Source organism: Aythya ferina (assembly GCF_964211825.1).
Source record: "Aythya ferina genome assembly, chromosome: 15".
In the NCBI taxonomy this organism is placed as follows: Eukaryota; Metazoa; Chordata; class Aves; order Anseriformes; family Anatidae; genus Aythya; species Aythya ferina.
Window position 1 is genome coordinate 16945958 of NC_140314.1, and position 141717 is coordinate 17087674.

At 39.8% G+C, this 141717-nt stretch overlaps 2 protein-coding genes and 2 long non-coding RNA genes across 17 annotated transcripts in view; 3 read left to right on the forward strand and 1 right to left on the reverse strand.

Annotated features, from left to right (window-relative positions):
• Nucleotides 1-367: 367 nt before the first annotated feature.
• On the reverse strand, nt 368-11117 carry DEXI (Dexi homolog). Its single transcript, XM_084536570.1, has 2 exons — nt 10330-11117; nt 368-1020 (listed from the first exon to the last, which is right to left on the reverse strand). The coding sequence occupies exon 1, from the start codon at nt 10725-10727 to the stop codon at nt 10446-10448; it is 282 nt and encodes a 93-aa protein (XP_084392696.1). The 5' UTR covers nt 10728-11117; the 3' UTR covers nt 368-1020; nt 10330-10445.
• On the forward strand, nt 1032-10085 carry LOC311445000. Its single transcript, XR_014698163.1, has 3 exons — nt 1032-3243; nt 5647-5704; nt 9901-10085. It is a non-coding gene; the product is annotated as an uncharacterized lncRNA (long non-coding RNA).
• Nucleotides 11118-11154: 37 nt separating the features above from the next.
• Nucleotides 11155-99019, forward strand: CLEC16A (C-type lectin domain containing 16A). 14 transcript variants are annotated; one of them, XM_084536552.1, is made up of 25 exons: nt 11455-11732; nt 16421-16712; nt 19399-19527; nt 20753-20886; nt 21650-21798; nt 22464-22569; nt 24504-24627; nt 25508-25682; nt 26310-26363; nt 28855-28968; nt 35557-35785; nt 37111-37240; nt 39704-39804; nt 43641-43763; nt 45381-45490; nt 45955-45999; nt 47203-47253; nt 49427-49555; nt 52712-52832; nt 63252-63403; nt 64060-64264; nt 65054-65221; nt 82993-83133; nt 88220-88339; nt 92438-99019. In XM_084536552.1, the coding sequence occupies exons 2-25, from the start codon at nt 16705-16707 to the stop codon at nt 92806-92808; spliced, it is 3189 nt and encodes a 1062-aa protein (XP_084392678.1). In that variant the 5' UTR covers nt 11455-11732; nt 16421-16704; the 3' UTR covers nt 92809-99019. The 14 variants fall into 14 exon arrangements, 10 of the variants coding, with proteins under 10 accessions (XP_084392679.1, XP_084392680.1, XP_084392678.1 ...); XM_084536553.1 differs by lacking the exons at nt 11455-11732; nt 16421-16712 and adding an exon at nt 11155-11418; XR_014698158.1 differs by lacking the exon at nt 16421-16712 and having other exon boundaries at nt 88220-88422; nt 92438-92575.
• Nucleotides 99020-135562: 36543 nt separating this feature from the next.
• Nucleotides 135563-141717, forward strand: part of LOC311445151 — a 23382-nt gene continuing 17227 nt past the window's right edge. Inside the window, exons 1-2 of the long non-coding RNA XR_014698242.1 lie at nt 135563-135591; nt 141558-141690. This is a non-coding gene — a long non-coding RNA (uncharacterized lncRNA). The remainder of the gene's footprint in view (nt 135592-141557; nt 141691-141717) is intronic.

Genomic DNA, 141717 nt, shown 5'->3' on the forward strand with positions numbered 1-141717 from the left:
ACGTGTTCAATCCTGCTTTATCTGAAATGTTCTTCATATATCAACTTTGCTTAGCAACTGCACTGTTATGAAAATCAGACTTCTAAAATATACCAGTAAGATAAAAACAGTAAAATAGCTGCCCTCAATAACATGTTAGTTGCTTGTTTGTTTGTTTGTTTTCTCCCAACACTGCATGGTTCCTGGTGTTTCATTTCAGGTCTGATTTTTCAAGTAATTTTTCATGTAGCAGGATTGCCTGTATGCTGGCCATCTCAGTAACATGGAACTACTTCCAGGCACCTGTAGGAAAACTGCAATTTCCTGGAAGCATATTTAAATTATTTTCTGTTCAAAGGGAAAAAGAACAACTCCAACAAATGACTGCTTTCTTTTTCATGGAAAAGGTCAGTCTTTATTGTATTGCTTTCATATCTGTACATAGGAACATGAGCTTAAACAATCTCCAAAGTATCTGGTTAGATAATCTGACATATAAAATTCAGTGTCTGATCTATTTCAAAGCTCATGATTAAAATAAAATATCTTGCTAGCACAGCTCTTGCCATAATACTACCCTGAACAGAACCTTCTTGAAGCACTCCTGGATATATTCCCCTGAGAGATCACTGATCCGGAACTACTGGCTGGTCTAGTTTTCAATGTGCAATTGCAAAACTTGCTTAAGCAGTATGTAGAGCGTGTCCATTTAGATGACATGGTATTTATTCAAAAGTTTATCAAAACTGAGTAACATCTTGATTTTCTGTTGTAAGAGAACATAGCTTACATTACTTGTTCACACAGTCCATCCCAGAATTACCTATGGAAGCCCAGAACTGTACGTGAATCACTGCAGGTCAGGTAGTGCACACTCAAGAGGCAATGACCATGGGAAAAAATCACGGCTGACAAGTTTTGATAACAACTCTTCTTGTTGTCCCCTTGTCCTTCTTTTCATCTCTACATTTCAGAGTATAGTTTCTTTCCATAACTTGATCCATTAACCTGGTCATAATCCATTTCAGGTGTTTAATGCATCTGTTTAAAAAGAAACACATAACAAATACAGAGTAACCCACTAGACCTGAACTGAACAGAGAAGTCAGTGTTTATGTTAGATACAGCACCGTGCTGTTTCTTATAAATAAATAAATAAATAAAAATCCAAATTTTCATGACCATGGATAGTAATTATTTGAGAAGTAAGGGCCTGATTAACGTTTCAGTGAAATCTGTGTAACAGTTCCTGTTAAAGAGCACATCAGTCCTTAGCGTAATTTTAATGTAGGCATGAAGCTATTGGTTTGAGGGGTATGAGAACAAGCAGTCAACCACAGTCCATCAGGTCAATTAGTAAGGGCTGCTCCTAGGAGAGCAACCAGGCTTGACATGCCGGGGAATAGACTATTTTATGCTAGGTTTGATATCACTTTACATATCTCTTACTAAAAACTGATTTTTGAATCGTCTATATCTTCTTAATGACGCTATTCCTTAGGTGGTATAATTGTGTTAATCATGCGCTGCTTACATTTGACGCAGCCTCTGATTTTGGTCACTTTCTCTTTTTCTTTCTCTAGAGTCACTTTGTTCAAAGCATTTTGGATCCACCAGTAAGTAATTTATAGAGTTAAGTAACATGTTGGAGCAACTTCTTGGACTAACTGACAAGGAAAATTGCTACTGTTTTGCTTTATCGCAGTGTACCTTATTTACCTTGGTTGGCTCCAAGTATCTGACAGGTATTAAGAGGTGATTTTTACCATCATCAGAGCCTGAAAAAGCCTTCTTCAAGCCGAACCAGAGCTGTGGATGTGCTGGACAGTGGTGACAGGACCCATTTGGTCCTGTGATCTTACAGGTGACTTTAACACAGAGCAGGATGGTGCAGCTCAGAGTGGGGATGAGTCTTTGTCAAAGAAGAGTTTTGGGGGTACAGGAAACCGAGAGCAGGTCCCTGGTAGCCAGCAGCTCAGGAGAAGATCTGTGCTCTGCAGAACAAGTCTCTGGAAGGACAGCTCTTCCCTCCTTCCCCTCTTACAGATCTTATAGGCCTCCTGCACAGCATGTAAAGGCAGGGGACCCTACACAGTAAAGATGTTCATCTGGTTGTAAAATGGGAGTTTGTGGTACAAAGCTGTAGCTGGGGATCTTAACGGGCGTTCTAACAGATCTGCTTTACATCATGGAGCAGACCATCATCTATTCACAGATCATGGAGCTCTCTGAATAGGCTCTCACTGGGCTGCAGGGCAAAACAGCCTCTCTCCTGGTCACTTTCTGTGCTTGGCGTGGTGGCTCAGCAGGTCATTTTGCCCTGCCAACCCAGTCCTCTAGCACACGGGTCCTGAGGCAGAAAGATTGCCATGAGTTCAGGTGCAGAAGACAAAGCAGACTCTGTGAGGAGTCTGAATGAAGAATGAAATGCAATTGTCACATGTTCTAGATGAGCATGGAGAGACTGAGGAACATGGTATCGTTAACAAATTAATTACAGAAAGCTGTAAAGCAAACAGGTTCACAGAATCACAGAATTTCTAGGTTGGAAGAGACCTCAAGATCATCGAGTCCAACCTCTGACCTAACGCTAGCAGTCCCCACTAAACCATATCCCTAAGCTCTACATCTAAACGTCTTTTGAAGACTTCCAGGGATGGTGACTCCACCACTTCCCTGGGCAGCCTGGGCAGCCTGTTCCAATGCCACAGGTTGACACAGGGAGAAAGGTTCTTTTATGGATTGAAAGCGTATGAAAAGATTGAAGTAAAGAACAGAGCTTGATAGGAAAGAAGTCAGTAGCAGGGTATGCCAGAGAACAGTTTTTATTCAACAACACCATTAGTGGGTCAGAGAAGAGAATGAACAGAGAAACCTCCACGACTGCAGAAAATAAGCTCTTGCAGATATTCAGATGATGATAGCAAAGAACCCCAGAAGGACCTCATGACGTCGAATGGGCAAAAGGCTGCAGGTGACTTTACTTAACGGTAATATAATGCAATTACAGACAAATACTTTGCACCTGCCTACATGATGCAGAAGTTGTAGCTGGCAATTACAACTAATAATCACTACTGACAAGACCCTGAAGTCCCTATCTCAGCAGTGGCACCTAAAAAAACCACTGCTAAAAAACTTTGGGCATCATCATGAAGGATAGTGAGAACAAGAAAACAAGAGCCATATAAAGCCATTGTGTGCCTACATCAGGAGCATTATGTGCACTTCTGGTCCTGTATTTCAAGAAGTGGAGCAAAGAAGGTAAAGATAAGAACATCTGAAAAGATCGAGGGAAGGGAGGGAGCAGCTCATCTCAGTCTTAAGAGGTAGAGAGAAGGAATTGGAAAACAGTTGCTAAAGGGCTGGGCAGCAGTGTGCCCTCTAACATCCCTGGTTCTTCCATTGTGGAGTATGAAAAGTACAAAGGGAACAGGCTGCAGATTTCAGTCATATTTATGTGTGGTCTCAAATGGCATCTCCTGCCAGTGTCAGAGCTGGAACATGAAGCCAGGTGATTTTGGTCTGACTCATCACAGCACTTCCTATGTTCCTGTTTGCTACCTAGTAGATACTAAGACATGAACACAGAACACTTCTGTGTCCATGAGGCCCTTCTATCAAATGTTAATCAGCTGCAACACCCTGCTAACAGTAATCATATATGCTCAATATCCTTATTTATCGTCCATATTTCTTAAACTAAGGGGAAACAGTTGTTCTAATGGGTTACTCACTTGAAGTTTATCTGATCGCTTTCCAAACTCAACTAAAACCAGCAGATAGTTCAGACATTGTTAGTGTTCTGCATTGTGGATTGAAACCAAGGCTGACTTAAAAATAGCACTGCAAAATGTATTGGGCTTCCAAATAAAAGCATAAAGCTAACTGAAGTTTCAAATAATGCCGCAGGGTTGCTAGTCCCAGACAGTAATTTGTAGTGGCAGATATTAAATGGTGTGTGAATGATACACTTGACCAGGATATTCAATCTTGCCTTTCTATTCTGCCAGTTAGAAGCCTGTTCTTCAAATTTCATGTGAACCTAATTCTTAACAGAAAACTTCCAAAATTTCCCTAAAAATGGAAAACAAAAAGGCTAGCAACTCTTTTTTCAAATTTCAGATCCAACAGCTTAAAAACCCTTGTAAGCATTTAATAATGCAGCTGTTAGAGCACAACTCCAGCATTAAAAGAAGAAACTCAGTCATGGATTTGGGCTGGACCAAAGGAAACGCAGTGACTCTGTTCTGCATCCTGACATTGTCTGCCATCTATTTCCTGACTTCCCAAAAGAATGTGTTTCTGATACCACCTCCTGTTTGGGCTGTAGTACCTGAGCAAGCCTTGGCTCTTTTCTTCTGGCCCTTCAAAAACTAGTCTTACTTCAAAGAATAAATAGTCTTAGGTCACCTACTAGAGCTTTACACAGCGATAAATCATTTGTGCATATGATTATTTTCCATTATATCTGTACTTCCATATATGGGTCCCATTAGTCTCTGCCTGTATTATCACGGTTGGATGGAGTATACAACTCCCCCAGAAGAGGAATCAGGTTCTCTGCCTTCTGAACAGAACATGAGTGACCAAAACCCTCTTCTCCATGTGCTGTGCCAAAGGAGAAAAATGCTGTTTAGCAATAGGGAAGAGATGCCCTTCCCAGGCTGTAGGAAAGTTCATCCATAGCAGGTGACCTTCCCCATAGCAGGTGACAAAACTGATGCTTCTCAGTGCCCATCTCCAGCGCCAAGAGTGAATTGGTTGGTCCACAGCAAAAGAAGAGTCTGAGCAGTGGGACTTCTCTCAGCCACTGGTTGCAGCTGAATTTTTCCTCCCCATTTCCACTGGTCCCACTCCACTCAAAACCCTTCTATCAAGCCTCAAAAGGGCAGGTTCTTAATCCCCTAATATCTGATACAGAGAGTATCATTCAAATTCTTCAAATATTTTTTCCCAAGCTTGTGGCCAGACAAAACACTCGAGCTTGCATAACTGGAAAGAGAGAGACAATATGAAAGTTTCCTTGAAGAAATGGAAAGACTTAGCTATTTCTGTGCACTATCTAATTCTTTGGGACACTTGTACTCTGTATTAATTACAATCATCATGAAGGAAGAAATACAAAGAGTTGGAATGGTCAAGTATACATCCTAAACTTTTCTAAACAAATTATTCTTCTGTTTTAGGATTGCTAGTTGCCATTTGACTAATAGCATTTTGCTAGTTCTCTGGAGGAAACAAACACAAAGAATTATATTGAATTCATTTTTTAATTCTTTTGGCAGCTTAAAACTAGTAACTGGATATTATCACCTGCTATTAAAGCAAACTGATTAAACTTCATTTTATAGAGAAGAACTAAAGAAATTAGATTATAAAAAAATATTTAAAATCACCTGTGGCTGGGGGTTTTAACAAATTAAATACTCAGACCTTAAGTGTTTCTATCTTAAGCTAAATGCCTCTTCTTTTTCTGTGCCTTATTTTAATTCATGTTATTAACAGCAGCTGCTAGAAAACTTTATAAAAAATCTGCCTGCTCCTTTGCATTATATTACCAAAGACATTTGATAGAAAATCACTTAGGACTGTGCCTGGCTATGGTTAACGAGGTTGAATGGCTAGTTCATTAGTTAACCATGATTTTGTCTTTCTTCCATCTAGGATGGAACTCCTGTTAAGAACAGCTGGAGTACAATAGCCTTTACAACAGAGCTGCCAGGCAAGTTTGAACATTCAACTTCTGTTAATTTTAGTAATGCCTAAGAGTTTAAAACATACAGTTCTAAAAATTCCATCTATTGCTCTTAAACCTGTCATTACTATAACTGATAACAAAATGGACAAATTGTGCATATCATGAAGTCAATGAGTCACTTTTTTTTCCACATGAAGATTTCTACAAATAAGGGAAGAACCCAGTGAAAAATTAAAAGGAAAAAAAAAACAACAACAAAAACAAAACAAAACAAACAAACAAACAAAAACAACAATCACTGCTCATTATTTTTACAATTCCAAATCAGGAGCTGGTTTCTAATACATTTATGTGCATCTTAGCACTGCCAGTGATAATGTTCTTCTGATCTGTTCCTTTATGTGGCATTCTGTTTTAGAAATGGAACAGAGACATAAGTGTGTTAAGCTCATAGAAGCCACCAGCGGAGATGAAGGAAGGAGTCCAGCATGCTTCTTTCCCTCTCCACTGGGCCGTACTGCCTCTTACATATGCTGAACCTTCGTTTCCATTTGGCACTATTTGATCAGCTAGTGAGTACAGCTATTTCTTTGACTGATTCAGGATTTACATGTTGGCAAAGAGCAGAAGTCCTGAGTCAGAAGCTTTTGAGTGCTGGATTCTGCTCACTAAAGGCATACATCAAAATTTACCTTGATAATTCCAGTATTTCCTATTTGGTTTTCATTATTGATTACTCCTGCTCATTTTCTTTCTGATTAGAGTACTTTGTGATGAGTCACATCTGATTTTAAAACAGTACAAAGAGAACAGTCATACAACCTTATTCCAGGAGACTTCAAATATAATGAAGAATCTGGCACACTCAAGCTAAAACAGGAGATGACATGAGTAAGCTCAATTCTGCTGAGGTTACACAAATAGAATTCTCCATTTGAATAGGATAGGAAGCTTCTTCGAGCTGCTTAGTTGTCTATCTTCAACCTCTGCCACCAATTATGCTTAGAACAGAATTTTGCTCCTTTTGGGTTTATTCAGCTGAGGTTTTCATTGCAAGAGAGCAGAACTTTTCTGATCTATATGCTCTTTGATACTAAATAAGCCTTTCCACACTGCGCAGAATTGCCTCTTAAGGTTTTCTCCCATTGTCTCTCTGTTTGTGCATGCCATTCACCTCCTGGGTGGAAGGCAGCACTTTCTAAAAGCAAGGAGCACACTTGCAAGGTTTCAGCTAGGGCTAATCATAGCTTTTTAGTTGTTCTCGATAATCACTGGTGAGTCACATGAAGAACACTACTCTTACACTTTATGCAGTGAGTGATGCCTATATATTTCTAATCTCTCCTTATAAAACTAAGACCCACTCTTCCTGCAGTGTCTGATGAATCCTCAGTACTTCTGGGTCGAAGCAAACATGGCAAGCCTCCCTAAGCCTATGGCTTAACATGGGGAACTGGTGGTGACAAATGTCACAGAGCTGTGACAAACTCTGTAACCAGGATATTAACACAAATTCCTTTCCATGGTGACATGCTGAGTCTTTGCCTTGTGGCTAAATAATTATGCAATTTGTGGCCTGGTTGCCAAACATATAATTAAGTATATTAATAGATGGTTGACACCATTCCTCACAACATTCTCCTCAAGAAACTGGCTGCTCGTGGCTTGGACTGGCGTACACTTCATTGGGTTAGAAACTGGCTGGATAACTGGGCCCAAAGAGTTGTGGTAAATGGAGTCAAGTCCAGTTGGAGGCCTGTCACTAGTGGCGTTCCCCAGGGCTCAGTACTGGGTCCGGTCCTCTTTAATATCTTCATCGATGATCTGGACGAGGGGATCGAGTACACCCTCAGTAAGTTTGCAGATGATACCAAGTTAGGTGTGTGTGTCGATCTGTGCGAGGGTAGGAAGGCTCTGCAGGAGGATCTGGATAGGCTGGACTGAGGGGCTGAGGCCAACTGCATGAAGTTCAACAAGGCCAAGTGCCTGGTCCTGCACCTGGGGCACAACAACCCCAAGCAGAGCTACAGGCTGGGAGATGAGTGGTTGGTAAGCTGCCAGGCAGAGAAGGACCTGGGAGTGATGGTGGATAGTCGGCTGAATATGAGCCATCAGTGTGCTCAGGTGGCCAAGAAGGCCAACACCATCCTGGCTTGTATAAGCAGCAGCATGGCCAGCAGGGCTAGGGAAGTGATTGTCCCCCTGTACTCGGCTCTGGTGAGGCCGCACCTTGAGTACTGTGTTCAGTTTTGGGCCCCTCGCTACAAGAAGGACGTGGAGGTGCTTGAGCGAGTCCAGAGAAGGGTGACCAAGCTGGTGAGGGGTCTGGAGAACAAGTCTGACGAGGAGCGGCTGAGGGAGCTGGGCTTGTTCAGCCTGGAGAAGAGAAGGCTCAGGGGTGACCTTATTGCTCTCTACAGGTACCTTAAAGGAGGCTGTAGCGAGGTGGGGGTTGGTCTGTTCTCCCACGTGCCTGGTGACAGGACAAGGGGGAATGGGCTAAAGTTGTGCCAGGGGAGGTTTAGGTTGGATATTAGGAAAAACTTCTTTACAAAAAGGATTGTTAGGCATTGGAATGGGCTGCCCAGAGAAGTGGTTGAGTCACCATCCCTGGAGGTCTTTAAAAGACGTTTAGATGTTGAACTTAGCGATATGGTTTAGTGGAGGACTGGTTAGTGTTAGGTCAGAGATTGGACTAGGTGATCTTGGAGGTCTCTTCCAACCTAGACGATTCTGTGATTCTGTGAAATAAAGTGCAGCAATAGCATGTTTTTTGTTCTCTAGTATTTATCTAATATCTCTAATCTAATACAATTGATCTAACTTAAAAGATTTGTGATTTGATTCTCAGTGGAAACAATAATCTAACATGCCAATTTCCAAACCAAAGGTCAAGGCTACAGTTAGTCCTTGTGCAGAGCTCCATCACCTCAAGATGGAGCATGGGCTAAGGCTTACTTCTGAGCTCTGTGAAGGCATTTGCATTTCCACATATAGAGGTGACATTGTTTTAAATTGAGAATATAGAGTAATTTGCAGAGCTTCTCATCCTATTAACATGAAGGCAAATTTTAAGATGCCCATATACATGCATTGAACAGAATTGTGCCTGATCCTGTGTTGTATTGAACTGTGTAGCAGGAAAAATCCACAGAGTAAGCTTTATGTGTGTTGTTCTCCTTAGGTCTTCCTGAAAACTATATGCAGCTCATCATAACAAATCCTAGTCAGCATATAAGTGATCCCTTAATCCCTTACTAATTGTTAGTATTTTTAATTATTTTTCAATATTTTTCATTAGATTACATTGGAGTTTTAAGATCTGGGGTTTGGGAAAAGGTATTTTTGGGTAGCAAAGGGTTAGGACTTTTTGCACCAAAGGTTTTGCTTAAATTTCCATTATTATGCACTTCTTTCCTGGAAGACAGGAGATACTGGTTTGAATGGTACTTAGGAAGACTTTTGAATTGCATTGTCTGTGTTCTGAGCCTGGATGTTATATGCCCAACTGAAAAGGGAGAGGAGGAGACAGCTACAAGAAGTAGCCAACAGTGTCGTGCAGGGAGTTGAGTTCTGCTACAGATCTTTGGGACTGCCAAAAATTATTCTAACCCAGTAGTCTGGGATGGACCACCAAATGTGTGTACACACACTTTTATTTGTAATAACTGTTTGTGGGGGAATTTCTTCAGTAGCAGCACAAATCTTTTCTCCCCATGCTCCCACTTGCCTTTGACCAAGCTTTGCTCAGATGTGTTTGTGCAATCAATATTAATCCAACACCACCAATTTCCATTTTATATGTTCTAAACTATTGATCAAAAACTGCTACCATTGCTTTATATGGAATCTTAACAGAAATATTTAGGAAGATAGTTTTAACCTGTATGATGGACAGTATTACAGAAAAGGTTTTGTTTTGTTTTTAAATTGGAAGATTGATAAAAATAGCTTGATGTCACATGGTATTTGTATAATATGTTCACCAAGGTTATGTCTGCAACCTTAGAACAGAATTTCTTATTTCCCTATTTTCAAACAGAAAGTTAAAAAGGTATCCTAAACTGATTTTCAAACTTACAGCCAATATTTTGCTAAGAAATTATACTGGCAGATTTGCTAACACATTTTTATTTAAACTGTGAATGTTTTCATTAACATACACTTGGCACAGAGTGTCCCAGCTGGAAATACTGATTCGCTTCCCAACTGCATTTCAGTGGTTTAAAACGCCAAAATCCTTACAACGTTCCCAGGCTTCCAACATCGCTCAGAAGTACAGAACAAATTGATCAAGCAAACCCTGAGGCTGCGATAAACGTGAGAACGGTCAGCTGGGTGGTTTCATGTTATCTAAGTGCAGTTATTAAAGGGCGGCTATTTAAAATGTGTTTATGAGCAGTGTGTGACCTCCGGTGTATGGGTAAATACTGCCCTGCGTTATCACTTCCATTCGGCGCTGCTCTAAGACCCGATTAGCGAAGTTGTTGCCCGGCTGCAAACCCCACACGGGCAGGAAGAGCCCCGGGGACGTGCAGCCCCGGCCCCCAGCCCGCTCCGCGCACCCGGCAGGGCGGCGGGGCTGTTCCCTGTGCCCGGCCCGGCCCCGGGAGCCCGGCAGCCGAGAGGAGCTGGCGGCAGTGACTTACTTGCCCTGCGAGCCCTCCGTTTGCTGCCGGCTCCCCTGCGGCGTCCCGAAGGGCAGGGGCCGCTCGGGTGGAGCGGGGGCATCCCGGGAAGCCCGCTCCGCAGCCGCCCCGGGGCGTCACTCCAGGTAGCCGTCAAAGACATCCAGCTCGCCGTCCGTCTCGTAGAGCACGGAGCCCGGCTCGGAGAACACTCCCAGGTCCAGCAGAGCCTGGTCCACGTCCTCGGGCAGGAAGACGATGCCCACGTTGAGGACGATATACTCCATCAGGAAGGCATAGTACAGGATCAGCACGTTGACGAAGAACAAACCCACGTAGAACATATAGGGCAGCGCCAGCAGCGCATGGAAGGCCCAGGACTCCAGCGCATCCAGCCGTGCCGACACAGCGGCGGGCATGCAGCTGTGGGGGGCCGCGCTCCGCAGCCTCGCCGGGGGGGCAGGGGGACGAAGGGGGCGAAACGCCGGGGCCGGAGCCCGATGCGGACCCCGCAGAGAGGCCGAGCCCGGCGAACCCGGCTTGAGCGCGGTGCCGCAGCCCTGCCGCTGGCAGGAGGCGCTCCAGGGGCAGCCCTGGCCCGGCTGCCGCAGTCCCGCCGCGCCGCCCGCCCTCCCGCTTGGCGGCTCGGCTCGGCGGGCGCGCTCCCGTGCGCAGGGCCGAGCCCAGGCCCGCCGACACGGCCCGGCCCCAGTGCTACCGCCCCCGGGGACCGAGGGGCGCCCCCGTCCCTCAGCGGCGCGCAACGAGGCGCTGCCGTTCGTCAGCAGGGCTCTGCCGGTATCAAAGTACGATCAAAGACACCACTACAAACTTTTTTTTTTTTTTTTTTTTTTTTACGAGATTTAATTTCTTCAGCTATTTAAGGAATTCAATTGACGCGGATCTCCCCCAGCCAGCTGCCACTAACGTTCCCACTCCCCTTGTCCCGCTTTAAACCAGGCAGTGTAAGCCCAGACGGGCGGTGCAGACCAAAAGCCCTCGGCAGAGGGCACGGCACCGCCAGCCCCATCCAAGCCCCATCTCCATTCCCGTGCCACCCGGCGCCCGGACCGGCTTCTCCCCGTCCGTCACGACCCGCGCGCCCTGAGGGTACGCCGGCGCCGAGCCCCCCACTCGTAATGGCGGAGGGGCAGCCCTCGGCGCGCCGCGCTGTCTGCTGGGAGTTGAAGTCCCCGCAGCGCCGCCGGGCCCGGGGTCCAGGCCTCGCTTCCCGGCGTGCCCCGGCCGCGCGTGCGCCCTGCCGGCCGTGCTGTGCGCCGGGGGCCCCGCGGCACCCGTCCCCCGTGCCCGCCGCGCTATGGAGCCCTAGGGGCCGCCGCCGCCATGTTCGGCCGCTCCCGCAGCTGGGTGGGCGGCGGGCACGGGAAGGCCGCCCGCAGCATCCACTCCTTGGACCACCTCAAGTGAGAGCGGGGGGCCGGGAGGGACGGGGATGCCCCCCGGTTTCGGGGGGGGGTGGCGGGCCGGGCTGCTTTCCTCAGGAGCTGGCAGCGGGGCTGTCCGTCTTCGCCTCCAGCTCCCCTCGGGGCAGGCGCGGTTCCGTACTGGGAGGTCGGGATCGTGGCCGCGACGTGTGTGGCTTCAGTCCTGACAAGCCCACGGCCTTCTGCGTAGTGGTAGGAGCAATAAGGAAGAAATCTGTGGTGCTTCCTGAGACAGCCGTCGGCCTGTGGGCGGCCGGGCCCAGGCCCGGTGCTGTGGGGCCTGGGGAGTGAGCTGCTGGCAGCTGTACAGCTGTTGGGTTGGGGCATGGTAACGCTGGTCTCTGGAACCCGGAATCCTGGCGTCATTGCTGACTGCAGAACGGGTGGGAGAGTGTTTTCTGGCTCTGCCGCTGGAGAGGTGAAGCAGTTTCCAAGTCACTGATCAGTTCAGAGGGGCCTGGTGCTGGCAGAATAATGAGGTCTGCTGTAATAGTTTTTTGGTCTATTGAGCGAGGGAAGACGAGCATCGAGAGGGGAAGCTTTTTCTAAATGAAATTGCAGTGAATGCAGAGCTCTTTGAGAAATGTGTGGCTGGTAGTTTTTGATGATTAGTCAGAGTACAAGGGGTTTTGAATGGGCTCTGGACACTAAAGAGCAGGATATACAGGATTGGGATCTCACAATTACTTTATCAAGGTGATGTATGGATTTTGGTCCTTATCTCTAAACTGGAGATTTGTGCAAAACCAGCAAGACTAAACTGCAGTGCAGAACTCTAGCAGAGACAGGGAAATGAAGTCAATAAATACAAGGTAGTGTAGCTGATGTGGCAGTAGCACTGCTGGAAGTAACGTTGAAGGCACACTAGGTCAGACAGAGAAGTCAGTGACTGGCATTGTGAGGAAAAGCTCACACGTAAACATAGGAATGTTCTAATTAATGTACAAGGGGTTGTTACTCTGTACTACTCCGTGCTCGTGGAGCTCTCGTGTGGTCTAGATCTAGTTTTGGTGTTAACGCTTGCAGATAGAGCAAGGGTGCTGATGCATGATGAAGCGGGAAGAAAGAGTTTACATTTAGGAGTTTGGTGAGAGGGGTGTTAGTCTTTCAGGCAAGAAAAATGTGATCAAATATTCTCTTGTAGCCACAGAGGGTAGGACAAGCAATGTCCTGTTTGATTGGCAGCAAAGGAGTGTTAGGCTTATAAGTGTTGTGCTTGTGCTTGACTTCTTACCTGAGAGCTGAAGTATGTAGTTCTCTACTAAAATACTAGTATGGGGTGGGTTTATTATGTATGTTTTCTTTAATTGTGAGATCTGAAATAGTATGTAAAGGAGAGGGCAGCCAGTACCTTCAACCTGTTCAGATTGTGTATGTTAGAAGTGTTAATTTAGGTAGCTTGTATGAATTTCAGCTTCTAGCCAAATGTCAGCAGCAGAGGTAGCTGCCTAGTAGTAAGTGAAATCTGGGGCTTCTCGAGGGTAGCAGGCAGAGTACATAAAACAACAGAGAAAAGAGAGCAAAGAGCCTTCATGTCAGGGGCATGTCTTGATGAGCTTGCTTGCTTGTGAGCTCTGTTTTTAACTCTGTCAGAAACATATGTTGAGTTACTTGTGAGAGAGTTGAGTAGAACATACCAACCTTGATATTAAAAATTAGCTTAGCCTATAGAAAGTGTATCATGCTAGGTTACAAGAGCGGAGTTAACTTGGGCTGTCCCTAGGGGAATGCTTTCTTCTTCTTTAACATGCATAAATTTAGTTTAAATTGTAAAAAAAAAAAAAAAAAAAAAAAAGTCTGTTTAGTACTACTGAGAGAATTACTGCCTTTTGTCAACAAATGTTCAATCTGGAACTACCTTTCCTATCAGTTTTAATACAGTTTGAAACTTGCTTCTGCAATTCAGTTCAGTTCAGTTTACTGGTCTGCAAGCATGCCACAGATCAGCTTGGCTAAAGACAGGTTGGGAAGCTGTTTATGTGGGGGCTTTTGGTATGGTCTTCTTGCCCAGTGGATATAGTTGCAGTTTGATCCAGTTTTCTAATACCTTGCTGTACTGAGCTCTAGAGAGGCTATGAAATGTTATTGTGCCCTGCTTGAGTGCTTCAGACTATTATTTTTCAGAACACTTGCCACTTCTGTGCTGTTTGGGTAGTAATTGGAATTGTGGTAATGTATAAGGAGGAAGTGTTAGTATTCTGGAAACAGCACCAGTGTTAGTGCCTGCTTGTGCAGTCTAAAATGAGAGTCGGTATGAGATTGCCTGAATCTACTTCTTAGGGGTGGCATCCAGCAGTTTAAAGTGAGCCCTCTTTTTCCCCTTTGTATAACCCTCGTGTAGGTCAGGGCTCCTTACAGTAATCCTCAGCTGCTGCCTGTGATAGTCGCTCTACACCTCTTCTGCAGCTCTTTGCTTTCAAAGCTGTGACCTGCAGTTAAAATAACAAAGTCTTTCATACTCCTCAGCTGAGGATAGTCCGATCTCGGTAGATGTGCAGTCAAACCTACTTGAGAAGCAACTTCTTTCTCTTTGCCCACCTATCTACAGACTTTAACTTTACATTGGAGTGGATGAAGAGGATATATGCCATTTAGTCCAGTATTTAAGTAGTAATATCTTAAACTCAACCATCTCTGAAGTGTTCAGCTGAATTTTGCCTGGGTTTTTCCAGCTGGAGTGAAAGGCTCCAGGGTTTAGGCTTAGTATCTTTGTTTCTAGACACAAATAACATCTTTTCCCATCTCTGAGTCTGTAAGAGGTATTCTGCAGAGCTCTGTTGTTACCTTCCAGTGCATTTCTCCGTGTTTTTTCTGTGCTTGGTATTTTAATTGTATCCTGTTTGCACGCTATTTTTTTTTTTACGTGAGAGGTGTGTGCTAAACATTTTTCACAACTTGGTCACATGCAGTGTCTATGAAGAGGTATGGCTGAAGACCTGTTTCACAGTTGATTCATTTCCTGAAGTCCATGCTCTGCATTGTTTCCTCTGCAAGAACAACAACTAATTACATAGTTAAAGGCAACACGAAGAAGCAAATGCCATATGGTTAAATCTGGGGTTTGTCCATTTGGGTGCTTGACTTCCTGAACTCTTAGGTTTTAATGCATTTTTGTAAACAGTAAATAGAAAAGTCATTAATACAACTTAGTGTACTCATGAACTGTTGTAGAAAGTTGTGGCTTGAGCATGGTTTCTTAACAGAAAAACATTCAGAATCTTGTCTGTCCTGTTAAACTGCTGGCAAAGTCCCTTACCCGTTGCAGTGGTATCATGGTGCTCTGACGCTTCCTGCATGTTATTTTATTAGAAGTTATTTTTGGTTGAACCCAAAGCCTTCAGATGTATAGCGTGACAGAGGTGACGAACGCCTCTTCTGTGAGGGCTTAGCATTTTGGAGCACAAACAACTTATTTGAAATCACTGTGTAAAGACAGACTTTATAAGAATATTAAAAATACTGAGTTTATGTGAGACTTTATATTCTCATGTTACAGTATGTTACGTGTCTTGTAAGAGGAATGAGTTTATTCATACTTTCTCATTCATTTTCAAGTAAATGGATAAAGGAGTAGCTTGACAGTGAAGCATGTGTTTTCTTTATGTGTGTCAGCATGTTAGCAAATCAAGGGAATCTTCAATGATATCAAGGAAATTGCCAGGAATACATTAAGCCCAAATTAACCAAATATTTCTTGCTTTTCAGAAGTCTGTGATGTTCTACATTTGGTAGGCACCTGAGGTTAGGCCATGGCACACAAGTCTTCCCATTTTTTAACTGATCACAGTTCTGCTGTTGGAGTGATTCCCAAGTATTCCAAGTTTCAGTAATGTAACTTGTTAATGAGAAATATATACAAAAATGCTCACATCTATGAACATTTGACTTCAAATAAAGAGGATAAAGCAGGTGTAGTGTCATATTTGAAAACTACATTGTTTCAAGAAAAATAATTTTTTATACAGATTGCTGCAGAATGAACTGTCTTGATTTACTGGCTTCAGCCATCTGCTCTTCCCCTGATTGATGCATGCTCAGAGCAGTGACTTTGTTTGTGCTCCGTGTTGTGGTTCCCTGTCCTGATGACAGGTACAGTGCAACAATGGGGAGGTTTTGCAAGAACCGAGTACTGTGTGCTCTGCTGGAGAGTCTTGGCAATTCTCAAGGGTGGTTAGGCTTAGACTGCCACCTTCGCTGCGGCCCAGCACACTGCCAGTTCCACAGAAGGAACCTGAAGATGTGATCCTCAGATTAATTGCAGGGGATTTGCAGGGGCTGTTTGAGTTGCTGCTTAGTGACTCATGCAGTTGTACAGCATGTGTTTTGGCTGTGTGAGAGCTGTGGATCAACGTTTCCCTGAATGGTTTCAATGTGACCAGATTCAGTCCTGGATTTGGAAAGCAAGTATTGATTCGTGAGAGGGAAAGGAGTGTAAAGAGAATTTCTCTCTTTTCCCCCTCCTGCCATATCTTCCTTTTCTCTTCCTACTTCCTCCACTGCCTGGCAGGGTAACCTTTAATGCTGTGTAGGCTTTAGCACATTGCTGATTGTGCAGGGAGGGAAGAGAGCATCAAGATTGTGGATAGTGAACTCTCACGAGCTGTTTGTTCATCTCTTGGTTTCCTTGTATAGTACTCAACACATTAACAGCCTTACTTGATCATTAGGTGGCAGCAAGATCAGCAAGCATTTTCCCATGAAAGCACAATAAACTTTTCTGCAATCGCTTCTGGTTCATGCCTGGCTGGGAACAAGTCACGTGAAACTCTGGCCAACGGAGCAGCAGCTCAGTTACTGGTTGAAGATTCCCCAGCACATGCAAGTTTTAAGTAAACTGGAAGTATGAACAAACTTTACTTTCTTGATTTCAAGCATGAAAGAGATTCCGCCACTGTTTACCATCTTGTTTTGTTCTCCTAAGCCTGACAAGTAGTTGGAACAGCCTGATAGTATGTTCAGGTAAAATGGCTTTGCCTTGTACCATTACTCAGAGTGTTAGTGTAGATAAAATTGATGGGAAACATTGGTTTTTAAACTGCAATTCCATGTCTGATTTTGACCTAAATTTCTGAATGTAATGCAAACCAGATACTTAGAAATCCTGTTCTAGAAGTACATAGTGTTTCCTGGAACAATGCAGTAGCTGGGCAAAACCAGCATTTTTATCTTAGTTGCTTGAGGTCTTCGGGTGTGTTGCTTAAAAATTGTCTTCTTGGGCTTCTAAATTAGTGCATCGTACTAGGAAGATTCTTAAAACATCAACCTGAATCATTGAGCAGCCTATGTAGAGTCCAAAACAGTAATGGAAGGACTGCCCCAGAGCCAGGATCTGCGGGTAGCTTTCCCAAAAATAGATTCTAGGAGTTCTGATAAATTCCAGTTTTCATGGGAAGGTTGAAAGCATAGAAAGCCTGTCCTCCTTCCTGAACACCTGGGGTATATTTCCCAGATAATCCTGAATGCTCAGGTGTTTCTCGTGGATTTCAGTAGATGGCAGTATAGCAGTACATGATGTACGCTTAGTAAACTAAACTCTTGCAGTGATAAAATGACAGGAAATTTCTCTAATATAGTAGTTTACATTTTTAATATATGTAGTGTGTGTATATATGTAATAATTTAGGTTTTTATTTCATTACTTTGCTAACTGTCTGCCTTTCTTCCATCCATCTTTTTTCTTTACTATTGTTTAAAAGAAAAAAAGTGAGGAAAGGAGCAGTTCTTGTGTTTTAATAAAATTCTCATCCCCATCTTTAGGACAAAAGGAGATAATCTTTAGTGTAATTTATTTTGAAGAAAGAAGAAAAATAGGAAAATATGCTTCCTTGACTAAGCAGAATTCTGAGGTGTTGTAGTGGGTTTACGTGGCAAGGTTTTGGTAGCAGGGGGCCATAGGGGTGGTTTCTGTGAGAAAGATCTAGAAGCTGCCCCATGTTTGGGAAGGGCCCCATTGTTTTCCAGAGCTGAGCCAATAAGCGATGTTGTTTGCGCCTCTGTGAGAGCATATTTAAGACAGGGAAAAAAACGCTGTGCCACACAGCAGCCGGGAGAGTGAAGGGAGTGAGAAACAGCCTTGCAGGTGCCAAGGTCAGTGTAGAAGGAGGGGGAGAGGTGCTCCAGGCGCTGGAGCAGAAGTCCCCTGCAGCCTGTGGTGAGGACCATGGTGAAGCAGGATGTCCCCCTGCAGCCCATGGAGTACCACGGTGGAGCAGGGTTTCATGCTGCAGCCCGTGGAGGAGACCACGGTGGAGCAGGTGGCCCTGCACCGACGGAGGCTGCCACCTGTGGAAGACCCCTGCCGGAGCAGATTCTGGGCTGGACCTGTAGCCCGTGGAGAGGAGCCCACGCAGGAGCAGGTGACCTGGCAGGAGCTGCTGCCCGTAGGGGAGCCAGGTTGGAGCAGTTTTCTCCTGAGGGATGGACCCTGTGGTACGGACCCATATCTGGAGCAGTTCTGGAAGAGCTGCTGCCTGTGGGAAGCCCACGCCGGATCAGTTCATCAAGGACTGCATCCCGTGGGTGGGACCCCACAGCACAGGGGACGAGAGTGACCGAGAAGGAGCGGCAGAGAAGAAGTGCTGTAGACTGACCATAACCCCCATTCCTCCGTTCCCCTGCGCCGCTTGGGGGGAGGAGGTGGAAGAGGGTGGATGGGGGAGGAAGGTGCTTTTGGTTTCTTTCCTTTGTTTCTCACTTCTCTAGCTTGTTAGTAATGAGCAATAACTCTTACTATCTCCTTATGCTGAGTCTGTTTTGCCCGTTACAATAATTATTGCGTGATTTTCTCGTCCTTATCTCAACCCTTGAGCCCTTTTCACATATTTTCTCCCCATTCCTCTTTGAGGAGGGGGAGTGAGAGAGCGGCTGTGGTGGAACTCGGCTGCCCACTCGAGCGGAACCACGACAGGTGTAATACAAGGTTTACAAATTTTATGTAGCTTCCTGTCACCTGTTATTCTGTGTACTTTTTTTTTAAACTTCACTAGAGAGCATTAATATCTTGCCCTGTAAGGTGGAATTTGCCACCTCTCCATTTATTATTTCCATGCTTGAATGGTCAGAGTATTGATTAAACTTGGCCAAGATGAATGAATAGTGTTTGGCAGTCCTGATTATTGACCATGAAATTCCCTCCCAGGGGTCTGTAAGGTGTCACTGCAGACAACAGGAAGGCTATTTTCTGGTTAGATCTGCATGAGCCTCTTGACCAGAATTGCTTTTCCATGTTGGCTACTGTATGCTTATCTGTTTTTTTTTTTGTTTTTTTTTTTTGTTTTGTTTTTTTTTCCCTTACTCTTCACACCTTTAACTGTCAGGTGGTTCCTAAGAAGTTCACTGTTACCATAAGAAACACCATGGGACAGGTGTTGCCTGATGTTTCTTTCTGTGTTAATATATGCATAAGCATTTGTAACTCACTTGGCTAGTTTGGGGTTGGTTTTGTTTGTCACATGCTATTTAAAATTTATTTTCACTCTGCATTGGTATTAAAAGGAAATTTGGAGGTTTTAAAAATGTATAATGACTAGAAATCATGTATGTGTATGTGCATATTTACATTAAGTTATTGAGTAAAGACAGCCACGGTATGGTGCACATGGAAGTGGCAGGGTAATGTAATTAATTGTAATTTTTTCTCCTTTAGGTACATGTATCATGTTTTGACAAAAAATACAACAGTAACAGATCACAACCGCAACCTACTGGTAGAGACTATTCGTTCCATAACAGAGATCCTTATATGGGGAGATCAGAATGACAGCTCAGTATTTGAGTAAGTACTCCTCAGCAGCTTCACCTCTGGACCTGGTTTTAAACAGCTAACTCTTCTAAGACAATTTTGTACTAATGTTCATGAAATGCCAATGTCCTGTAGTGGAGAACTAAAGAGGGTCATGTTTTTGTCTTATTAAATAGAGAATTTACTTGTGTTAATGGAAATGTTCCAGTTTCAGAGCTATTTTTATATACTGCATTTGCTTGACTCTCAAATCTTTTGACAAACACAAAAATCTATTTTAGGGTCACACTTCCTTAGTACACCTATTAATATCAAATGACATTCCTTTGTTCATTGTAATTCATATGGCACTCTAAATGGATATCTCAATCTAGCTATGATACATAGAATTTTTGTTTAGGTATCATTTTAATCCTTGTAAAACAGAATGATAGAAAAATAACTTCAAAATGAATGTTCATAGTTGCAAATCTGATGTTCATTGCTTGGCTGTTTGCTTCAAGACTGTCCTTTATGAAGGCAATCTGTGATTGAGATAAGGAAAGCTAAGGTGTTTGGTATGCTTACTTAGGGAGTGGTTAGTTTTACAAGATTTTGACATGATTGGGTTATGATGTGAACTAAGAAAACTTCTGATAATTCATATCTATACTGAAACTTAATTACATTCCTCACTGCCTTCTCTTGTTGGGAGAATTTTAGGGATGAGCAATTCTTTCTATAGTTAATGCAAAAAAACAACTAAAACATAGGTTTGCGTTTGTGATGTTCTTATAGGAAAGAGTCCATACTTCTCTCTTTTAAATTGCATGCATTTCTAGTTTAAGAATGCTTCAAGTGTTCATTTCTTTTTTTAAACTGAACAATAAACCATGAAGTGCCTGATTCTGATTTGCTGCCTTCTCTTCTTGTTCCTTGTCTGATGCAAGTGACTATTAAACAAAACAATCTAATTTGGAAAAACTCTCTCCTTCAAAACTGATATCAAGGCAGGAAAGTTAAGATTTTGTGTTTTTGTTTTTCAAGTATATCCAACTTACATTTTGACATCCTTTTACTGCATTATTTGTGTGTAAGTGCCCTAGTTCTTAAGGTTTTTGTTGATACCCATCTTACACAGAAGACTTCGCACAGTAATTCTGCATAAATGTAAAATATGCTTTCTCCGACATGCCTAGAATCAACCCTGATCCTAGTAAAATCATCTTTTCATTAAATACAACAAGTGACTTAACGACATCTCTTCACTTAATTTTAGCTTTTTCTTGGAGAAGAATATGTTTGTTTTCTTCTTGAACATCTTGCGTCAAAAGTCTGGCCGTTATGTGTGTGTACAGCTGCTGCAGACTCTGAACATCCTTTTTGAGAACATCAGTCATGAAACATCACTGTGTAAGGACACATTTTAAAACTGTTTAGGATTAGGTGATCAAGATTTGATTGAATTGACTTTAATGCAATTTAGTCCTAGTGACCCCTTACAGAATAACCATCTCTATGTATTACTAATAGTCTTTTTAATTGAAGACAATCTCAGATGTTGTAATTTGACTCTTAAGATGTGTTTTTAGTGTAAGTTTTCAGTAGTGCAGCAGTACATGTTGGTTACTATTGAAAAAGTTTACGTATTTCAAGGGTTTCTTCCATTAAATTAGTTGTGGTCTGAAGTTTGCCTTGCTGCTGCAGGTTATTCATGCAGCTTATGCTCTGTCTTCTAATGTGTACTAGAACTGTTCTGATATCATTGGGACTGGCATTCAGTTCAGAAACACAAAGAGGAGAAATAATTAATAATTGTTTAAAAGTACTCCATGACTAAAGTTGAAAAAGTGGTGACAGCCTTTGCAAGGATGTGACTTTGGGAGGAAAAGAGAGAACTCTGTATGTATATGCTGCTGTTTATGTTGTTGTAAGTGTTCTTTACTACTAAATTGAGAAAGTATATTCCCTTCTCAGTTGACTCAAGGTCTTTGGAGCAAAGATATCTGTAGGGAACAATAGTTTGCTCATTACTGCATGCAGCCATCACTTGAATTATTTAGTTAAAAACTGATGTCTTGAAGCATCAATAAGTTTGTTCCCAGCTGGTACTTTAAATGTGGGTAGTTAGCTTAATGATTTTTTATTAATCTGTGTGATGTCTCTTGTTTTTCAGACTACTTGCTTTCTAATAACTATGTAAATTCTATTATTGTCCACAAATTTGACTTTTCTGATGAAGAGATCATGGCATATTACATATCATTTTTGAAAACTCTTTCCCTGAAGCTCAACAATCACACTGTACATTTCTTTTACAATGAGGTGAGTGGGGAAAAAAAGGAATTACACTACAAGGATGAGAGGACTTTAATCAAAAGCGGGCAGCAATTTGGCACATATTCTGTTTAGTCTCTTGTCTGAGCATGACTTGTTTGTCCTGAGTTTTTTTTATAATGGTAGTATCAATAATTGATAATTATGGTGTGAGAATCTCTGTGGAAGCATAACAAAGAAGGTAGTTCATAAAATCTCAAAGCTAGTGGTATATTGGACTGCTTCAGAAGTTCTGATGTCTGCTTCATTGAGAATTCAACTTGCTTATACCTTGTTTTCTGTGCTTTTATGAACAGGATCTTTTCTATTGCATCACTCATTTCTAAGATGCTTAGCCAAAGTCTGAGAAAATCTGATTAATCAAAGGCCAAAGTTGAAATAGGCCTTCTATCCGTGTAATTTTTTGCCAGAAGAGGGCGGTAAAGCTATGTGGAGAGTTAATATGGAAACCTCTTGATGCTTAAAGCAATTCATTTTAATTCAGAGATACAAAAGCAACTGATTGTGCATTGTGAAATAATTTCAGTTTCTTAAGTAGAAGGTAAATTTATTTGAAAAATAAATGGAATTCTGTATGAATAATATTTTCTAACAAATATTCTGTACGTGTTGTGGTTAATTAATTCATAATGCTTTCTTTCTTCTTGTTGCAGCACACTAATGACTTCGCTTTGTACACAGAAGCTATTAAATTTTTTAACCACCCAGAAAGCATGGTCAGGATCGCTGTTAGGACTATAACTTTAAATGTCTACAAAGGTATGGTTTCTGTATTAACAAAAGGCATGTGTACAAAAAACTTGTTTCATTGTAGTTTAAGTTCTTTAAGCTTAAGGGAGTTTTCTTTGTGTTATGAGATTGAAAACATTGCAGGTTGACATACTTCAGGTACATAGTTTGATTTTTATGAAGCAAAATCCTAAGAAATCCTAAGCCTGCTGTGTGTACTTGTAAATAGTTTTATCTCCTCACAGATGAAATTGGTTTAAGAAGCATAATGAAATAGTATCAAGCATGCACAAGAAACTTTTGCTTCCCTTCAAACAGAGGTTAGAATATGGCTGTATTTTAAAAAAGCGAGGGAAAAAAGTGCTTGCAGAATATCAATTATTTTCTTATGAACTTGAGTTTTATAATATATGAAACAGTAACCTTACTGGTTATATCACTTTATTTTGGAGTTAAAATGCATTAGAATATGACTGTAGAATTCCTAGATGCTGCAGCCACTCTAGTATAAAGGCTATTTACAGAGGTGCCCAGTGAAGGCTGGGAGGCTGCAGTAGCAAATTACAGTATTGGACAATCCAGTAGGACGTAAGGAGAAAAAAAATCATGGAGAGAATAGAGAAGCATTACAGCAGTTCTTGTTTGTTTTTTTTTGTGAGAAGTTGAGTAGTCTGTATTGTTTGAGATCTTCAAAACTCAGCAAGGACTGATTAAACTTTGCAAGTTCCTGAGATTCCTTAAGATTAAACTCAACAAGTTCCTGATTAAACTTTGAAGTTAGTCTTGGTTTGAGAATGGGTTTGCACTAGCCAGCTTTCAGAAGTCACTTCCCACTACATCTTTGTCTGGGTTCATAAATTCTGTAATAGACTGAGAATACCACAATGATTTCAGTGGGGAAAAATTGGTATGTATTCATAATCTACTTCAGAAAGCAATATGCTGTAAGTTAGTATGCAATGTGAAATATATTCAGTGTAGTACTTAATATCTTTTAATCCGTATTTAATACAACTACATTTTGACTTTATACAACTCTCTATCAATAACAGTTTGCCAGGCTTCATCAAAAAGTATAGGATCATTTTAAAGCCATAAACAGTTTATTTTGCTCATAACCTGGATAGCCTCTATAGTAGTTTGGTTCTTTGTAGCGTTGACCACTAGGGATGATTTTTCTTTTGTACATTGAGAAATGAGCACTTGGTACTTGTTTCCTGCTTAAACCAGCTGTGAACCAAATGCGTGCTCACAAAAAGAGGGAAGTGCAGGCTTTGTTATCCTGTTTGTGCTTATTTCCATGACTAAATATTTTTATGGTAAAAATACACTTGTTTAGAATTCTCATTGAATGTTGTAGTGATGTAAAGATTAAAGTTGAAAAACACAGCTCAGATGTTGAGGTTTCATAGTTCTCTGACTACCCATTTGCATATGTTCTGATCTAACACCTACCCTGTATCTCTTAGTTTAGATGCTATGTGCTTTAGCTTTTTAAACCGTTCTGGAGGATGTCACTCTCCCAGTTCCTAATCCTGTTAACTGTTGTCTGTTTCTTTTGCCCTTCCTTCACTGATGATTCCTGTGTTCCTTAATGCAGTGTCATGTAAGTCTAACTAGCCTGACTTTTAGCATTACTGCTTTGTTCTTCTTTTTTGTTGTCTTTTTAATAAAGAATGTGGTAAAAAAAAAACAAAAAAAAAAAACAAAAAAAAAACCTTTCTGAATTCTACTTGATTTGTTTATCTTTAGACATGTAAATATATCTTGATATGAGGCTCATTCAAGCCGATTAAGAATTGATTTGATGCTTTTGTAGATGTCCATTTCATGCATAAAATCATATCAGGTATAAACTCATGTGGAAAAGTTGGTATGTAATCAAAATTCAGAAGATGCTTTTTGTTTCTTAAAAACAAAAAAAGAATGGAAACTGATTTTTCTCTTTTACAATTTCTCTTCAGTGGACAACCAACCTATGCTGCATTACATTAGAGATAAAACTGCTGTCCCTTATTTCTCCAACCTTGTTTGGTTTATTGGAAGCCATGTGATAGAACTGGATAACTGTGTGCAGACTGATGAAGAGTAAGCTTTTATAAATGACGGGTATTGAATAAAAATATCTTTTCCCAGACATCAGTGCTCTCCTTACTTTGTAGTAGTCTGCAAAGTTAGATTCTGAATGTGTTTCTTTGCTGACATTCCAAGCTTTTCATTCTCACAAAGTTATTTTAGCGATGCTCTAGATTTAATATTGGTTAGTGCTGTGTGCCCTATCTGTGCTAATATCCGTACAAGTAAAATATTGTTTGGCAACATGCTTTTGCTTCATTTTTGTTGTAATTTTGCTAAATTTAGTAGATATTCAGAAGATACTAAAGGTACTTTGTGTTTCTTAATCTTATTAATTTCCCTTTTTATGTTTCTCTTCTGTGTACTATCCTAGCAGAACAGCTCTCTGTAAAGGTACTCTAGGGGAAAGAAAGATGAACTTTGCTTTATATGTGAACAGTCATAACAGAAATTCCTATGTAATTCACCACTATCAACTATGGAAATACTTTCTTGCTTCAGATTGTCTGTGGTTTACTACTTACCCACGTTATACCGGGCAGCTGTTTGATACTTTCTTAAAATGAAAAGGCAGAAGTTAAATAATCAGATGTCATCTGGTTTTGGAAACAGATCTAAAAATTTTTTATAACCGGCTTCTGAAAAGATTCTGGCAGTAAAGAACAAAGTTTTGTAAAAGTACTATTTCTGAGAACTTGGGGAGAAACATATTTGCAGCCTTAATCATATGCCTGAATACTGTTTTATAGCTGCACTAGTGGAATGTACTGGCAACGTCTGCTTTAGGCAGTTGATCTGTACAAGACAATTGATGGAAGGGAAGTACGTGAATTCTTTCGCTAAGTTTTTAAAATTTACTTAGCTGAGACTTTCTTTCTGCTCTGTTTTTCAGGCACAGAAATAGGGGCAAGTTGAGCGACCTGGTAGCAGAACATCTTGATCATTTGCATTACCTTAATGATATCCTTATAATTAATTGTGAATTTTTAAATGATGTTCTGACAGACCACCTACTTAATAGGCTCTTTCTACCCCTCTATGTGTATTCATTAGTAAATCAGGATAAGGTAAGTTAATACCTGCAAATACTTAAGTTGTAAAGTAATTAATTGCTTTCAATATGCATAGTGATTTGTTAAAAAGGTGTATTCAGTAGTAGGTTCAATACTGTTGATGCTTATGTTTGTATTTTGAAACAACTTAAATGAGATGAGTGTATGGGAAAGTTATAATTAAACTATTTTTGTACATCAATGCTTACTTGGTTTATTGAAATATCTGCCAAAAACATTTTTTATATAGATAACATTCTGTTGTTTTTGAGTAGCTAATTTTCAGAGATTTCTTTAATGAATGTTATCAGAAGAAATCGTTGTGAAGGAATAATTGCATAAGGAAAACCAACATACTCCTTAGGTACTTGTCTGTTAAAATGTTACTAAAGTGACCATGAAAGGAAGTGATCAACAGCCATTTCTTAGGTGTTTAGAGTAAAATACTTAATTGGAGAGTCTTCGTTTGAGATGATGATCTTTAAAATTTACTTTTTGGTAAACAGTGGTTAGTGAACATTTTGTGATAGAATGTAGAACAATAAAATGTTACACGTTTTTTTTTTTTTTTAAATAAAACATTTACACTGATTAATGCTATTTGTAAATAAATAGTCATTTCTCATAACTTTTCTTCCTTAGGGTGGGGAGCGTCCAAAAATAAGTCTCCAAGTTTCTCTCTATCTTCTTTCTCAAGTACGTATTCAAATTATTTTGTCCTATTTCAGAATGTGCTTTGCAGTACTGTTATAATTTGTAATAATTACTGTGTTTTGACTATTTTGGCAAAAATATTAAAGAAAATTTGGCAAACATTGTCAAAGACTTGCCAGTTTTGATATTGTAAAGAATAAGTTAATTGTTCCTTTTATAGACAGAGTAAGTAGCTTCTTCAATTAATACCATTCCTCTGAAGGATCCTATAACACATGGCAGCTTTTGGAGCATTCATTGTAGGTTATGTACAACACCTGATAAAACAGTGCACAATAGAGCTAGGCAACATTTGAGGACAGACTTTGTAAAAATAAGAGGTGAAATTTAGCTAGATGCTGTATTGCACTTTGAATCTGCCTAAATCTGTGAAATATACTAGGTTTGAACTTTCCCTCTTTGAAAAACAGATCTGTTTTATGCTTTGTGTTTTTATCTCATGTTTTTTAAAAGTAAACAAATAAACTTGTCTACACCCAAACTTTCTCAATACTTAAATTTCATCATGCGTATACCTTAAATCCGTAGCTCTACAATAATTGGAATAATTATAAAAATACCTGTTATTTCTCATTTTCACCTGTCCCACCTCATTTCTAATCTGTAATGTGTTTTTTTCCAAATTAAGAGTCATAGTTGTGCATTTTTTGATTGTAGAGAACGTCAAATATTGTCTTCCTATAGTCTTCTGCACATTGCTGTGAGACTTAATTTTTTAAAGTATGTTTTCTGAAGTTAGTTTTGATTTGTATTTCATAAAATTTATACTTTTTTCTTTGAACTTTTGATTTTGCATTGGTCATTTTATTGTAGTCTGGCCCATAATTTTATCTTTTTTTTTTTTCTGAAAAAATGTTATTTGTCAGGTAAATGTAACTTAATGCTTAATTTGAACGTAGAATTTGAACCTAAACATTGCGGTGTTATGGGAGTTATTAACCACAGATAAAACCTTGGGAGCAACAGCTTCCGGTAACTAAAGGGATCTACGTCATAGTGTTTTATACTTCGAACTCTTTTAACGTCATTGATCTCAGGGGAAGTATTGACTAGGTATCACTTCAAGATTTACATCTATGTTCTTTCATAAAGAAAAATGAATCTTTTCCTAACCATAACGAATTGGGAATGGATTTTTTGTGCCAGGATAGGATGGGATGTAGAAAATCAAGCTACTTTTCTGTAACTGGCAGAAATGCATCTCTTTCCCTCTTTGGATTGGGAACTGGAAAAATATAGACTGAGTATCTGAAAACCCATCTGACTATTTCTGTTACTCATACTAGACACATTTTTTTAGGGATTACTCACATATTATAGTCAAGTGCTTGAGAGTGTCATACTAACAGGTGAAAATCCATTGCTATTTCAAAGTGAGCATATAAGGTATTTATGCCAAAATATTCCTGCGTACAGTCAAGCTATATTTACTGAATCAAAATAAGCTTGAGTTTAGGAAGTTGCAACAGACTTCAAAAACACTTTGAACAACCTCGCAAAGTTCTACATAGATCAGCATACACTGCTGTATGCTGATCATCACCTAGCTTTTGAAGGTCTGGTATGGGATGGGTCTGTCTTTAATCAGAAAACCTGTGGACACCGTATTTAGCTATGTGTTGTTAAAACAAGGCTTAGCTTTACTGATTTGGAAATTATTAAGGCATTTTTTCAGTTAGAACCACTGTTTAGGTTCTCAGCTGTGTTATTTCTGTGAAGAGAATGGATGGAAGCTGATACAAGGTCATTGTGTCTGGACCTGAGCTGGCTCTGTCTGGAAGTCTGTTTTTTGCCTTAAGCCTAACCTTGTACACCTTGCCTCAAAACAGAGTGCTCAGTGTAAACAGAATTCTGGTAAGGCACCTTAATGCTTCTGGGTAGGTGCTCAGATGTTACAGGCAGTAGCGCCCTTATTCCTGTATTACATTGCTGATTTGGAGCTAGAAATTGTGACTTTATAGCTAGAAAAGCTGCTTCTGATCCAGTTCAGCCTGCTGCATGATGAATTACTGCAAAATAATTACATGCACAACAGGGAACTGGAGTACTGCTGGTTGTTGGCATGCAGAAGGGTCAGTGGATGCTGTGTACCATCATCAATTTACATGTTTTCCTAAAACAATTTCTATGGAATAATTTTAATTTGCATTCTTTGGCTATAATATCTCATGGCTTTCATCATAAAGCTGATGACAGAGAATTTCTGTATCTCAGAAGGAGAGAAGAATATAAAAAAATTATTCAAAGTAGGTAGTTCTAAAATGTAGGGAAAGGACAAATACCTGTATAGAGGATTATGTCTGATTGTGTTTTGAAGCAAATTTCATGACCTGTCAGTGTTTACATATACAGTAATGTCAAGATAACATAAGTGTCAACAAGGTCAAAAAATTACTTTCAATGACTGAAATTATGAAACTGTATGCGTCTTGTAATACGTGTCTGATGTTTCTTTCTATCCTTGTCTTAATAGGTTTTTCTAATTATACATTATGCCCCTTTGGTGAACTCATTGGCTGAGGTTATACTTAATGGTGACCTGTCAGTGTTTTCTTCTAAAGTTGAGCAAGATATTCAGAAAAACACAGTAAGTGGCCAAATAATCTTTGAAATTTTTCCTTTCTTAGAGGCAGATATTTAATTTGAAACACAATCAGGATAAGAATACTTAGTTCTGCTGTGGTGGTCAGACACTGCAAAGTCTTCTAGCGCCTTTGATAGGATGCTTTTATAATCAAGTCCATGGTCAGTTTTGGTTATTGACTCTTTGCTACTGAAATAAGGATCAGTCATTGCAGGTTTCCTATACAATTATTCCCTTACACAGTCTATAGTAGAAATGAGAGCCTTAAAAAATATAACTGGCTTTATGATTAATCCTTTAGATATAGAATGAAATAAATTTATCTGAATATTCCTGGTGTTCTAGTAGTAAAACTGATGACCTGTGAAAGCCCATCAGTGCAAAGAGGAGAACATAGGCAAGCCACAAAAAGATGGAAATTGTATCACTGTCATTACCCTTCTACTGTCAGATATAATCACATGGAGGTAGATGTTGCTAGATGCTGCTGTTAGTGTTTTTCTGAGATCGTTGTATATATGATTTTTCTCTTTTGTTGTTGGCTTCAGACTGTGAAGTGCTTTCTTATTAATTTTAAAGGCCTATTTGGGGACAGTAATAATAAGGGGGTATGACCTTACTTAGGTTAAAAGGCTTCTGACTGTAGCTTTGTCTAGAGGGTGAACTTGTCCCCTAAGGCCTGACTGTTCGGTTAAGAGTTACTGACTTCATCTGTAATTTGTAACAAAGAGTAGATTGATTCTTGTAAACATCCTTTCCCATTAGCAGCTATAGCTCAGAGTTTCAAGGGGGACATATGCTAGAACTCTTACAAGTCAACTTTTCTCAATTTATTTCTATTCTGTGATGGAAGTTACGTGGGCTGATGTTTGCCAGTAGCTTTTGGCTTCTAGTGTTTATATAGATGACATTTTATGTTTAGAATCTAATTTTTTTTTTTAGGAGAAACTCTTAAGGTGGAATGGTGGAGCTGACTGAGTATTTCGAGATAAAGGAGTCTCTTATTTGTGTTAGGAAACGTCTGACCTTCGCCTAGTTGCATGCTGAGTGTTGTATTACTTGTGCAAAAGTAGTTTTGTAACTAGGAAATTTGTGGTGAAAGGGTGGGGAGCATATCTCAGCATATCAGGAGTGAGATTTTTTTTTCCTGTCACAGGTACTGTGCACACTTGCAAAATACCTGTAGCATGTGTTTGTGTGCTTACACTAATGTGAGGGTTATTAGAGGGCTCCTATAAATGTCTGTTCCTCTGCTCTCTTTTGTTTGTAATACTGTCTATGTTGCTGCTTCTTACTGGTCTTAAAGATGTGACCTCATGTTATATACACTGGGGGTTCTGTCCTACCTGAATAGCTACTTAAATGAGAGGGGTATCGGCTTTCTAGGATAAATCCTTAGCAAAACATGGTTCTCTGTTACTAAGAGAGCAGAGTGGTAGGTATGGAAAAAACTTCCATGAGGGAAGCTTTATTTTTTAGTAAATTCAGCTCTGTCCTTCAATGAAACCTTAAAAGGGAAGCATGTATGATCTGCAAGTGTACTGCTGGAACCTGGTTATTTGCAGAAAGGACAGGGAATAATCTGGGGAAGAGCTCCATGCCCCGCTTCCAGGGATGGAGCTATCAAGGGAGCTGCTGTCTGTGTATGAACAGTAGCTGTTCATACTCATCAACTATGTGGTAGTTTCTACTGATGTACAGCTCAGTGTGCTGAGACTAAATTAAGCTGTAGCTACAGAGGTGTAGGTAGCTGTAGGTAAAGGTGAGACAGTTTCTCATTGCTCTGTGATAAGACTTCTTAGAGCAGAAAGATGATTTTTGAGCAATGCTAGTAATTTCAAGGACTATTTTTTGGAATATTATGTGTGTCAGAATCGTAGCAAAGTTGTTGCTGTGGTGCATTCTGCTGCAAAGAAAGGACAGTTTCATTGAATAATAGGAGCTATTTAATGAGCTGCTATAGAATTGCTTGTTCTGAGGCTAATAGAAAAAAGTGATGAATTTTTTTTTTTGTCTGAGAATAGATTTGTTTGTTCTTGTATCTAAATTTATCTCTGACTACTTCCTTTCTGTTATAATTTCCCATGGTAATCATTTTGATACTCTCCTAAACTGCTTGTTTGAGGGATAATTCTTGGTTATGGTGAGTGCCAGTTACCCCTGAAGTGTACCTAACACTTTTAACTCCAGCAGCAGAGATGTCTTGAAATATTTTAAGTGTAACTGTCAGTTTCTAATTAACATGCAGTTTCTAAAAGCAGAAGTAGGTAAGAATCTAATGTCTATATTCATCTTCCTAACAAGATGAGTTAAAAGTAGAATGAAATGTAGAGAGTAGGGACTGAGATAACCAGAAGCTGGGTCACCTGCCCTCATAATAGGTGACTAAATAGGCAAAGAATACTTAGCCTAACAAAAGGAAAGTTAAGGAGTGTTGCAGTTGTTGTGCATAAATACAACATATACAAAGTTATTTAGGGTGAAGGAACGATGGTAGTACAGGAACAAATGGTACTCTTTACTGGAAGTTTTAGTGGAAAAAAAATCAGGGACAGATTCAACTGCTGATAGCTTATGCATTGGCAATAACCTACTCATGGAGATCTGCAGAACATCATATGGAATTAATGATTGCTCAAACTCTGTTGAGCAGCTTCTCCAGTTCGAAACAGCAAATTAAGATGCACTTCTCTTTACATATTTTTCACTTTATTTCTGCTATTAGATGGTATCGGAAGAATTTTTTTTCTCATGATGAGCATTGAATATGTGTTGCCACCAGAATGGATTTAAACATGTTAGCAGTTATCACACTCAGTTTTACCTTATTTCCTGTGAGATCTGTTTTCCTGCATAATTCGGATGTGGGCCACTTCTACCTATTTTGTGTTTCTTGTCTAACCTACTTTCTCCTTCCTGTAAGAGGTTGTTACTGGTACTTATGGTTTGTGCAACTTATGTTGGTAAAATAATTGAAAATATGTTGAAAAGACACTTTTAAAAATATGAAATAAATATCTTAAAATGTGTAATCAAACTATATACTGGATAAACTAATTTTAAATCTGAATTTTTAGATTATTTTAATATGCTATATTTAGCAACACAGGATATATATATATATATTGACCTCTTCTCAGCATTCTTTCTGGCAGTAGACCAAACTATGGTTCAGTGCTTACAAGCATATCACTGTCAAATGGTCCCTTCTGTTATTTTGCTCATATGGTTAGTAGAAGTATATTAGAAATACAAGGATTTTAAGTACCTGCACTCTTAATGAAGGAGTCACAGAATTCTGTGAAGCAATTGTATGAAGTAAATGCAGGGAGGCAAAAATCTAAATGCTTCTTGCAATGTGCATACTACATTTTTTTTTTTTCCATAAAGAATAAGACTTAATATGTTCTTTAATTTTCTTAGGACTTTCGTGACCAGAAGCCATCAATAAAAAGTAATGTGGTTGTAACCCCTATTGTTTAATAATTTTCTTATGTTACAGTTCAATACAATACAGTTAAAAATATATCGGAGAGGCTACAGGGAAAGATGTGTGGCAAATTTGACATTGTGGGTTGAGTAGTTTTTAGTGTTGTGAAAGATTCTTCATACTGTGTGGCTTGTTTCAGAGTACAACTGAGTTCAGTATTCCTATAAAACCTCTAAAGTCAGGTGTTTGAGAGAAACAACTTGGCTTCTTGATTTGTAAGGCTTCTTTCCCGATTTTCTCCTGATCTTATATATATATATATGTATATATATCATAGAATCATAGAATATCTCGAGTTGGAAGGGACCCTTAAGGATCATCAAGTCCAACTCTTGACACCGCACAGGTCTACCCAAAAGTTCAGACCATGTGCCTAAGTGCACAGTCCAATCTCTTCTTAAATTCAGACAGGCTCGGTGCAGTGACCACTTCCCTGGGGAGCCTGTTCCAGTGTGCAACCACCCTCTCTGTGAAGAACCCCCCTCCTGATGTCCAGCCTAAATTTCCGCTGCCTCAGCTTAACCCCGTTCCCGCGGGTCCTGTCACTGGTGTTAATGGAGAAAAGGTCTCCTGCCTCTCGACACCCCCTTACGAGGAAGTTGTAGACTGTGATGAGGTCTCCCCTCAGCCTCCTCTTCTCCAGGCTGAACAGGCCCAGTGACCTCAGCCGTTCTTTGTACGTCTTCCCCTCCAGGCCTTTCACCATCTTCGTAGCCCTCCTCTGGACACTCTCCAACAGTTTCATGTCCTTTTTATACTGTGGTGCCCAGAACTGCACACAGTACTCGAGGTGAGGCCGCACCAGCACAGAGTAGAGCGGGACAATCACCTCCCTTGACCTACTAGCGATGCCATGCTTGATGCACCCCAGGACACGGTTGGCCCTCCTGGCTGCCAGGGCACACTGCTGGTTCATATTCAACTTGCTGTCTACCACGACCCCCAGATCCCTCTCTTCTAGGCTGCTCTCCAGCGTCTCATCGCCCAGTCTGTACGTGCAGCCAGGGTTTCCCCGTCCCAGGTGCAGGACCCGGCACTTGCTCTTATTGAACTTCATGCGGTTGGTGATCGCCCAGCTCTCCAACCTATCCAGATCCCTCTGCAAGGCCTTTCCACCCTCATTCGAGTCCACAACTCCTCCAAGTTTGGTGTCATCAGCAAACTTGCTCAAAATACCTTCTATTCCTACATCCAGATCGTTTATAAAAATATTGAAAAGTACCGGCCCTAAAAGGGAGCCTTGAGGGACCCCACTGGTGACCGCCCGCCAGCCTGACGCAGCCCCATTTACCATAACCCTTTGGGCCCTGCCCGTTAGCCAATTGCTCACCCATCGTATGATGTTTTTATTTAGCTGTATGGTGGACATTTTGTCCAGTAGGATCCTATGGGAAACCGTGTCAAAAGCCTTGCTGAAGTCCAAAAAAATCACATCAGCTGGTTTCCCTTGGTCCACCATACAGGTGATCTTATCATAAAAGGAAATCAGGTTAGTTAGGCAGGACCTACCCTTCACAAACCCATGCTGGCTGGGACCAATGACTGCTTTGTCCCCCAGGTGCGCCTCAATAAGTTCGAGAACCATCTTCTCCATGATTTTACCAGGCACTGACGTGAGACTGACAGGCCTGTAATTGCTAGGGTCTTCTTTCTGACCCTTCTTGAAAATCGTCACAACATTTGCCAGCTTCCAGTCTACCGGGACCTCTCCAAATTCCCAGGATCGTTGAAAAATAATTGAAAGAGGTTCCGCGATGACGTCCGCCAGCTCTTTCAGCACCCGGGGATGAATCCCATCCGGACCCATGGACTTGTAGGGATCCAGGTGGAGTAGCAAATCCCGCACACGTTCAGGGTCGGTTGGGAGTTTGTCATCCCCACCGTCCCGGTCCTCCAGCTCAGGGCACCCTGGGTCCCGAAGCCCATCATCGGCATTGAAGACAGAGGCAAAGAAGGCGTTAAGCGTCTCTGCTTTGCATATGTCATTGTCTGTGAGGAGACCTTCCCTATCAAGGAGCGGCCCTATGTATTCTTTAGTTCTCCTTTATATATATATATAGAGATAGATAGATAGATAGTTCTCCTATATGTATATAGATAGTTCTCCTATATATATAGATAGATAGTTCTCCTATATATATATATATATATATTTATTTTTTTTTTGTTAACATATTTATGTTCCTTATTAATTGAAGAGAGGGTTTTTTTCCAAACTTTTTCTGAGGTCTCTTTGATGCACTCATCTTCAGTGCCTGCTGCGCTTGATATATACAAGGCCAGGCATGGAACTCCAGTTTTGTATTTAGTCTTAACTCTTTACTATTGCTTGCCGTTTTTGAAACCTTTAGCCGGTGTCATCTAATCATGAGTTAAGCATCAAGATCTGAAAGGTAATGAAGTTTCTGTAACAGTTTTTTTCAGTACAGACCTGTGCTGGCACAAATCCCTGGGGTTATTTCACCTCTCAGTAGCAGGTAGGTTTGGGTGGTTGGTGTTTGTGTAACTTTGGGTGAGAGGCAGCATGTACACCGATGATCTGGCTGACAGGACAAACAAGTGTGAAGGGAGCTCAAAGCACTGCAGCTCAAAAACAACCTGCAAAAGGATAGGAAACCAAGTTTTAGTCCTATTAATCGTCAGGAAAACATACTGATTGAGTACCATTTGCTTTCTTGTCAGTGTATTTAATATTAATACATCGCTATTGATACACACTTGATTTTGCTGCATTTATCCTTTTTGTAAGTAGTGTTGTAATTTTGTATGTACTAACTGCCTCAACTGTTAAGCAGAGTTCAAAGAAGGATAATACAGTTTCAAGAACCTTGCATTGATAAAGCGTATAATTCTGAATCTCCTTGTTTCAAAATGACACGCTTATTGACAAATTTTTAGGATATGTTGCTTTGGAGATAACTCATCAGTAAAAGTACAGTTTATCTGAGGTCTGCTTTCTTGTATTTTGAAAGTGATTTGAAATTTAAGTGATATGCTGAATTATACTCTAAAACCCCTGTTTTGTGTGAACTAAAGTTTCTTTATCAACCAAAATTGAAAATGTCTTGCTGTAGCTCAGTATAAACTCTTAATATTTACAGACAAAGTCAAGTATCAGATGTTTCATAAAACCAACAGAAACGCTTGAGAGGTCTCTTGAAATTAACAAACAGAAAGGGAAGAAGAGGGTGCAGAAAAGACCCAACTATAAAAATGTTGGCGAAGAAGATGAAGAAGAGAGAGGATCTGATGATACCCAGGATGACCTTGATAAAACCAAAGGTACAGAAGCAAGTTCAAAAGGCATCAGAACAAGCAGTGAAAATGAAGGTGAGTATGCCAGCAAACAAAAATGGTACTTGTATTTGGATATTTTTATTTACCGTATGCACCTAATTTTGATCTGTTATGTGGCTTGTTCTCTTGCTGCACTAGGTAAATGTGGGAATATTCTTTTTTTAGTCTCTTTGGCTGCATTTTTTTTCTCAGGTTAAACGATTCTATCAGAACATATACTTCTAGTCTGATTGAAAAACCTTAAAATGTCTTCGTATCTTCCTTCTGGCTTTGGCTCTTACCACAGATGCATGCACTTGGTGTTGTATGTGATTATGGAGCATTTACATGTATAAGTAGACTTCAACTCCTTAACTTTTCTGCAGTAAGGCAAATGGTGTAGGCACTTCACCTCTGTAAGATGGTATTCTGTGCATGTTTCAGTGATAAATGTTCAAGTATGCTAAAAGCAATAATACATGTTAGAAGATATTTAATAGTTCAAAATTAAAAACATCTTTTACCTTAGATTTTTCCATTTTCAGGATTTTTGATCTAACTCTAACCTTAACTGGTTTTATAGGATGAGTGCCACATCATAACTGTTTATTTTAGCAGTTAGTAACTATTAGACAGCTGTACATCAGAAAATAGTCTTTACTTTAGGCATATATTGAGAAATCAGTGGCAGAATTGCATGCAAGGAGTAGAAAACAAGACCTTTTGTGCTTTGACAGCCTTCTACAGACATGGTTGCATTTTGTTGAGGTAATCAGTCTCTCTGATAAGACTTTCCAGGATCCTCTTTTTCCATAAATGATGTCAAATAATTGATGATATGTTGTCCACCGTAATCTTAAGGAAGTATGATGTGATATACTGTGTAAACTGGTCTGTTATCTAGTAATCTTTGTCCAAGTTCTTAAGCAAATGCTAGATTTGGTTCTAGTATTTCTACTTCAAACCAATTGGTCTGAATCACTTAGGACTAGGTATCTTGTTTGCTATGATGTAGAAATCCATTTACACCCTCTCTGAAGCTTAATTTCCCACTGCTAACACTCACCAGTGTTTTCACAAAATTGTGTTTTTTTTTTTTCCAAAAGATGTTCTATGTGTTTTCTTCCTATGATTCAGAGGGGGAAGGAGATTACTGTTATTTACTTACTGGACACATTATTAATGTTTTCTTTCATATTGAAATACAAGAAAGCTCTTTTTTCTATTGGGAAGATTTGCCTACATCCAATTATTGATTAATCCTTCTGAGGTTGTGGTTATACATCTTATATAGTTGCATCAGTGACTTCACATGAGAAGTGGGAAATATGAAAGAGTTTGTAAAAAAATGTTTGAAAATACTAATTCTTGTTTTTCAGAAATAGAGATGGTAATCATGGAGAGATGTAAACTGTCAGAATTGTCTATCTCTGCTGTGACAGAACAGAATACAACAGATGAAGAAAAGAGTGCAGCTGCCTCTGGGAGTGACATAACAAACTGGAACAGGTATAAAAACTGCAGCTTTTGACTCCTAAAGCATTGGTTTTGCTAAAATTAAAATGATATTAGTTTAACATCATAGGTCAACTTTTAGGTTAATTATTAGCAGTTGTTGGTCTGACAAGTTACCTAGTATTTAAGTGTTTTAATAATCTTGAACCTTGATATTTTGACCCTGTTTCTTCTTTCAACCTTGAGTCTGAACTCTTCACTATGTTTAAAGCACCCTGTTTCAGGATGTCATGAGACTTGTAAGGGTTGTTTATTGCTTAAGAAGTGCTTTTAAGGCTGCAGTCACTCTTGGTTGTTATTCAGAATGTTCATTTTCAACATGACTAATTATTTATGTTGTTTTTACTCAAATAGCTAGATTCTCCTTTCATGAGATCTACAATAGGACCATCATATGGGAAAATTGTCTAAGATATGAACAGCAAAGTGAAACTCAGACAAAGAGGAATAAAAACTTAGTGGCAATTGAGTGTATTATAGAGGATGCATGAAATACAGCTTCAGAAATGCACAAACACATGGATGTGATGTCATGAAAAGTGCAGAGGAACAGTGTGTTATTCTTGTGATAGCCTTGTTTTAGTAAATGAGAACACAAATGTGTATTGAACTGAAAGGAAGTGCTAAGTACATCATTACATAAGCCACTCAGATGAAGTCATAAAGTGTGACCATGAAGGTAACATGAGTCTGAAATAGATATGGAAGTATGTTGTGTGCTGATCTTTGATACCCCTTCTGACCTTTTGCTTCTTGTCTGCTGAATCTAGAGATGGGGAAAATATATTTGTTTTATGGCTTTGAATGTTATTGTTGAGTTAAGTAGCATAAGGATTTTATTCCTTTATCACTTTAATCAACAGGTGGGAATTCTGTTTTCAATCTTCTGCTGACTCTGAGGCTTTCCTCATTTTTTTTTGTCCACTTATCCTGTGAAAGCGCATCAAAGAATTTAATTTCTACTTGTGCTCTTTTCTTGAGCTGGCTGGATGCAAGCCAGTTTAAGACAAGAAACCAAGTTGCCTTGCAGTTAAGGTTGGGTTAATACCAGCTGAATCTCGGCCATATTTGATCTACCCAAACATCTTCTGGATTAAATTGATTTTTCTTACCAGTTAAGGATACAGGTGAAGGATGACCTCCTTCTGTTTATGTCACAGATCACTCGTGCTTAAACCCAGGAAAACAAAACTCATCTGCAACCCAAAGCTTTCATTTTTACATTCAAATGTTCTTTCCTTCTTCATTTTTTCTTTCCTATACCTTATTCATTATAAAGTTTTTGACTGTTTGTGGTGGTTTTACCATGCTAGGCAGCTAAACACCACAACTGCTTTCTCACTCCCCCTCCTTAGATGAGAAGGGGAAGAAGTAAAGTAAAGAACAACTCACGGGTTCAGATAAGGATAATTTAATTAAAGGGAAATAATAATAATAATAAAGGAAAGATTATTATTAACTAAACGATTTAACTAAAGGGAAAAAAAAGTGGAAGTGGAAAAGAGAGGGGGAAAGGGAAAAAAGGGAGGAAAACAAACAAACAAAACAAATAAAGGCTATATGGAAGTGCAGAGGAAAGAAATTACTCTCTACTTCCCACAAATGAGTGATGCTTGACTACGTCCTTGAAGCAGGGCCTCAACACATGTAGCTGGTGTTCAGGAGGACAGACGTTTTCGCAGCGAGAGCCCACCCCTCCCCTCTTCTTCCTGTTTCCACCTTTTATTGCTGAGTGTGACATCATATGGTATGGAATATCCCTTTGATTGGTTTAGGTCAGCTGCCCTGGTGATGTTCCTTTCTCACTTTTTTGTCCACCCCCTAGGATGGTTAGAGAGAGTCCTGATGCTGTGCCAGCACTGGTCAGCAGCAGACACAACACTGGTGTGATACCACTGCTGTTCTAGCTACAAGTGCAGAGCACAGCACTGTATGGGCTGCTGCAGGGAAAGTTAACATCCCAGCCAGACCCAGTACACTGCTTTAGAATAACTTGCATGTATCTTCCTCCAAACCATTTGTGAAAACTGCTTACTTGCTATAGTGATCATAAAAACTTTTCAACTCTTGTTTAGTACGTGGATTTTCAGTCAGTTATTTTTTATGCAACAGTGATAGCTCCTTGAAGCTAATTATGTGTATATACACTTAATCTGTACAATGCTTCTACATGCATACATAGAAGTGCTACGAACAAACCCAGTGAATGTATGAACAAGTAGCTCTTGGGAAAGTACTGTGAAACAATTCCTGTTAAAACATTTGAATTAATGTCAGAATGTAATACAAGACATGGCTCTGATCTGAGTACTCTCGAGCAGGTTAACTTTTTTTTAATGTCTAAAAATATGCATTGCTGTAGATTCTCTTTCTTGTTCCACATGTAGCTAATGATAGTTACTGATTTTTTCTGTAAATGATTTTTCTTGACCACTTCAACATTTTTCCTTTCTGCAGGCCTTTTCTTGATATGGTCTATAATGCATTGGACTGTGCTGAAGACGATTACTATGCCTTGTTTGTGCTCTGTCTTCTGTATGCAATGTCACACAATAAAGGTAAGCAACGTTTCTTCTTCCAGAGAAAAGTAAATGAGACGTGTGGTTTTAGACATGTACAATCTGCTTGTAGTTTGTTTATGCAAGTCTTAAACAGTGAGAAATTCTTTACATGATATGGCGGAGGGATAAGTATGCTGTAAGTAAAAAACAGCTGCTAAGGATCTCCTTTTTAGGAAGGTTTTGGTAGAAAGCTTTGTGAACATCAAATATCTCTTCTTTGTTGGTTTCTTGAAATTGGCATAGAAATATATTTCACTTTAGATCTTTTAAATTCTGATAAAGCTCTCTGTGTTCAATCTAAATATATGTTGGGTAGCATTCTTCCCCACTTTGCATGTAATATGATTGCTATATGTACTTCAAGTATAAAATGTTGTAAAACTTGTCCCCATGTGTACATAGTAAATATTTGCGTACTATAGACATCTACATAAATGCACAAGGCCTGAGAATCAGATCTGACTGTGACAGTTGGCTGATGCCTGTTTCTATTCAGCTTTGACAGTCTCTCAGTAAGTCTTTTTGTGCTGTCTTAAGTCCTCAACAACCTCCTCATCCAGTGTGCACAATGTCTTAACGAGACATAATTGATTGAAGGCTCAAGGAGGTTTTACAAGTTGAGTTTTGTTATGGTATAGAACGCTGACATTCCGCAAATCTCCTATGGATTCTGGACTGTTGTAAAAACTAGCAAAACTATGTTACAAGTGAAGTTCGTTATAATTGATATTACTTGAAAATATGTAGCCTTTTCCATGGGGTGATTATGGCTAGCTTTTTTAGCAAGCTTCTAGGAAGGATATTTTTTCTCATTTCAAGGCACCTCTCAAGGTCAACTAGAGTGGAGATAAGGGGTTAAGAAGGAGAACTCATGGTGTAAATAGCTAAGCTGAATCCTTCCTATTCTTCTTCAGTCTCTTGATGGCTTTGTTTTTCTCTGGTAATGAAGGAATAACTTTATGAAATTATTTGCAATTCAGGGATAATTTCAGGGTTTTGACAGACTATTATGGGAAAAGCTGGTAATGCAACTAATATCACCAAAGATGATACAACAGTCTTGTACGTGGTCTAGCAACAACAGTCTTGCCATGGTCTAGCCCACTAACTTGCACATCTCTGATTCCCTGCCCACCAACAAACTAATCCTGCAACCAGTACACTTTCTTAGGAAAATGTGTTCTGCCCCTGAGGGACTTTTGAGTGTCACTGTGCTAGAAAATCCCCATTTCAAAGATGGATTCTCTTCTGTTGTGATTCTGTAGCTGAAATTGTGATTAGTCAAAATCAGTAGTTATAACTGTGTAGCTTCAGAGTGTCCCCAGAAATCTTTGTGTCATAAAGGGAGTAAGGCTATATTCCAGGGTTACATTTCTTGAGAATTATTATATTTCAGACTACAAAATAACAGATCCTTCAGGCCACTGTATTTGCTTTCAGCGTAATTAAACTCAGTCTTCAATATCCTGTTCCCAGGAAAAAAAAAATCTATCATTTCAAAGATTATTTGCTTACATCTGTAGTGTTGCTGTAAACAGTGAGGAATGCAGTAAATGCTGCATGTTGCTGCCTAGTTTCAGCAATCTCTTATGCTGTTTATTTTTCACTAAATTTCCAGGGTTACCAAGAGAAATACAACAGGCAGTGAAATACCTACCTTTTAAAGGCTAAGAGTTTCCAGCCCTGAAACTGCAAATACCTCTTATATATTTAAGGGGTTGAAATCTACACTTCGATCTTTGGTAGTCACATCAACTGTCTCTAAGTGAAAAATTCCTTAGGCTATACTCACTGGTTTTCCTTGTCAACAATTTACATTACTCTGTTGCTCTTTGGAAGTTATTTCCCCTCATCCCATCCTCGCACTTAGATCTTAGGTGCTAGACAGATAATAACATCCAGTTTTGGTCTTCACTGTCTTCCACTGACTGATTTCTCTTGTGCCATGTAATAGATGTGAGGGCTACATTATCAGCCTCTCTGCATCTTGAAGAGGAGGAGGTTTTATAAGTTGTTGATTTCTAGTGTTTGTTTGGTGCAAGAGCTCAATTTTGTTCTTGACAAGTTCAGGAACTTTTGCAGATCTAAACCAGAATTCAGAGATTTCTAAACCAGATTCAGTGTCAGTCTTTGAAGATGCCTCCGGATTGAGCTACAGCCAATGTTTATATCTGAATTCAGCAGAAAGCAAGAATATGTCTGCCTGCAGTCTTTCCCAAGATATGGGCCAGGGATCGTTTTCTTTATAAAGAGGCTTGAAGGTTTCTCTCCAGAAACGGAGTGACAGAGTTGTTTCCTCAGTTTCACGAAATAATAAATCTCTAGGAGTTCGCCTATCTAGGATCTGTCTAGATATTCACTGTCTGTCTGACAGGCAATAAATGCTCTAGTGAGCACTTGAATCAGCTCGAACTGTTGATGAACTAGAAAGTTGGGATGACTTCTGGTGATTGAACGTAACACAGGGCTGTCGTCTCTACATCAAAGGAAAGTGACTTGCAGATTTTCAGTATCCTGGCTGTTTCAGATATGTTTCTGATTCTCTTGTTGGTCACTTTGAACTTGACCACCATCCCATCCCACCCACCCCCCAGTCTTCTAATTCTGGTACTCTGTGAAGACTATCAGAGAACATGTTCAAAAAAAAAAAAAAAATGAATTGTCCTAGCTCAATGAAAACTCTGCTTTCAGGCCTTGCTTCTAAAGGAGCAGCCTTCTCAGTCTCTCACTACATGTAGAGACCCTTCTGTGGCTTTTGGTTGGGGCGTTTCCAGTTTGACACTGAATCTATATTTTGGTCCATGTTGTTGAATGGGTTTAATGAATATGTGTATGTTTCTCACCAGCAAGAAATACCCACGTGAACAGGAAGAAAGAATCCCAAGAGGAATGCATATATAGCTAAGTAGATTCTTTGCAAATTGCATCTGAGAGTTATTTTTATCCCAAATGGAGCCCTACATATATGCTGCTAGAGCATGTGCTGTATTTCAGGAATTCAGAATTCTGCATCCCTGGCAGGCAGACAACCAAATGAAAGATGCTGGTAGAACACCGATTTTTTTCACTGTGATTTCAGTTTGGCCAATTTGTTGAGGAATTGCTCAGTCCTGCTTCATTCTTCCATCATGTCATCTTAGTCTCCTTAATGTGTTTCTGCTGCGCAATGATGACATTCCTCTGTGAGAGCTTAGTTTGCTTATAGATGATCTATAAGAAATGTTATTTAAAAGGATCTTTACTTTTCAGAAGGAAAACTGTAGTTCTTTAAGGTGTTAGATTTTTGTGATCACTAACATTCTGCTTAAATGCTTTCGCTTTCCCTCTCTTTCTTCAGTATCAGTGACAGATGACCTAGTGTAAACTAAAAGTTCAGGGTTAGAAGAAACTATAAACCACAATCGAGTCATCTTCTGTTTTATATGGATTTTTATTACCATTCCTTAAAACAAGAACAAGGAGTTCCTCAAGAATCCATGACTATCTTTTACTTTACAAGGTCTTATCAGTAATCAGTGTATTCTGAGAAATAACCTTGTTTGTTTTTTTTCTTTTAAACAGGAATAGTTTGAGGAAAGATGAGTTTGGATGTCACTAACCATTTTGGGATTGGAGCATCTTCACCCATTAGGCTCTTTCTAAGGCTCTTAGTTCTGTATTCCACAAATGTGTTTAGTCTTTGTTCTTCCTTTTCTTTGTGATAACTATGCAAGTTGGTTTTGAGTTTCATTGTATCACTAATTACACTATTCCAAGAAAACTGTTGCAGTTTATTAAATACTTACCTTGAGGTATAGTCCTGTTTTCTAACTTACCTCCCTTCCCTACAAAAGGAATTGACCCAGTCAAGTTGGAGAGAATTCAACTTCCCGCTCAGCATGCTGGAGAGAGAAATTCGTATAATCATGTACTTGCAGAAGGGCTCATCAGGATAATGAATTATGCTGCACAACCAGGTATCACATTTACAATATTTTTTTTAACAAGCTGAAATGTTTGCAGGTGTAAAAAAAAAAAAAAAAAAATGAATTAAATAAAAAGCAGCTACTTAGCTGCCTGTGTATGAGGAGGAAATCTGTTTAACATGCTCTTTGTTGAACAATAAGTAAATAAAAGCTGTGAAAAACAAACACAACTTTTTCCTCAGTTGCTGAGTAACCTAGTTGTTTTTATGCTCAGAACTTCATAAGGGTCTGCTTTAATTTTCCCACTTCCTGCTTTTTTTGAATAAACAAAATATTGAGCAAGGAATGGTGAGATGTTTAATAATTGCAGCTTAATGTAGGATTTCATCCTGAAAACTTGATGTATGGTACCTTTGCTTGTAACTGTAGTTCCAGTGAAAGAGTAGTCTTCAAAAATATATTGAAGAAATAACTGATGTCCTTTGTTTATAGGTGTTATAGGTGTCATTTGTTTCTGGAGGTGTTAGCAAACTTTCCCATGATCTTCTTTTAATCACAGATTGTATTTTCAGTTCTGAATTGTTTTGCAGAAAATGTTTTTTTTTTCCTTAACTTCAACTTCTTTGTAAAATGAGGGGTAGAAGGCTCAGTTTCTTATTCCATAGAAACACAACTTCTGTTCAAGCCACAGCTCCTCTCCCCTGCACTTCTGCTAAAACTTTAAATGACTGGAACTGATTTCCCCTGAAAATGACTCACAGTCAAGTTCTGATTGTCTGCAGAATAAAATCTAATGCTTATTTGACATACAAGACTGATATACAGAATATTAGCTTCTGATGTGCTAGTTACAGATTAAAAGGTGTATATATAAATAATTGCCCACCAAACTACTCTCTCACCTGGCAAGCTGGGGAGAAAAATATGGTCAAGATGAGGACAGTGAGATCACTCACTAATTAGCATCATGGGGAAAACAGACATGGCTTGGGGAAGATTAATTTATTGCTACTAGATAACAGAGTAAAGCAGTAAGAACTAAAAAATAATAATAAAAAAAAATACCATCTCCTCCCATTCTTTTCCAGGCTCTACTTCACTGCTGATTCTTCTGCTTCCTCCCCCATGAACAGCACAGGGGGGACTAGGAATCAGTCCATAGCGTTCAGTCTCTGCTGCTCCTTCACCCTCACTCTTCCCCTGCTCTAGTGTGGGGATCTCCCATGGGATATAGTCCTTCTTGTACTGATTGTACACTGGTCCTTCTCAGGGGCTGCAGTTCTTCGGAGCTGCTCCAACATGGCTCAGTTGCGTGGGTTGTGCCAAAATCCCTTGGACTTTAGGAAAAGCTATACTTTACTAGAATGCTGTATACAAAACCTCATTTCATCTTGTAGCTTTATCTGTGCCAATCATCCATGATTCTTCCCTCATTTTAGTGTAATTCAACCTGTGCTTCCAGTTAATTAAGATGTTAGTTTCAGTGGCTTTTCTGATGATGTTCACCTTTATTGCCGCATGGTTTTGTTTTAAAATTTCTTACCAATTACTCCTCTGGTTGTTTTTAGAGCTATCTACATTGTACGTCAGCATCAGCACCCATCTTTCTCAGGCAGGGTGTGTATGACAGATGCTACTGTTTTGTATATTGAAATTCTCTTTTCATAGATGGAAAAATACGTTTGGCAACTTTAGAACTTGGCTGTCTGTTGCTGAAGCAGCTTGTGTTTTCTAAAAATGGCAGCATCATAAAAGACATTCACCTTGCATGCCTTGAGGTTAGTACTTTCCTTTCAGATACCACTTCCAGCATTACTTGTCTTTGAGTTGCACAAATATTTCGTTTTAGATTGCAATAAGCATATGAAATTTTAACATATTCCTATTGGTGATTCTGTGCTGTGAAAGTAAAAAATCAATAGCCCCCTATTCAATTCTCAGCTTTGCTGTTTCCTTGATAATTACCTCTACTTGAAAAGTTAGTTTCATTTTTTTCTGAAACTTGTATGTCAATGTCTCAGCAGTGTAAAGGGAATTACTTTTGAAACAAACAAGCTCAGCTAAGCTGTATTTGTTTAAGTGCAAGAACAGTGCTAGATCAAATTCTGGGCTGAAGGCTATGAAATGGGAATATTAACAGATAGTTTTCTCTGTACAAAATTTGGGGTGTGTTTTCTTCAATTATGACTTTGAGTAAAGAGTCTATTTACTACCTGAAACACAGTTATTTTTTCTTTTTTAGGGTGCAAGAGAAGAAAGTGTTCATCTCCTTCGTCGTTTCTATAAGGTATATACGTGAAGTGCTAATAAAATTTGTTACATGCAGAATTAAAAGAAATTCCGTAGCCAATTGTCAGCGCTGAAGGCACTTTTTAAATATGGGAACTACATGTTTACTATAGCGAAGAAGGTGTTTGGAGGATTCTTCTCTTTTCTTACCTTTCTATACCTCACTGATGTACACAAAAACGATGTGAGAAGTCCCATAGAGTTTGCAACGGAGGTCAAACGAGTAGATGTGCTTTTTGTTGCAACTGCTATATAGCTCATGGAACAGAGCCACACTCTTAGAAAGTTTCTGGGACTTTGTTATTGACATTAATATGGAAGGTGGTTCTTTTTGGCATTACTTTTTGCTTATGTCTTGTCTAAATGATGACCTAAAACTTTAATTAATCTTTTTTTTATTTGAGACCTCTGCAGCTTTTTGCTTTTTTTAATGTTGTAAACAATGAGAGAAATAAAATACTTAGCCCTAGACATGAACTTCTACATAAGGAGCAGTAAATCTGTAACAGGTTTCAGGTGCCTAAAATATCTTCCAATTTTCGTTGAGTTCTTCTTCTGAAGAAGGTGGTGCAGGGTTATTTTTAACTTAGGAAAAAAAGGTAATTCATGGTGGGTTGACCGTAGCCTGCTGCTGGACACCCACCCAGCTGCTCATGCACTGCCCCTCCTCAACATGACAAGGAGATACGAAGCTGACAAAACAGTCTTGTGGGTGGAAGTAAAGACAGGGAGATTATTTGCCAATTACCGCCATGGGCAAAACAGATTTGACTTGAGGAAAATTAATTAATTGCTAATTAACAAAGATTTGGATAATGCGAAACAGACAAATTAAAATAACACCTTCTATTATGTCTCCCTCTTCTCCCAAGCTCAACTTCTTCACTTTTTTGTTCCCAGCTCTTCTATCTCCCACCTTTTGTCCTGGGCTGGATTTTGCCCAGATCTGTTTTGTAGAGGCGCCCCCAGTGACACTGATTGGCTCTGCTGCCCCGTGTGGTGGGTTGTCAAGCCTACGTGGTGCTGGCTGTGTCCAGCGCTGGACAGCCCAGCCTCTCCTCACAGAGGCCACCCCTGCTGCCCACACCTTGCCACCTACAGCCAATGCACACTTAAACAAGAGCAAACATGGCTACATAACCGTATTCATGGGTTCATGATATGTCCGTGTTCCTTTATTATTCTTATTTTTTATTGAAAGGGAGAAGAAATTTTCCTGGATATGTTTGAAGATGAATACCGGAGTATGACGGTAAGTGACACCCTTCTCAGCCCCCTGAAATTTTCCAAACCAATAACACAGGAGCGAGAGCAAGTACTCACTGAAAACTACTTGAATAGACTGATATCCTTATGCTAGGAGTAGAATAGCAAATTGTCTTTTCCTCTATGAGAGGTTGTCTTACACCTCCATAAATCATTTATGAAATTCCACAGCCCCTTAACTTATTTATTTCATAATTTCTGAAAGCCAGTATACAAAATCCACTTGATCTAGGGATTGAGACATTTAATTCATTTTTTTCCAGTTATTAAAGTGATGAAAATCATCCTATGTCTGTTTGAAACCTTACAAAGTTTTGGTTTTGCGTGGTGCCGCCTTACTAGTGGAGAACTGGGAGCCTTTGTCCCATCAAGGAGATGTAGTGCCAGCACCACAGCACAGCTTGTGGGGCACTGTCATGGAATTTTTAACAGATTGCTAGCCTTAATCTCAGTTAATACTTAATCTGTAAATGCTTTTTAAAACTAATTGACTGTTTAAATTGTTAGGTTAGTGTTTGGGTAAAAATCAGATTATCAGGTGCAGGCATCCTTTTTTCTAGCTGTTGTGCAGGGGTTGCATTAGTATCTTTTCTTTTTTGAAAAAGATCAATCTACAGTTTGTGTATTGCAAAAAAAACATTTAATATGGGAAGCACCTTGCAGTATCTTACAAACTCAAGTAATAGAACTGGATAATCAATATCTAATTATTTAGTAGTTAAGTACTGACGTGTTTCTAGTGTGAAAACTGCCACCACAATTTTCACTGTTTTCATATCACAAGTTCAATATGCTTGTAGGTGGTTCTGTTGTGTGTGTGTTTCTATTTCTGAGACTGCAGATTTTTTTTCATTTATTCTAAAAGATAGAGCTTCACCTTGGAAGTTTAACTCTGTTTTCCTTAAAGCATATTTATTTGTCTAGCTAGCAAAGAATGTGCTGTGCTAATTAAAATGATAAATTAACGCTGAAGTAGTCTTACTAGATGAGGTATGTAAATAACATGGTGTGGAGCTTCTATAAAGCAGAAGTGTACTTGATCTATCTGAAAAAAAAAGTGCCTTCGGTAACAACTGTAGATGACAGTTTACAGGAGCAAGTAAGCTGAACACAGTAGTCCTTTGTATTTTGGTTTTCAATGATTTTTTTACCCACATTCTTCATCTTTATGAAGAAAAATGTTGTTTAAAACAATGTATGCAGTCATAAGAATGGCATTATAAATAGAAATTTCAAGTTTGTGTTCTCATTTGTCATCTATTTAGATTTCTGTATTTTTCTCCAAATTAATTTATTTTGTTTAATCCAGCATTTTTGACACTGAAAATGATGGTTCTGAGGTTAGAATGATTGGGTATAGACCATTTTTGAGCTTGTATTTTTTGCAGAGCAGCAGTTCAAGACTGATGTAAAAATTGTGGATTTTATCTTAGTCTACTTCTTTCATGGTATGTGACCATGGAAAAGTGATCAGGAATGCTTCCAGTTACTGTTGGCTGTTTTAGAATGCCCGTGTGACTGCACTTCTGCACAGAATATTGTACAAACTATGTGAAGGGGTTTTATGTTTATTTTAGTCATTCCAGCTGATTTTCTGGCAAAAACCTCATGGCTCCTGTGTGTAATAGACCTCAGATGAAATTGTCCAAAACTGCAGAAGGATTAAATGATGTTTCAAACATCATTTAATCAAGCAAATAAACAATCATGTAAGGGAGAGACTGTTAGTGACACAACATAAGGAATTGCCTAGTCTGCAAGCTACTGCATTGTTGGAGACTAGAGATTTTTTTCTGTCCGGGGAGAAGAAGATACAAGAAACTTTTTTCTTGTGATTGAAGTTATGAATTTGAGTCAAAGCTTGAAATCAAACATGACAGACTTTGCTTTTTAGTACTCATGAAATGGCTTTTCTATTCTAATCTTTCAGTGTTTTTTTTTTTCCTGTGGTTTTTCAATATGGAAACTTTAAAAGTGTTAGGGAACAATGAGCAAATATAGAAATTGCATGTAAAAAGCTTAAAATAACGTGGATGGTGTCAAATTCTCACAACTCAGACCCCTTCCTCTCAGTGTATGCAGTCATGGGTTGTATTTAAAAGTAAAGATGTAAACTTTCATTGTTCTGTATAATAATCAATGTTAAAATATTTTTATAGATTAAACCCATGAATGTAGAGTACTTGATGATGGATGCCTCCATTTTGTTGCCTCCAACGGGGACACCACTGACTGGTATTGATTTTGTGAAAAGATTGCCTTGTGGAGATGTGGAAAGAACACGAAGAGTAAGTAAGGCTTTTTTTCTTTCATTAATGACAGTGTAATGCCAAAAGCTTTGAAGAATTCTACAAATAAAAATGTTTTTCCTTGAAAGCTGCTTGGTTGGAAGCTTCATCCATAAAATCATAAAAACTTAATGACAGATCCCTTTAGAACATATAATAATTACCTGTCCCAGTGGAGAAATCTCTATTTTCTTGCTTCTAGGTACTTCAATATGTTCTTGTGCTGTGATTTTCAGTTTTGGTTTTTGTTTGTTGTTTTTTTTTTCAGTGAAGAAATGTACATAAAAGACTTCTGATGGCATGCTTTAATACATTGTCTGTTTTCTTTCATTATCTGGTATCTCAGTCTTTGATTATATTCCTATAATAAGAATCTCCCCAGGAAGGTTGGTTTGCTTCGTATTGTTTGTGTTTCCTGACATAGCAAAACATAATTCTATTCAGGAGTGTTCATCTTCCAAAGCAATTCAGGATAGAAATTTTGAGTGAGATAGTAAAATCCTTTTTTGACTGACAAATTTTAGAGGTGATACTGACATGAATAGCCACGTTGGTATTTACTTTCTTGGGATAATCAGTTCTTGACCTGTACAACTATTATTATCACAGCAACTTTTTGATAAAATATAGTGAATTTCCTTCCTTTTTTTTTTTTTATTCTTTGTATTGTTCTTAGAAAGTAAAAATGCTTCCTAGAATAACTTCTCTGAGGCATTAAACAGAATGGTATCTAGAAACACTTTCTAATGGAAACTGCTCTGTATTTTTATGTATTAAGAAATAAATGCTTCAATTACAGGAAATTTGGAAAGAAATACAAATATCCTTATAATTTAGAGATGGAAATGTCTTTTTAATCAGCAGAAACTCCTAGAGTGTGTTCTTTTCTTGTCAGTACTCCTTCCCCTGATCACATTGCTCTAGAACTTCTAAAATTTCTTAGAATTCCGATGCCACAGTTACTTTCTTCTGGCTAAGCTTTGCTTAGCCTCTCCTACGCTGAATTGCAGTGACAATATTCTGAACTTCTGGCGCATCGTGTGACATTCCTGCTTACGCTTAGGCTGCTGGAAGTTTTGTTGGCAGTTTCAAATGAATAGTGGCTCGATTCTGAGTTTCCTGTGGAATGATACTAAAAAATTAAAATTAAAATTGTAAAGCTTTATTTTGCTAGCAAGTGAAGAAGTTTCGTTCTTTGATTATATCACAAGCTCTTGGTTTAGAGATCAGATCTTTTTAAATTTTCACTTCTTTTACAATAGAAAGTTCCTTTAAGTGACTTTTTCCTTTTAACATTTTTAGAAGGAACTCTCAGAAATCAGATTTCTCTCAAGAATTGTCAAAATCCAACCAGTTAGCCCTTTAGACTTAAAACATTAAAATTACCAGAAATTCATAATCTGAATTTCTGAATAATCTGTATCTGAACAGTTTCTGAAATCAGCTACTGTTGCCTGATGAAGCATTCTTCCCAAATAGAGATACTCTTTTTGAATTGTTGATATTCCAGTTACAAATAATTAGCTGCATTTCTTGCTTCTGACTTCTATAGTCCTATAGATAGTACTGTTATCTAGACAGTCACCAGCCACCTGGAACAGTGCAAATGCATTTATGTACCTATTTGGGAAGTAATGAACAATATGGGTCTTGAACTCTGCATCTTGGAGTACATAGCAAGCAAAGACTTTGAGAAAGGCTTTTAACAATAGCATCTGAGGATGCTATTACATGGGAATGTAATGAAATATTGGTAGGTCTGTCTGTGCATTGGTGCTTTCTTTGCATATGGTATGCATGTTTAAATGAAGGAATTGACACAAAGTATACCTTATTACATGTAGTTCTTTAAAGTAGATAGCCTTTTATAGTTGTTTCTACTTGATCCAGAAAGCAGATGTTGGTTGAAAAAAAGTTGTAGTCCATGGGACTGCTCTGCTGCTACATTGAGATCTAATAAGGTGTTACAGTAAGTCACGGATATCGTGCTTCCTGGTTTAAATTGATATTGTTAGCAAACTGAGGGCTATCAGTGTTGTGGGAGTCACAGTGTAGTTACCTTTTCATCTGATGTTCTTGAATTCTTGTTTTTTCTTGCAAAGGCTAATTTCCTGCTCTTGTATTCTGCAGTAAATAGATTTTGAGATGAGTGATAATAGTTTTACAAGGAATACATGCAAGGAAAATTAACACTGTAGGAAGGAAAGAGGGTTGAGGGAAAGAAAGTGAAAGGCTGAGTGATGACTTCCGTTTGAATTAAAAACAAACACAGTATGCCACAGGATTCCTATGTAGGAAGCTGATTTTTAAAAAATGAAAAATATGCCACCAAACCCTTGTAGAATTAAAAAGGGATTTTTCATTTGCTATACTGAAAATGCAGTTCTTCTAGCAGAACAGGTTATAAATGGTGCCTTTCAGAATGTGGCTAATAAAGTGGTGACTAATAAATGTGACTAATAAAGTTCTTTGCCACTTTATCTGATCTTTTAAATACCTTATGTCATTAATTTCTGAATCAAAACAAGAATATCAGTTTCACAGAGCAGCTGTTGAAAGTCCTTACGTACAGCTTTCAGTATGCTTTGCCCTGTTGTAGACCTTTTGGGAGCATAAGTGAAGGTCTCTGAGAATGTTCTCTTAGATGTGGTTAGTGTTGATGAATACAGCAAAATTAAAACTAGTGAATCTCCACTATTTCCTCTCAAATTTGTAGACATAGTAACTTTTCTTACTACTTCTAGTTATTCTACTGTTTTAAATTCAAAACGTGAGAGTCTGTGAAGGTTGATTTAGTTGTCTGTAGAATACAGGTCATGTAAATAAAATCAGTCTCAAAACGCCAATTTAAAAAGACATTTTTTTTAGTCTTCACTTAAATGTCTCTTGTAAGCATTTGCCTGTCAGTCACTGTGTGTTTAAGTGTGCCAGTGGGATAAAAGGTTGGCTGCTTCTACTTTAGTGAAAATAAAGTGCTTCAACTTCTCTGTATCTTTAGCAAACTTTTAAATTACATTGTTTTCTTCATTTAAAAAGACATACTGCATGACAACAAATTTAAGGGTTGTAAAAGTGGGTATTTTTGTAAGATTGTGCTAAAATATGTACTACTGAGTGCAGTAATGCTTTATTATTCTCTTTTTTTAATTTCTCAAGGCAATTAGAGTTTTCTTTATGCTCCGTTCATTATCACTGCACTTGCGAGACGAGCCAGAAACTCAGTTACCACTGACAAGGGAGGAAGATCTGATAAAGACAGATGATGTTCTTGACCTGAGTAAGTTGTCCCCCAGTTTCCCAAATATTCTATGGCATGGAAAAACTGCTGGCTTTTTTTTTTTTTTTTTTTTTTTTTTTTTTACTAAGTTAAAAACCATCAATCGTTAATCTTGGTTATGTAATTGATTACGAAGGATGATTGCATTATGTTTGTCTTCTGCTGGTTTTGGAACACTTTTTGTAGTTTTATTTTTGCTTTGTTTGTTTTGTTTTTAAAGAGACTGTTAATATTTAAACCCTGGGTTACTTATTATCACATAAGGGATTTGGAGTAAGTCATCTGACATCCTTGTGCAAATACTAGTTTTCTAAATGAACTGATAATACAAGCATTTTCTTCTGTTCTGCTTTCACCTATTTAAAATGCACAGGTGTTCTTAAACCGTGCGTGAACTTCAAAAGACTGCAAGTAATTACTTCCAGCAGCTACACTGAGTTGTTTACTGACATGGTTTTTGTTTTCCCCCTGGAGTTCTTTTTATTTACAATTGTTGTGACACTTAAAAAGCTGTATGGAAACTTTCACTCCCATAATTACATTCCACACTGAACTATTCCCCAGGGGAATCACTCTGCAATGCCAAGAATGACCTTGGGATGTTAAGTAATACTATGAAGTAAAGGCAAAATACCTTCTTCTGCAGTATCGTGGGAAACTACTGTATTCTCCACACTGAAGGAAAAAAAAAGTTGGAAGGAATAGAATCATGAAGTATACTGTGTGTCTGCAAATTCAACATACCTGTGTTCACTTAATGTCAAAACAGGCAGCTCTAGATGACCTTAAGTGTTACTGAATAGTGCTGTACTGGAGTAACTTTGGCGTGAATCCTAAAGCTGTAGTCTTACTGTCTCCAGCACTGGCATTGTTTGAGAAACAGAAACTTGTCCTGTTCTGTGGTAATCCTACTATAGTGCAAGATGCTTGCTTTTGTTCAAAGGCTTAGAATATGCAGGAAAGTGTGTTTTAGGCTGGAATTTGCTGGGGGGGAAGTAGTGCTTAATTTAAACACTATTAATCCTATTTTATGTAATCAGGATTTAAGAGTTTGACATATTTGTGTTAGCCAATTGCTTAAGTGCTCAGCTAACTTTTGTTCAGGCAGTTAGCTGATTAAAAAATTGCAGCATCCATAGCTTTAGAGAGCATGTGATTGAGGAAATAGTGTTTGTATCTGCCAGGCTTTAATTTTAGAAGGTGTCTTACAAAAGAAGGGAAAAGTTTGATACTTCAGACTTTTTTTGACTCTGTATGTTTGTTAAGTGTTTGTTAATCCTGCTGTGACTAGAAAAAGAATTGCTCTGGCTACCTTAATAGATGTTACAGAATTATGTGCAGTATCTCAGAAACAGTGCAGTGCATCACATCCATCAAGAACGTTAATCATCTGTGTGAGGGGAAAAAACACTGAAAAAGTTACTGAAGCAAAAGTTTTGTGAAATCAGAGGTGCTGTGCAGTAGCTTAATGGACAAAAGTAAGATTAAACTATATATATATACACATATGTATATGCATACTATATATGTAATATATATATTTATTATATTATTATATAATATGTTATATATATTATAATTACATTTTAAAAAATATTAAGACTTATTGAATTTACATGATGAAAATGCAGTTGTCCGCAACGCTGAATGTCAGAGGACATTCATTTATTTGTTAAATGCAAGCAGTTACCCGATCACATGGAAATGTACAAGCTTATTGGATAAGCTTTTAATAAGTGAATATAGGTATTAGGCTTCAAAAAGTGAAAGGATATCAAGGTGTCAGTCTAATGTTTGCATTTTTGGTAGATGCATGGTTGGTGGTATGGTAGGCTCATAGTTGAGTCATTTCCCATTTGTTAAATTTCTATACAAGTTAAATGATTTAAGAAAAAACAGAGGGGAAATATTTTTAAAGTGCTCTTCTATAGTTGTATTCTTTTTTTTCTTCTCACTGGTATTATTTTGGCTCGGTGAATTAAGCAGTGACCCCAGTGAAAACTAATCCCTTTTGGTTTCTGTTTAAGGTATATTCAGCTTTTTTTTTTTTTTTTTTTTTTTTTTTTTAATAATAGATTGGAACTGATCTATGTGCTTAGCAAGAAAATGGTAGAGCAACATGTAAAGTGTTCATGTAATTTGCCACCATTACCACAAACAAAACGTTGTCAGAAGCAGGTTTTTAAAAAAATTATATCTGTACTTAAAAAAAAAAAAAAAAGTTAAAATGGTATTCATTTTTTCTCTATTTTAATTTCAGCTGTTGGCTTAGAAACCTTTACCATTACACAAGCTCTGAAATCTGTTTTCTATCTGAAGGTTTTAGTTCTAGTTTTGAAACCTTTCATTGCTGCTTATTTTGAAAGGAAGACAAATTCCTAAAAAAAACTTTCCTGAGGAAAATGAGCAGCACATGATATTGTTTATCATGTTCTCAATTATTAATTATGAGGTTAAAAAAAAAAAAAGTTGTCCATAATGAAGCTACTGTTGACTCGCTAAAGGTTTAGTAGTATAGAATTAACTGAGTTTCCTGTTTCAGATGAGTTACATATTTATTGTAATGTTGGCTCTCTCTCAGAGAGTGAAGTGAAATAGTGACTCAGCTTCTACTGAAAAAACTGTTCTTCTTAAATTAACTGGAAATGTGATTACGAAGTAGGTTTTCTAACAACATGCTGAACAAAAGGTAGATCTGATTGAAATACTATTTTCCAAATGTTACTTGTTCACCTTCCTACCCTCACCCCTAAAAAACAACAACAACAAAAAAACACCTTTTGTCCTTGCTTGCCTGTTAGTCCAGCAAAGTGTGTTATAAAATTCAGTGTACTGCTATGCAGGTGTTGTGTGCAGTTCATTGTAGGTATCTCTGTTTCTCTGTTTATGACACCTCATTTCAAAGGCAGTTGCTTTTATGCAGAATACAAATTGTCTTTTTATTGGAACTTGTAACTAGACCATATGTTATTAATCCTTCATTCTGCTATATATAAGTCCTTGCAATTCTAATTACATGTCTGTAATTGCTTATTAATTGCTACGTACTCTGTGTATTTAATGGTATCCAAAATTTCCTTTTTTGAGTGTAGGATACAACTAGTTAAGCGTTTATATGGAAAGGATTCAATGACAACTGTTTACTTGTAAACTTAGCTTAATTTTGAATAAAATGCTCTTTAATTTAAAGATGTAATGCCTATTGCAAGAAGTTTAAGAAGTTTTATAAGATTTAAATTCTACCATTAATTTAGAACATCAGTCCTTGTAGATTTAAACTCCTTTGCTCTGTTAAGGCATTTTATAGCCTTCAGCTCTACTGTAACTCAAAAAGTGAATTAGAATTCACCAACAGACTAAAGCAATAATGGTATTTGAACTGCTTGTTACATGGTGCTTGTATGCACGTACTTGAAGTGGTTATTTGTAAATTTGTTTATACGTTCGCTTGTATATGCACGTGCATTTACCTGGAGAAGAAAAATTGTTTCCATTGCCCTATCTGTGGAACATGAATTCTGGTGTTCTAGAGACCATTTTGAGACCTGAATTGGCATCAAAGTATCAAGGCACAAAAGAACAAAAAAGGGGAAAAAAAAATATGCTTTGCTAGACCTGAAAACTTAAACAAAATGCAGTACAGAGATCAGCAGAGTATATCTGCATACATTAACATGCAGAAACCCTAATAGGAAAATCTTTTCTTTTTCTATATTTTATCTGATAACACCTTCATTTTAGGAAGTTCTCATCCTTTCCGTCTTAACAACGTAAATGTTGCACTTGTGCAACACAAATGTTGTATAGGTGCCATATTTTAGGAAGAGATGTAGCAATTGGCAAAACAGCCCAAAAATTCAAATTGCTTGCCTTAGGTACCTTCAAGGTGGTGATATAATTAGCAATCTAAAAAATTCTCAGTCTGTTATTACAAAGCTTTTCAATTCTTTTCTGAACATGTAGGTATCTCTAGAAATTATTCTCATTCATCAACATTTAGTGTCATGAAGGAATAGAGGTTAACAAGATCCAGTAATTTCAGCAATGGTATTGATTTTGAAGAATTTTGCAAAACTCACCTTATCAACCTGGATGTTTTGTTTTGCTTGAATGTGATGCTGAGGTTTTTAGGGGAGCTTAATGAGATAGTTTAAAGTTCCCTATAAGAAGCATTTCAATATTTCGATGCACTTATGTTCGGTGTAAACCTTTATGTGTAGTAGCAAGGTTCTTAGGTCTAGTATATGACTGTACGTTTAGGAATGAGTCACATATTCAAAAAATTCACTTCATATTGCTGGGCATGCTGCCATTTGCATGACATAGTGTTACTTTTCAGCATTTTTTTTTTTTTTTTTACTGTAAACAATTTTTAAAGCATTTAGCTTTTGCGTTTACATATTCTGTGGTAACTACCCGTCTTAGACTGCATGTGAAGGTTGTAGGTGCCTCACGTTGGTGGCTTCTTTAACCTTATTCAGGAGCTCACCGCTTGTGTGAGGTTCACTGGCAGCTCCAACCGGCAGCCTCGATGCTATGATCTTGGTTTCAGACAGTTGATTCTCTTAGTCACAAATGTTTGAAATGCCATGGCTGAGGGATAAATGCTGATACGTTTAAAGTTATTTCTGTACTAAAACTGGAAAGCTAACACGGTGAAATCTCCTTCTTCACTCTCTCTACCATATATACAGACTTTATATAGGCTATGTATTCAAGTTTTTTGTTTTTGTTTTTTTTAATTAAGTGTACAAAGACTTGGGGAACCTTATCCTAGGACATCAGGGGGTCACCCAGTCCATGCCCCTGCTCAGAGCAGGGTTAGCTAGAGCAGGTTGCTTAGGTTCCTCACCATTTGGAATTTGTGTCTTCTAGGATGGAGACTTCTTTAGCACTTGCAGGGCAAGCAGGCGATCAGGCCTAGTCAGCATGGGTTTATGAAAGGCAGATCCTGCTTGACGAACCTGATCTCCTTCTATGACAAAGTGACGCGCTGGGTGGATGAGGGAAAGGCTGTGGATGTGGTCTACCTTGACTTCAGCAAGGCTTTTGACACCGTCTCCCACAGCATTCTCCTCAAGAAACTGGCTGCTCTTGGCTTGGATTGGCGCACACTTCGTTGGGTTAGAAACTGGCTGGATAGCCGGGCCCAAAGAGTCGTGGTGAATGGAGCCAAGTCCAGTTGGAGGCCAGTCACTAGTGGCGTCCCCCAGGGCTTGGTGCTGGGGCCGGTCCTCTTTAATATCTCCCTCGATGATCTGGACGAGGGCATCGAGTGCACCCTCAGTAAGTTCGCAGATGACACCAAGTTAGGTGCGTGTGTCGATCTGCTTGAGGGTAGGAAGGCTCTGCAGGAGGATCTGGATAGGCTGCACCGATGGGCTGAGGTCGACTGCATGAAGTTCAACAAGGCCAAGTGCCGGGTCCTGCACCTGGGGCGCAATAACCCCAAGCAGAGCTACAGGCTGGGAGAGGAATGGTTGGAGAGCTGCCAGGCAGAGAAGGACCTGGGAGTGATGGTGGATAGTCGGCTGAATATGAGCCATCAGTGTGCTCAGGTGGCCAAGAAGGCCAACGGCATCCTGGCTTGTATCAGGAACAGTGTGACCAGCAGGGCTAGGGAGGTGATCGTCCCCCTGTACTCAGCTCTGGTGAGGCCGCACCTTGAGTACTGTGTTCAGTTTTGGGCCCCTCGCTACAAGAAGGACATGGAGGTGCTTGAGCGGGTGCAGAGAAGGGCGACGAAGCTGGTGAGGGGCCTGGAGAACAAGTCCTACGAGGAGCGGCTGAGGGAGCTGGGCTTGTTCAGCCTGCAGAAGAGGAGGCTCAGGGGCGACCTTATCACTCTCTATAGGTACCTCAAGGGAGGCTGTAGCGAGGTGGGGGTTGGTCTGTTCTCCCACGTGCCTGGTGGCAGGACGAGGGGGAATGGGCTTAAGTTGCGCCAGGGGAGTTTTAGGTTAGATGTTAGGAAGAACTTCTTTACTGAAAGGGTTGTGAGGCATTGGAACAGGCTGCCCAGGGAAGTGGTGGAGTCACCATCCCTGGAAGTCTTCAAAAGACGTTTAGATGTAGAGCTTAGGGAAATGGTTTAGTGGGGACTGTTAGTGTTAGGTCAGAGGTTGGACTCGATGATCTTGAGGTCTCTTCCAACCTAGAAATTCTGTGATTCTGTGATTCTCAGCAACTCTGGACAACCTGTTTCAGTGTTTGACTGCCTCCACAATTATTAAAAAAACACTTTTTTTTTTTTCTTGCTTTGGTGGTATTTTTTGTATTTCAATTTGTGCTTAATGCTTCTTGTCCTGGAACTGGATACCACTGGCTTCATCTTGGGAGATTTAGAGTAGAGGTTAGGAGGAAATTGTTCACTCAGAGGGTGGTGAGGCACTGGAACAGGTTGCCCAAAGAGGCTGTGGATCATTCATCCCTGGAGGTGTTCAAGGCCAGGTTAGATGAGGCCCTGAGCAACTTGATCTAGTGGGTGGCATTCCTGCCTATGGCAGGGGGGTTGGAACTAGGTGATTTTTGAGGTCCTTTCCAACCTGAGCTGTTCTATAATTCTGTGATCTTCTTTATTTCCCACCCCAACATCATAGTTTTTTATTTATAGATACTGACGAGGGGTTTATGAAGAGCATATAATAATATTTCCATTCAAATATCTTCCAAGAAAGAGCTTACCTTTTGAGTACATATCCAGTTACTTTCAGGTCCATTTAATGAACATTAACAGTGCAGGCGTACATTTTGCAGAAGAGATATCATACCTGCTTTTGGTTTCCTGCATCGCTATGGATGCTAATAAACACTAGTCTTGTGTATTTTCCAGATGGCCTTGAAACACTGAACTGAGTGTGAAGGTTTCAAGATACTCTGGAAACTCAATTTTTTCACTTGCCTATACTAATAAGTTGGTGAGTGCTAACACACATTGTACAAGAAAACTATTTTTCCATATATTTGAAACTTGACACGCATCTGAGAGGAAAATGTATCTTTTATAGGTGATTCCAGAAAAGATTTCCTTTTAAATGTGGACATCCAGTTACTCCTTAACATCCTCATAAAGGCGAGATTTTTCTGGACTTCCTGGCATAACTCATCTGTAGTGTGTATGTGACATCCAGATTTGTGCTTATTGCTAGTGATGTGAAAGAGCTTAACTGAACAGTTTTGCTGGTTTACTAATAGTTAATTATAGAATGATTTACTTAAGACGATGCTGTGTTCTGTGCTGTTTTTTTAGCTTTGGTTTACAATACCTTAAACTGCCTCCTTACTACAAGCAAATGCTAGATTGGTATTTTACAACTTTATACCTGTAGAAATCAAGGTGTTTAAATTATGTAACAGTAATTAATAAATCAAGATGCTTAAATAATTATTAAAAGTACAGCTTAACAGTTTTAAGATAATTGCAGAAAACAGCGCTACAATATGGAGTCCCTCTGCCTAGGAATCACTAGTCTTGTATTCACAGTAAATAAGTTTAGCAACAAGCTTGCTTCTGCTTGATTGCAGTACTCCAAGTATGATCAGCATTTATAGTATGTTCTCTTATTTTCAATTATTTTGAGGTGTTCAGAAATAAATCTTCAGAGGAAAAACAACGGTAATGGTAAAAAATAAATAAATAAATAAAATAAAATAGCTCTTAAAATTGTGTTGACGACGAGAGCAAATTTTATTTTCGTAAACATATTTTTAGATAGCTAGATTTTTGTTCAAGCATACTCAGACCTGGTCAGATTATTGTGTTCTTTCCAAAGTTAGTAATGTTTTTCCAAGTTTTATTTCAAAAAAGAGCTTTAAAACTGATTTAAAAAAAAAAAAAAAGATCTTTCAGATTTTTCATCTCACATTGTTCTTGGAAAGAAAAGAAAAACAACTTTCAAATTACTTCGCTATTGGATTGCATTCTGAAATGTGCTCCCTGGCATTCTCCTCCATTTATCTTCTCAATTCATCTGTATACAGTTCTGTATTTTTCCCTTTTTCCAAGGTTATCTTAACTCTTTTTTTCTTTTTCCTATATTTCCAGTGAATCTTGTGACATTTTTTTTTAAATGCGTTTACCGTTAGTAATATCATTCAGACCTATTTCTTTATCTGAAACTGGTGGTGAGAAGCACTTTAAAGACGAATTCTTCTTTTAAAGTGGTTAGTATTTCTTGCAGTAACAGATGGCAACTCACTCTTAGCAGTTCTTTTTGTTCTTTCCTGCTGTTCCTAAAGGGAACAGTGCTCACCTCCTCAAGAAGAACAGTGCTCACCTCCTTAGGAAGGTTGGTAGTATCCAGTCCTGATGAAGAGGACTAATACGTGAACTGAGATTTTATTCTGATGGACAAACTAGAGATGGCAGTTATAAGCGATAGAACAGTTTTGAACTTCTCTGGAAGAGATGTTTATTGTAAAGAGAAACAAAAGTAGTCTTAGACTGTTCAAAAATGTGGTTGAAACAGCTTGTCAAAAACACTTGGGCCAGAGAGTATGGTATATATAACTGTTTCAAAGGACATATGTAAAGTCTGAAATTGCTTTGTAAATTCTTGGGGTGAGTGTGGGGAGTATGTTATAGTTTTGTCAAGGACCTTGTATGAAGTTCTGAAGTTCTTTGCAGTGAGTCTAGCCCAGTAAGCAGTAAAGCAGAATTTCTTACCAAAAAGGCTGCATGTTTTTGGAAAAAGTTCTTTATGTCAAGTGCAGAGGCAGTACAGTAACTATCTGTAGCTTGCCAGATGAGTAAAAGCTCATCTTGGACTGCCAGCTAAATACACAGTGTGCTTAATATTTTCTATAAGTTTCTGATCCCTGCCGAGGATTTCTAGAGTTGTGATGACTATAAATCATGGAATCACTAAACATCAAGCTCTGAGGCAACTCAGATATTTAGACTGATATTTAGACCATCTCCTAAAGATGGTCTTATTTAGACAGTCCCCTAAAAGTAGCTGTTATGTTCTTCAAGACTTCAGATAACAGTCTTTCAAGGCTAATAGTTTGTGTGAAAATACATCTTTCTTGCTGCAGACAGCTGAAGACTTTGAGCTCTCCTTGCTAGGCAGTATTTCCTAAGACTTGTGTTTTTCTTGGAGAGCTGCATTTAGGGCCCAGAATCTTGGCACTAAAGTGTCCAAACAGTTGGAAGCCTCATCTTGCATGAGGCAAAATTAAGCATTGCTGTTAATAATAACAGAAGTGATACTGTATTCTCAGATGAGTTCACTGGAAATGTATTTAACCACGTTCTCTTCTGTTTTCGTCATAGGATGACTATAGCATATGACCCTGCAGCAGCTGTGAACTAGAAACAATAACATAAATGGAGAACACTGGCTTGTATAAAGTCAAGCGATTCCCATAACAGTTGCCTAATAAATGAATGATTTTCCTTTCTGTTCTTTGATTAAATTTTACGGTAGTGCTTTGTCTTCAGTTGTTTTGTTTTTTAAGATCTGAATTTGCTTGCTATAAATAGTAGTAGTTGGAGGTGAGAGAGGAGAAAAAGAGCTGTGTATATTAAATATGTGAATGAAAGTATCAACTTGATGAAATAAAAACGTAACATAGTTAGATTAGCAAAGGTCTGTTAGGAGAGGTGACAGTGCAATTCGTGGGACTCTCAGAAGACTTTGGGTGTAAAAAATAGGATTTAGTCACTTCTCAAGAACTATGGGTTTGAACTGGTATGCATACAATGAGGAGGTTTGGAAAGGAAGGGAGGGAACTCTTTTTTGAGATCTGTAGTTTAAAGGGGCTTTCACTGTAATGGTTAAAAGAGGATATGATTATTCAGTGTAAATGTACAATGTGGGTGGGTAAAGGAAAAGATATAACCTCATTTAACTAATGGCAAAAAGTGCAATTTACCATGAAAGTCCATGTAGTCTTGAAGTTGGAAGGCTTCCAACAGTCAGAGGAGTAACTCTTCAGGCTTCTAGAAATGGAACTTGCCTCAGACTGGAGCCTAAGTTTATCAAGAAGTAGATATAATTACCTGCAGATATGTTGGACGGTATCTGTGGTCTTTCAACAAGACTCGAGACTTCTGTTAAGTAAAAGAAATCAACATGGTGCAATTTTACCGCTGAAGTGAAGTGACCTTTTATACTAAAAGATAATGAAAGAAGTGTGTTGTAATGTACATCTTATGAGTAGCTCTTAGCTTGTGTTGTAAAGATGATTGCACTTGTATATATTATATGGTCCAGACCCAGGACTGTCTGAACGTGGTTCAGGGCAGCCTTCTCTAGGTGGCCCTGCTTGAGCAGCAGGGTTAGACCAGATGAACTCTAGAGGTCCTTCCAACCTCAACCGTTCCATGATTTTTGTATTCAAGTTGTTTTCATATAAAACCACCAAAACCCAGAATCATTAAATTATGTAGCTATATAACTTTTTTCCTTCTTTCAGATAACAGTGATCTAATTGCTTGTACAGTCATAACAAAAGATGGAGGTCAAGTTCAAAGATTCCTGGCTGTGGATATTTACCAGATGAGCTTGGTTGAGCCAGATGTTGCCAGACTTGGCTGGGGAGTAGTTAAGTTTGCAGGCCTTTTGCAGGTAAGAGGCTTTAATCTTAGCACTGTATTTTCTTAGCTGAAAATCTCTATTTATGTAGGATAAATAGTAATAACAAAATTAGTTTATATATTTAAGGTTCGTGCCCTGCTTGCCTATTTCTTCTCTTACTGGTCTTTTTATGTTCCTGCCTTTAAACTATTCTTGTTTTTCTGAAGATGTTTTTATAGACAACTGGAGGCACACTTAAAAATGTGGTAACTTCCCCAGTATACGTTGGGGTATGTTCATTTGAACACTGAAATGATATAGAATTAGGATTGAGTCCCAGATGTTTTCCTTCAGTGTCACAGTAATGAACCTTCTCAGTGTTCTGAACATCGTACAAGGGTAGAGAAGGTGACAGTTTGCAACTTCAGAATTATTTGTGCTTATCTAATTGATTTTAAAAACTTTAGAAAGTTTGTCGTTAACATTGGCTAAAGAGACATATGTCTCCTGAAAATTCTGTATGCTCAAATAATTGCATTTTAAAATTACTTAATCTTTAGGAGTGCCATTTACTGCAGAACTGAATTTCAGGATTGTACAACTTGCATAGGTTTTTTTTTTTTTATTGTTGTTATTTTTAAAAACCTGGAAACTGTTTTAAAATGCTAACTTTTTTCATTAGCTATTTGCCCTCTCTTTCTGTTCAGGATATGCAGGTGACAGGAGTGGAAGATGACAGTAGAGCTCTGAACATAATAATTCATAAACCTGCTTCAAGCCCTCATTCTAAGCCCTTTCCTATCCTTCAAGCAACCTTTATTTTTTCTGATCACATTCGCTGCATTATTGCAAAACAACGTCTTGCAAAAGGTCGTATCCAAGCTCGGCGTATGAAAATGCAGAGAATAGCAGGTAAACAGTTACTTTGAAATGATTCTGAGAAATGAAACTTACGTGTCATAGCAAGTCACCCTGTGATGTAAGGTTAGAAAAAATATGTTAGAAAACTGAGAAATGTGCACAGAACTGCAAACCAGTGTCTAGTTTCCAAGGAAGGGATCACATATGATGGTGTTAATTATAATGATTAATGCTTGGGTGTTGTAGTGACGAGCATTCTAAAATGTTAAGAAGAGTATCAGCAGCTAGATTTTTGTGTTTAGAGGAAATATATGTGAAGAAATGAAAGAGAGTTACTTCAAGTAATCAGCAAAGAGTCTGATACAAGTGTAATACAAGTCTATTTTGATACCTAAAATTTTAGATTGAAGTGCCTTGCAAAGGCATTTTTTTTTGCCAGTTTAAAGCAGTTTGTCCTTTGTCCATTGCTTTCTGCAATGTTCACTTATAACTATGAATGGTTTTACCCATATGGTGAAAAATGGAAGGTGGTGGTTTGTTTTTTAAAAAACTCCTTGCATTCCACAAACTATACTAGGAGTTGACTGTTTCCTTGTTTCTGCCCACTTGTATTCTGGAGCTTAGTGTTACCATGGTGTGAACAACAATGATAGAAAAAGTTGCCAGAAATCTTTTCTCCTTTTCCAGTGCAATTGCAACTGCAATTAAGAGGTAAATGCAAGCAAGTTAAACAGTCTGGTGTAGTCTTGAGATTCTGGGCAAGCTATTGATTTTATTTGATCTACTTGTTCTTTTATGTATTTTTGAGTAACAACAACTATCACTTATAATTAAACATAGCTCTCCTGGATCTTCCTGTTCAGCCTTCAACTGAAGTTATGGGTTTTGGACACAGCTCTGCAGCTGCATCCCAACACCTTCCATTTAGATTTTATGATCAGGCGCGACGTGGTAGCAGTGATCCTACAGTGCAACGCTCTGTTTTTGCATCTGTTGATAAAGTTCCAGGTAAGATCAGCATTAATTACCATGAAATTCCTGATGTGTTTCAAATAAATCAAAGAAGCTCGCTTTGAAAGTTCTAACTAGCCTCCTTTTGAAGAAAAGAGTTTGCTATAAACTGTATACCAAAGAATGAAAACAGCTTGTTTACATGTTTAGTGGAAGGTCTTCTCCCTGAAGCTTGGCAAATGCCTTTTAAATTAGTTTGATTGTAATTTATCTGTCTTTTTATCATATCAATACTTATTTTTTAAAAAAGATTAACAAATGTTTAGAAATGCTCTGACAGCTACCCATTAAGTAGTGATTATCTCATGTCTATTGCAGGATGACTAGCGTAGCCAGGGGTGGTAACTCAGACTCCTTGTCCTAGTTCTCCCTTAGAGATGTGAATGCAAGCACATTTGTAACTCATGGTCACGGCCTTATCATATGCCTTAAATTTGTTTTTCTCAGAATTCATATTATTATTAAAAGTCTGCTGGTCCAGTGTTAAAAAGCTTGTTTTTAAGCTTGACTATTTTATTTCTGAAATAGCAATTTAGTCATAGTTGACTACTTGTGTTCTGAGTGCAAGGACTGAGAACAGATCTGTTGTACAGTCAAACGGTTCAGTATGGTTCAACCTTTGAATTTTACCTTAAATAAGGCTGGGAAGTCTTTGTCTTAGCAGAAAGCTTCCTGAGTCTTTACATAAAGATTCTGTAAGAATAGTTGATAAATGCAATAAAGTTTTCTGCACCCATGATATTAGGTGTTTACCAAAATGTAGAGATGACATCTGTACTTGGAAAGAAAAAAAAAATAGGTCTGTAGAAGGTGCTTCCATCCACAAAGCTTTACATCCACAGGCGTGTAACTGTTCAGATCTGTTGAGACGTGTATAGATATTGCAGCGTGTGTGTAGACGGAGGAAGGTACATATTCAATTTATGACTTGAATACAAGCCATTAATACATACAAATTGTTTATTGGATGTGAATTCAGTGGTTCTTCCTGTTATGTTCAGTTGTTTGAAACCTCAAATTTTGAGGCTTTAAAGGTCACAAGTTTACAATAGCTGATAAAGCATTTATCAATAGCTGATAAAGCATTTAATTTAATAAAATTTAATTAAATTTTATTAAAAAAAATAATTTAATTAAAAAAATAATTTAAAATTTAATTAAAATTTAATAGCTGATAAAGCATTTATCTACAAGAAGGGCCGGAGGGCAGACCCGGGAAACTACAGGCCTGTCAGTTTGACCTCAGTGCCAGGAAAGCTCATGGAGCAGATCCTCCTGAGAGTCATCATGCAGCACTTGCAGGGGAAGCAGGCGATCAGGCCCAGTCAGCATGGCTTTATGAAAGGCAGGTCATGCCTGACGAACCTGATCTCCTCCTATGACAAAGTGACGCGCTGGGTGGATGAGGGAAAGGCTGTGGATGTGGTCTACCTTGACTTCAGCAAGGCTTTTGACACCGTCTCCCACAGCATTCTCCTCAAGAAACTGGCTGCTCTTGGCTTGGACTGGCGCACGCTTCGTTGGGTTAGAAACTGGCTGGATAGCCGGGCCCAAAGAGTCGTGGTGAATGGAGCCAAGTCCAGTTGGAGGCCAGTCACTAGTGGCGTCCCCCAGGGCTTGGTGCTGGGGCCGGTCCTCTTTAATATCTCCCTCGATGATCTGGACGAGGGCATCGAGTACACCCTCAGTAAGTTCGCAGATGACACCAAGTTAGGTGCGTGTGTCGATCTGCTTGAGGGTAGGAAGGCTCTGCAGGAGGATCTGGATAGGCTGCACCGATGGGCTGAGGTCGACTGCATGAAGTTCAACAAGGCCAAGTGCCGGGTCCTGCACCTGGGGCGCAATAACCCCAAGCAGAGCTACAGGCTGGGAGAGGAATGGTTGGAGAGCTGCCAGGCAGAGAAGGACCTGGGAGTGATGGTGGATAGTCGGCTGAATATGAGCCATCAGTGTGCTCAGGTGGCCAAGAAGGCCAACGGCATCCTGGCTTGTATCAGGAACAGTGTGACCAGCAGGGCTAGGGAGGTGATCATCCCCCTGTACTCAGCTCTGGTGAGGCTGCACCTCGAGTACTGTGTTCAGTTTTGGGCCCCTCGCTACAAGAAGGACATGGAGGTGCTTGAGCGGGTGCAGAGAAGGGCGACGAAGCTGGTGAGGGGCCTGGAGAACAAGTCCTACGAGGAGCGGCTGAGGGAGCTGGGCTTGTTCAGCCTGCAGAAGAGGAGGCTCAGGGGCGACCTTATCACTCTCTATAGGTACCTCAAGGGAGGCTGTAGCAAGGTGGGGGTTGGTCTGTTCTCCCACGTGCCTGGTGACAGGACGAGGGGGAATGGGCTTAAGTTGCGCCAGGGGAGTTTTAGGTTAGATGTTAGGAAGAACTTCTTTACTGAAAGGGTTGTGAGGCACTGGAACAGGCTGCCCAGGGAAGTGGTGGAGTCACCATCCCTGGAAGTCTTCAAAAGACGTTTAGATGTAGAGCTTAGGGAAATGGTTTAGTGGGGACTGTTAGCGTTAGGTCAGAGGTTGGACTCGATGATCTTGAGGTCTCTTCCAACCTAGAAAATTCTGTGAAATTCTGTGAAAATTTAGTGAACATGAACAAGACAAATAACTTCCAGATTTCCAAGATGCTCAATTTTATTCAGTCATGGAGAAGTTTGGAAAATACTAAAATTGCTTTTTTTTTTTTTTTTTCAGACTGCCCTTACAACAGATTTTGTAATTTGTATTTGCAAGAGCTGAACTAAACATACAACTCCAGAATGAGACTTTTGGGAAAAAATTAGCCTTAGGAGGACAAGTAGTAGCTGGGTGTGTATTCCAGGTGTGTTGTGAGCAATATATCCATGGCAGCTTCTCCAAATACACTGGAAGTGCCTTAATGCTTTGTCATCATTTACAAACTGAATTAGTTTGAATCATCATGTTTCTAATACTCAGTATTTATGCAACATATCTGTCAGTTGTGCATAGGTCCATATTAAAGTTATCAGCAGTTTCTCACCAGTCTGTAAAGACAGCTTGGATACTCTGCATTGCTTCATCTACTTCAGAGCTAACAAGACAGAAAAGGGCCACAACTACTCTTAAAACATTAGCGTGGAATTGGGATTAAAGGGATGATTCTAAGTCAGTCCTGTTTTTTTTTTTTTTTTTTTTCTGTTTTAATTCCCTATTTTCTATTTCAAAAATTGATCTCTGAGAAGCTATTAATTCAGATGGTGAAGTTTTCTCCTTTGGGATTGAGTCATTTTGAAGTTGTATCGCTTTGAAACTGCTTAATTTTGCTCTATTAGTACAAATTAACGTAATCTTGTTACTACTAGCTGCCAGTCATTTGACAAAACTCAGCATTTCTCTTTTAATGTGATTCACAGATCAAAAAATCCAAATCCTAGAAAATAGATGTTCTAGTGCCTTATGTCTGACTCGGAGATCAACTTGCCTGAGTGCTGAGCATGGAGAAGAGAAATCAAAAGCTTTCAGATTGCTGGTCGTATATCTCAAAAGTCGAGTTCATCATGTATGATGGGAATGTATTTCCTTGTTTGACTTCAGACTTTCATGGAAAAGGTGTGGTTGGAAAGATGCCAGCTTTACAGAATCAACCTTCTGTAAGAGGAGTGTAGTCATAACAAGTGACATCATCTGCTGATTTGGGGGGGGGAGGGGAGAGAGTGGGGAGACAACAGGCCAGTTGATTCAAACAGTTGTATACTTACTTTGATCTCCAGGAACTGAAGATTTTCAAAGTATGCACATACAAATCCAGAGAAAAAAGTATTTTGAATCTTTCGTTTGGTAACAGCTATGACAAATCACTCAAACAACATGAAGTTTTTCAAATCCCACATTTTTGGAAGGCATTTTGTAGCAGCCAGTAGTAACATACAGATGTGCTAATATATTGTTTTACATCCGATTACAAAATGCATATCAAATACCCCTACCATCTCAATTTTGCTGATGAATGAATGAGGATTCCCAGTTCCACATGATTTTGCTTTGAATTCGTTCATATTTATCCCTTAATCAGGCCCGGAATTATTTTTACTTTAAGAGAAAAGTTTTATAATTCAGTTAAGGTACAAGCTTCCTTTTTTTGTTTCTTAATGCTACAACTTTCAGTGATGTTTGACTTTTTGCAAAGCTCGTATAGTATATGAGAAACGCAACAGCAGTAGAAAGTTGATTTGATTATACTTTGTAAGAAAAAGGTTAAGCTTTCCCTGGTGATGGTGTGTTTGTTTTTTTTTGTGGATTTAAAGGAGAGTTTTTGGCAATAATTTTAGAAAACTAATCATCTCTTTTGAGTAGGACAGTGTTACCTGTCAAAGCTTTGCAGCTAGAGTGATCTAAGAAATTGTCAACATTATTGTTTTAATTCCTCCTGCAAATGGCACTCAGTTTGGAGAATTTTAGTGTAACTAATTGAATTCTCTAAACTTCCCTTCTCAATGATTTTTAAAGTTCTAAGACCACTTATTTCAGTGCTCTCTGGTACGTTTTCTGTGTCATATGGCACGTAGTGCTGTACATACACATGTACATGGTCTGTTTTGAAAGTAGTAGGACTCAATTAAAAAAATAAATAAATAAAAATTATTCATGAGAATAGAATAAACGATTAGAATTTTTCAAAGTAGCACCCTTCTGCACCTACACACTGCTGCCAACGAGTTTTCCAGTTTTCGTATGCCTCCAGGAACGCCTGGACCAGAATTCTGTTTAGCTCCCTCGTCACAGCCTCTTGAAGCACCTCTACTGATGCGTGATGCTTCCCCTTGAGTGTCGATTTTATTCTCGGGAATAGAAAAAAGTCTGGTGGGGCCAAGTCGGGGCTGTAGGGGGCCTGAGGCTGCGTTGCCACCTTGTGCTGGGCAAGATACTCCACTACGCGGAACTCTGTGTGGCTCGGCACGTTGTCATGGTACAGCTGCCAATTGTTGACGATGGCTGGGTGGACACGAGCAATGCGTTTTTGCAGTCTTGTGAGGACTTCCACGTAAAAAAATGCATTAACTGTTTGTCCAGGTGGTACAAATTCTTTGTGGATGACTCCATGTTGATCAAAAAAGCAAATGAGCATGGACTTTTGCTTGGATTTGCTCATTCCTGCTTTCTTGGGGCATGGGGAAGCAGGGGTGTGCCATTCCGTGCTCTGCCGCTTACTCTCCGGGTCGTATTCAAACACCCACGTCTTGTCATCGGTCACTACATTGTCTAAAAAGTCGGGCTCCTCATTCACATGATGAGGAAGATCCTGGCAGATCACTTTCAGGTTGGCCTTTTGCTCCTCTGACAACACTCACGGCACAAACTTCACACACGCTTTCCTCATGGCTAAGTTTTCTTTCACCATCTCAAAAACTTGGGTTTGAGGAATGCTCAAGTCATCAGCAATCATTCTGATACTCATCCTGCGATCACGGTTCAGTAAATTTTTCACTTGTGACACATTTTTGTTGGTCTTGCTGGTCGAAGGGCGTCCGGAGTCCACTCTTCCACTCTTTCCCTACCTTCTCGGAACAGCTTGTGCCACTGAAAAACACCCGATTTACCCATGGCAGCATCACCATAGGCCTCCTTAATCATGTTGTGAGTCTCTTTGCCCATTTTATCAAGCTTTACACAAAATTTGATCGCGTATCGCTGCTCCAGTAAGTGCTCCATGATTCTCCGTGATGAGGCATTTTGACAGGTGTTCACAGTACAAGCGACCTGCTCTCTTCAACGGCCGACAGCCGACTGCCGATTTTTCCCAGCGTTCCCAATATCCCCCTCCACCGATCCTGCGCGCGCAGACTGCCTCTCGCCAGCCCATTTGCCCAGGAAAAAGCCAGTCCTACTACTTTCAGAACAGACCATGTATATATATATATATATATATATATATATATATATATATATATAGTGTTGTACTTTTCCAGGGAGCATGCAGTTAGCTCATTGCAGTCAAACTGTGCTCGACGTTGCTTTTTAATTTTTAGGTCTGAAGTTAAAATCTGTTTTTAAAGTTCTTCCTGTTACTTGGGTGGATGTGGGGAGAAATGGTAATAGTTTAAAACTGGGTTTTGTGGAAGTTGGGTGAAAAGTGGCATATAACAGACCATGCCTCAGTGCATCCTTCTTAACACCCTTTATAAATCACGGGTTATGCAATTGCTGTTACTCATCCCTAATGACTGGCCTTAAAAGCTTGGCTGTTATTATGAAAGAAGAACAGAGGCAAAGTCCTTCACTTGATCAATTTTATCATGAAGCCATAGCTATGTATACACTTCAGGGTCTGTTTTAGGTTAATGCCCATGCCAGAATGTTAGAGTGCTTCAGAGACAGCGTAGTTGGCTGGTCACCATCTCATATATTACTTATGTATTCATATGATGCTTTTGAAGCACTCTTCAAGTAAACAATTACATTGTTTTCAAAGAAAAAAAGTAGAATTGGTAGGTCTCCTGTAAACATAGGTCTTATGTTTAAAGTAAATTGATTGTTCTCCGGGCAAACTCAAATATCAGTTTCAAATACAAGTTCTATGCTGATATTTATATGCTCAGTGTGTGGTGAAAGCCTGTATTAACATATCTAAATATTTTTAACAGTTACGGTTGTTTTCCTGCTGTGAACCTGTTTTTCAAAAAACAAATTAAATCCATAGATGTCTCTTTCTATTTTCTCCTTTGTTAATACTGTAAAATATGCTGAAAATATTCAGATTCAAGGCAAAAAGGTTCAAGAAAAAATAGTGTAAATATTAGCTGTTACAAACAAAGTATGACTATCTTTCAGTTTTAAAATCTGGAGGAAGAAAAATGGGCTCCTTTTAAAGCTTTATCCCCCCTTTAAATGAGGAGGGGGGAGGTAGGTGAGAGTTTATGTAAAGTTTGCATTGCTTCCTGAAAATAGTTCTAGGAAAGCTTAAATACCAAGTATTGTTTAAGCAGTGTTTGAGATTGCTTGGATATGGATATACATGTATAGCAGAACTAAAATTTTCTTTACCTATAATTCACTAGAAGCATATTATACACTCTAAAAATGTTCTTCTTTGGCAAGCCCTACAGGTGGGCATAAGATCATAGATTATTTTTTTTTTAATTAATAGGAAGGCATTCTTGACATGTTTATAACCCTTCAGAATTTAATCACTGTATCCATACACATTAAGGAAACAGATTCTTTTGATCACAGGTGATGAGCATCTGCACTTCTTACTAATTTTATGAATTGCTCAGCACATTTGAATGCTGTATACAAGTTATTTTGGAACTGTGTTATAGGACTGATCAACCCTTCCACGTTTGTCATCAACCACAACCACCACAGGAACATCAGATTGGGGTATTTTACTTCAGTACTAAACTGAAGTTTGGAACATCTGGACTGGATTCTGAATAATTCTAATTTTCTAATGAATGGAAACATTTTAGAAACATTTTATGTCACTATTTAATTTTTTAAATTTTTTCAATTTTTTTCAAAGGGACAGATGTATTGCTTTTTGTTGGTTTGCTGGAAATGTGGTCTATTGCATCAAGGCAAGTGGGTTCATTAGTTATGTTTTAGTGCCTGTTAATATGTCTTGAGACATACAAGGCACCTGCATGGGGCTGGCAGATACCTTACGTGACCTGTGGGATGGAGCCAGCCCCATCTGAAGGAGCAGCAGCAGCCCTTGCTTTCAGCAAAGCGCAGCCAGGTGACAGCAGTAAACAAAACGGAACAAAGGAGTTCAACGTGAGAACTAGTGTGAGATGTTTCAAGTGTCCCATGCAGCAGGATTCTGGGATGTAGTTGCTTTTGTTTCCCATTTTTTAAATTCCTTTGTACTAATAATTCCTTTACAAGAATAATGGGAGCTAACTGTTTATCACCTCAGCTTGTTTTTTTCTGATTAATATTCTGTGAACCATCCCAAGTTTGATATTTAGTTATGGCTGCTGCTTTTAATGACCCAACTCTACTTCCTTTTTTTTCTATCTATTTATGTTGTCTGGTCATCAGATTTGAGGTATGAGCTAAATGATATTCTTCCTATCATCAGAATGATCTGGAACAAAATCACTTCTGTACAGAGGTATTCAAGCAGAAGTGGCTAATAGGGTAATTTGACAGCACTAAGATTACACAAGATACAGCAAACATGATTTATTTAATACGAATTACTATTCATGTGCAAGGAATTGAAGATACTATTGACACTGAGTTAAATATGCAGGAGTGCTAGGTTTTTTTTTTTTGTTTTTTTTTTTTGATAAACAGGAGTGGAAACAGAATCTTTCCCATTTACAATTTGGGAAATCTACTATTTACAAGGATTAATTTTAGTAAAAATCAGCACTTTATAATATCTCCCCATATTCTGAGAGAGACTGAGAATTCTGGGCTCTTGTATTACAGTGCTGATGTGCTTTTTGAATTAACTCATTAACTTTTCATCTTAACAGTATGCCATTTGAACTACAGCAGTTATTCCCATTTCTCAGAGTTTGATGGAAGAAATTGTGGCATACTTAACCAATGAGTTCCTTTGTACATTAAGGGACAGCTAAAATAAATGTCTCAGTGAAGTATCACTCATGGTGAGGATGTTCTGGCAAGGCGTATCAGCTGGGGCAGAGAATCAAGTCCTGATGACTGTTCTAGAAACTAGTTGCTTAAGTACACTGAATTGATGAGAAGGATTGTGAATAAAGCTACAGTCATCATGTATTGTCATTGCATGGCAAAATGGGGAGACTAAGAATGTCATTTTATCATTTTTTTTAATGCTGGTTAAAGTATTGGTGGCTACTGGCAATTGAGCTCCATGTAACCAATTTGTTTTGTATATTTTTTTCCTAATGGAAAAACTTCTTACTGTTAATAGTTATTCTTCAGCTCTATGAGGCTGTAAGTGGATTTCTTAGATTTAAACAATCTCTTCAGACTGAAGTGCATCATTTTTCTGAGGCAGAACAGCACTTTGTAAAGGTGGAGAGTATTGCAATACCAGAAGTATTTTGGTGTTTGGTGTGAAATTTGCTGTTACATAGAACATAGCAAAAGGGTGACTGTTGATACATAGCTTATGAAGGAAACACTGTCTTGTGAAATGTTGTGATTAGGGAAATAAGATCTTCTGCAAGGAACTGGGAAGGTGCATCTTTACAGTAATACCTTAGTCATAAATAGCAAGTTCTGTTGGAGCAGAATCATGACTATCAGAAAGGAAATAGTTGTGTTTGTAACTAAGCTTTATTACAACTGGAAGTCATAAAGTAGTGACAAAGGCACCTCTGGAAGCTCTTGGGTATTGTTTTAATTCCTGTAGCCATGATTAATTCTGCTCACCTTTCTTCTGCAGATTTTTCCTGGAAGAATTTCCTGGTTAGAATATTTGTTCTTGGTCAATGGTTTCCATTTACAGTATTTTGAGTGATTAAGACTTACCTTTCCCTCCCCTCAATTACCTTCCACAAGCATACTTAAAATCCCTCATCAGCAGTTGTATTGTTCTTTTTTAAAAGAAAAAAAAAAAAAGAATATTTTCCCATTAGCAAATTCAGTGATTTCTTGACATGTTTCATCTTAATTTTTTGTAATGGGTGTTCATTTTTGCTGTATCCTTTTCCCATCATCCTGTGTTGAGATACTTGTACTTGGACATTAGTGTTTTCCTTTCCTGTAATGAACAAAGTAAGGAACTCTTCTGTCTCACAAACTGATCATTGGAAGCTTTGTACTTCAAGAACAGGAGTGCTGCAAGAAATAAAACGTTATGTAGCTTATAAAAGAAACAAAATTTGATAAATTTGGACAGATTACAGCAAAATATCCAGAATGCCCTCATGAGATATTGGCAAAACTCAAATTGAAGGCATACTTCCCTCTGATTATTCACCCCTCACACCTTGCTTACTGGTTGGCACATGCCTTTATTTTAAAAAGTGTTCTATATTATATAGCTGAGTATGCTTGTCCTGTTCTAATGATGTAAAATGTTAACATGGGTAGGTGTGCTGCCACCTGAACTTGAGAGCTCACTGACTCTTACTCGCTGTAACGATTTAAATTCTTATGTATGGAATTTTTATGAAGCTTCATCTTATTTGTGTATACCAGCTGAAAGCATTTCCCTCCTGTTTATATTCACATTAAGCGAACTGAATCATGGAAATGCTCTGCAGTTCAGTGCAGAGTTCAAAATGTTGACTTAGAGTGAAGTCTAATACAATAACCACCTGGGTATTGCATACACAGGAAGCTGTTCTTTAGAACAGCGATGAAGAATGCAAGGTTGAAAACTACTATATTTTTGTGAATCCATACGCTTTCTTGATAGTTTTAATTATAGGTTTTTACTTATTTATCCACATATTTTATGAGTGATTTTGCTATTTTAACAAATATACTACAATTAATATATTGTCAAAATAATAATAGTATTACCCTAATCAGCTGGACAGCAATATTTAAGTATTTCATTATTCTGGAATTTGAAATCATGATCGGCAGTCCTGACTCCTTATATTTACTATTAATATATCCCTGTATGTTTATATTACAGTGGTGTCATAATGTAAATTCCAGCTTTACAAACTGTTCAAAATCCTGTTTATAAGTAGCTATGGCTAATATATACACACAAAAAAATGCAATGTATATGTGTTTTTTTCTTTGGAGAATTTGAAGATGAATACGTGCAAATACCAAGAAAACTCTCTAAGACAGCCTTATGTGGGAGTCGGTGTAAGCCAAGGAAACACGAAAAAGGGATGTCTATTCTGCCTTGAGTGCTAAAGAAGTGATGAGCATTAACTTGCTATAAAACACAATGGAATGACAGTCATGCTTTATTTTTCACCTTTCCAATTATGCATGATGCTACAGCAAGGGAATAATTCTGAGTAAGGGGTGCTGTGAATCTGGAATTTATATGAAATTATCAGCTAAACTCTTCCAAAATGATTTGAAGAAAGCAAGCAGTGTTTCTAAAATAGTACTAAAATACCAAAGTCTTTTGAACTAACTTGTTTTGCTGCTTGTTTGTCTGCCACAAGATTATTATTAAAATTCTTCCTGAAAGACCACACTGAAACTCAGTAGTTTTTCAAAGTGTCTTTTATGGGAAATGATTGAATGGACACAGGAAGAGAAGGATAACGGCATTGCTGAAAAATCTGTCAAACCTAAACAGAGGTTCTCAGAAACAACTGCTTGCAATTGTTGTATTGTTGATTGCTTTTTCCATTCTGTTCCCTAGTATTATTCAACATTTTTGCTAGTGCAAACTCTAAATGTAAAATCATGATGAATGCCTTAGGATTGGTGCATTTACACATAATTATCCCTTGTATATGAAACTTTTAAATGCTTTTCTGATTCTTAATTTCACTCTGCTGTTGGCAAAGTTTTGTCTTTTTTGTTCCTTTTGTTTCTTGTACCTTATGCAGGGAGCCTCTACACTGTACTTTTCCAGAAACTATTATCTTGATTCTGATCTGACCTCAGAATTACAGCTTTTAGGAAGTAAATTATGTGACATTGAAAATAAAAAGTTAAACATGCATTTGATGCTTGCAAAAACTTGGCAAAAAAAAAAAAAGTTCTGAAAACAGAGCAGGATTAGAATGCTGCTTTCATAAGCAGCATGGGACTTTTTTCGTTCAGAAATTACCTGTGTGGAGATGGGCATGGTGTGCTTACTTAGAGTAAATTTTTCTCTTTTAAATTACTGACGTAAAATAACTGCAACAAATAGGGATCCACCCTACCCAGGATATGCCTCTAGAATCCCAGTTCTTATATAATCATCCATCCTTGGAGGTATTTAAGAGATGTGGGGCATGGCATTAAGGAATGTGATATAGCAATGGGATTCGAAAGGTCAGGTTGGCGTTTGGACTTGCTGATATTGAAGGTCGTTTCCAACATAAACAATTCTGTGATTTTGTTCTGTGATCTTCTGAAGAGAAATTGATTATCAGCTTGGATAGTTTTATTCCTTCAGTGTTAAAAGTCAGTAAGTTTTTAGACTTCTGTGTAATGACTGTAAATAGTTCTTACGGTGGTCAGAAAAAGCTGCCAATTTCTAGGTAGTGTTTTGGGGCTTGAGCTGGATCTATAGAGTTCAATCACCTGGAAGTGAAATCAGTGACAGTTTCCTCTGAAATGACAGTGTGCTATAAAAATATCTAGCTATTCTTGTCTTAAATCCCTACCAAAAATGGAACTACTTTAGGCTTGACATCTTTCCCTCAGCTCAAAATTGGTAAAATGTAATGAACTGCCATTTCGTGTTGACATAGGTGTAGGACAAAAATAACTGTATTTGTGCTTGCAACTGTGAAAAATTAATATTCGTGTAATGCACAAAGATTTAGCACAAGCGAAATATATTTTGGGATTCCCCCATCTTCAGCAAGAGGGCAGATTTCAATTTCAATTTTCAGCTCAGCTGTCCTGCACAGCAGCCAGTCATGCAAATGTTGTTTGCTATCCCACCAGTTACTTTGGTAACTGGTTGTGGGTTGAGTTTCAGTACTCTCTTAAAATAAATTACAGCAAGAAATGATCTATTTTCATGGTGATCTGCTTACCAGAACAACTGAACCATAGATGGTTCATCAAATGCAACTAAAGGTGTTATATGGGGGCAGGAGAGAAAGGGAGTGGGAAACTCTTAAGCTGGGTGAACTGTCGAAGAAATAATACTTATTTAGGTGTATCTTTATTCATGTCTTCCAAGTGATTCAGTCATTTCACATTTTTATGGCACTTTAAAAACTTTAAAAAACTATTGAGTTTCAGTGTGGCCTTTGAGGAAGAAGCTTAATAATCTTGTGCAAGCAAAACGAGCAGGGTTATGGGCACTCCAAGTTCTAGGGCCATGCAGATGAGTTTCTTTTGAATGTTTAGCCATTCTGAGTTCTGGTCATTTTACTGAGTGAGGAGAGTGCCCCTGGAAAAAGGTGACCTTGTATTTCATATAGTCATAAACACAGAAGTTTGGAGGCTGACACAAGCTGTTGTCTAGATATATTTTAGGAAAGTTCTGCATCCAGTCCTATATGATGCAATTTTATGTCCTATTCTACCATGTGCAGTTACTGCAGTTTGAAATAAATATTTACATTTTGACAGCACTAGAGAACATCTTGAGCCTTTATGAGCTTGTTCTTTAGCTTCCCAGGAAATCTGTCTGCCATCGCCTCTTGACTCGCAACTTGACAAGTTCTTTTGTTAAATGTCACTTCTGTATGGACTGCAAAGAGTCCCTCCTGGATTCTCTTTTATCAAGGGCTGTTATTTTCAGCTATTGGGTCAGAAAACGTCATGTTTTCAGACAGCGTGAGTTACCTGCAGTTGCACAGACTGAAGGAGTCTGTACATATGGTGGCCAAAGAAGTAGTGCTTAAATATTTCCATTCAGGAAACATTTGCATGAAAACACACTAGGACTGTTGCTGTAAGATTGTCTTAGACCTGGTTGTGCATCAAGCAATGGATCTTGCTTTGGACTGGGGGAGTAATAAGGAGGGAAAGGGTTTTTGTAATATTTTTAGCAGTTTGGCCTTTATAGGAAAGAAGAGAACAAAGTTCTGCTTTGTGTTTATAGACCTCCTCTTGCTGTAGGGAATTGTCCAAGTGAAACTCTGTTTGAAGGAGAGGGCTACATTTTTTTTTTTTGTTTATCTACATACAATAAGAAACTGCTGTTGTAGAATTTACCATTCCTGCTCTAGTTTAATCTGTTTCTAGTAGCAAGGAACATTATGGCATGAAAACTGGCTGTGCTGTCAGAGGTGGTTTCCTGAGAGTTTGCACTAGATTTACGGGTCTGCAAAGAGGAGCTGAAAAAGCAACCCTGTCATGACAGTTGTTTCATGGGAAGAAGGGAGAGAAATTGTAAGATAATTTGCAAACACATGCTTCGGTTTAAGAATTAAATCCATAAAACATGAGCTCTGTTCTGCAGAACCTTTGCACAAGTAGTCTTGCTGAATCCGGCCAGCTCCTCCTATATAGTTACAGTAGCACTGTCTGCTTTCTCCACTGTGGTGAGGATGGAAACTTCTCCTCCTTTGAAATAAAAACAGGGAAAACCTTTTGTGGATCTGGAATGCATTGCATGGGTGCAATCTTGTACAGCCCCAGGAACGAAACAAAATAAATTGATGTAAGCACTTTTCTACCAAAGGCACTAGTAGCTATTCCAAAAACATTTCTTTCACTTTAACAGATGGCTTTCTGTCTCCCTTGTGATCACAAGCCCATTGATTGTTCCTTGTTTCCCACCCTAACAGCTGTTTCCAAACACAAAGTATTGTGTAAGAAACCCAATGCATGTTTATTTAAAAATGTATATATCAGTGGCTCCAAGTGCTATAGATGTCCTTTGTTTGAGGTAGTTTAATTTGTGGCTAACTTCTTGCACATCATCAGGCGCTACTGTGTATAACCTCAATTTAATTTATCTCAATGGTTGTAGAAGATTGATGGCTTGGTTTCTGGCAGAAGAATAACGCATGGAACTATTTACATTTATGGAAGAATGAGGTGCTTATCAAACTGTTTTTTAACTAAAGTAGATGTCTCCTGGGACAGTGGTTATGTAATTCTTTCAATTGGTGATTATCTTGGTCTTGAGGAATAGTAACTTAAAAGAAGAGAAAAAGCCTGGTGAAAGTGGCCTTCACCTATCTAGAATGATGATGCAAGGACTACAGCAGCTCAGACAGCATTGTGTTTCTGCAAGTGGTTTTGAGCCTAGATCTTGAATCCAAGGATGGGTGGTAGAAGGTAAGCGGTAGGACCACAAAGAAAGTCAAATTGCTAACTTAACTAGTATATATCAGCTTTTGTCTGCGTGACTTGCTTTCTCTATCCATTCTGACGTTTTTCCTTGTAATACAGCCTGTCAGTACATGTTGCTATTAAAATCATTTTCCTGATTTGCCATGTCTGTTTCAAAGCTTTCATATGCTTTTTGTAGTTAAAAAAAAAAAAAAACAAAAAAAAAAAAAAACAAAAAAAAAAAAAAAAAAAAAAAAACAAAAAAAAAAAAAAAAAAAAAAAAAAAAAAAAAACTACTTCTGGCTGCCTCCTGCCCAGAACCAGCGAACTGAAACCCCATACTGAACATTTGCTATAAAGGGTGAAACATCCATCCAGCACTCTGAGAGATTCCCTGTTTAAAAGAAGAATCAAGTATTGTTTGGTGCATTTGATTTTTCTCCTACCTGTCAGATTGTACTTCCCTTTTCAGGGTTCACTATACAGTGAAGATGGCAAGCACTATGTGGTGTTAGGTTAATCCTAGTGTACGTACATGTCGTGGCTACTGTCAGTAATTGAGGGAACTGCCAGTAAAAGGTAAACTTTCTCATTAATGATTTCCACAGGGCAGCGAGGAGGGCTGTAGAAGCAGCTAAGTGTCCTAGGTAGCAAATGACCCATAGCTCATGTTGAAGATATTTCTGTCACTGCAAGAAGCACGGTCTGCTTCTGAAGAGCTGTTTATTCATCACTTCAGGTTTTGGTAACAAAAGCTTCCAAATGCTGGGAGGAATGTGTCAGTCAAAGGAAAGTCTTGCTGAACATAAAGGAGTTGCTCTAAGCACATTGTTGTGAGGAAAGTTGCTGAGTGAACCACAAGAGGAGTGTAATCTTCTAAAGAAAGCACGAGATGAACTAAGTATGAGCAGTGCAGTGGTGGTTGTCTTCGCTGGAATTGTGTGGGAAGGGCAGTTCATGAACTCCTCTCTAAAAGCATGTTAAAGTTCTAGGAGGTAGTTCCATGGTATTCTAAGTAGATGCTAGACCTTTAAAATCTCGATTCATGTATGTTTTCCTAATACTGATGTGATTCAAGATAATAATTGACTTCTGTAATAGCAAAACTATGAAAACTCTTAACTTAAAGTCAGCTGAAAAATCACATCCAAGGGAAAAATGTGCTCGGAAGAAATGTTGAAACCTGATACAGAATTCTTTTGGAAAAACAAGTGGAAAATGACAGTAATAACCTAAATTGTTACATGCCTTGAAGGAAAAAATCCTGTAATCTCATGTGAAAGGGTTGCAGGTTCTCAGTGATTTTGTTAACCACAGTGTGTTATTTATAGTGATCTGATACATCTTAGTCTGTAAGAAAGCTAGGTTGGGCAATGATCTAGCTCACATTTCACGTTCTATTTTTTAGCTTTGATATAAGCACTTCTTGGACAAAACTTCTCTGTGCTCTTCACAGTTCAGCACTGCAGTCTGTACCATGCAGATTACTTCCTGCTCTGGATTTCTCAGAAATCAGTGGTATTCTGGGGAATTCTTTGTTGTTCTGTTGTGATGATTCTTATTATTATTATTTTTTTTTTTTTTAGAATTATGAATATTCCTGAAAACTGGCTGTTGCCCACTTAAAAGAGCAGGAGGGAAAATGTTAGATGATACATCATGAGTGTTGGAAAACACCATTGCCTGATCTGATTTAAATCTGAGTTACAGATTGTAGAAGATACTGTAAAAAATAAAAATAAAAAATTGGATGGACAGAGCACGAAGTAAGAGAGCCGAAGATCACACTCCTTTCTTGTTCTACTGTATCTGCTAGCTTTGGCTGCTTCACAATAGCAAAACTATAGTGGGACATATAATACAATGAGTTAATATATGTATACGTGCAGGCCTTTTAATTAGGAACCTATAAAATAGCATTTGCTATGTATTTTCTCGATAAGAGAAGATGTTAGTGTTTAATAACTAAGAATCAGGGAAAATTTCTATTTTCATTGCCCTCTGATTATACTTGATCAGTCAATTTCATGATAGAGTATCAGTATGCATTTACACAGGGAGACAGTGCAGTGTGCTCTGCAGACATAACCAGGTAGACTGTGGAGAGCTAGTTTCGTGCAAGAGGTCAAATTGGATTTTAGTGCAAAAAAACAGGGATCTAAGTGCCTTGCTAGCACTCCTTTCCCAGATGTCAGTGTGCTGCAGGTCCATAATACTTTCTGAAATTGCGTCTTAAGGGGGAAAAGTACACAAATCATCATATCTGAAGAGGGAAGGAGATAAAGTGAGGAAATTAATAAAAATCAAAAGTCAAAAAAGTCAAAAGTCAAAGATTGAATTGGCTGGAGAGAGGGAGTTGTGGAGGAATGAGAAAGGAATGAATGCTAGACTGTTAGGAAAGAAGAGAATGTTACAATGAAAGGATTTGAGCAAATATTAGACTGAAAGACAAAAGAACACTTTTAGAATAAATGCTTTCAGACACTGTATAAATGTTCTGTCTTCAGATTGGAGAAAGTTAGGTTTGTGAGAAGGTGGATGAAATCCAGTACCAGCATTAGACTTGATTATTGAAATTTTGTGAAGCTCCTACTGCAGTAAAAAAGTTGGTGTAGGCTTTGTCTTCAAAGTTTTTGTTCATTTTTAACTAAACGTTTTCCTTATGTTAAGGTGTGTGATCCATGAGTAATATGTTGTATATACCCCAAATTGACTTGCTTTGACTGTGCAAACTGTGTTGTAAAATGTTTTGTATCATTTAACCTGTGTTTCCTTGTTCATTGATCAGCACTTGTAATTAGCGTGTTTTGAGTAAGACACATTTAGATTATCAGGCATCTGAGATGAAGAAGGTACATCCTCTGGGCCACCAGATGGAGTTAACACCACTTTGCAGTATTCTCTCTTTCCATTTCTCAGTTTGTTCATGTAGGTGAACTCTTAGAAGCTAATTACAAACTGGTGAACATCATTGTCCTATCTTGCAGGCTTTGCTGTAGCCCAGTGCATAAATCAGCACAATCCATCACCGCTCTCATCACCTTCCAGTGGCAGTGGGAGCACGGAGCGCTGTGATTCAGTGACTGCAAGCTCAACTTCCACTCCTTCTGCTGCACAGAGCCCATCAGGTATTAAATCACAATTTTCAGCGTAGTCACCAAGGGATGTAGAGTATTGTAAATGTTACTGAAAAATTAACTTCCTGTGTTATCAAATTAAATACAGGGTAGGGGTTTGTTTTCAGATCACCTGATCATTTACCTAAACTGGTTAAATTGTGGTGCAATTTTTAATGATCTATTCAGCTTTTTGGAACTCCTTATCCACTGTGTACATCAAGTGTACTTAAATACTGGTGAAATTTATCCTGTTGTCTGATTTGTCTCCCAGCACATATGATTTGAAACAGTTTTTTGTTTAAACAGAAATACTGTTTTTGCATAAACTCATGCTGTTGTTTGTTTGCCCTAATGAATAAGTTCATCTCCACATAAAACATCTTTATGAATTGGGCAACACTGGCTTTCAGTCAGTTGTATAATCATATGCTTATCTGATACTTCTGTTAATTTTTAACAAGAGGCCAAATATGAGACACTTTGAAATAGCTGTAGTTATTTAGGATTCTAACACTACACAGAGGAATGAAATGCCTTCACTTTTTTTTTTTTTTTTTTTTTTTCCTGTAGTGGTTCTGGGGAATCCTGTAATGGTATTTGTTTTTAAATACAAATGGTATGTGACGTAGAGAACCTCCAGCTGGAGGGTAAGCAAGAAGTAAATTCTGAAGGGTGCATATTGAAATGCTTTCAGTCTAGAGCTGACCCTACTCTAGCTCTTTTTGGTTATTAAAAATAGATTCGCAAAAACTTCTCAAACAGCCCCTTCACTTTGGCAGTCACTTGCAGTGTTGATCACTCTTTGAAATGGTTGTTATGGTTCCCCCATTAAGATGTACCATTTTGCCTTCATTTGGAAGTTTTATGCTGATAAAGCTTTTTTGCAGTTTTACAGGAAATGATGCAATCTTTGTTAGGCATTTAGTGTTTTGTAGGTCATGAAATGCCTTAGTTTCACTGAACACTGTCAGGAGATCAGTGTACATTTTATGTCTGAAGTGACTATCCTTACAAGAAGTACCACTGGAAAAGGGTAAGCAAAAGCTGCTTATCAAGTTTATGAACAGTTTGTAAAGCATTCCAGCATCCAGTTGTTATAAAACACAATAATTACTGTTATAGACTAACATATAGTGAAAATACTCTTGAAATATGTGCAACTCCAGATTGAAATTCAAGGTATTTTTGTAATGCAATCCATTGAAAACTTTGGAGGGATCTCATTTTATTTTCTCTGCTGGCAAGTGATCAGTTATCCAGACCCTCTGAAGACTAGATACGTGGACGTTACACAGAGAAGTGGTATGATTTATCAGAAGTCTCGATATAGGTTGGCATTAAAGACAGAAAGTACTTGTTTCACTTACATGTTTCACCCTAGCTGTGTAAGAAAGGCACAGCTACTATGTCCTTCGCTGTATTTCAATCCTCTGAAAGGTGTCTGTAATTTTCGAAGAGAAAACTGTGGTAAAGGAAATAAAAATAGTTTTAAAATTCTAGCTGCTGTTGTAAGCAACATGTTAGTTCATAGAATGTAATATGCAGCAAGAGTATATTACATACTTCAGACAGAGGTCTTTAAAGTACATGTAATCTGACTTCTGTGAAGAGCTGAGTAAATTCGTAGTATTCAATTCCTCATCTAGCATATTTTAATTTAAAATAAAAGTTTTGAAATGCCTGGTTCCAGTCTGCACTTTACCAATTCAGTTGCATGAATGGTCCACATTTAGTGTGACCTTCATCATGAAGCATGTTCAAAATGCCACATGTCATTCAGGAAGACAGTCTTTGGTATTATTTTTTTTTGGCACAGGACCTGGGGACATTGATAGATGCTTTAGGAAAACTAGTTGTGATGATACAGTTCTGTGCCATATCACTGTGGGGGTAGGTAGTAACCTTCAGCAAGGTCAGTGGAAATTAATGTGAGAATGTGCTTCAGCTACTTTAATGCCAAGTCAACAACTCTTATTAACCTGATGCAGGGATGAATTTTGAGCTAAGCTCTTGGATTCTTCAAAACTGCTCTGTTCATCTGAACTGAACTAATAATGTAGTTGCAGCCAATACTGAACAAGTAATGTTTTAAACAGGTAACAGCTGAGTAGCTGACAGTGCCTCTAGGTCCTTAGTGCAGACTAGAGAGGATGCCAAAATCGCCGAGGCTCTGGTGCAGGGTGTTGGGGATGGGGGACAGGGCAGTGGGATGTCTCTAACCCGTGTAGGTGCTTTGACACTTCTTGCTGATCTTAAGTATCAAAGCAATTTATGCTGATTCTGGTCTATTCCTGAGAATTGTTTCAACATTAACTAATTTGACCAGTTTAATGCAAACTTGTAATGAATATTCTTCCTTCTGTAGTATTTATATGTAATTGTGGTCTATACTATAACCTGCTGCCAGGAGCACAAGCATGAAAGAGGGAATCTATTTGGTTTGTCCAGACAACTGTTCTGCAGGCTTGTGCCTGAACAGAAGTATGCTGCTGAAAAATAAGTGACAGTGTCTTGATATGAGCGCTTACTGACCACTCAGCTGAGTTACTGAAATAATTGTTTGTATTTCTCTACTTCAGTGTGAAACTAGGTGACTTTTCCCCTAACTTGCCTTATTCTGCTGTGAAGTAGTAGAGGAGGCTTGCATGAAGGTCTTTTCCAACCTAATGATTCTGTGATTCTTAATATGAAGTGACAAGACAAGAAACATTGTCACCTCCTTCAAGGAGGAAGAAGTAAGTAGCTGATTAACAGCAAGCAGTTACCAAGATTTGTTTTATGCCCCGAGGTAGCACTTGAATGCTGCTACCATCTGTCACGTAAGAGTCCCTTCTCATTTCCCATTCTATTCTAAACACGCACATGAACACAGGTATTTCCTATTCCTTCTGCCTTCCCTTCTCCCATGTTTCTTCTAGCAGCTAAACAGGTTGCTGACTGTGAAGAACATGCTAGGTTTCTCAAGAACTTCAGTGAAGAAGGCCAACTAACAAAAAAGGAGAGATGGATAATTGAATGTCGTGGAAACTACCTCAACTATCTTCCTTAAGGACAACATCTTAAACCATGACAGCTGCTTCTGCTGTAAACTTGTAATTACTGCTACTGTCCTAAGCTGCTGTCTGTTGACAGATTTAGGCTGTTCAACGTTTGATATATCTGAGATGGTACTTATAATCTTCACAGAGATCTTCCAGGGAACAAGGTTTGGAGCATGGAGTGACTTTACATAAAACTGTGATAGATGAGAACAAAATAAAGACAAGTTGCATATTTGTTAGTTGAGGAAAAAAAATAATATATAGAAAATATAAAATTTAGTGTGTATATATATATATATACACTAAAAATAGTATATATTGAACAATAAAAGAGCTTTTGAAAATGTATTACTGTAAAAAAAATATTTTTTGTTTTGTAAAAACATTTTCCTTGCTATCACTCTGACCTGCATCAAGCAATATCACACTGTCTTAATGCAAGAACGGAGTGTAACTGAACTAACATAGGACCACTTGGCTGAGCATGTTTCATTTGCTATAAGAGAACAATAGTTGCATCAACTGCTTTGTCACAAGTAAAATAAACTTTTATAATTCCTGAATCCTACATAGTAACTGCCACAATACCTTGTAGCACAGAAGTTTTAAAGCCTGACAGCTCCCGCATATCTGGCAGTTAAAATTAGCCCTCTGTTCCTTAAAATAGAAAAAGGAGAAGCCATCCCTCAAAGAAAGGAGTGTCTCTAGCATGACAGAAAAAGTACTGCCAGGTTTTGCAAATGCTGCTATCCTGTTAGGTATTTTTTGTTGTATTTACAGTCTCTTTTTAATGAACACATACATTTGAAATGTTGCTGTGCCTAGGGTAAAACTGTTCTCTTGCTAGGCAGACTTTATAAGCTTCTAAGCTTAGGATACGGTCTTGCCTTGGCTGCACTTGCTGGAACCATGCACTTCTGGAAAGTACTTATTTTTATATAAGCCAAGGATTAAGATAAAGAAGCTGTTACTGTAAGTTAGCAGTCTTATATATATGTAATGTCATTCACAATTTATTTCATCACTTTTTAAGTTGCCTAAAGCTTTAAAATGCAATTGGCTTCTATACTTAAGAAAATGTTTACACAGGAGCAATGGATATTGAGGACTTGAGAAAGCATTGATCTTCTATGTCACTTAAGCCATATTTCATGCTTCTGGCAGATATTAATGGGAAATGGTCTAAAATAAGCACAAAGAGCTGTGCCCTGTTGCAGAAAATAAATTGGATACCAGTCTATAAAATAAAATACATGTATTCCAGAGAGTGCTTAAGAACAGAGAGCCTGTGAGAGCCTGTGAGAACAGTGCCTGTCATCTTACTGAAACCATCACAATTTCCTCTGTGATCAGTAATGTAAACGTGTTGTGAGCTGTTCTCCAATGGGAGTAATTTTCTAATTAGCTGAGGAAGTATTTATGTTTCTAGAAAGTTTCTTTCTATAAAACTTTCTACACACTAGGCATCATCATCTTAACTGCTGTTATCTTTTAAAGTGCTGCATTTGGCTTTGTTATAATCCAAGTGTAATACTTCACTTTCACATCTTAGATTAGTAGTGCTGAGCAGTCTGAAGTAGTCACCTACCCAGGAGAGCACCTCATGTAATGTATTGCCAATTGGAATCAGAAAAATACTCTATCACCAGAACGTGCAATGGAGAGGTTTTCCTAAGGTTTTTAGAGGATGTGAGTAGATCATAATGCAAATGCATACCAGTCCTGTGTCAGCGTAAGTGCTGTCAGAATTGCCAGATGTAATCCAAACTGCATTATGTACATATCTAGATAGGTAAGCAAAAATAACTTCATGTAAGCTCACTTATTCCTAAATAAATGAATGAGTTAATTCTTCCAGCTGCAAAAGTAATTCCAAAACTTAAAAAGACTCAGGTGTCAAATTATGTGCAAGATATCAGCAGTTATGAATGTGTCCTTGTCATTTATTCTTGTTGCTACTCTAACATTTATCCTTTGTCTTCATTCCAGTTTCCCTTCCTTGTTTCATTGTTAAAACCTTGGTATGATATATTGATGTGTTTTCCTCTAGTAAGGTCTGGCAGGAAAGGACGACGGCGGGTGTTTAGTCTGTCGGAGGCTGACAGTCACGGTGGACACTGGGTTTAGGTCTTCAAGCAGCAGCTGCAACCGAAACTCACGCAATATCAAATCAGGCAGGTTCCTCCCTAAGATTTGAAAAGCCCATAACAGTTAATAGAGCATACTTGGTTTCCATGCTTGCAGCAGTGACAGCAAGGTAGGAAACTGAAGAAAAGCATCATAAATATTTGACTGTACTGGTTTTGGGGAGAATTGTGCAGCAATAATTAGCTGTTTCTGAAAGTCCTACTTACAGTTTCTCCCATATTTCTTGGCTGTCTTGCCAAAAACTGAAATTCTGCTTACTGCCAAATGATCTATCAAGCCTCCAGCTTCAAAGCAGCTATGTCTTCATCTGCACAGGGGCAGTTATGGCTGTAGTGGAATTTAGCAAGCACAGGCTTCAGAATGGACGGTTATTCAGGTAGCTGACTGGCAGCAGGAAATCTATTTATAACTCGGGTAAAATGAAGAAGTGTTCAGCATAAGACTGTCCTTGGACTGTGATGATACAAGCTAGCTTTTTTTCTGTCATCACATTTGGGTAGATGGCTTTATGGACTGTTTAATTGTCTGCCTGAAGGAGTGGGGAGGGGAAGTAGATACAGAAAGGATGGAAATAGACCTCATACTAGATTGTCACTTACATAACCTGTGTTAACTTGAATCTAATTTATATTTTTCACTTCCATGGCATAAGCAGTTTTTATTCTGTTAATACTACGTAAACATCCTTTCTCATTTTTAGACTTTATTTTGTGTCTTTTCCCTTAGTGTGCTGTTACTTATATTTTTGTTATCCTTTCACAGTATATTGCTGTACGGTTTAAGACATTTTTCTGTAGACTGTATTCATTCTTACCTCTTTCTTTTCTTTTCTGTCTTCTTTCCCTAATGACCATCATAACATAAGTTAATATAACAGAAGTGGAGCGATTTTCTTCTATAGTGTTACCAAGGTTATTTTTACAGGAGTGTTGGGAGATAAAAAAAAAAAAAAGGTTGCTGAGCCCACCACAACCAAAGATAGCTGGTAATGTCCAGTGTCTTGCAAAACAGTGCCCTGAAAGATAGCTGGTAACGTCCAGTGTCTTGCAAAATAATGCCCTGTTTTTTAATCTTGTTTGATACTTAAATTCCGTATCTGGCTTTGTTTTTTTTTTGTGCCTGAGCATTCCTGCTTAAAGTTGGGGAGAGGTAAATAGAAATATTTTTTCCCATATTAGATGATAACTCCTTGATATTTAAGACTAAAGTATGTCTTAGTGATTAGTGAAAATGACATTTCTTTTTGTTCCTTCTATTCAAAGTGAAATGGAAAGTGAAATTTGAATGGAACCAAGCGTTAGGGGTCTAAGTTTTTTTGAAAGCTACGTAGTATTTTTATGTCCAGTATAGATAGAAGTTCCAAATAATGGGTAAGGAACTTAATCTCCTAGTATATTGGGTGTCTTGAAACTTTTTTGAATTAGTAGCTTGGTAACTATCCAGATTTTAGAGACAGATGTTTTTATAATAAGCCCTTCTTGAGCTTTTTTTCCAGCTAGGGCACATCTTCTTTTCAATTCTTTATCCCAGTTTCAAAGACTCAGAGAATTCAGGTCATACATAAATGTGTTTATCTATTTGGATCCTTTTCTGAATTGTCTGAGTTCAAAAGGCTTTCAAATTTTGAGCCTCAGAGGTTTCCTTATTGGTAATCATTGCTCTGAAATGATGTATTCAGTTAAGTGGGAGATGTTGTACATGAAACCTTACTACATCAAGAAGGTGCTCTTTTTTTAATACCTCTTTATTTTCCAAATTATCATTCTAAGATGCTAGATCTCTGTACTCCATTTAGTTTCCTTCATCTATAGTCTGATTATTTATTTCTTTCTGTCATTATATCCAAAAGATAGGGGAGATAACTCATCTAGCGCAAGCTTATAGCTCCAGTTTCAAGCTAAGTATACACCTGAAGTGCCCATTGATCCCTGAGAGTCTGGTCACAAAGATGCAAGTGCCACTCTCACAGTCCAGAAGGGATAGTATATTGTAAAACAGTAGCAAGAGCTGTTGACCTTGTCCAGAATATTATTTTTTTTCTCTCATTTTATATTGATACTTGCTTTCTGCCCCTACAAGGACTAAGTGGCAGTTGGCTACTCCCTGGTTGTTTTGGCAGTAACGCTGTGCTGGGTTACAGCATATCTGTCCCTGCTGCCGTTTAACGAGCAGCTCTGACAGCAACTAATGGAATATTGAAAGTAGGGGAGAGAGAGAGAGACTGCTATCAATAATAAATAAAACAGACAAAATAGCATAGAGCTCTGCTTTTGTATTTTCTATTTATAAAATACTGTAGCTGAAATACTAGATGCTCAGTTTGTTCTGCTTTTACATTTTCTGATATGTTTTTATCTTTTTTTCTGAATGCATTTTCAGACTTTTAGATATAAACTTTATCAACACCAGATTTTTTTTTTATGTAGTCATTTTTCAAATATTTGTTTGCTTTGTTGTATTGAGAAGGGAGCCACTTTAACAGTCATTTATATCCTACGTGGAAGGATATATGATATATATGATATATATATATCATTTATATCATATATATCATATCAGAAGAACATGCATGTCTGTCAGAATTTCAATGAATGAAAGTTATGAGGAAGTCATCCTCCCAAAAGGAAGGGCTTCTCAGTGCAAGCCTTGAATCACATTCCTGTTATCAATCACCACATTTTCACTAAAACTTCTTGATAGCCCAAAAAAAACCCTGCAGTTACTTTGAATTTGTCCTTATTTTCAAAAATAACTAGTGATGTCCTTTTTGTTTAAAGAGTTTGCTTTCTTTAAAATAAATAAATAAATCTAAGTTTCCTTTTCCTTAAAGGGAGAAGCTTTAGCCACAGATTCAGCAAAAAATGAAATCAAGTGATTTTCTGAAGTGAGAATACATCTTTGTTTGGGGTTATCTTACCAGAAAGGTTAAAAAAAAAAACAAAAAAACAAAAAAACACAACTGTCTCTCACTGTTATCTTACTGATATCTTACTGTTGATACCTTACTGATATCCATTCCATTCTAAGCTCTGTTTTTCTTTTCTTCTTCCTTATATTCATGTGCTTTTTTGTTTGTTTGTTTTACAGGAATAATTGGAATCATATTGAAACAGAAATATTCTAAGGTTGTCATTGTGCATTAAAAAACAATCTTAGCTTCTGTATTCACTACATTGCCTTGTAGACTTTTCTGCAGATGCCTGTACACTTGAACACATGCTGATTTTTAACAAGAGCTCTAAATGCCTTGAAGCTGGATACCTGTTAACTTGAATGGCATCTATTACTCTAGCCTGAAAAGAAAAAAAAATAAAATTGTGTGGGCATACTTGCTCATATGAGGTGGTACCCCCTGATCCTTTCTGTTTATTATCCATCTGAGCCAAATAAGCAGTTCTCTCGCTAGTTACAAGGATTTTAAGGAAAAAAAAATGGCAAAACAAGTAGCTGTTAATGTTTTTTTCACTGTATGGGAAGGGCTACCAGCATATCAGGTTTCTGTGATATGCGATGCCTTATTGCCAGTTTTCTCCATGTTGTATGCTCCATACTTATGAGCACAAAATTTCATAAAACAAAAGCCTGTGTAAAAACAGGTTTATTTTGCAGCACCTTTCAGTTACAGTATGCACATAATTCTCCTTCCTGTTGTTACATAGTTCCACTTTCTATGGCTAAGATGTCACTTCAAACTGAATGCAGAGAATGGAATGAGAGAATCACTTCCAAGTCTTTGTAAGAATAGGTCTCCTCTTGGGAAAATTAGTTACATAGGACTTCTTTTCTGTTTCTCAAGAGCTGCCTGGTATGGAGTGGTTATTTGTTTTAGTCTATACTAAATTCTGGGGAGGCTTTCTTATTCTTCTTATTCTTCTTCCCCTCTGTTTCCTTTCTCTAGGAATATTTATGATATTGCTGTATATTGCAGTATTAAAGATGTAGATTTTCTGGTTCATAACGTGAACCATTATTTATTATTGCTGGCATAATTTAAATATTGTGCTTCATAGAACAGTTTTCCACCCAAGTATTCTTAAATACTCATAAGCAAAGTACACTGATTTAATGAGCAATGTCTATACTAAGTGGAATATTGATTGTTTCTTGGTGTTTTCTTTCAATAGATGACCCTTCAGCTCCAGAGCAGCCTCACATGACCGTTCCTGGTCAGATGATGATGTCTGACGAAACTCTTCCAGCTGTCTCAAAGTCTAGCAAGAATGTTGTAAGAAACAGTGACATAGAAACAGCAAACCTGTCCCCTAGCCTGATTCCTGCACAGCAGCCCACGATATCGTTAATATCAGATGATAACACAGATGCACTAAGTGTAGAGTCACTTACACTGGTCCCACCGGTTGATCCACACAGTATTCGTACATTCACCTGCATTCCTCAGCCACCTTTGCCATCTGAAAGTGAAGTTGACATGGTAAAAGAGACAGAGGAAGAGTGGTGTGACTCAAGCCAACCTGCAGACTGTGATAAAAGGTGAATCAAATTCTTGATTGGGAGCGCAGATACTTCTTGGAGCATCAGAGGCTATGGTCTGCAAGAAGAGCCCCACAGGTGAAGCATGTGGGCAGTTTTTAGGACAAGCATCAGAAGTTTGGCATATTTAAACTGGAGAAAAAATCTTCAAATCTGGATTGGGTATCTCCACACTTATTTCTGATATACAAGAATGTGAATGTACTTCAGATCACCTACTTTATTATAAAAATAAAGCTCCAGCTGCAGTAACTAAATTAATTGTAAAAGGTCTACAGTATGATGGCAAAGTGAAGAAAATTTTTGATAGCTGGTTCAGGATGATGTACCGCTACTTTTTTGAAACTGGAGACATACCCACTGACAAGGAAAAAAATATATATATATACTATAGTACAGACATACCACTTTCATTTGATTCATGAATGTTTTTTTAATCCTGATCTCTTTCAGTTTTTGTAGGCCTGTATGATACCAGCAGGCTTGGCCCCTTTAAATGTTGTATTCATAGGTTTCCAAACTTCAATATTGTGTTTTCCACATGTAATATTTTTCAAGGTTTTATTCAAAGCAAGATACATCTCAAAAAAAAAAAAAAAAAAAAAAAAAGCTTTAAGGTAAAACTCCGAAATTTAATGTGACAACTGCTTATGCAGATTAATGTAAGGGATTTTTGAGACTTTTCCAGTCTTTGCTTAACCAGCTACAGAGGGATGAGAAGTATTCTAAGAGATTGCCATAGCTTGTGTGTTCACTGCTGACAGTCAAATTGCTACACCTCTGAGGAGTTATGATGTCTTCTCTACTGAAGGACGACTGGAAGCAGACAGAAGCAGTTTTACTCTAAAGAGGCTAGAGTTTTTTGTTGTTGTTGGCATGTGGGTTTTTTCATATTCCTGTAGGAAGTAGGTCCCCACATCTAACCAGTAATTCCTTTGCAAGTCTGAAAATGAACAGGAATTTTTTTTCCCATCTGGGAGATTATCACTGTTAAATGAAATTACAATATAAAAGTGTTTGTGACTTTATACTTGCCTTACCAAATTTACCTTTTAGATCCTGAATCTGAGTTGACAGTAAGTAGAGGAAGATTGTGGAGTAAAGTTTGTAGCTTTATGCTGACTTTATATGAAATTTAAAGTTAATGGAGTTCAAGCTTTCTGATCAATTTCCACGTGTGTTCATTTAAGCTAGCAGTAAGATGAGCAGTGTTTCATTATTGGTCTGCACATAACACTGAATGCTCTCTGGCTCTCAAAGATTGAAGTCTACTATTTACTTTACTTTGTATTCCAGTCATCAGTGCCATCTGTTTCCTGATTGTCTTTGTGAATATTGATTTCATATCAAATAGGTGAATCTGAGGTTTTTTACCTACTTTTCAGTCCTTCCGTATCTCTTCTTTGCTGTCAGATGGAATGCTTGAATTGATTTTAAATATTATATTTATATGAGATTGAATAATACGCAGGTATCACTTTGCTTGTTTTTCCATCTTTTCCTCTGTGTAATGATTTAATCTTTGAAAACCATGGATATAGCATGGCTGCTATTGAAAGCCAGCATTTTTTCTTCCATTATCAGCTTTTGCATGCAGCTTTGTTCTTTTCTGGTTTTCTGTGGCTTCTGCTTCATCTCAATTGAACTAGCCACTATTCTGACCATTCCAGAATGGCTCAAACTCTAAAATGAAGTCTGAGTCTTTAGCACTGTTAAGGGTGTGGGAGAATTCAGCCTTGCTGGATTAAGAGGCCACTATTAATTTTTTTCATGTGCTTGGGGTAAGTTTTCACTGGAGGTACTGTTGTGGCTAATGTACACATACCTGAACAAGCTGAGACATCAATAGCAATTTGGGCATAAGGAACACATAAATATGTTTTATTAGCTTAACTTATTGCGGTCTAGACTTTCTCTAGCATGTTGCTGCATTGCTCTGTAGCCACAGTAATAGTCTAAAGACCATTATAAAAAATGATTCCTTGCTTAATTTGAAAGTATTTTGTTAGTTGTTAACTTTAACTCTTCACCTAGATTACAGAAAATGCAACTGTAAAGGCCTAGTTCCCTTAATTAAAATTAATTTTAGACAGAAAAGCCTTGATCTATCTTTATCTAATGTAAAATTCAGTTCTTGCAAAATGAGGAGTATGCACAAAGCAGCTTTTTAAAGGGCATGCATAATTTCACCCTTGAGTCATACTGCACAAGAAAGGGATGTAGGGAAAGAAAGCCGACTGTTTTTCATTGCCTTGGAGTGGCTTTTAAGTCCCATGACCGGTTGTCTACCAAGAGCTTCACAGGAAGCAACTGAGATGCTGTTAGTAGGAAAATATTAAGGCATATGTGTATTATACAACTTATATTCTCCATGCTGCATTAGGAGACTTAATAACGTAAAAGTTTGGAAGTTACTGAAATATGTCATCTGACAATCTTATCTCTGCAAGTATGGTGTTATTAATCTACAGTTCCTCAAAGAGTATCATAATCTGTCTCTTATCAGAAAAACTCAAGGGCTGTTTCCTTATCCCCCTTTCACTGTAAAAAGGAAACTTAACCAACCATCAGCACCTTAGCCACAAATACAATTTCTTATCTAAACAAAAGTCAATTTGAGTCAAGGTAGCATCCTTCTTTTTAACCAAACCCAAATACCAAGTTAGAGCTGAGAACAACAGCTAAATGACTGACCATTCAGAAGGCTCACTAATTCAGCGCAATGCTGCAGAGAGAAGGGAAGGAAACAAGAATCGCTCTGAAATAAATTCACTAATGGTCCAGAGCAAAATGCTGGAATTTTGTGTGATGAATTCGTAGCGTGTTTGTAGAGGCTATGCCTTACCTTCAGCCATACTCTATCGTATAAAACAGTTCTGTTATTCCCTTTTTTTTGAGGAGATGCACCAAAGACACCAGGGCATAATAAATGTTACCGCATTATTTTGTGCTCAGTCTCATTTTATTAAATTTTACCAAGATGTGACTCGTTTAACTTGTTTAGCTATGTGTTGCTGTCACTGTGAGGTGTCTGCCTCTTGCAGGTCGCCTTTCTGTTTTTGTCATCCCATGGACAGCACTGGATGAGACTTGTGCTTTTTCCTTGCGAAGGGCACATGGGATGTCTGTTTGGCAATCTAGTAAAGAAAAGAGTGGGAAGGAAGCATTAGTGGCCAGCTCTAACGTCCGCCTTGCTAGTGAGTAATGTTTGCTGTGCAAAACTTGTGTGCAAGAATTGGCTTTTGCAGAAATTCTTTGGTACAGGAATAAACCAAACATTTATCTTCCTGCACTATTTTTTATGAGCTATGTGGATTAAGAAATTCACTAGAAATGTAGTCATATGTATACTAATACTGGAGACTGTTTCATGTGAAATTGTGAATTATACTGTAAAGACTGACCTTGTTTGTACTCTTTGCAGCTAATTCATGATAAACTAATGTTCTGAATTTTGTTCCTTAAATTAAGCTGGGTTTAAAATATAAAATTACACCTGTTAAAGTGACACCTCAGTGTTCTTTGCTTTACAACACAGCTGGAATTTTCCTTGAAGTCACTTGAAGAAAAAATGTTAATATCTTCCAGAATTGACTTACTGTCTTGAAATGCTCTTGCTAAAGTACAGGTATGTGGCAGTTAAAGACCTTTATTGCTTCTCCAGAATTTAAAACTCAAAGCTCATTACTATTCAGAGTTTAAGTCAGTGTCCTACAAGTTTAGGTCAGTCATGCAGCTCTTTGCCCCCATAGCAACAGAATACAGGGGTAAATAATGTTTTCTTCTGGGGATTTGAAGTATTTTTGTTGGTAAAATTTTAAAATTGATGGTTAAAGTACTTTCCAGCAAAATCAGCAATCCTTAGGATTGAAGTTACTGAGATTTTTTTCTTATTTTGCAGTAAGATGCCAGTAGCTAGAATTGCCATGCGTGCAGCAAGAGGCCATGGCTGGTTACGATGAGCTGGTTACCACTGAGCTATAGGAGTTCAAAACCTGCCTGGCAACTGATTGTCATGCTACTGGTAGGAAATAGACTTATTTTTCCTCATGAAGTAAATGAAATGTAAAATTGTATGCTTGAAGACATGGGTAAGCTATCAGCCAACCAGGTCAAACTGTAAGTGTGAAGCCACTCCATGGCATTTAGCACTTCAGTCACAGGGTGTCTGTGCTCGTGTAACGTGTCACTCTTTTCTGCACAGGTATTGCAGGTAAATACACCATAGCCTAATGAAGTTTTGTTGATGTGTATGTCCTACTCTTCCAAGAAAAAAAATCTTGCTAAGTATTCACATGTTGTCTTCACTAAGCAGCTTGAGTTAAATGGGGAGTTGCTTTTAGAAGAGCATTGCACAGGTAGCTGTCAGCTAGGAAATTGAGTCTTTTGGTCCTACAGCTGAATCAGAGATTTGGGAAGAGACAGCCAATCGGGACATCAATGGGATCTGGGCATTTTGCCTCAAAAGTGGTATGTCTCCTTGCTAAGTTTCCTACTCATTTTCAGACAACCAAACCTTAGGCATTTCTATGTATTTTGGAAGTTCAGAGCTCTTCTGTCTGTCTTCTTGAAAGAGCCTTTGGGTACATCACTGTTTACCCATCTCTGGCTTAACTTGGTATTGTTCACCTGGCCACTGCACTTTGAGGGGTTTTCCTGCATTCACCTGCTCTGCTCTGTTGTTTCCCAATGTTTGCAGCATGAATCCCAAATGCGTACCAACCCTCACTGCCTCCTGCAAAGCAGGTGGTAATCCAGGCAGGGTGTGCAGGGTGGGGGTTTGCAGGAGGTGGGCAGGGGATAATGCTCGGGGGGGTTCTGCTGTTCAGGGTTATTTGAGCAGCAAGAGGTATGGGAGATGCAAGTCTGAATTGAGTCTCAAACAGAAGGTTCTTTCATATGGAAAAATATTTTTATATTACATTTGTACAGAATTTTCCCTATTTTGATCTCTCCAGATTTTTAAGGGTCTGCACATTGCTTAAACTTGATTTGTTTTGCAAGATGATCTAAAATTTATTTTAGGTTTGCTAATGTCTTTAAAAATGTAAAGCTAAGTTTTGCATGTCTAATAAACGTGCACTGTGGCGGTATCTGTTTATTGTTTTGCTAACTAGAATTTGTTAATTCTTAATGAATATGAAAAACTTGTCATTGTTGTGACTGTCTCAGCCTCAATGAATGTGTGGAGTGTGTTTATTTAAAAAGGTAACTAAAAAGGGCTTAAGAAGCAAGCAACTAAGAATACTCGATGATACGAAGTTCAGGCTAGTACATAGTGTTCCCAGGATTCTTTTAAGAGCATAAGATACATAGACTTTTTCATCTTTTTTTTTCTGCTACTTTGGTTATGGGTACCCACACTAATGTAAAGCAAGCTTAAGACATAATGGCCATCTGATACTTAAGTCTCTATGAGGAGAGAGTCTGAGTTTTTGTGTGTTTAAGACTAATGGTGACAGGAATAGTTACAATAAACATGAAGCTAATTTTGAAAAGGATTGAGAATAGCTTCAAGCTTGCCAATTCCTTAGAATTTCTAGGAGCTTTGGTTTGCTCAGTGATAGCACCAAGAATAAATGCAACAAGTTCAGGGGACCTGCTGGAAGCATTTTAAGCTTTAACTTCAGGCATCTCCATTTGTGAATGTGTTTTGATATTTTGTTGCAAACTTTTTACTTCATTTTGAATTGTTTTGCTGGTTTTGATTATTTTAAGTGCAAAGGGAAATGTATTTTTCTAGAATAAATGTATCTGGGCTTTGAATAGTACGTAAAGCATTTAATGAATATGAAGGTCTTTCCTCTTATGAAATATATTTCAAAAATGTCTGAAATGTACTTCATTAAAAAAAAAAAAAAGTCCTGAACATGTACTTACATTTAAAAGGAAAAAAGCCCAAACATGGGGTGAACTGAATTCTGAAATGTCTTTTCTACAGGCAATAAGTATTAATTATTTAATGTAAGTTATGTTAGAAATTTGGAGTAAATGTGACAATATATTATGTTAATTTAAAGAAAAAATGTAAATAAGTGGGAAGGGAGTGAAATTAGAAAGCATTCTTGTATGTCTCTGAAATCCAGATTTATATAGCTGAGTTTGTATTTGCTGGCATTAATCATATGTCATGGCTATGGAAAACCTGGGCAAGAATGAACAATTGATCTTTCTTTGTAAATGGAACTTGGCAATAAAAATGGTGTTACTGAAAACTTCCCCTTCATGTTGTGTCACTGGATTTGATGCGCATCCAATAACAGTGAAATGCCCAATTTGCAGAAGTGTACCCGTAAGAAGAATGGTGCATGTGAGTGTTAGGCATTCTAATCTTTAAGCTGAAAACTGAAATAGCCAAAGCATTTTTGCATTGTGTATGCAGGAAAGGCAGCATGTGAGCGAGAGCAGAAAAGAAGCCTGTATAGGTGATGGAAAGTAGACGAGACCAAGGGTTAAGAGTGGCTGGGCAACGTCTAAAGTGGTTGTGAACCACTTGAAAAGTGCCCCTTTGCCTGTTATGTGTGATTTCTTCCACAAATACATCCTCACACCCTCTGCCTCTTTCTCTGGTGCATGTTGCCAGTTCCATACATGGATCAAATCCAGCGGAGTTATTAGTTGGGTTCTTGTTAATTAGACTCTCCATCTATGGGAATTGATTACAGTCAATGTATGTTCCTTGTGAAATGTCATTTCTCAAACTAGGCATTGGTCCAGAAGCTTTCTTGGGAAGAAATTAAATCGTGTACCATGAAATAAGCAATGGAGGTATTGTAGACAGGAGACAATATTGCAATTTCCTGTAAGTTGCAAATATTAAACTATGGTGCATGGGGGGAAAAAGGGCTCAAATCTCTTCCTGGCAGTTGGTCTCTCTACATTGTGCCACTAGCTCTGCTTTGAGGATACCAGCATTTGGATTTGTGGCCTCCCTTCCGCTTGAAACTGTTTTGTGCTTCCTGTATCCTTCTGATACCTCAGGACTTTTGCAGCCTTTTGTCTTGTAACACTTCCCCTGTTTCTGTACAAGATCTGTTTAGATTTGGATGTTGAGTCAGGTTCAGTATCTCGCCCTGTATTACCAGTGGTCAGAGCTGGAATGAAGAGCACAGCCCCAAGCACTTTCTTCTCCTGACTGGGGTAAAATGAACTTGACAAAACACAATGCTGCATCTGCACAATCTCATCTTGCTCCCTGTGAATATCTAAGTGCAACCAGTTCTTTAGTAGGTAAATCCACACCACTATCACTATGATAATTAATTCCAACGTAGTCCTTATAAATAAACTGAAAGCATGTCAACATAAAATCTGTCTTTATCAAAGTGACTTTGTCTTTATCCAAATAGCTTTTGTCTAAGTAAAGGTGGGTTGGAGGTTGATGTCTTTGTTATTTGACTCTCAAACTGCTGGTCAATGTTTTCATATCAAAGCAAGAGTTCAATGGCATTGCATGGACCTGGCTCTTTGGGGCAGAAGAATTAGTTCCCTAACCTGTGTAAGAGCTTTAAAGCTTGTGGGTAGGCAAAAGCTGTTCAGCTCTTTATAAATATATTTTTGAATGTCGACGGGAATGCAAGCTCATGATTTGTGTGAGTACTCCCTAAAAAGGCTGTTGAATTTTAAGCTGATGTTTTTTCTCTCGCGTAAGGAAAGATGGTGGGAGTTGCAACACTGGGAGTTTACAACTCTTCCCTGGCAAAATTAGATGATTTTTTTTCAGGCAAATGTTCACACAGAGTCAGGGCAGCTGAGCTGTTGGGGAGCAGCTAGCTCAGCCTGCCTGGACAGCATTCAGTTGTGTCTGGTTTTAGTGCAAGGATTATCTGCAAATGTCTAGATACTGAAATAATGAGTGCTTTGGCTGCCAGTTCTCTAAAATTGATTTTTAGAGGTGAAATCTCAAGATTGACAAGTGCCTTATTATTCAGGCATAAGATTGAGATTTATTTTTTTTTAAATATGTTGAAAGCTTTTGCCTGTCCTCGGAGACTTGTTCTACAAAGTTGGGTAATGTTGAGCTTGTGGGACAGAAAACACTGATCTCATCATTTCATCCTCACTATCTTGCCCCAAATAAGGGTTTATATTTCACACAGGCCACAGTTTAATTTTATTTAGCCTGTCTGGATGAGTGATCAGGACAGATGAATGTGCAGTCCCTGTTTCCTAGTAACACATCATTTTTTTTCATCTACAGTGTGCAATAAATGTTGTGATGCAGGATGGGAAAACAAGCTATTACTTTACTGCAGAAACAAATTTTGACTTTAGGTTAATTGGACAAAGACAACTTTGTGTAAATTTGCACTCATTTTTGGATCATTTATTTTAAGCAGCTTTAGGTTGCTGAGAAGCTGTCTTACAGAACTGTCTAAAACTTGAAGTTATGCTGAAAACTTACATGAAGTGGGTACTAAGGGCGGTTGTAGTGACCCAATTGTCTTGAGCAAAGTTAATGCAATTGGCACAGGGGCAAGGAATGATAATGTATTCCAGCCTCTTGCCAAAAAACTTATTAAATCAATTGTTACGAAATTCAGAGAGGAGGCGTATTTTAATATGGTTGTTAATAGCAGCATGTTTCCCAAGGCTTCCTACCTCTGCCACTATGAAATGTGCTCTTCCAAAATGGGTCACTTACTCCCTGGAAACATTTTGCTCTTCGCTTCAACGATATTGCTGTTGTTGATGATTTAAATGGGCTTGTAAGCATAACTGCACTGGGGAGACTGCTATGTGAAGGTGAAGTAATGGAACAAATGTCAGCACCAAATCAAGAAGTTAACTGAAACCGGAGCTACCTGAGGGTATGTCTTAGTAGCAGCCTCCCCCCAGGCTCTCCTCAGACATCTGGATTTATTGCAGTAGCGCTTTGGGTAGGTCGACTTTGCTCTGCTCCTAAAGGGCTGGGAAGTGGCATGGTGATCTGGTGGCAGTCACCAGAGTTGGGTTATGGAGTGGTGAGTGCCGCAGCTGTGCCAGCTTGCTCCTCGTTTCCAGCTGTGGTTTAGAACTGCATGGTGAAGGTTGAGTGAGTCAAGGAGGCAGCTGGCTACTGCTCATCGCTGGAGGTGGTCAGAGCCTGCTCTGCCTCAACAGTCAGGGCTGCCAGAAGTAGAAAAAGGAGCTGCTGAGGGGGACAGGCAGAAAGCCAACTGATGTCCCGGAGACAAGAACTTGAAGGCAGCAAAGACAGGCAGGGTCTACAAAGGACAGAAGCAGGCACTTTTCCTAAGAAATCCTGGGTGTATTGATAATTATGCACATGCACACACCTCTCCTGGCCTGAATAGCAAAACCCTGCCCAGCCCCTGACATTGAGGGCAATCATTTCCCTGTGCCCTCTCTCTAACAAAAGTAGTAAAGAAGCCAGCAGACCATGCAATAACCAGGACTTGCTCGTGGCTGTTGCTTGTGTGTATATAACTGTGCTTGCACACACCCACAGGCTCTAATGCTGATGCATCCTGCTAGACTACTAATTAGATAAGACTATAATATTGTTAATTTACTAATTAAGGCTATTAGATGAGATATACAAAATTGCATTTTGCTGAGCAGGGGAAGGAAGAAGCCAAAATTATCTCAGTGGGTGGTAACAGGTACTTGTCAAGTTCTGATAGTTCAGAGATAAGTTGCTTGCAGGTGAGTGTGCAACTACCACCAGATTTTAAGAAAGTTTTCATAATTAAAAGAGTCATAATAAAATCACAAGAACTTGCAAGACTGCATATCCCACTAGTGCTCCTTTGACTATTTTGCATCTTGTTGTAGGCCAGGTGTAGGAAGAATGCAACTGTGTGCGGCTTTCACTGCAACAGGTTTTACACACTCAGTAAAACAGAGTTCCTCTTGCAAGTTTTGTCACTCCTCTTGCAGTTTTTGTCACACATCGGGCTGAGATGAGTAATAACCTGCATGGGAAATTCTAGTCAGCGGCATGTACCAAACAACCAGCTTTGGAGGTGAATTCCTCAGCAGAGAGACAGCGTGAGTTGGACAGGCTGAGTAGTGGGTAGGAGCGGTGAATTATGGAGATCAGACTTACTTTTTGACTATGTGACAGTGAATACATTCATTGGTGTTTCGGTGGCTAGCATTCAGCGTTTCAGTTTCAATAGCTGACCTTCCCATAATAGCTCACAGGCCAGGAAGCAGAGAGAAAATATTCTCTGAGGTCAAAGTGGAAATAATGGAGAATTCTGTGAAAATGGTCAAAGTGGAAATAATGGGGACTTCTGTATTGGCCTCTTTTAGCTCATCTCACAGTTTTTTAAAGGGATTCCTTAATTTTCCTATTGTCCTCATCCTCCTTGCTTTTACATAGGTTTTGGAAAGAAAGTTTGATTTTTGTTTAAGGCTTTAAAACCCAAGAGGGAAATCGCCTGGCCAGGACGATAGCGCCGATAAATTATTCTTTACAGAACTAAGAGAGGCCTCGAGATTAACTCCCCTTGTCCTTATGGGGGACTTCAACTTGCCGGACGTTAACTGGGAGTGCCACACGGCTGACACGAGCAAGTCCAGGAGGTTCATGAAGCACCTAGATGATAACTTCTTGGTGCAGGTGCTAACAGAGCCAACTAGGAAAGGTGCCCTCCTAGACCTGTTGCTAGAAAACAGAGAGGGTCTGGTGGGAGATGTGGTGATTTGTGGCCGCCTTGGTCATAGCGACCATGAAGTGGTTGAGTTCAAAATTTATGGTGACAGAAGGAAAAGTGCCACCAAAACCTCATCCCTAGATATGGGGAAAGCAGACTTCAGGCTGCTCAGGGAGCTAGTCAGCAAGGTCCCCTGGGAAACTGCTCTTGAAGGCCTCGATGCCCACCAGTGCTGGTCACTCTTTAAGTGATGCCTCCTAGAAGCACAAGATCAGGCAATTCCTAAGTATCGCAAGTCAGGCAGGCGGGGCAGGAGGCCGGCGTGGCTGACCAGGAACATTCTAATGGAGATTAGGCGGAAACAGAGAGTGTTTTGCTACTGGAAGGAGGGCCAGGCGTCATGGAAAGAATACAGGGATGCTGTTCGTGTTTGTAGGGAGAAAGTTCGTGTGGCCAAAGCACACCTAGAGTTGAAGCTGGCTGTGTCTGTGAGAGAAAATAAAAAGGGTTTTTTTAGATATGTAAATGGAAAAAGGAGAACTAAAGAATACATAGGGCCGCTCCTTGATAGGGAAGGTCTCATCACAGACGATGACATATGCAAAGCAGAGACGCTTAACGCCTTCTTTGCCTCTGTCTTCAATGCCGATGATGGGTTTCGGGACCCAGGGTGCCCTGAGCTGGAGGACTGGGACAGTGGGGATGACAAACTCCCAACCGACCCTGAACGTGTGCAGGATTTGCTACTCCACCTGGATCCCTACAAGTCCATGGGTCCGGATGGGATTCATCCCTGGGTGCTGAAAGAGCTGGCGGACGTCATCGCGGAACCTCTTTCAATTATTTTTCAACGATCCTGGGAATTTGGAGAGGTCCCGGTAGACTGGAAGCTGGCAAATGTTGTGACGATTTTCAAGAAGGGTCAGAAAGAAGACCCTAGCAATTACAGGCGTGTCAGTCTCACGTCAGTGCCTGGTAAAATCATGGAGAAGTTGGTTCTCGGACTTATTGAGGCGCACCTGGGGGACAAAGCAGTCATTGGTCCCAGCCAGCATGGGTTTGTGAAGGGTAGGTCCTGCCTAACTAACCTGATTTCCTTTTATGATAAGATCACCCGTATGGTAGACCAAGGGAAACCAGCTGATGTGATTTTTTTGGACTTCAGCAAGGCTTTTGACACGGTTTCCCATAGGATCCTACTGGACAAAATGTCCACCATACAGCTAAATAAAAACATCATATGATGGGTGAGCAATTGGCTAACGGGCAGGGCCCAAAGGGTTATGGTAAATGGGGCTGCGTCAGGCTGGCAGGCGGTCACCAGTGGGGTCCCTCAAGGCTCCCTTTTAGGGCCGGTACTTTTCAATATTTTTATAAACGATCTGGATGTAGGAATGGAGGGTATTTTGAGCAAGTTTGCTGATGACACCAAACTTGGAGGAGTTGTGGACTCAAATGAAGGCGTAAAGGCCTTGCAGAGGGATCTGGACAGGTTGGAGAGCTGGGCGATCACCAACCGCATGAAGTTCAATAAGAGCAAGTGCCGGGTCCTGCACCTGGGACGGGGAAACCCTGGCTGCACGTACAGACTGGGCGATGAGACGCTGGAGAGCAGCCTAGAAGAGAGGGATCTGGGGGTCGTGGTAGACAGCAAGTTGAATATGAACCAGCAGTGTGCCCTGGCAGCCAGGAGGGCCAACCATGTCCTGGGGTGCATCAAGCACGGCATCGCTAGTAGGTCAAGGGAGGTGATTGTCCCGCTCTACTCTGTGCTGGTGCGGCCTCACCTCGAGTACTGTGTGCAGTTCTGGGCACCACAGTATAAAAAGGACATGAAACTGTTGGAGAGTGTCCAGAGGAGGGCTACGAAGATGGTGAAAGGCCTGGAGGGGAAGACGTACGAAGAACGGCTGAGGTCACTGGGCCTGTTCAGCCTGGAGAAGAGGAGGCTGAGGGGAGACCTCATCACAGTCTACAACTTCCTCGTAAGGGGGTGTCGAGAGGCAGGAGACCTTTTCTCCATTAACACCAGTGACAGGACCCGTGGGAACGGGGTTAAGCTGAGGCAGGGGAAATTTAGGCTTGACATCAGGAGGGGGTTCTTCACAGAGAGGGTGGTTGCACACTGGAACAGGCTCCCCAGGGAAGTGGTCACTGCACCGAGCCTGTCTGAATTTAAGAAGAGATTGGACTGTGCACTTAGGCACATGGTCTGAACTTTTGGGTAGACCTGTGCGGTGTCAAGAGTTGGACTTGATGATCCTTAAGGGTCCCTTCCAACTCAGGATATTCTATGATTCTATGATTCTTTCATGTAGGAGGCTGGTTTAAAATATATATATATATATATATATATATATTCTTGTTTCATTTCTATTTATAATTTTCTAATTTCTAATAATTTTATAATTTTCTCATGTAAACCATAGCAGGGACTTTCTGTCACAATTTTAAATCATGCAGTTCAGGAAGAGCTACTTTTTTATGCCAACATACTTCATTCTGTAAGACTTAGGTATTTTTGTTTTGTTTTTAATACGTGGAAATGACACTAAATTTTCCCACTCTTTTCAGGGCCCTAGTAAATGGACTAGGTTTGGATAGTTTTCCTTCATTTAGGATAATATCCTGAAGGTGAATATTAAATGTAAGGTTGCTAAAAGTGAATAAGTATCCTAATCCTTCTGCCACAAGCTGGAGGTGTTAAGGAATATATCCTTGTTTGGAGGGTAGCATCTGTCTTAGCAGTAGATACCCCTTACTGATGGATACTAATCGGGGGATTATGGTTAGGGTGAGAACTTCAACAATTTTTGGAAACATCTATGAAGCACATGTGTGTTTTTTTGGCTCAAGGGTTGTAAAAATAAATAAATAAATCACTAATGCAGTTGATCCTTGAACAGAAAATTCCCTGTGATTATTTCTTAGAGGACTTTTTCTTTGCAGTGCTGCTTCTGTCTCTGGTTTGTTAGAGTCTAGCAGTGTTGTGACTCACTGCTGGTTCCAGCACGTAAAATGGTTTGGCATTTTTCTGTTGGTTTCTATTGAAGGTCTTTTTCCTCTTTCTCTGGGGACTAATGGAGCAGCAACACCAGTGTAGGTAGCTGTTGTTCAGGTGCCCGTGGCCTGCATGCTGCTTGGTGGGGCAGGCTAGCTGTGGCTTTGTGTCTGCAGCCATTGTGGGACAGGAGAAGTGAAACAGGTGGTTGTTCTGGTGAGGGGAGGTTGGGAATGAGTAAGAACAAAAACATCAATGAAAAGACTGAAAAACAGATTCACAATTGTGTGGATCTGCCACCAGAATGTTTCAGATTTGGTTTCTAGCCCTAAGGGGGGAGGCTTAGGATCAGATAAAGCAGCCGCTGTCCTTCCCTAACCTGCCCAGGTCTTCATAGAGAAGAGTGCTGGAGAGCCTCAAAGTTCTTGATGATATCAATCACTTCAGAAAACCAGTGGAGTTTTTCTGAAAACCAAGTGGGTGTTTGTCGTGGTTCCGCTCGAGTGGGCAGCCGAGTTCCACCACAGCCGCTCTCTCACTCCCCCTCCTCAAAGAGGAATGGGGAGAAAATATGTGAAAAGGGCTCAAGGGTTGAGATAAGGACAAGAAAATCACGCAATAATTATTGTAACGGGCAAAACAGACTCAGCATAAGGAGATAGTAAGATTTATTGCTCATTACTAACAAGCTAGAGAAGTGAGAAACAAAGGAAAGAAACCAAAAGCACCTTCCTCCCCCATCCACCCTCTTCCACCTCCTCCCCCCGAGCAGTGCAGGGGAACGGGGGAATGGGGGTTATGGTCAGTCTACAGCACTTCTTCTCTGCCGCTCCTTCTCGGTCACTCTCGTCCCCTGTGCTGTGGGGTCCCACCCACGGGATGCAGTCCTTGATGAACTGATCCAGCGTGGGCTTCCCACAGGCAGCAGCTCTTCCAGAACTGCTCCAGATATGGGTCCATACCACAGGGTCCATCCCTCAGGAGAAAACTGCTCCAACCTGGCTCCCCTACGGGCAGCAGCTCCTGCCAGGTCACCTGCTCCTGCATGGTCTCCTCTCCACGGGCTACAGGTCCAGCCCGGAATCTGCTCCGGCAGGGGTCTTCCATAGGCGGCAGCCTCCGTTGGTGCAGGGCCACCTGCTCCACCGTGGTCTCCTCCACGGGCTGCAGCATGGAACCCTGCTCCACTGTGGTACTCCATGGGCTGCAGGGGGACATCCTGCTTCACCATGGTGCTCACCACAGGCTGCAGGGGACTTCTGCTCCGGCGCCTGGAGCACCTCTCCCCCTCCTTCTACACTGACCTTGGCGCCTGCAAGGCTGTTTCTCACTCCCTTCACTCTCCCGGCTGCTGTGTGGCACAGCGTTTTTTTCCCTGTCTTAAATATGCTCTCACAGAGGCGCAAACAACATCGCTTATTGGCTCAGCTCTGGAAAACAATGGGGCCCTTCCCAAACATGGGGCAGCTTCTAGATCTTTCTCACAGAAACCACCCCTATGGCCCCCTGCTACCAAAACCTTGCCAGTGTTTCAGTCAGCAGCTCTTTCTGCTCAGGCAGAGTGGAGAGGAGGGTTAGGCGGGTGAATGGGGGTCTCCAGCAGGGCCCGGTGCTGCTGTGGTGCTCTGCAGATTGGTCTCTGGCCCTTGTTAAAGTATACAAAGCATCAAAGCAATCACATGTAGTTTAAAATGAACTTGAATGCCTTACTCAGGGGAGGGATTTTTACATAGTACAATAGTTAGATTTTAGTTTTAATTCATTTTTATCTATTGATACTTACGTGTAGATTGAACAAAATAGAAATAACTGAAGGCAAAGCATTGTAAAAATATTTATTTGGCCAGTAATCATCTAACAATTTCTGGAATTTGTTACCAATTTGTTGCATCTGCTAATCTACATGAATACCATGTGGGACATGTTATGATTTGGGCATACTTCCTATGTACCACCTTGTGATTTCAGTCTAGTCTAAAGTTAAATGAAATCAATCTGATATGTTGTGGTTTTCTTCAAATGTGAGATTTACTTTTTGCTTGTTAACTTAACACATTCCTCCCCAGTAGAATAGAATAGAAATCATTAAGGTTAGAGGAGACCTTCAAGATCATCTATTCCAACCATCTCCCTACTACCAATGTCACCCACTGAACCACATCCCTAAGCACCACATCCAACCTTTCCTTGAACACCCCCAGGGACGGTGATGCCAACATTTCCATAGGTAACCCATTCCAATGCCTGACTGCTCTTTCTGAGGAGAAATTTCTCATTTCCAACCTGAACCTCCCCTGGCACAACTTGAGGCCATTCCCTCTAGTCCTATCAGTAGTTAGCTGTGAGCAGAGGCCAACCCTCAGCTCCCCACACCTTCCTTTCAGGTAGTTGTAGAGAGCAATGAGGTCTCCCCTGAGCCTCCTCTTCTCCAGACCAAACACCCCCAGTTCCCTCAGCCACTCCTCACAGGACTTGTGTTCCAGGGCCTTGATGTCCTTCTTGTAGTGAGAGGCCCAAAACAGTACTCGAGGTGTGGCCTCACCAGAGCAGAGTATGGGGGACAATCACCTCGCTGGTCCTGCTGCCTGCACTATTCCTAATACAAGCCAGGATGCTGTTGGCCTTCTTGGCCACCTGGGCACACTGCTGGCTCATGTTCAGGTGAGCATCAATCAGCACCCCGAGATCCTTTTCCTCTGCACAGCTTTCCAGCCTCTCTTCCTCACGCCTGTAGTGCGCTATGGGGTTGTTGTGGCCGACTGTTGGTAAGGATGAGAACACCTGAGGTCAGAGGGTTGGCTAAAGGCAGGACAACCAGCTTGCTTCTAGCTCTTTTAGTTAGAACCTGGGCGTGGAAAACAAGACATTACCACGTGTGAAATGACCTCTGCCTTTTCCTACCCTTATTCTTGTTTCTCAAAAATGTCCCAGCAAGCAAAATGGGAATTTTTAGATCGGGATAACCTGAGAGATGAGAGTCTCACTCAGTGTTCACAAGACAAAGGTGTAAAGGGGCAAGTGTTGCCCCAAGAAGCTGACCTCTGTGGTTATTCTGTTTCTGCCTTCTGGCCATCTCCAGACTGCACTTTTCCTAAAGACAGCAAAGTAGAGATACTTTACTTAAAACATAAATTGACTCTTAAGCATTCATTGGTGACGGTGATACATGTCAATTGTTTTGGGATGACTCAAGAATTTACACCAAAAATCTTGAATACTTGATGGATAATTTTGGTTAAAAGGAAAAAAAAAAAAAAAAGCTAAAAAAATTTTTGAAGTTAGTGGTATTGGGGTCTTATTTTGTGCATAACCACCTCAGATTTTATATGCATTTCTAGCAGATGAGAGTTCAAAAGGTTTATATTTTAAGAGAAAAACTTGGAACTACTGGATTATTTTCTTCACTTCAGAATTTTTAATAAGACAGCCATGTAACAATGCTCACATGCTTGTACCTTCTGAATATTCAGAACTGACGGCATCTCTCAGGCAGAACCTCCAGTCTGTGCATTTTTTATAGTAGCATGTCAAAGCTCAGAACAAATTCCCTTTGCTTTGTCTGAATGGTCACAGACTTTGCTGTTTAATTTTGGCTTTTCTCCAGTAAGAATGTTGAAACCTTTTGTTTAGTTCTATGTCAGTCTCGCTTCTGGTATTAAAAGTAAAGATGTGAAGCTTTCAAAGAAAAGACTTCTAAGTTATACAAAGAACCAAAATAATTTGACAAGGCATTTGAAGAAAAAACATCAGTATATTGCATTTTATGTGTATATCTTGACTGCTATTCAGGATATCAGTTATTCCACTGACGCTGAAAAAAAAGTCATCTGTAAGAAAATCAGATTCAGCTGCTCGCAGCCATACATGCACTTAAGTCATACTCTTTCTACACCATGCGCATATTATCCTATGCAAACTCAGTTGTTGATGTGAGAGGGTGTAACTTAATTCCAGAGTTCCTGGGAACAACTTGAGTAGTTTTGCTTTACTGCTTCTCCATCATGCAGTTCACTTGAATTTGCTTATCACAGTTTATCAGCTTCAAGGCTTTTCCTGCGAAAGCGTTGTTTGCAACTACTGTCTGCTAGATAACTTGTAATTCTTACATAGCTGCCAAAATGATTTGAAGGGAAATACTCTTGCTTGGCTAAAATTTGGTAAAAATAGGTCTAGCAAGTTTCTTTGTGAACAAATCCTTGTATTAGATGTTCTGTGGAGGAGGGAAACTTGAATTCTCTAAAACCACAGATGTCTTTGAACCACAGGCTTGGAGCTAGGCTTCCTCTGTTTTTGTTTTTGTTTTGTTTTGTTTTTTTCCATTGTTTCAGACAATAAAATCAGAACTGCTGTAGGGAATCAGAGCTGACTTTCTGTAGCTGCATTTAGATCTTCTCTTGAAGTGCATGGTGTATGTGTTATCCTGGCTTCAGCAGGCTTCACCTTTGCTTTAGCAAAACAGGGCTTTGGATAGGTCACTCAGCCTGTCTGCTCCTTAGTTTACCTTTTACAAATACATTGATATCAAACTTAAGTATTAACAGGGCAGTCATGGATTTTAGTTTGTGTTTGCAAGGTGCTTTGACGTTGATGCTAAGCATAAGCGTTAATCTCTGCAGACTTTCCTTTTGTGACAAAAAAAAAAAAAAAAAAAAAAAAAGAAATGGTAATACAATTACCATTCCAGTCATGGTGCATGCAGCAGGTAATTTAGTTCCCGGTGAATGATGTAACTTCCAAGTCACCACAATAAAACTAGTGTTTCTTCATTTGTGCCACAGCTTTGAATCATCTGAACAGCTTCAAAATGTCAGAGGAAAAAAAAATCTTCCTACAGTGTTTGACTTAAGTTTTGGTGATAATTTCTAATGGTTCAATATTGCTCAATCTGATTCATTTGTGATAACAATTTTGATGTTTGAAAAGAAACCTGGCTTCTATTTGAACACAGTTCAAATACAAGATCCAGCTGCTTATAGGAGTAACTCTGAACAACCCCAGTTGGACAGTCAGCTCTGAATAGCTGTCAAAGCTCATGGATAGCTTGGTTGCTGTACAACTTTTCACATAGAGTTTTGTACTCTAGAAAAAGATTGCTCAGTAAAATGCTGTGAACAACTGCAATGGGATGAGAAAGTCTGGATTCAGAAGGAAATAGAGAATTCCTTGTGGAGTTGTTTTCAGATATTCTCAAATGGAGGAAACAGAAACAGCCATCAGACCAGGTCCTGTAAGGCACTACTAGCAATGAGACTTAATCAAGACTCACTTCTTATGCATTGCTTAGAATAATAATTTTAACACTATCCTGAGTGAATGAAGTGCATATAACCGAGGGATGTTACTCGGTTGATTTTAGTACTTTCAAGAAACCAAACAAGTTGCCATAGCCTGGTGCTAGATTGCACCCCTGTGCGTAGGCGGGATTTCTTCATCTGGTTGCTAATGTTCCATTAATTCTGGAAGCTGTAATTTCTGGACAGACCTTATTCATGTGTAATTCAAGACCTGAAACACTTAATGCTGTGTACTTTCTTAATTCCTTACTGAGTCTGAGCTGGATGACAAGAAGCTAATTCAAGAAAATCTCATTTCCTACTGCTGCATCTCACCCTGAAGCTGAACTGGTGCTATGCTAGGTGCTGCACAGACATGAACTAAGAGACAATCCCTGTTACAAAGAGTTTACGGTCTGCAGTGGTGGCCTGCAGCAGGGAGGCCGCTGTCATCGTTTCTGTATTGAATATGGGGAAATCACATGCTGATTGCTCAAAATTGTATGCAATGTCTGTGGAAGAGTCAAGAACTGAACCGAAAGCAAATCCTTTACTGATGAATGTATCATGTTTCCAGTGGTAAGAGAGATTATATATAATACCTGATGAGTCTCTATTGGATATGAGGAAGCTTTTCCAAGTAGTACTATTTTCCAAGTAGTACTATTAGAATAGCAAGTTTTGATGAGTAAATGAATATTTTGACAAAAGCAATAGGGCAGACTGAGATTGACTGCTCAGATGGCCTGGATGAGGATGGTCTGGAATATCAGCTGTTAACAAGAGTTGATTGAAAAACAGCTACCTGTCCCCAGAAATCTCCTCTGTAATTGGCAAAATTCAGAAAAATATTGATGATGACCCAAAATGATCAGCTCATCCCTAACGATCCCTAATCAGCTCAGCTACTCTTCTGCAGAGCCTCATGGGAGCAGTAGCTGAGAAGCATTCATACCTTTAGGATTGTTTCTCTTTTCTTTCCTGCTCAGGCTACGTGCTGATAATGCTAGGCAGTACGTTACCCCCAGAGAGAGCTGCTGTGCCTGAAGGGCGCTGCAGGTGAGTTTCAGACACAATTCATGGTTTGGTTGCACATGAAGTATCTAAATCAAAAAAAAAAAAATAGGGGGCACTGGATGAACAAAATTTCAAGCTCCTTGAATAGAAGAAATGGAGAAATTGATCTTTTATTTATTTTAATGAGGCAGTATTTCATTCAAATCGTATTGAGTAACTTTACATACAAACCTTCCTTAGCCCAAAAATACTCTGCTGGAAATCTTGTAAGAAGTTAGTTCTGCTATCCAATCAGAGCAGAGGTATGTGTCTTTCAGAGTTCAGTGGACTCTACCTGCTCTCCAAAGAAAACCATGTAGGGAGTCAGGAAATAGAGAAGCAGACGTACAATTTGTTTCTGCCAAGGGCATGTCAGTGTTGGCACATGCATATACATGGAGCAGTCATTTTGCTGAATTACTTGTTGTCGTGGTTTAACCCGACCGGCAGCTAAACACCACGCAGCCGTTCGCTCACCCTCCCCCCTCCCTCTCTGGGACGGGGGAGAGAAATGGAAAGTGAAGCCCGTGAGTTGAGATAAAGACAGTTTAATAAGACAGGAAAAAAAAATAACAAAAATAATAATAACAATAATAATAATGATGATACAATGGTGATAATACGAAAGTAATAATAGTATGTACAAACAAGTGATGCACAATGCAATTGCTCACCACCCGCTGACCGATGCCCAGCCTAACCCCGAGCAGTCCGGCCCCCTCCCCCCGGCTAGCCACCCCTATATATTGTTTAGCATGACGTCAGATGGTATGGAATACCCCTTTGGCTAGTTTGGGTCACCTGTCCTGGGTCTGTCCCCTCCCAGCTCTTACTGCACCCCCCAGCCTGCCCGTTGGCAGGACAGAGCAAAGGCTGAGATGTCCTTGGCTTAGTATAAGCACTGCTCTGCAACAATTAAAGCATCGGGGTGTTATCAGCACTCTTCTCATTCTAAGCCAAAACACAGCATTCCACCAGCTACTAGGAAGAAAATTAATTCTGTGCTAACTGAAACCAGGACACTTGTAGATTAAGGAAACAATAGAAATGAAAACCACAGGATTTCTTAACCCCGAGAATTAAAATAGGGTTTGTTCTCCAAATACGCAATTTTCAGATATTGCAGTACAAACAAAACATGCTACCTCCATTGGTGTTGGAGATTCAGATCAGGCTTGAGTTAGGTCAGTTGTTGACTGTTGTGTGTCGAGTTTTTTTTTGTTGTTGTTTGTTTTGTTTGTTTGTTTGTTTCCTCTAATTTCATCATTAAATAAAAGCCTGAAACCAGAAGGCTGGGACATGCTTCTACAACTCTGAGCTGGGCCTTTGTAAAGATAACTTACACTGGGGGTTAGATCTGCAGCTGCATCCACCTTGTAAACCTGTAACCCTTTGCTCCAACACCCTGCGACTAGGTGAGAGCTCCAGCCCTGGGGGTGTGTTCAGTTCAGCATGCAGAGGCTTTGTTTTGGAGCAATTTCAGATCCGTCTGCACAGCAACATGTTCTTGCAGGATATTTTGGTTTTATTTTTAGGTGTTAAATCCACTAATCACTTGTTTAGTGAACCAAGAAGATCTCTAGCAACTCTTACCTGGCAGGCAAGAAGGAACAGCTGCACCATGTTTTGCTAGTTTCTTTCCTCCGGTGCCAGAGACCTGGGAGGATGGTTCCTTAGCTCAGCATCCATTATGAAGTCCTGTTCTTTATGTTAAAGCAGGCAGTGAAGAAACAGATCAGATTGGAAATCTGTAATTCAGCCTGCTTAATCCCAGAAAACAAACAAACAAACAAAAAAGCAGTATCTACAAGGCATAAAATAAGTATGTGGCTTTTAGTGTACTTTCTGCAATACTGGAGCAAACCGGGTGGCTTGTTGCTCCATGCTGCTGCCAGAGCCAGTCTGGAAGACATACTAGTGGGAAGGTGGTTGGGAGTTGTGTGCTTTGAACTTTATGCAGTGGAGATGGTTTGTAAAATGAGAGGTAATTATCTGCCTGTGTGAGAGTATCTTAGTACTGAGAAGCAAGGCAAGGGCATCAAGTACCACCTACCACGCAAAGGAAGTCCTGGAATTTTCCCTTACCACAAAGGCTTTGAGTTTGCAGAGTATCTTGGCTATTTGTCTAATGAGTAAGTCTGTTTATAGCCCTGCTGATTACAGGATCTAAGTGTATAAAAAGTATATATTTTTTTTCTCTTTCTCATTCACTGATGCACTCAAAGAAAGATGAAACTGATGGAGGCAGGAACAGGATTTGTTCCCTGTCCCAGAGCAGCATCCCTGGAGCGGTGCAGCCACGCCACAAATACTTCCATGTTGCTGTAGCTGGCCTCTAACAGGAGGTCCAGGGGCGAGATTTCTGTAGGGCCACTAACTTCACCATGTATACTTCTCATTAACAGGTGTCATTCGTTTGCGTTTATAGCAGTGCACTAAGTTTAACAACACCATTTTTGCCTTGGGGTGGTGTTTTTTTGGTCCTCAGTAAAATCTGCACAGATTTTTAAAGTAAAAATACTGTTTAAGTAGAAGACTAATAAGAGTTATCCTAAGTACATGTGTACATACAGCCTCAGGAATGTTCTCTTTGCATCTCCGACTTCTGTTACATGTAAGCCAACAAGAGCTGAAGTGGGAAGCTGCGTGAGGAAGGGGGGTATTCTTTTCCCCTGCCTTTTTTCTTTTCCAGCTCCTCTAGGATGTGGTTAACTGTAGTGTTGCCATGCGGCTGGAGGGGCTATTATCGTTTGTGTGAAACTCGATAGAAATGGGTGGTTAAGTCTGCTTCAGATGTAATTAAGTCTGAAATGCCTCAGTGGTCACATTAGAAGTACTAATTTTAAGCTCACTTATTGGTTTAGGCCATAGCCATTTCTTAGATAAAAAGGCAAAAGGTTTTTTTTTTTATCCTTCATATGATTTTCTGTGGAAATGAGGAAAAGAAAAAAAGTGTTTGTTTTTTTTTTTAAAGTAAAGACAGTATACCCACTACAGAGTCCTTGTCCTGCCAAGATAAATTGGTTAAAAAAAAAAAAAAAAAAAAAAAAAAACATTTTTTAATGGAAAAAGTAGCTAATCATCCTTTTTTTGTCCATCAGTGGAACAAACTGCAAGTTACTCCTATGGATATCTGTCCCTCTGTTTGTGTTCCAGACATGGATATTTAATGTCAAGTTAGTCAGGCAGAAGCTTACATTTAAAATGCATTCAGGGGTATGTAGCTTCACATGTCTTTCCAGAAGGAAAGAAGGAAAGAAAGAGAAGTTTAAGATGTCATTTGCTCCTGCCTTTACCTTACAGTTTTCTACAACCTCATACATACTGATGCAACTCGTCATGAGGATGTGTTACAACCTACTCTGGTGGACATGAGATGGATGTGAAAGTGCAGAAAAGTAAAACATAGGGAAAAAAAAAAAAAAAAAAAAAAAAGGAAAGGAAGAAGTAGCTTGCATGGAATGCTTGGTACTATTTTTGTCAGGCCTAGTCCGTCAGTGAGGTTAACAAAAAAAAAAAAATAGCCTACATATACGGTGTCCAGCACTAAAATACCAAGACTTCTGCATTTTGAAGTATCCTGGATACAGTTGGTAGGGGAAAAATAAAGTCTGTTTTATGTGTTCCCTGCCAGTGGTCTTTTGACACATGGCTTATGTCATGAAACTCTGTGGTTTCCCATCACAAATTGTGCACTTTACACTGTTTAAGAAAAGTGCAGAGTGTGTGTGTAAGCATTTAAAACTGATGTGTTGGTCTGAATAACTGCTGTGAAGGAATGCCCTTGCAGCCATTTGTCCACTGTAAACAAGAATAGATGCAGATCATAGGATACCCTGATCTGGAAGAAACCCACAGGGATCAAACCCAAGTTCACATAATAACAGAACCATCTAGGTTGGAAGAGACCTCCAAGATCACCTAGTCCAACCTCTGATCTAACACTAACCAGTTCTCCACTAAATGATATCACTAAGCTCTACATCTAAACTTCTTTTAAAGACCTCCAGGGATGGTGACTCCACCACTTCCCTGGGCAGCCCATTCCAATGCCTAACAACCCTCTCAGTAAAGTTCTTCCTAATATCCATTATAAAACACTCCTGGCACAACTTTAGTTCATTCCCCCTCATCCTGTCACCAGGCATGTGGGAGAATAGACCAACCCCACCTTGCTACAGCCTCCTTTAAGGTACCTGTAGAGTGCGATAAGATCACCCCTGAGCCTCCTCTTCTGCAGGCTGAACAAACCCAGCTTCCTCAGCCGCTCCTCATAAGACTTGTTCTCCAGACCCCTCACCAGCTTCGTTGCCCTTCTCTGGACTCGCTTGAGCACCGTAATGTCCTTCTTGTAGTGACGGGCCCAAAATTGAACACAGTACTCAAGGTGTGGCCTCGCCAGAGCCAAGTACATGGGGACAATCACTTCCCTAGCCCTGCTGGCCACACTGTTTCTTATACAAGCCAGGATGGTGTTGGCCTTCTTGGCCACCTGAGCACACTGCTGGCTCATATTCAGCCAACTATCCACCAGTACTCCCAGGTCCTTCTCTGCCAGGCAGCTTTCCAACCACTCATCTCCCAGCCTGTAGCTCTGCTTGGGGTTGTTGTGCCCCAGGTGCAGGACCAGGCAATTGGCCTTGTTGAACTTCATACAGTTGGCCTCAGCCCATCGGTCCAGCCTATCCAGATCATCCTGCAGAGCCTTCCTACCCTCGCGCAGATCGACACACACCCCTAACTTGGTGTCATCTGCGAACTTACTGGGGCTGCACTCGATCCCCTCATCCAGATCATCGATAAAGATATTAAAGAGGACTGGCCCCAGTACCGAGCCCTGGGGGACGCCACTAGTGACCGGCCTCCAACTGGATTTGACTCCATTCACCACAACTCTTTGGGCCCAGCTATCCAGCCAGTTTTTAACCCAACAAAGCGTACGCCAGTCCAAGACACGAGCAGCCAGTTTCTTGAGGAGAATGCTGTGGGAAATGGTGTCAAAGGCCTTACTGAAGTCAAGGTAGACCACATGCACAGCCTTTCCCTCATCCACCAAGCACGTCACTTTGTCATAGGAGGAGATCAAGTTTGTGAAGCAGGACCTGCCTTTCCTAAACCCATGCTGACTGGGCCTGATCACCTGGTTACCCTGCAAGTGCCGCATGATAACACTCAAGATAATCTGCTCCATGAGCTTTCCTGGCACTGAGGTCAAACTGACAGGCCTATAGTTCCCCAGGTCTACCCTCCAGCCCTTCTCGTAGATGGGTTTCACATTTGGTAGCTGCCAGTCGACTGGGGCGTCCCCTGATAGCCAGGACTGCTGATAAATGATGGAAAGTGGCTTGGCCAGCTCCTCTGCCAGTTCTCTCAGTACCCTCGCGTGGGTCCCATCTGGCCCCATCGACTTGCATACATCCAAGTGCTGTAGTATGTCGCCAACCATTTCCTCATGGATTATGAGGAAATGGTTGCTCCCCATCCCCTTCCACCAGCTCAGGGTACTGGGTATCCAGTTAGCAACTGGTTTTGCTGCTAAAGACTGAAGCAAAGAAGGTATTAAGCACCTCAGCCTTTTCCTCATCTCTCATCACCACCCCAAAATCAGACTGTGTGTCTGAGAGTGATGTCCAAATGCTTCTTGACTTCCGACAGGCTCAGTGCTATGCCCACTGCCCTGGGAGCCTGTTCCAGTGCCCGATCACCCTCTTGGTAAATAACTTTTCCCTAACACCTTCTCTGTCCCAGCTCCACGCTGTACCCTTGGGCTCTGTCGCTGTCCCCAGAGAGCAGAGCTCAGCACCTGCCCCTCCGCTCCCCTTGTGAGGGAGCTGCAGGCTGCCATGAGGCCTCCCCTCGGCCTGCTCTGCTCAGGGCTGAAGCAGGGACCTCAGCTGCTCCTCATACACCTTGCCCTCCAGGTCTTTTAACAGCTTTGTTGCCCTCCTTTGGATGCTCTCTAACAGTTTTATGTCCTGTCTTTGCTTTTCTGGAGGAGCTGGGGACTGCTTGTGTAAACATTTAAGAATCTTTCAGTCGGGAAACAATCCTTGATGGAGTGCAGGAAACCTAAGGGCGAAGAGGCTCTTGCTGGGAAATAGAAACTGAGCTCCTCCCAGGCAGTGAGCATGACAGCTGAACCCGGAGAATGAAAAGTGAAACTACTTTGTCACTTCAGCAATTTCACTGAAGTCAGTGTTAAACTGATTTTGAAGTGTTACCTGAGTTTGAACCTAGAGCTGGCTCCACTACAAGTTGTTATTCTGATCACCCACCCTTCAGTTTCCTGTTGATACTAGTGGCTTAATACACAGGCACAGCAGGTGGGTGAGCCCCTCTGCACCGTGCTCTAGCATACCCACCACTGCAATAGGTATGTCATGGCAAAGTTATTTTAGTTTGTAGTTGCACTTTTTGTTAAACCATTTTTGAAAGTGTATTATAACATATATTTGTTCCTTTTCGAAGTGGTGTTTCAATTCCAAACAAAGTAGGTGGAGACTTTTTTTTTTATTAGCTAGTCTGGATGAGTTACATGTATGTTGGTGCTCACTTTGGCTGATTATATTAAATGGCCTTCACAGAAGTTACTTCCACATTTATGTGATGCTGCATGCTGATGTGGTGATATTTGTCACAGGTTAAAGGATTAAACCTTAGTATCATGAACAGAATTGGGTTGATAATATTCTGTGTAATACTAGGACAGGCCTACAAAATGTCTGTAACCCCCAGATTGATAACCTTACCTTAGAGAGATTACTTACCAACCTCCAGGTGGTGGTAGCTTCTGTTCCCCTTCTCACCCGTCAGAACAGAATAAAACACTAGATTTCTGAGAAGACACTACAAAAAGAAGATGAGTGAGATGGCAAGTAAGATGAACGATAAATAACTTGAAAGGTCTAAGGAACAGAATCAACAACAGGAAAAGTCAGGAACTGACTGTGTCTAGAAACCCAGCTCTGGTGTTTATTCATTTCCAGAGCACGCCCATACTATTGCTTGTGCTGCAGTTCTCTGATCGCTTGCACAGTTCCTAGAAGCCTCTGGTGAGCTTGAGTGACAGGACTGGGTATAGTTTTTTGCCTTGCTTCCTCCCCATTCTATCTCTGCAGTATTAACTTTCTGAATTTAGTGCAGCAGAAGTGAAGACTTTGTGGAAGAAAGTTTGAGAAATAAGTGATTTTTATTAGGAACAAGACATTGCTTGATTTCAAGGAAAAAGGTTATTCGGTTCTTCTGGAAATCTTCCTACAAATGCCTGCCATCAGACTACTGAATGAACATCCACTCAGCTGCTATGTCAAATTAAAACCATTACATCTGTGCAATCTACAGTAGCTGAGAAAAGGGCATTTTTAGCCATTGAAAGAGTTCAGAGGATGAAGGCCCAGGAAATCTAGGAGCCAGATGTACTAAAGTCCATTCAATATCCTCCCCTTTACACCAGCACAAGGATTTTTGAAAAATGAAACAAAGTGAAGAAAGCCAACAAATTGCTAAAACCAGCACAGCTGCTGAAGCATTTCAGAGAACAACCCTTTGATACCACTGAAGTCCTTGAGCTGCTCTCTTAAATTATCTTGCTGCTCACCATTTTATTTGAGCTGTTTTGTCTTCTGCTCTCTCGTTTTAACCCCTCATTTAGCTAATGTACTTTGACATGGTATTCCAGAAAAGATTTAATTTTAAAACCAAAAAGTACTCAAAGCTCAAGGACACCATCACATTGTCTTTTGTCCCTTTTTTTGTAAAGGGAAGAACAGATTTTGTGCCAAACACAGTTTCATCTTGGAGCCTAACTCATTTGGACTGTTTGCTGGCTTGTCTTCTAGCCACTGAAGACACGTCAGGGCAGTCGTGGGAGAGCAACAAGCACAGATGTTCAATTTTCAGCTTAGAAGGAGAAGTCTTAGTAGCATTTGGAATAGCTAAACATGAAAATCTCTTCTTGGAGAAGCATTCATTCAGCTTCTCACCCAGGAAAGGATCATTTATGCCATTTGCTCAGGCAGGCACCTCCTGAGGGCACAGTTTCAGTTGCCCCATGTAACCAATCACATGCCATTCTCTGACAGCACTTGTTCTTTATCAGCCCATTAAACATGGGCTTTCAGCCAGTGAAAACATCAGATATTTGGCAAAGCACTTATAATTAGTAAGCGCTGTGACAGAATAATGGAATCTGAGGTCTCAGAAATCATCAAGCATGTCCGTTTCCAGCTGATAATGCTGTGGAGACAACAAAATGGGAAGTGAAGAATACCAAATCGAAGGAGGCAACATGAAGTGTTTGGATTTACTGCAGAATATCTTACAACAATACCAGTTATTGACAGAGTGTGATGATCAGTGCATGAAAACCATGTAGAGAAGGATGTTTTCTCCCCGTAATTCACCTGTATGTTACAGGCTGTCTTGCCTTTACTATTTGTTCCTCTTCAGACAGGTTTTTTGTTTGTTTGTTTTGTGTCTGATGGGAAATACACTTAGCAAGGAAGACGTCACAATCTTGAAATATGTTGGGACTGTGGACATAGTTGCATTGGTGGGATGGCAGGCCTGAAGCTTGCTTTTTCCAGGTGTGGTTTTCCAGGTGTGGCTGTGCAGATTTCCACCCAGTCTCAGCTTTTATAAAGTGGTAATCTCTTTCACTTGTTTTGGCTGATGATCTAGGACCTGGCTGGCCAGCCAGCAATCATTTTCCACTTTCAAGAGTGGCCTATCAAGACATGTCCACTTTCTGTCAACCACATTTTTATTTTTTTGCTTTCTTGATGTGTGTTTGACAAGCTAGCTTTTTTTGACCTCTTCCATGTCTCACAGCCTGTTTCCTAAGAACTGGCTTCCAAGCTTTGGACATTCTCTGGCTAGATGTCATCTTCCCATAGCAGAAATTCTTCTCCCCTCACATCACTGTCTATTTAGTATCAAGAGCTTGCTGATACAGCACAGAGGAAAGGTTTGTCTGCCCTCAACCTAGAGGGTCTGAAGACATAGTCCATAAGGGGAATGCCACACACCCTGAGCCTTTGGGGATTGGCAACATTCAAGATTTGTCTTTTTGTTGTGCAAATAACTGAGGAAATGACGTAGTGAACTTTCTTATTGATAAAAAGGTTTAACACCTCAATTCTGTGAATAAAGCAGGATCAAGTGACAGCAGCATGATGCCACATGAGCTTCGTCTGGTCTGCAGTGGGTCCTGGCAGCCCCTTCTGCCCAGCCCTGCTCCTCCTCTCCTTTGCATTGGTAATGTTTCTCCTTGACTGTAGTGAATGTGTTCAGGGAGCTGATCTGCCTGAATTCTAACTGGAAGAAAAACACACACACAAAAAATAATGTGTTTTTTCTTTCTTCACCAATTTTTTTTACTATAGAGCCACATGAACTTTACTGCTGGCATGAGAGAGAGATGGGGAGGAAGGGACAGGCAACAAGACCACAGCATCTTGGCTGAGGTTCACATCAGCTTCCATGAAATCTTGCTCAAAGCTCCCAGCACATGCTGGCCCTGTACACCAGGCACATGCTTTCTCTGAGCTATGGTCTCTACTGCTGCTGCTTTCTGCTGCCTCTGTAATGCAAACTTATCATTCAGTTTGTGGTTACTTCATCAACTTCCAGTTTAAAGGGAGCCTTCAGAGCTATGGTTTAGTCCTCATCAGCATTTGGTTTGTGCACCACTACTGTGGGCTGTTACCCAGCAGGTGGGATATTTATCCTGCATCACTGAGCTGAAGTGTGAGGCCAGGGTTATTTACAACTGCAGAATCCCATTGCAAGTGTAGCTCTTTACACAGAATGTAAGGGAACTTTTTAGGGCTGGTGACCGAGTGGAAAAGCATGTACCTGCTTAGATCAGCAAAATTAAAACCTGCTGTTGCTCTCGCTAAAATGCTTTTCTTTTAATATCAAACATTGATTTGACCCAAAATGTTCAGATTCTTGGAAGGGAAATGTGCAAGCAGAGTTATAAGCTTCTTTCAAGCAAAACAAGTATCTATGGGGCTTCTGGGTGAGCTACTGGAGAGGGGTTGCCAAAGCTGTCCTTCCCGCACCCAAGCATGGAGTGCCATCAAGCTGGCAGAGGAAGGCTGGCTGGTGGGCCATTAAATAATTGTCTTGTTTCTTCCATTTACAAAATAAATAAATCAGAGAACAAACTTCAAAACGAATTAAATAAACATAGTGAATATGTTGAGATAGTCTTCTAACTATGCTTTTATTTAGACAGCATAATATATTGCAGAGAAAATGCTACTTTAGAGGGAGGCTGACGTTGCAAAACGAAGGTTCCAGAATGAAGGGCTGCTGTTGAAACATCATTGTCATGAAAACTGGACCAGGAGCAATTGGGGTAGAGTCTAGCCCTGTGAACACTTTGCTGTGAATAGGATACCGTAGCTGATGCTAGTGAGTGAGGTTACATCCCTTTTCCCTTTTTGATAAATCCAGGAGGGGCATGGCATTTAGTTCAACCACAGTCCCACCACATGACTTCAATTAGAATATATTTCTCCTCCCAGTCAGGAAGGAAGGGAGGAGTGGTTCAGGTGTGTGTATCTGTGCTGCTGGCACTTCAGGCAGATGCTTGTCCCTGTGAAGTGCAGGTGTAAGTCTGTTCTGATCTGTGAATAGTGTAAAGTGATGTTCTTGCCAGCTAGTTTGCAGACGAATGGTTTGTTGTAAACATTTCAGGGTCTGTAGCAGTAATTTGTTAGTGAAATAAAAATACAGTTAAACCAACCCTGATCTAGCTCCATTGTTCACCTGTGCAAGTCCGCATTGATTTAGAGCAGCAGCCTCCTGATTTCCATCACTGAGCAGAAGCTTGGGCTGCAAGTGAGGAGCAGGCTTCGTAGCTCTAATTTGATTAGTGGATGACCTAAAGGTTCATTCAGGCTTGCTTTCCATCAGGAGAATAGATTGCTCGACATATGTGCTATTGTATAATAATTTAGGCACTTAGTCTGAACAGGTAAATGGGCTGCATGGAAGAGTAGAATAACAGATGTTTTTGAACCTAGGCAACTTTATAAAATTAGAGAGGAAAAGGTATCATTTCTTTGCACCCAAGTGATTTGAAGGGGAAAAAAAGTTCTAGTCATAAACCTGTACTTGATGGTATTCAGTGGGAAATCAATCCTCCGTAGTGCTCTGCTAAGTATTCAGTTTAGATTCTGTGTTCAGATAGCACAGGCTGGAAAATTAAACACTCTCACATAAAGTAATTGAACAAGAGCAAAATCTGACTTACAGTTATTAGTAGCATAACTGTGCTTTCTAATTTCATTAGGTTGTAGGACACACAAATTTGGGTAGGAATCTGCTCAAATCTGTCTTGCTTTCCTGATGTTCTTTGCATAAAGCAGAGCTCAGTACCAGCACATCTGCTGTTGGGTTACTGTGCCACAGCTGCTCAGGCAGGGCTTTTCCAAGCAGTCCTGGGGGCAAAGTGGGCTGTGTGCAACTGCTTCAACTTCAGGACCTGCTCATCCTCACACTGATCATGTGAAGGGATAATATGCTTTCCATTCCCCATGCTGCTACCCAAGTGAATGAAATCCTTCCTGCTGTCAGTTTCTGTGGGGGAGAAAAATTAGGTTTTATGTTTAAATAGCTTTCTCTTGGTCCGTACTCAGCTCGTAAGTTCTTTGTTGCATTCGGCCCCGTTGGGATCCTCCTATCATATTTATGAGCTTTCTTTACTGCTGTGAGGGTGGAAATGGTATTTTGAAATAAAAGGCAGATATGTGTGCAGATATGCTGTATTTTGATGGGAAAAAAATGCTGGATGTTATAAGGTGATAGCATTCTTTCCTCTTCCCATTACTACCAGACACATTCTGGAGGCTGCCCAAACGATGGAGATGCAGCATGTAAAAATCTCTCCAGAAGAGAGAAGCTGAAAATGCAGGATACATGCCATTTGTTTTATTGGACAGAAGTAAGTACAACGTGCTTTTAGTCAGTGACCTGCAGTTTTGGGCTGGCTTGGGAGTTCCTGTTGTTTGTGGAGCTGCCAGCAGAAAGGGGCTGGAGAGGGTGGTTTGAGAAAGCTGGGCTTTGTCGTTGTGCTGAGGGTACTGATGGCCCAGATCCTGGCCAGTTTGCAGTGTATTGGAGGTACAAATATGGCCAAGTAATGAATAAAACTCTCAAATCTTCAGTTCAGGGTCGATACCTGTGATCCATGTGTAAAGTAAGGACTGAGGTACAAAAAAACAAACCTTCCTCCCCTAAGCTTCACATGAATCCATGATTTGAATCTAGAGTGAAAGTCACTTATTGCACTAATAGTTTTTAATTTGTCTAACCACTACTGTTGAAACACTTTCTATTTGGAAAAAAAAAAAAAACTCAAACTGGCACAATTATGTAATTATTAATGCATCCAAACTAATTATCTGTGCAGAGTTTTGATCCAAGGACACTACTGCGGTGCTTGTTGCCAAAATGTTTGTTAAAATCAGTATTGATGCAATTCTGCTCCAGCGTTTGCAGTTTCAGCGCTGTGCTTCCCCTCGCACACACAATGTGATGCAGTGTGAGCGCCTAACAAACCCACAGCTGCTGGTGGTCCTGCGCACTCTTTTTTAAAGGTTTAGCTGAGGTTTGCAAAGGAACTTCATCACAGGAGAATTTTTGTTTAAGGGGTGGCACAGTGCTGGGTTTCTTTTACAGCTTTTTGAGTGAGGAAGTTTGTTTTCTTAGGTGTGGATTTAAAAAACAAACAACTCATTCTGTAACTCCTTGGTGCTTGGAACTTGCCATACTGTGCTGAGCGCAGCACTGCAAAGCAAGGAAAAGAGGAGGCCAAAACTGAGAGAGCAGCCGTTGGGCAATAAGGTGTGCTGAAATCATCTTCAGGCCTAAGCAAAGGTGATTGATATTCCATGCACAAAACAGATTTTGAGGTGGACAATGTTAAGTTGGAAAAATAAGTTCCTGTTTCAGAATAAAAATAGCTCTATGGTAAAGGGAGCTGTACGGAAGAGCGAGTTTGTCGAATTTCCAGGTGCAACTCTTTGAACTGAGGAGCTTCTCAGAGAAATACCAGGCCACAAATCCAACACTGAACATTTTCCTCTTCAGTTCACATTGCCATAACTTAGACTTTCACCTTTGATTTCTGTCTCTGCATTAAAAGAAAATACATGTACATATTTAGAGCTCTGCAGCCCTGCATGTGGGCAGGTGGGGTCAGCCTGGGGCATGGTGCTGCCTCCTGCTTGAGGTGCCTCTGCAGCTGATTTTTGTGCCTCTCCAATTCCCATCAGCCTTAGCACAGTAGGGCTGTTAATGAAACTTGAGGGGTTGTGCTGTCTTTCATATAGGGAAGGAGAGGGCTGAATTTAAACAAGACTTAGCTGTGAAACCAGGCAGCTTTATGCTACCATTGTATTTAACAATATTGCTTTTCCAAGTAACAGACAAGTAATCTAGAAAGGCAGTGCTGCATCCCCCAGCAAGCATTCCAAGGAAGAAGTAAGGCAACATGACCTGCACAAGCCTGTCAGGTCCTGATGGATGCCTCACCCCTGTTCTCTTACTCTCCTGATGCCTCTTATCCTTCTATCCCTAGCTGATACCTGTCCATGCTTTCCAGCCCACAGTGCATGAATCGCACTTCTATTCGCATCAAGGTTTGCCAGTCAGTCTCAAACAAGCGTTAATCAAGTTTACAGACAGGAGTTGCATGACCTCGGTGTGGATTAAGGGGCTCCTGGCAGGGTCTGACGGCGAGCCTTGTCTGCGATGCACTATTTGCTGCAATGGAAACAATTAACAGAGCTCATGACCTGTCTCAGGCAAGGGTTGCTTGTGTTGGTGTTACGCTGTATGCACAAAAGAAGTTTTTTGTTTTGTTTTGTTTTCTCCACCCATCCTTCCACCACCAGTAAAACATTTATTTAGCTGTAGTGTAGTAGCTTTTCTGTTTTAGGGTGATGAATTAATAATAAGTGTGTGAATGTATGTTGTGTACTGAGAACTGGGGAGTAGTGTTTGAATTAATGTGCAATTGCTGTGTGGTGGTTAATGGAATTTACGTATTAAACAACAAAAAGTGTTTTTTTTTTGCCAGTAGTGAGTGGAATTAATCTTACTAAATCACTTCAGGCATGCACTTTCAGAGCAGTGACCTTGCTTCATTGCTGTGCTGATGCTATTAACAAGAAGGTCTGAGTTTGGGAAGTTGGTAAGATACATAAAGCATTATTGCTTTCCCCTTTGGACTTTATTATTAGTAGGAAATTTATAACAAGCAAATCTTATTTTGTTTTCTGGGTAGTCCTGGGGGTTGTGCTTGGAGCACCTGCTACAGGAGTGCTGCGTGCTTTGCTGCCTAGTTTTGTACCAGGGAACTCCAGTTGGGGTGCCCTACAAACATCGCATTGAACCAAAGTCATGCCACATCATGCTTCCCAAAACGCTCACATACAGCAAGGCACGAAATGACTGCGATACATTTGGGAGCACAAAGATGGGCTCACTGTTGTGGCTGGCTCAATTGTTGCTATCTTTTTCTGAAGCCAATACTGATGGTATAGAAGGAAATCGGGAGTGTTGAGCTGCCAGGGATATTCCATGCTTTCTGCCTGGCTGTGCTTATTACTGGACACAAATCCAGGTCTCAGGGGCTACTTGCTACTGATTTGGTGTGTTTCAATCAGAAGTGGCTGTGTTTGCCTGTTCCGAATGCCACTCAATTCCCCCCCAAGGCCCCTCAAGTGTTATAAGCCTCATTCAAACACTGATAATTAACTGCCTGAAACTTGAAATACCCTTGAATTCTAAAACAGATTTTATAACATTTGTAAACAACAGTTAGCAGGAAAAAAGATAAAATTGTATGTGTCATTCTGTTTTCTACCATACACAATTTGCAGTTCAAAGTGAATATATTTAAATGAACTCCCCTGCAGCTACTGTTTACAGTAGCCTTCAAAGAATGATGAAAGCTTTTAAATAATGTAGAATATTACATGAATTATTTTTCAAAACACATGCACTGAATGTTTTGGAGTGAAATGTCTGTGTTTCAGATTAGATGGATTGCAGACAGCTGCTGTATTTACTGAATGTTACAGATAGGAGAGAAAATAAATGTAGTGAGAAGATGTAGAAAATGAAAGATTCTTAATAGTGCCGTATGCCCAAACAGCAGCAACTTAAACGTGAACCAGAACATCTCAGACATCATCTTGATAGACAAGAGAATTTCTCATTAAAAAAAAAAAAAAAAAAAAAAAAAAAAAAAAAGGCAAAACAAAATATGGGGGCTCTGTTTTCTTATATGCATATTTTCTCCCAATTTCTCTGGGAGAAGGATGTGCTGCTTCTCACATTGTTTCCTCACTTCTCTTCTAGTTGTACTGGGTGTTACCTAGTGGCAGCATTTAGCGTCTGCATTGTTTTATCAGGGAAGCCTTTAAGTGTGAATGTAACAAAGGTATGAGAGAGATTAGATAGACCAGACAGACCTTTCTGGCCTCAAATCTATTATGGTTTAACCCGACTGGCAGCTAAGTACCACACAGACATTCACTCACCCTCTCACCTCCCTCTCTGGGATGTGGGAGAGCATTAGAAATAAATGAAAACCTGTGGATTGAGATAAAGACAGTTCATTAGGACAGAAAAGAAAGGAAAATAACAACAATACTACTAATAAGAATGTGTACAAAACAAGTGATGCACAGTGCACTTGCTCACCACCTGCTGACCGATACCCAGCCTATCCCCGAGCAGCCAGTCCCCCCACCCTGGCCAGCCCCCCCATATTAATTGTTCAGTGTGACATCAGATGGCATGGAATACCCCTTTGTCCAGTTGGGGTCAGCTGTCCTGGGTCCCCTCCCCATCACTTGCCCACCCCCAGCCTACTGGCTCTGGGCGGCTTGGAGGGAGTCTTTCCATCATTTATCAGCAGTCCTGGCTATTGGAGGAGTCAACTGGCAGCTAGCAAACATGACGCCCATCTACAAGAAGGGCTGGAGGGTAGACCCGGGGAACTATAGGCCTGTCAGTTTGACCTCAGTGCCAGGGAAGCTCATGGAGCAGATTATCTTGAGTGTCATCATGCGGCACTTACAGGGCAACCAGGTGATCAGGCCCAGTCAGCATGGGTTTAGGAAAGGCAGGTCCTGCTTCACAAACTTGATCTCCTCCTATGACAAAGTGACGTGCTTGGTGGATGAGGGAAAGGCTGTGCATGTGGTCTACCTTGACTTCAGTAAGGCCTTTGACACCATTTCCCACAGCATTCTCCTCAAGAAACTGGCTGCTCGTGTCTTGGACTGGCGTACGCTTTGTTGGGTTAAAAACTGGCTGGATAGCTGGGCCCAAAGAGTTGTGGTGAATGGAGTCAAATCCAGTTGGAGGCCGGTCACTAGTGGCGTCCCCCAGGGCTCGGTACTGGGGCCAGTCCTCTTTAATATCTTTATCGATGATCTGGATGAGGGCATCGAGTGCACCCTCAGTAAGTTCGCAGATGACACCAAGTTAGGGGTGTGTGTCGATCTACGCGAGGGTAGGAAGGCTCTGCAGGATGATCTGGATAGGCTGGACCGATGGGCTGAGGCCAACTGTATGAAGTTCAACAAGGCCAATTGCCTGGTCCTGCACCTGGGGCACAACAACCCCAAGCAGAGCTACAGGCTGGGAGATGAGTGGTTGGAAAGCTGCCTGGCAGAGAAGGACCTGGGAGTACTGGTGGATAGTTGGCTGAATATGAGCCAGCAGTGTGCTCAGGTGGCCAAGAAGGCCAACACCATCCTGGCTTGTATAAGAAACAGTGTGGCCAGCAGGGCTAGGGAAGTGATTGTCCCCCTGTACTTGGCTCTGGTGAGGCCACACCTTGAGTACTGTGTTCAATTTTGGGCCCGTCACTACAAGAAGGACATCACGGTGCTCAAGCGAGTCCAGAGAAGGGCAACGAAGCTGGTGAGGGGTCTGGAGAACAAGTCTTATGAGGAGCGGCTGAGGAAGCTGGGTTTGTTCAGCCTGCAGAAGAGGAGGCTCAGGGGCGATCTTACCGCACTCTACAGGTACCTTAAAGGAGGCTATAGCAAGGTGGGCGTTGGTCTATTCTCCCACTTGCCTGGTGACAGGATGAGGGGGAATGGGCTAAAGTTGCGCCAGGGGTTGGATATTAGGAAGAACTTCATTACTGAGAGGGTTGTTAGACTTTGGAACAGGCTGCCCAGGGAAGTGGTGGAGTCACCATCCCTGGAGGTCTTTAAAAGAAGTTTAGATGTAGAGCTTAGGGATATGGTTTAGTGGAGGACTTGTTAGTGTTAGGTCAGAGGTTGGACTCAATGATCTTGAGGTCTCTTCCAACCTAGACAATTCTGTGATTTAGTGATTCCTTTTGTTTTTATTGTTATAAATGTCCCTGTACCAAGAGGCAGGATTTCTGTTCTTGGTCCGAAGTCATGTGCAAGTTGCTGAGCAGATCTGTGGGATTTGCACTGGTGAGTGATCACAGCTGTGCTCACAAGCTCTCCTTGACAGCTTGATGACAGTATCCTTCCCATTCAAAACAAAGGCTCAGATGATACAAAATGTTTATTTCTTCTAAATGCCTGGAATGGGGGAAAGGGAGGGGCTGAGGGGAAGGAGAAAGCAGAACGCCTAATTTTTGAGTCACTGCATGCAGCATCAGAGCCAAGTCTGTACTCTTCTGCTTTTTACTTTGGTTCGGTTTGCTCTGCCAAGCATGAGGAAGAGTCCAGAGAGAGAAGATGCTGGCAGGCAGGCACAGGGTGCTTGCCCAGGGCCTCGGTTTCAAGTGCAAAACCGATCATTTTGCAAACACTCATCTCGGTTCTAATGCAACCAGTGGGACTGGGCCATGCAGTTACATTCAAACCTTTCCCTCTGAGCCTCAGCCAGTATTTCTAGCCCCATGCTGCCCACAGATCCAGTCCCAGGGTGTTTGGAAGGACAGAGCGCTCTGGGCCATGCTACAGCAGGCCATAGGAATATTTTGCAAAACTTTACATGCAGGAGTAACAGCATGGGCCAAGTACACCCCGGTAGAATGACACAGGCGCTGTGATTACAGGCCGGCCTTTTAGCACCATGCAGGTAAACAGTGCTTAGTGTTTTTTGTTTGTTTGTTTGTTTTTCAACAAATTCATGAAGTTCTCTATTGTTTCTGTTGAGTATCCGGTGTGGTCCTAGATGGTGGAGCAACTTCTTGTAGTATGCTGCTTTAACTCTGATATAAACAGCAGCCATGTTGGGGGTTGCAGAACAGCCCCCCTGTCGTGCAGGCTGCTGGTAACCAAACCAATGTGTGCAAGCAAGGTTGTGCCTTTGGTGCAGCTGAACTGATCTTGATGCTGGAGTTATGTCCGTGCAAATTGTAACACCCTTCTCCACCAGCAACCAGGCAAAAGGCTATAGCTGCACAGGAGCTTTTCCCAAAATTAAGGTTTTTCTTTCTCTTTCTCTTTCTCTTTCTCTTTCTCTTTCTCTTTCTCTTTCTCTTTCTCTTTCTCTTTCTCTTTCTCTTTCTCTTTCTCTTTCTCTTTCTCTTTCTCTTTCTCTTTCTCTTTCTCTTTCTCTTTCTCTTTCTCTTTTCCTTTTCCTTTTCCTTTTCCTTTTCCTTTTCCTTTTCCTTTTCCTTTTCCTTTTCCTTTTCCTTTTCCTTTTCCTTTTTCTTTTTTCTTTTCCTTTTCGTTTTTCTTTCCACTGAACATTTTTTTCTTCCCCTCCAATTGATTCAAGGTGTTCCTTTCTGAGCAGCTTTGGAGTGGAAAGGCATGTGAGCCTTGCAGCTGTTTTGTATATGTGTGGCTCTTCAAAACCAGCGTGATGCTGTTCTAGTAAATGCCTCTGTTTCTCTTCAGTGGTTCACGAGAGCTACAGTCCTGTGGACTCATTTAATTTCTTATGAGGCCGTGAGTTTCTCTTTCAGGTTCTTGGACTCCCTGCCTTTCCCTGCTGCAGGGAATGGTAGGGTGCTGGCTTAAACAGAACTCTTCTTGAACTCCGAGGCAGAAATTGGAATTTTAAATCTTTCCATAGGGTTTAAATAAATAAAAACTTTTCTTATGGAATAAAAAGGTGGACCTCTTTTGATGTCAACACACACATTTTTTTTTTTTATTTTATTTTTTTTTTGGCCACCTCATTACGAGAATACCTAAATAAGCTTTAAGTGAAACAATGAAGCAAAAGAGGTGATGAAAAAACTTCTCTGAATTAAGACAACCTCCTTCTGGGAAATGGTTGATGAATAACAGATCAGAGGGAACCAAATGCTCCAGAGGAGTGAATCCACCTGTGGCTAGCTACAAATATTCTACCTCTGCTACCCTGACAGCATTAGCTGTAATTCTGTAATTCAGAACTCCGCAAGAATCCCACCCTAAGAGTCAGATCCAGACCCAGCACTGTCTGAAGAGCTGCTGAACTCAGCACTCTGTCTTTAAAATGTACAAGCCAAAAGAGATCTCTGGAGCTGGAGCATCTCCTGGGCTCAACAATAGGTCAGCAGGATCACACATTCAGGCTCAGTTTTGAAAAGTAATGACCCCAATTCTTCAGTACTCTCACTTCATAGGCCTATATTTCTTATCCTGTATGATGTTTTATTAAAGCACCTTGTGGGAATGGAAACCTCGTCCTGTGAGAGGACAGCATGAACATAAATTGTGTAAGTCTTTTTGATTTGTCTGGTATAAGCTAGGAAAAAACAAACATGCATAATATATAGTGAGAGGAAGAAAGGACCTGCTACTACCATACTTCTCCATGCTTCAGTTCTTTTCAATTTTAACATGCTTTGGAACAAGAGGCCATAAATATGTGCATAATAATTACATGTAGGTGTGACTGAAGGACAGCAAGTGAGCAGCTAGAGAACTTAACCTTACACTGTACTGCAACAGCCATAGCAAGCAGGAAAGGTAAGTGTGAATTTCCTCTGCACCCAGTCTTTCCCTCTCTGTGAGTTCTTTGTGAATCACTAGTAAAGAGAGGAGCTACAAAATGAGGCAGTCTTTTAAAACTATGCAGTGCTCCTTGCAGTGATGCACCGGTGTTTGTGTAGGAATTATTTTACCAGCAGTTCAGAAGGGGGAGGGAGGAGTCCCCTATTACACACCATATTATTTCCTCACAGAAGAGAAAAATCAATATGTTCTCATGAATAATATACAAAATTCTCAGAAAGATCTAAATTCAATACACTTAAGATATTGCCAGGGCTCTGGGCCTGAATGGCTGAAGACATGGCTGCAGAAAGGCATTTCTGTTCAATTGCTGGCAAGAAATCGGGTTGGACCTGACCAAAGGCCAGTTAATCTCTGTGGAAAGCTCCCACTGAACAACCAGTAGTCACTGGAATAAGAGAGATCTGGGGAGGGTAGTGAGCAGCTTCTTCCTACTTGTTCCAGGAGATGATGCAAAGCAGCTGCATGGATGGGTTCTTGTGGTTCTGCTTTTTTTTCCCTGCAAATGAAAGAATGCTAGACTTGTCCAAACCCAGAAACTGCCTGGTTTGACTCAAGAATTGATCTTACAGGGGTTTAATTAATTCTAAAAGCAGTTTAATGAGCAAAGACCTTTAGCATTCAAATTAAAACGCAAACCTTGTTTACTGAGGTTGGGAGTTTAAACCTGCGAACCTGCTGTTAATTACCAACATATTATATCTGCTTTGCCACTTTTCCCTTGTACTTGCAAAACAAGATAACTGAGCTACAGGTTGCTATGAAAAGGCCATTTACAATAACAATACATTTTATTGTTTTCTGGATAACTGGCTAAATCAAAACTTATATGGTAAAATGTTGAATTTTTGCTTCTGTTGGACTTTTGTGCCTTTATCAGAAATATTGTTGATGATTCCATGGCTCTGTTTCTGATGTTTGCTTTTAATTTCTGTTTTATGATGTTGTAAAAGCATGGGAATATAAATCTAACATCACAGAGAAAATTGGTGGATTCCAGACTTTTCAAGTGTAGAGTTAGCTAATGTTTCTGCTGATTCCAAGACTAATTGCTTGTGATGGCAAATGAGGATTTCTTGGGCTCCTAAAATAGGTATATTGAGGTGATCCGCACTGAACCTGCTTTGAGTGCTAGTTTTTAATTCTTATCTCTTTATGATTACTGAAATAAGTCAGTTGTCACTAGTGCTGTTCCCCAAGTAGTCAATCTTTTGTTTATCAATGGAAGATGTAATACAGCAAGTTAAAGTGATAGATCATTAATTTTTCCATACTAATTAAGAAAGAAACAGAGCTCTGTTACTTGTAGGTGATGAGTGTAGTGGGAAAGTAGCTGTGCCATTATAGCAGACCTTGCAAAACTGCATTTTCTATGGATTTGTTCTGCATTTCAAAGCTTTGCAAATCTTCTGTAAACCCCTACAGACATACCTTTAGTTCCCTGCCTATCTCAGCAGTTCATACTTTCACCATGCATGCACATACATGTGTATGTCAAAAAAGCCACCCCAAAACGCATCCTCACTTGCCTTTCCTGAGCTTGCTGGCAGCATGTCCTACAGCTGGATAACAACTAGACAGGTGCTGGTTGTTGCTCATGGTACATCTGGCTCATGCCAAGCACAGCTAAGCCGATCTGTTTTTCGTTTTTCCCTCTGAGAGGGGGCAGGTAGAGAAGGAAGGAGTAGTTTCCTTTCTCTTCACAACTGCAGGTCTCCAAGGGGCTGAAGGTAGCAGAGATATCCACTATTTAGAGCCTTATAGCAGACTGGATTGGAGTTGACCAACTCTATGAAATCTTTATGGTAGGAACAGGAGGAGGATGAGGCAGCATAGTAAGGCACACTTTTTTCTTAGAAACCAAAAGAAGAAAACAATGCAATTCGCAAATGTTCTGCAATGTGCAGTCTCATTTAAAGTAGAGCAACAGTTCCACCAAAATTTCCTGGCCATGCCATGGAATCACAAATCTGCCTTCAATGGATTTCTCTTCCAGCTGTTTTTCCCTCCTAGGTGCTCTTTCTAAAATAAGCTAACATTTCCAGAAATTAATAAAAAATAAAGAAAACCTCCCCTCTCAGTTTCCAAATCAGAGTATTTTGCAGTTGGCTTTAAGACTGAGTGTCCTTTGGTTCTGAAATTAAAGCTTCTTCCTTATCTTCACGCTGCCAGATCTGTGAATAATGGACTTTTCTCCACCCTACTCCCCCATACTAGAAACTTTTTTTAAAAACTATTCAAAGAGACCTTGGCACATATTTCTCCATTAGGCAGTAATTGAATGAAGTCCCTAGTAGCTTGACACTATCCCATCCCTTTTCCCATGAGTTTTTTTGTATCCATTGCTTTTTGTCTGTAAGTAACAGAGATAGCTGGAAAGGGAAACCTTTTTTGAAAGGTGATATGGTCATCTGGCAGCTGTCCAGAAAGGCCCTATTGGCTTGAAGTCAGTGCTGAACTTCCCTGAGAAAAACCGAAGTCTGATGTCAGTTAAAAAAAAAAAAAAAAAAAAAAAAAAAAAAGAAAGAAAATAGACCTCACTGTCTTGTGTTAGCTGTTTAAAGGGCAAGGAACAGAGACTATTTTATCTTGCTGCATGGGCAGACTTTAACACTGCAGCTGAAAGCACTTTTCTATCCCTTTTACTCAGCAGAGATTATGTAGAGCTGTGGACAGCTGTTTAATGTTACATAGACCACAGCCATGCAAAGCAGCAGCTAGAGCCCAAAACAGGTTTAGGATTTTCTTTATGTAATGATAGCCCCATGTAATGATGTGCTAGAATCAGAGACTTCCTGGGGCTCTGTATCTGTTGGGTCTAAGCTCACATCTTCCTGGAGATGCTAGAGCTGTGACTCCAGAGTCAAAATGGGAAGCCTGGTAAGCCAGGGGGTTTGTGGTGTTTACCTTTAGGATGGATATTTTATGCTATTGTAACTGCTTCTGTGCTCACAAATAATACAGCAGAAGACTTCTGTGCCTAGGTGCATACTGGAAAATACAAGTGAGTGTTGATTTAATGGTTGAAAATATTTTTGTATGAAAACACTTGGTCAATTTGCTGCTGCTAGGTATATTTCCTTGCCCGTGCCTAGGATTTGAAGATCTAGGCTCAGTAGCCAGCTCTGTCCAGCCAGGCATCCAAAAAACACTAATTCCCCACCATGTTGTCCTGTTTTTTCCCTGGTTGCCTGAAACAGCTCGATCTAGTTAGTGATATTTCAGCATGTGTTAGAATCACAGCAATAACATCTTCAAAGATTCTTGAGTTCAGAGGTTCTTAATTAGAGGGAAATGGCCACAATGACTTGGTGAAAATAGCTATCTTTCACTTTAAAATATTAAAGACAGAGTAACAAAGTTAATTATTGCTCAGTTGCTGGAATTTTTTCGCTCGTCTGCCCAGATACAGTGCAATGGTATTAGCACTCAAGCAGTTTATCTGTAAGTAAATGAATCTGATACCTTCTCTGATCTCTTTTTGTTACTTCGAGCTTAGCTGGGGTTTACATTAGCTATTCCCATAAATGACGTTTAATTATTTTGAAAAATATGAAAGGAGCAAATGACACAAATACTTTCCAAACTGTTCCCAGCCTGAAAATGATTTCATTTTTGTAGTTCAGGGGAGAGCTTTTTTGTAGTTGGGGAGAGCTCACTTTAAACTTAAATAATTATTTACACACTCCAGGAAATTAAAAAAAAAGTTAAAAAAAAATAAAAAATAAAAGAGAGAGAAAGAAAAAACACTTAAAATCAAACACAAAACACTAAGTCAGTCATTACACTGTAATCAGATTTGGGCACAGTCAGTAACCCTTGTTTAAATTTGAACTCCTCATTTACTGCCTCATATTAAAAACAGGACTCTGAAGCACAAATAAGGTAACACTAAGTGTCTGCATTCAAATCAAATCAGTTCTGCCATATGGTGATGTGTTGCCCAGCACCTTCAAACCCTTAATGGGTTCTGTAAAGCTTGCTTATAAATTCCCCTTCCATATAGCTTGCCCTGACTATGAAGGCAGCATTACACCAGCTGCAGGTGTTTCTGTGTAGTCAAGGACCAGCATGTTGTGGAGGTTTTTTGATTGCTGGAGGTTTCTGATCACATCTAAATGGGATCAGCTTACGAAAACTACTACTGGAGAGCAAGAAGACCGTATGTCCCATGACAACAGAAGGACCTATCTGAGTCCAGCCATGCTGTTGTTTAGAGTGTGATCCTGGCCAGCCAGAGCTATATGAGCTGCCATCTCTTTTCTTTCCCCTGTACCATCTTTTGGTTGTACCAAAGTAATTGTGCTGTGTTACTTACACCTTGAACACAGCAGTGAGATCTACCTTACAGATTTAAGGGTGGTTAGATACTAGAACAGAGAAGTTGTGGGTACCCCATCCCTGGCAGTGTCCAGGTCCAGGATAAATGGGGCTTTAAGTAACCTGGTCTAGTGGGAGGTGTTGGAATTAATTGATCTAGTAGAGTTAATTGGGTCTAGTGGAAGGGGTTGGAATTAGGTGGTTCTTTAAGGTCCCTTCCAACCCGAACCATTTTATGATCACCTATACTGTATTTTCTCAAGGCATTTCTGGTTGCTCTGTGATAGAGGGAGGAGGAACAGAATTAAAGGGAGCCAGAATATGGAAATAACAAGCTGGGATGAGAAGTATCTGGAGAAAGATAGGTTCATCCTTATGTCCAGATGGTAAAGATTTTGGGGAAATGGCTTGGTCTGCCATTTGGAGATTTACCACAATTTAAAGAGACTTACAGTAGTCATGGATAACTGCTGTGAATCTTCCTTAAAAGGAAGGATTATATTCAGCAGAGGCTTCCCTAATGTATAAACATAGTTCTTCATGATTTTGAAATTGCTGCTGCTTCCTCCTTTCTGGTTAATATCATCACCAAAATTCCCCAAGAAACATTTCCCAAAGAAGGATTATCCACTTGGTTTTTGCTAATTGTTTTAATTCTTTCAAATGAGCAGATAACTCCTTGGTCAAGTGGAGCATTTAGAAACACTGGTGAAGTATATGATTCATCAGGTGGTGAAATCTGGTTTTCTTAATTGCTGTTAGGCAATAAAAGGTGACTACAAAAGCTTTGTAACCAAATCTCCGGTCACTGATAAGCAAATAATACAAGGCCAGGGAATTAGTGGAGTTTTAGACAGTCTTTTCCTGGAGAGATAAGGAAATAGATTTCTTTGTTAAAGCTGGTATGGCTCAGGGTTTTGTAATCATGCATGATGCTGCAAGAACAATGCTGAGACATAGTTTCATTTTAGGAACACAGAGCTCTGGCTGCTAAATAACAGTTGGAGGCTAGAGCCAGCAGTTTTTTATAATAGAAAAGGGAACAAGAATAAGTCACAATTCCTGCAACTTCCCAGAAAACATGTAGAGTGAAACCCTTAACAGAGAAGCTGTCCTTTGTGTAAAGCAATGCCTCGATAGGAACATTCCCTTTAATGCTATTTGGACTAAAGCAATCCCTGTCCAGGAAAAGAGCAGGTTTATCTGCTTGCTTTTGAGGCTGAGCTCAGTCTAGGCATTAAGACTTGGAGAGGAGAAAGGTTCCTATGTCTCACAAGATAATATAAAATACTGTGCATGTTGGAGACTGCCTTGGGATCCTCCCAGCCCCGATAATCTTCTGTCTCTTGAAGGGTGAATTTTCCTTCTCTTGCCTGGGCTCTGACTGCACTTTAGAAGCCACGCAGATGCTCACAAGGTATAATTTCACTTTCTGATGTGTGTATTGGCTGCAGGTTAGGTGGAGACAAAAGAGGGAATTAATTCTAGGGCAGGGGGCAATTTTCTTCTCTATTTCCCTGTCTATTTTCAATATTAGAAAGAAGACAACAGAAAATGACAGACCATAAGACAAAGGATGTTTCCCAGGTACTTCTTTAGGAGAGAGAGAGAGAGAGAGAGAGAGAGAAACTGTGCCAGAAAGACTACTGGGGAGTGAAAAACATGAGTCAGTTCAGAACATATAAAATGTATATATATTTATATATATATGTATATACTGCTCTCACTTCTTCTGAGAAAGCATTTTAGTAAATTATGACTAGAAGGAAACTTATGCAAGAAGGCAGCAAGCATTCAGAGGGCAGTAGGACATGACAGATGACCAGGAAACCAGGAAGCTCAGAAAAAGCTACTGAGAAAGGCTCTGATGGGACTTCCTGTAGCTTCTCAAAGAAAGCTCATCCAGTATACCACAGCCTAGCTGAACTCTGCGCTGTTGGAGCAAAATACCAATGAGGAAACATTAACTAGATACTACTTCAGTGAATTTAAATTGGAAGAACATCCTCAGACTGGTATTTTGGGGGTAAATAATGAGTAAGACTTGAGTCTGTGAGAGGCATGACAACATCCCCCAACTCTCTGAATGTGTGTGCTGTCTCATATACAGCATACTTACTTTCTTCCAATGGTTAAGGCAAGTACAGAGAAGAAAAATTTATCACAAATTTTGTGATAAATCTGTTGCACAAATTTCCAGGTCAAAAGGTTGTGTTTCTTGGGAGCTGCACAGCAGCAGGTAGAGCAGGGACCTCAGGGGTAAGGAAATATTCCTTGATCATAAACACTGACTGAGATTTTTCACACACGCTGAGATAATGAGAAATCCATCTTGACCACACGTGTTCCTGAGGAAGTTTGTGCCAGCATGCAACAAACTGAAATTGGTGTTTTCCACTGAAAACTTAAGTGAACCTGGACTAACCAACTGCAAGAACTTGGCCTCTTGGCCTACTCCAGAAAATTTGTTGGCTTTAGTGACTGAACCAAAAGGCACAGGGATGCCTAATTTCACTTTAAATCAGAACATAATTTTTTAAATGGAAACAACAAGAAGAAGCTATTTGCTTCAGACTGAAATTTTTTAATCTTTAAAAATCTAAATACATTTGAATAGAAAAGTTCTGTTTCAAAATGTTTTTAAGCAAACCTCTTCCTGTGGGGAGTGTCTTTGGGGGAAAAACAGTAAAACTGATACATGTAAACTACAAAGCGATGTCAGTGGGCAGCTTGCTGCACACTATATCTTGTTGTAAACTCAGTAAAACTCCTTTCTCTCTTTGGACCATTTATCAGGATGGAGCCTTTCTGCATGTCAGCAGAGGCTTAGCTGCTTCTATTTAAGTCCACAGAAAAGTGTCTATTCTAGTTTTAGCCTCAGTTATGCTAAATGCTCTTATGGTGTCCGAGTCAAGTCCTGTGAAATCAATGGGAGTTATTTCCTTCTGACATACTGGGAGCTGCGATATCTCAGTCAAGAAACCAGTGCAAACTGTGTAGTTCACTAGTTCACTCTAGGCTTAGCTTTATACGGTTTGGGATAAGCTGTGCTGACTGTAATGCATCACCATGTGTGTATCCCACACACAGATGGATTCTGTAGAGCCTACGTTGATTTTTGGGTTCAGCACACTGCACAGTAAGTTAGCATGAGCTAAGGTTCATGAGAATGTTCCTCTGTGGACATGAGGCACAGTGGCTTGGTGGTCCTCTGACTACTGTCTCACACACTATGGCTAGTCTATTAATTTTAATTACTTGCCTCAAAACCGATCAGTATCTGCCCCTCTCTCTTCATTTAGTCTTTGATTGAGTCATTGATTAAAAAAAGCCTAGGAGACTGTTCAGACAACTGCAAAAAGCCTCTTTTAATAAAGTGCCCATCGCTTTGATCAGAAAGAAAGTGTTCTGATCAGACAAGGAGATGCTGTATTCACAGCCAGCTGCCACTCCACTGCTTCCTGGGGCCACCCAGCAGCCTCTGAAAGAGCTCTCCCTTCCCAAGGAACTATTTTTACTGCAGAGAAGAATGTTTCTGGGTTAAGGATACTAGTAGTTGAATGAAATTCCCCTGGAAGATAATGCAGGCTTGTTACCCACTTAGAGATAGCTGTAAGATATCTAGATTTACGGAGTTTGGCTTCTCAGCCTGAGCAGTACCCATATGTATTTTAAACAGTTCATTCTGAAAATGATTACGCTTCTTGGCTCTCTATGCTGTTTTGGGGAGAAGTTTCCTGAGAAGCTTGATAGAAAGTTTGGCGACACTGTACAATCAAGATACAGAATAGTTTGTTTGTAGTCTAATAATTATGATGTGTGTCAGCACTTACATGCATCTGCTCTCCTGGGATTGTGTTGTGTAGGCGTTGCCGTCCTGTTTAAATAATGACCAGAATAGGCTAAATACAGGTGCTTTTTCCTGTAATTATCAGTGTTATGTCATATTTATCTGGGTACATGCAGGGCAGGGTATGTTACCAGGCAGCCTGCCATAAATGTTGGAGAACAGAGCAGAGCAACAGAGTGTGTGATGCAACTCTCAGGATCCAAAGCTAAAAGTCTGCACAGGGAAGGAAAAGGCTTTTTTTTTTTTTAAAAAAAAAAAGAATTTAATAACCCATTGCTGAAAAAATTGTCATGTGGAACCACCCCAAGGACGCCCGACAGTATGAGATTGAAAGTAAGTGGCAGAACATTCATAGTAACCAAAACATGTCCAAAATAATGTCATTTATATACTCCATTAACTGTTAATTGAAATAAATACTAACTGTACCATACAAAAATATTTGGGCTCTGTCATTTCTGGAAACATCTGCTATATAGCAGCTATTTGGGAAATTAAAGCAGCCCACAATGAATTGGTTCCTCACGATATCTCTGTATCTCTCTGATAAGAGAGATCTCTGCCCATAGCAAACCGGGAGGTGTATAACACTCTCAGTGCTTTCTGTTAGATCTACCTTTATAGACTTGAAGTAACTTTGTCTCAGGCAACCTTGGTTTATTCTTATTATTTACAGTTCGTGGTGTCACTGAAGTGAGCTCTTTTCCATTGGGAAGAAGAAATTTCACTGCAATTCAAACATGTTCCTAACATAGTGATCTACAGCAAATTCAGAGGTGCCAAGCCCTGCCAGCCCAAGACTTCAACCAGTAAGTGTGTTTCTTGCTACGTATTAC

What these genes read in the sequence shown, in the direction of transcription:
- DEXI (XM_084536570.1), bottom strand. Translation starts at nt 10,727, where the DNA reads ATGCCCGCCGCTGTGTCGGCACGGCTGGATGCGCTGGAGTCCTGGGCC.
- CLEC16A (XM_084536548.1), top strand. Translation starts at nt 11,653, where the DNA reads ATGTTCGGCCGCTCCCGCAGCTGGGTGGGCGGCGGGCACGGGAAGGCC. An exon ending in TACATTTCTTTTACAATGAG is followed by an intron (nt 21,799 to 22,463) that starts GTGAGTGGGGAA and finishes TTCTTGTTGCAG; the next exon opens with CACACTAATGACTTCGCTTT. An exon ending in ATGAATACCGGAGTATGACG is followed by an intron (nt 47,254 to 49,426) that starts GTAAGTGACACC and finishes ATATTTTTATAG; the next exon opens with ATTAAACCCATGAATGTAGA.